The sequence below is a fragment of the Ovis aries genome, chromosome 3 (genome assembly GCF_016772045.2).
Source record: "Ovis aries strain OAR_USU_Benz2616 breed Rambouillet chromosome 3, ARS-UI_Ramb_v3.0, whole genome shotgun sequence".
Lineage (NCBI taxonomy): Eukaryota > Metazoa > Chordata > Mammalia > Artiodactyla > Bovidae > Ovis > Ovis aries.
This window is the reverse complement of record NC_056056.1, coordinates 205,099,624-205,239,882: the sequence shown is the minus strand read 5'-3', so window position 1 is coordinate 205,239,882 and position 140,259 is coordinate 205,099,624. Positions and strand designations below refer to the sequence as shown.

Sequence of the window (140,259 nt, the reverse complement as noted above, 5' to 3'; positions counted from 1 at the left end):
TTTCACTCATGCACCCCTATGTTCACTGAGGCACTATTTCAATAGCCAAGACATAGAAGCAACGTAAATGCCCATCTACAGAGGGATGAATAAAGAAGATGTCACACATATATGCAATGGAATAATACTCTGCCATAAAAAGGAACAAAATAGTTCCATTTGCAGAAACATAGATGGACTATCATACTGAGTGAAATCAGTTGGAAAGAAAAAACAAATACTGTATATTAATGAATACATGTAATATCTGGAAAAATGGTACCGATGAACTTTTGGCAAAGCAGAAACAGAGGCACAGATGCAGACAGCAAGCTTATGGTTACCAAGGGGGAAGGGGCTCGGGGAGTAGAATGAAGCTGGGAATTAGGACTGACATATATACACTACTATGTATAAAATAGATAACTAATGAGAACCTACTATGTAGCACGATGTTCTGTGGTGACCTAAATGGGAAGGAAATCTAAACGTGAGTGGATACATGTGTACATATAACTGATTTACTTTACTGTAGAGCAGAAACTGACATCACAATGTAAAGCAATTATGCTCTAATAAAAATTTTTAAAAATGTATTTGGAGAAAATATGGCTGAACATTTCCTAAACTTAAAGAAGGAAACAGATATCCAGGTGCACAAAGCACAGAAGGTTTCAAATAAGATGAAACCAAGCAGATCTACACTAAGACATATCACAATTAAAATGGTGAAATTTAAAGATGGAGGATTCTAAAGGCAGGAAGAAACAAAGAGTCAGTCACAAGGGGACAGCCATGAGGTTATGAGCTGATTTCTCTGCATAGTTAGAGGCTGGAAGGGAATGGGGTGATATAGTCAGAGTTCTGAATGGGAAAACCCTGCAACCTAGGATACCATATTCAGCAAGATTACCGTTGAGTGAAGCAGGAGAAATAGAGACATCTTAGACAAACAAAAACTAAAAGAATTCAGGAGCACTAAACTTACCCTAAAAGAATGTTAAAGGGTTTTCTCCAAATGGAAAAGAAAAAAAAAAAAAGAGTCTACAGAGAAGAGAAAATCCCAACAGAAAAGGCAAATGTATAGTAAGGATTGAATATCACGTAAGCCAGGATGTAGATTAAAAAACAAGCAAACTAAAATGCTAAATATATCTATATAATGGGTACACATATTCATACGATTTTATGACTAAGCTGTTTCTTTTTCTCTTATTTTGAATATATTTATTTTATACCAATACTATAATGTTAAATTATCTTTAGCTTTATAGACTGTTTTGGTACTTGGAAATACTAGATTGCTATCGTTCTTGTTAATATATTTCAATAGGTATTTTGCTAATCATTTTTTTACTTCTATGGGACTTAAACCAGTCAATCCTAAAGGAAATCAACCCTGAATATTCATTGGAAGGACTGGATACTAAAGCTGACGCTCCAATACTTTGGCCATCTGATGTGAAGAGCTGACTCATTGGAAAAATACCTTGATGCTGGGAAAGACTGAAGGCAAAAGGAGAAGAGGGCTGCAGGGGATGAGATGGATAGATAGCATCACCAACTCAATGGACATGAATTTGAGCAAATTCCGGGAGACAGTGAAGGACAGGGAAGCCTTGTGTGCTGCAGGTCACAAAGAGTTGGACATTGACTTAGTGACTGAACAACAACAACATAGTTTATAATTAACATACTTGTCGTGAAGATACACATGAATTAGGATCATGTAAATCTTCAATAAATCTAGAATTGTATAATTATCTACACAGTATTAGTCTTCCCACCAAGGTACACTTAATATAGACACTAATACATCATTAGATGTATTTCTTTATGTCTTTTAATATTAAAAGTATTACAATCTCTTTTACATAAGCCATATGCATTTATTAGGTGTATTAATTTATTTAATAAAAAATTCACCAAGTACCTCTAATGTGATAACATAGTTTTCAAAAGCAAAGGTTAAAATGTAGAGCAAATATATACATGGGTTCTTTCTAAAGAAGCTAACAAGCTAGTGGGAGAGACAGATCTTAAGTAAATAATCACACAAATAATTACACAGGTGAGACTGTGAAAGGTACTACAAATGAATCACTATTAAGATATTGTAACAGAGAAATCTGGCTTAATTATAAATGGATAGTGTTAATTGATTACTCTACTAAAGGATTAGCTACTTAGAAGAAATAGCTACATAGAAGAAAGGCTGTTTCAGGTAAAAAACAAAGCAGTCTATGCATATGCTTTGTAGCAAGAAGGATTACAGATAAAGTTATAGTTAACATCAGTCTACACAGAGAAGTCCTGATGTATGTTGTTGTCCTAGAGTAATTATTAGCATCATCTACTTTCATTATTAAAATGATCCCTGTTTATATAATGCTACATGGTAATACTAACTCTGAGTCATTCAGGGAACTAAAAGATACCTGTGACTGGAACCCATAGAGTGAGAAAGTATGTGATACCAGCTGGGATAGAAATCATGGACCAAGTATGGAAGGACTTCATACACCATGTTAAAGATTTTAAAATTTATATTGAATTTAGAGTATTAATAGGCTAAGTCTGGTGAGTTTATAAAATTTATATTTTGAAGAAGTTACTCTGGAAATTTAATGGAGGAGGTCAAGGGTGAATGTAGGTAGACCTTTAGGAGGTTTATAGCCTAGACTAAGGGAGAGAGAGAAAGAGAGAGAAAGAATTGGTTAGATTGGATGGGTAATAATGCAACTGTAGAGAAATGTACTTATTCACTAAGTTGGAATAATCAGTAGCAGTTAAACAACGCAGATGATTCCTAGTCTTGTCTCACTAGACAGGTGCCAAGAGAGACAGCAATATTAAAGTATTTGGTTATTTCCCCCTGATGCCAGTAAGGATCATGGCTGGGAAGAAAGTCTATTTAAAAATGTTGTAGGTTAAGTGTTTTTCAAGATATCAAAGAAGAAATGCCAAGTGAGAGGCTTAATATGTGGACCTGAATATTGGATGTTAGCTCTAGATGGTGTACAATGAAACTCTGTTAACTTTGTTTCAAGCATTGTTATCAAAGTGTCTTTATTATGATTTTTTTTCAGTAGATTTTCTTGGTATATCTATGTAAGAAAGCACATCATCTACATATACTTTTAGTGTGAGTGTTTTTATCTGTTTAGACATGTCCAACTCTGCAACCCCTTGGACTGTAGCCTACCAGTCTCCTCTGTCCATGGAATTTTCCAGGCAAGTATACTGGAGTGGGTTGTCATTTCCTTCTCTGATAATTTCAGTATTTAGTTTCAAATATTTGTATCTAAAAAGGTTTTCCCACATCATTGATTTCTTTGCCCCTCACATCCAAAAGAATAACAGCAATTATAAACCTGTGTGCATGTCAAGAAGCAAGAGATAGAACTGAACATGGAACAATAGACGGGTTCAAAATTGGGAAAGGAGCATGTCAAGGCTGTATATTGTCATCCTGCTTATTTAACTTCTATGCAGAGTACATCTTGTGAAATGCAGGGCTGCAAGAATTACAGGCTGGAATCAAGATTGCTGACAGAAATACCAGCAGCCTCAGATATGCAGATAATACCATCCTTATGGCAGAAAGCAAAGGGAGACTTGATGAAGGTGAAAGAGGAAAGTGAAAAATCTCACTTAAAACAACATTAAAAAAACTAAGATCATGGCATCTGGTCTCATCACTTCATGGCATATAGACGGGTAAAAAATGGAAACAGTGACAAACTTTACTTTCTTGAGCTCCAAGATCACTGTGGAAGATGACTACAGCCATAAAATTAAGAGACGCTTGCTCCTTGAAAGCATATTAAAAAGCAGAGGCATTGATTTGCCTACAAAGGTCCGTCTAGTCAAAGCCATGGTTTTTCCAATAGTCATGTATGGATGTGAGAGTGGGGCCATAAAAAAGGCCAAGTGCCAAAGAATTGATGCTTTCAAACTGTGGTGCTGGAGAAGACTCTTGAGAGTCCCTTGGACTGCAAGGAGATCCAACCAGTCCATCCTAAAGGAGATCAACCCTGAATATTCAATGCAAGGACAGATGCTGAAGCTGAAACTCCAATACTTTGGCTGCCTGATGCAAAGAGCTGACTCACTGGAAAAGACATTGATGCTGCGAAAGATTGAAGGCAGGAGAAGGGGATGACAGAGGACGAAATGGTTTGATGGCATCACCAACTCAATGGACATGAATTTGAGCAGACTCTGGAAGATAGTGAAGGACAGGAAAGCCTGGTGTGCTTGCAGTCCACGGGGTCGCAAAGAGCAAAGAGCATGACTGGGTGACTAAGCATAGCACAGTACATGCTTGCCTTATGAATTTGAATGGGACTCTTTGATCTTTTGCTAGCTACTAAACAGTTTATATAGGAGTCATGTTTTGTTATTAACATCTTTTCAAGTTCATTCTTAAAAATTACCATCTTTGTGCATCCAAATAGATATTTATTTATCTATAGAATAGAGCTATATTTATTTAATTTCTCTACATTGTCATTTATTATCATATATATATCTTTGTTTAAAATTATACACAAAGTTTTTATGTTTATTTCTGATAATTATATATTATACTATATTCTACTGATTTAGATCTACTTATAACTTTTGAATAAATTTATCATTCATATGTTTTGTGCTGTTATATTCTCTGCTTTGTAAGCATAAATTACCTTTCTATATTTGAAGGAATTTTCTTATTTCTGGTTTGCAGATAGTACCATTTATGAGTCTATTTTTTTAAAGCTAATATATTTTCTAATATTAAGACACTGAGTTCAAGCAATATATAGACTTGATCCAATATCCTGATAATATTTTTTTCATTTTTTGATGAATCTCTGCCCATTATCATTTTATTTCTTCTATTAGATTCTTTCTTTCAAATTCCTGACTTGATGTTCTTACAATCAGTTTTTAACTGCCCAAATAAATTCTATAAATATTTCCAAGTTTTCTTTCCTCTCACAGTTGCTAAGTCTAATGTCAGTAAAAATACAATAACATAGAGAACATTGCTATTATTTTTCATATTTTTCAAAATGCACAGCTATCCACTAACATCTTTTATAGGCTCACCTGGGACAAAGTTATTGTTGATAATTCAAAAACTGAATTGGTGAAATTACTTTTATGCAACTAAAATAACGAATGAGAAAAATAACTTTAGTAAATCCTTAGAATTAATTTCAAATGCTTCAGAACTCTATTCTAGTAACTTTTAACAAGTTAATGAAAAAACTGAAAAATACTCACCTTTAGCTATCATAAATGCAGCTAGTGCAAGAACAATTAAATAAAGCAAGGCAAATATCACTGTAGCAATGCACCATGGAGACTCTGCCCAAAGAGAAAAAAGTAGTTCACCATGATGATCTCCTCTGTCTTCACCAGGATTGAGGAGTTGGGATTAGAAGGAATTTTGGCTAGGAATGTTCATCCTATTAGAATTTGATTGAAATCTAAACCCAGAGGAGTGCTGCATTATTGGTATTCCCACTCTGCAAGGAAAACTTTAAAAATTATTTTGAAGATTTGGATATAGTAGGGAAATATAAATATTTTTATGCAGAAATGTTGAACTAACAAGTTGCTCTAGTAAAGACATTTTACGATCAAAAAGAGAACTTCAGAAATCCTATAAGGGATTTAATTCATTACTTTCTTTTAATTAAAACAATTTTTCCCCCATCTTTGTAGCAGAACTAAGAATAAAACTTTTGCAATAGCTGTTGACCTTGACAGATACTCTGTGATAGTTTTGATAAAATCTGTTTACTATGATATACCTCCCACACTCCATTTCGTTTTTAGAAATGTTGTAGCATAAAAGGAGCACTTACCTTTTGCAAAGCTAAAATATCAACCCACAAAATATCTAAAAACAGTCTTTATTCTATGGCTTTGGTACATCATTTTAAGCCATGGTTGATTATTCAGAGCAAAATGATCAGTAGTTCATTGTTCATTTCCATTTGCTCTAAACACTTGACTTTGGGTCCTTATGACCTGCTTAAAAGTGTATGAGGGACGATTTCCATTTGAAAGATTAGTCCATATTGATTTTCATGACTTCTCATATGAAGGCAAAAAAAGGGAGTCTAGAGTTTTACATTTTTTTACCTTTTGTTTTCCAAATCCTAGTTAGTTTTCTCTTCTGAATATTTGAAGAATCACGAACTTTGAGTTCTGAGTATGTTACACTTTCATCACAAAACTCTAGAAAGTATGTTAGAAAAATGCATGCAATAAATTATTGTAATTTTGTATATACACATATATTTATAATGACAAACAATTAAATGCATGTTAGAAACATAAATTGTCCCTATTTTTAGACTTATAACAAAGTTTTAAAAATTTTCTCAGTTAGGCAGTTGCTTTGTGAATTGTGGCAAGGTTTTTTTTTATCCTTAGTTTCTTATATAAAATAAGAATAACAGCAGTATTTATCCATATATATATTGTGGAGATTAAGCTAATGTATACAAAGTCAATAGCATGGTGCTTGAAGCAATTAACATGCAATAAATTTTATTATTATAAAAATACTCATAGTAGTATTTAGAATAGTAAGTATAAGAATATAATGGACAATAGCATCTGAAGTAATATCAGTTGCAGAAAGAATAGAAATTTAAGAATTAGTTTAAGTGCCTATAATTTAAATGTCTACATATACTCCTTCTTACAGTTGAATTTAATGTAAATGAAAGGAGTGTGAGAAACAAAATCATCTAATTCTTGCTAGGTAGATAAATTTTCTTAGCAATATGTACTCTTTCAGTACAAGAAAAGCAGAATTCACAGCCACCAAGTCAATCATATTTTTCCAAATAATATTAAATCTAACTCCATTACAAATATTTACTCATCAAACAGTGATTGTATTTTAAATTCCCTTCCATTAGAAAATCTAAAATTCATTTGCAAGAACAAAAAGTTTTTAACTCTTCTTCTAAAAGTAGCTAGCTATGGACTTAGTTATTTATAATATTATTTTCTCAGTAAATAAAGGAATTAATTAGCAATAGCAGCATTACCTGTATTTAGTTCATGCAATTCCTCTGGCAAACGTTGATGACCAGGACGGGGGCTGGACAGTGCTGGTGTCTTTGGTTCCATAGTTGAATTCAGATTGCATGGATCAGGTGACTAGCAGAGGGTCAGAATGAAACAGGATCAAGGAAACAGATCTCTTCATATGCAACATCAGACAGGATGTTTACTCTAAATTTAATATGTAAAGTACTTTTTACACTTAAGAAAATAAAAGGCAATGTAATTCAGTCCCAATAGATTAACTTTGTTATTTTTCCATGTATAATGAAGCTCTTTATTTCCAAAGACAAACTTTAAAATTATATTAACTATAATGATCTTTTTTCTGTCTTGTTATTTTTCAAAAATAAATGAACAAAGAATATGAAAGCATTGTTATGTAAATAAGTGATATATTGTATTCAAATAAAATGTAACAAATACTCATTTTTTTAAAATATCTTTTTTTTGTGGTTATAAATATTCATAATCATTGTTGCAATGTACCTTAGAGGGAATGAAAATGACATAAAACTCTGTTCCCGCAACACAACTTCTGTTGAAATAATTATTCATAGCTTTTCTTTGTTTTTCAAGTGACCAATGGATGTTTTGTTTAAAGAAGTAAAAAGAACAATGTAACTATCAATAAGTTAAATAATGAGATAAATTATAATGTATTCCTACCATAAAACTTTCACAGTCTTTAAGTATAAATGAGACAGTTCTACAAATATTGATATGAATGTTCTGTGATAAATAGAAAAAAGGTTCAAATTGCTGCAAACTATATTATATTTGGTAGAAAAAATATCTGTTGTTATCCATGTGCTCACAGTTTAATAATATGTGTCTAACCTGGTAATTTAAGATTGAAAAATAATAATATTTAAGTGACTAACTTGGTAAGTCTTAGTTTTACATATGTAGTTTTTCATTTTTGTATTGCTACTTTTAATGAACATATTTTTTATTATTGAAAAAATTAAAGTATGTACATGTGAAATTTCATTCTCAGCCCAATGTGTGCTCTGAGATATACACACCACAGTGACCACAAAGGCCCCTGTCCTCACCTTTGATCAATAGAAATGAACTTCATAGCACAAGAATGTAATTTGACAGGGAGACTATGAATGTTCTTGGGTCTTGTATTGTTTTGGAGGTGAGTAAAGATAATGATCATTTATAGACATTAATGATTTAAGTCCACGTACTTTAAATTTGAGTAAAAGTTAAAAAGAAAAAATAAATAATAATTTCAAAAATTATAGAGGGGAACATAAACTGAGAAAAATAAATGCACAAGAAAAGATAGGGGGGAAATAAAACAATAGATAGGACAAATAGAAAGTGCAAAATTATGATATTGATTAAAAAGATAAAATGCCTCAAAAGTAAATGTGGATGCTCTAAATGTCCTGATTAAAAGATAAAAATTATTGTGTAAATTAAAAAAATTTAAGTGTTGTGTGTTATTTAAAGAAGTCATACCTAGTAGATAAGGATGCACGATGGTTGAAAATAAAAATAAATAATGCAAACACCAATCAAGTAAAAGCTCTTGATACCTGACCAAATACACTCTAATGCAAAATATAGTATTTAAGGTGGGTTTTTAATAACAATTAAAAGTTTCAATTCAACAGTAATCATAATTTTAATATAATTTTTAATATAACCTCAAAATGCAGCAAGGATAAATGACATGCATATTCAGAAGGGGAATAAACAACACATTCAAAGACTTTTTCCTAGTGCTGCTTTTGGAAATATATCATTGTTCTTTATTTTCTTCAGTTTTTATTATAACGTGATTTTTGTGAACTATTTTTCTCTCTTTTGTTTGATTAAAGTTAATTAGACTTCATAAATCTATGGGTTGGTCTCATTATTACTGGGTTGAAAAAGTCTTTGCTATTAATTTTACAGAAGGCACATCTGCCTCTTTCTTCACTCTTGCTTTGCTACATGTTTAATTTATTTTTCATAATTTCTTTTTGTCATATGTGCTGTATTTTAAACAGTGGCTTCAGAAACATTTTCCAGTTCACTAATTTTCTCCTCATCTGTGTCAAATTAGAGGTAAACTTATCCAATATTCTGTTTTATTAGTAATTCTATTTAGTTTTTTTTTCAAATCTCCTTGATCATTTTAAGTTTCTTGTTCTCTAAACACATTGTCCACTTTGTCTTATATTTCTTTGAACACAGTAAATACAATTAATTTACATGTCCCTGATTATTATAGTAATAATTCTGTAAATATTATCTACTGTCATTTTTATTCCTGCTGCTTCCTTCTAAGGTCCCTTGTGTGCATAGTTTTTAGTTTCTTTGCTTATGACTCTGAGAGTTTCATTTTTTTTCACTAATTTATTTATGAGAGCTTATTAAACTTGATATGAAAGAGTTATGCTAGAGAATCTTTGCATTTTCTTTTGCTAGGTGACATATTAATAGAAACATCATTAATTTTGAACACCTTTAAAAGAAAAATCTTGGAGGAGTGATACCACCAAAATGGAAACATAGATCTTTTCTGATTCCAGTCACCCTCAAAGAAGACAACTAGCAACTATCCGCAGATAAGACCTGTTGTGAAAATCCCAGAATATGAGGGTGAGGGTGAAATTCTCCCTTGGACTACAGAGACCAAGAAGGACTATATTTGAAGGGTAAAAGGAATGGCTACATTCTGACCACAGTATGATAATATAAAAAACACAAGAAAAGATTTGACAAAATTTTTTATCAATTTGTGATGAAACTCTAAACAATTAATGTATAGAAAGAACATGTGTATGTGTGCTTAGTCATAGTTGTGTCTGACTTTTGGGGACCCCATGGACTGTAGCCCATCAGGCTCCTCTGTTCATGGGATTTTGCAGGCTAGAATACTGCAGCAGGTAGGTAGCCATTCCCTTCTGCAGTATATCTTCCAGACCCAGGGGTCAAACACAGGTCTCCTGCATGGCAGGTGAATTATTTACCATCTGAGTCACCAGGGAAGCTCTACCTCAGTATAATAAAGGCTTTATATGACAAGCTCACATCATACTCAGTGGTGAAAGGCTGAAAATTTTTCTTCTAACCCGAGTAACAAAACAACGATGCTCACTCTTACTACTTCTATTCAACATGGTACTGAAAGTCCTAGATAGGGTGATAAGGCCAGAAAAGTATATAAAAGGCATTGAGCAGATCATGCAGCTCAATACTAGAAAAATAAGTGACACAATAAAAAAATGGGCCAAAGAACTAAACAGACATTTCTCCAAGGAAGACATACTGATGGCTAACAAACACATGAAAAGATGCTCAACATCTCTCATTATCAGCGAAATGCAAATCAAATCCACAATGAAGTACCATCTCACACCAGTCAGAATGGCTGCCATCAAAAAGTCTACAAACAGTAAATGTTGGAGAGGGTGTGGAGAAAAGGGAACCCTCTTAACGCTGTTAGTGGGAATGCAAACTAGTACAGCTATTATGGAGAACAATGTGGGGATTCCTTTAAAAACTGGAAATAGAACTGTCATATGACCCAGCAATCCCACTGTTGGGCATACACAGTGAGGAAACCAGAATTGAAAGAGACACATGTATCCCAATCTTAATTGCAGCACTATTTACAATAGCTAGGACATAGAAGCAATGAAGATGTCCATCGGCAGATGAATGGATAAAGAAATAGTGGTACATATACACAATGGAATGGTACATATATACTCAGCTACAAAAAAGAACATATTTGAGTCAGTTCTAGTGAGATGGATGAAACTGGAGCCTATTAATCAGAGTGAAGTAAGCCAGAAAGAGAAACACCAACACAGTATATGAATACATATCTATAGAATTTAGAAAGATGGTAACAACGGCCCTATATGCAAGACAGCAAAAGAGACACAAATTTAAAGAACAGACTTTTGGACTATAGGGGAGAAGGCGAGGGTGGGACGATATGAGAGAATAGCATTGAAACATGTATATTACCATATGTAAAATAGATGACTAGTGCAAGTTCAATGCATGAAGCAGGCCACTCAAAGCTGCTGCTCTGGGACAACCCAGAGGGATGGGGTGGGGAGGGAGGTGGGAGGAGGTTCAGGATGGTGGGACACATGTACACCCATGGCTGCTTCATGTTGATGTATGGCAAAACCCACCACAATATTGTAAAGTAATTAGCCTCCAATTAAAATAAATTAATTAATTTTTAAAAAGACATTAGAATTGGAAAGCAGAAGTAAAATGACATAATTTTGCAAAAAGAAAATCCTTAAGACTCAACCAAACACCTATTAGGCCTAATTAATGAATTTAGTAAAGCTGCAGAGTACAAAATTAGCATATAAAAATCAGTAGCATATAATAGTCCTATTTTTATTTTGAGGAATCTCCATACTGTTTTCCACAGTGGTTGCATCAATTTATTTTCCCAGCACCAATGTACAAGTGTTCCCTTTTCTCCACATCCTCTCTAACATTTACTTGTAGACTTGCTCTTGATGGCCATTCTGACAGATGTGAGGTGATATCTTTGGTGTTTTAATTTGCATTTCTCTAATAATTACTGATATTAAGCATCTTTTCATGTACCTGCTAGACATCTGTATGTCTTCTTTGGAAAAGTGTCCATTCGGGTCTTCTGCTTATTTATTGATTGGATTTTTGAGGATATTGAGTTGTATAAAATAATGAAATTCTGCCATTTGCAGCAACATGGATGAATGTAGAGAATATTATGCACTAAAGTAAATCAGAGCACTGTACTGTATTATATTAATTATATGTAGAATCTAAAAAACAATACAACTGAAAGTATATGCAATACAGAAACACTCACAGATATAAAAAACAAACTGTGGTTACCAAAGGGGAGGGGGAAAGGGGAGGGTCAAATTCAGTGTATGGGATTAAGAGACACAAGCTACTCTGTATAAAATAGATAAGCAGTAAGGATATATTGTATAAAATAGTGAATTGTAGCCATTATCTTGGAATATAATCTGCAAAAACACTGAATCACTATATTGTACACCTGAAATTAATATTACATTGTAAATCAAGTATAATTTAAAAATACAAAGAAGCTGTGATTCATGGGGTCACAAAGAATCAGACACGACTGAGCAACTGAACTGAACTGAAGAACTGAAGTGAGATTAGAGATCCTGATGCAAATTAGCACCAGAGAGTTGACTCCCTACATGAGATATATGCAACTCAGTGCAGAAAGAAAGAAGATGAAATTTAATCAGTTGAATGGAACAGTTAATTAGGTATATGCTCTGGAAAAATAAGCAGTTAGTGGCAATGAAATCATTTACCATAAGGTGTGATTAAGTCATGGCAGAAGTGATGACTGAAGAAAAAAGAAGTCCAGAGATAAGTGCCTTAATGATACTCAAGAAGAAATTCAGTGGGATGAATAAAGTTAATAGAACAGATAATGTTATCCTCATAGATTTTTTTTTATATTTAATGTTCCAAAAATGGAGTTGCTTCTGATTTTGTCTCAAGATTCTTTTAAAATATAAATTTATTTATTTTAATTGGAGTTTAATTACTTTACAATATTGTATTGGTTTTGCCATACATCAACATGAATTCGACACAGGTATACACGTGTTCCCCATCCTGAAACCCCACCCTCCTCCCTCCCCGTCTCAAATTTATAGGCCCCCTGAGATTGAGATCATGAAATTGCTGGACTGGATGAAGCACAAGCTGGAATCAAGATTGCTGGGAGAAATATCAATAATCTCATATATGCAGATGACACCCCCCTTATGGCAGAAAGTGAAGAACTAAACAGCCTCTTGATGAAAGTGAAAGAGGAGAGTGAAAAAGTTGGCTTAAAGCTCAACATTCAGAAAACTAAGATCATGGTATCTGGTCCCGTCACTTCATGGCAAATAGATGGGGAAATGGTGGAAACAGTGGCAGACTTTGTTTTCTTGGACTCCAAAATCACTGCAGATGGTGACTGCAACCATGAAATTAAAAAACGCTTGCTCCCTGGAAAAAAAGTTATGACCAACTTAGCATGTTAAAAAAGCAGAAACATTACTTTGCCAAAAAAGGTCCATCTAGTCAAAGCTATGGTTTTTCCAGTAGTCATCTATGGATGTGAGAGTTGGACTGTGAAGAAAGCTGAGCGCTGAAGAATTGATGCTTTTGAACTGTGGTGTTGGAGAAGGCTCTTGAGAGTCCCTTGGACTTCAAGGAGATCCAGCCAGTTCATCCTAAAGGAAATCAGTCCTGAATATTCATTGGAAGGATTGATGCTGAAGCTGAAACTCCAATACTTTGGCTACCTCATGCGAGAACTGATTCATTTGAAAAGACCCTGATGTTGAGAAAGATTGAAGGCGGGAGGAGAAGGGGACGACAGAGGATGAGAAGGTTGGATGGTATCACCAACTCAATGGACATGAGTTTGAGTAAGCTCCAGGAGTTGGTGAGGGACAGGGAGGCCTGGCATGCTGCAGTACATGGGGATGCAAAGAGTCAGACACGACTGAGTGACTGAAATGAACTGAACTGAACTGAACTGAGACTGAGATACATTTTTCTGTATTTTCAGTATTGATTCCCATCCTTATATGGCACATTGAGAACTCTAAAATATGTTCATTGAGTTAGGTTAGGGAAGGGAGGGAAGAAGGAAAGGAAAATAAGCAGAAGTCATTATATATCCTAATTAATATAATCACTGATATTTTTATTGCAGGGAAGAGTTCAGTGCCTAAATGAATCAACTGCTATTTTGACTTAGTGCAGTTTAAAAATTAATTTTTAACTCATCTCATTATTATCTTTCAACTTTATGAAATGAAAAGACAGTAAGAAAAGACTGAAAGACAGGAAGATTTGGAAGCTGAATTTTATTTCGTAAATTAGGAGTGCACTTATGCCATTAATTTATTATGTTGATATTTACCAACAATCTATATAGAAATATTTTCTTCACATTTAATTATTGTCTAAAATTAGATTAAAATATTTTATGGGCTGACTGTGAGAATTAAAAAGTATTTGAGGGACTTCCCTGGTAGTTCAGTGATTAAGAATCCACCTTGATTCCTGGTTAGGGAACTAAGATCCCACATGCCACAGGGTGACTAAGCCTCTGTGCCACAACTACTGAGCCTGTGGGCTGCAGCAGAAGATCTCTTGTGCCAAAACTAAGACCCAATACAGCCAAATAAATATTTTAAAATTACTTGAATATAATTTAACTGTAGAATGTTCTATAAACATTGTATTAATTACTTGTCCTATGATCTTGCTCTATTTCTTCTGCTTTTTTAAAAAAATTCATACACTTTATTTTTTTTAGAGTAGCTTTAAGTGATAGAAAAATTGAACACAAAGTGCAGACAGTGCCTATATATCTCATCTAGACTTCTGAGTTTCGGAAATAATGAATAAAGCTGCTATAAATGTTTATTAGTGGGTTTTTTATGGACATGAGTTATCAAGTCACTTAGATGAGTGAATCAACAGGTGTAATCATTGTATTATATGCTAAGAGGTTGCTTCAATTGTAAAAAGCTGTTTAACTGTCCTCTAAAGTACCATTTTGCATTCCTACCATCTATGAACCAGAGTGCCTGTATTTCCACACCCTCATCAGCACTGGATGCTGTCAGTAATTTGGATTTTAGTCATTCTAATAAGCATGTAATGATTGCTCATTATTGCTGTCATTTGGAATTTCCAACCCTGAATATTCACTGGAAGGATTGAGGCTAAAGCTGAATCTGCAGTACTTTGGCCACCTGATTTGAAGAGCTGACCCATTGGAAAAGACCTTGATGCTGGAAAAGATTGAGGACAGGAGGATAAGGGGATGACAGAGGATGAGATGGTTGGATGGCATCACCGACTCAATGGACATGAATTTGAGCAAGCTCCAGGAGATAGTGCAGGACAGGGAAGTCTGGCGTGCTGTAGTCCATGGAGTCAAAAGTGTTGGATGTGACTGAGGGACTAAACAGCAACAAAGACATCTGATATTGAACACTTTTTATATGTATATTTGCCATCTGTATCGGAGAAGGCAATGGCAGCCCACTCCAGTACTCTTGCCTGGAAAATCCCATGGACGGAGGAGCCTGGGAGGCTGCAGTCCATGGGGTCGCTAAGAGTCAGACACAACTGAGTGACTTCACTTTCACTTTTCATTTTTATGCACTGGAGAAGGAAATGGCAACCCGCTCCAGTGTTCTTGCCTGGAGAATCCCAGAGACGGGGGAGCCTGGTGGGCTGCTGTCTATGGGGTCGCACAGAGTCGGACACGACTGAAGCGACTTAGCAGCAGCAGCAGCCATCTGTATATATTTACTAGAGAGGTCAGTTCAGATATTTTGTTCATTTAAAAACTGGATTATGTATTTTCTTATCTTGGGTTTTAAGAGTTCTTTGTATATTTTCATGGGAAATAGATGGGGAAACAGTGGAAACAGTGTCAGACTTTATTTTTTGGGGCTCCAAAATCACTGCAGATGGTGACTGCAGCCATGAAATTAAAAGACGCTTACTCCTTGGAAAAAAATTATGACCAACCTAGATAGCATATTGAAAGGCAGAGACATTACTTTGCCAACAAAGGTCTGTCTAGTCAAGGCTATGGTTTTTCCTGTGGTCATGTATGGATGTGAGAGTTGAACTGTGAAGAAAGCTGAGTGCCGAAGAATGGATGCTTTTGAACTTGGTGTTGGAGAAGACTCTTGAGAGTCCCTTGGACTGCAAGGAGATCCAACCAGTCCATTCTGAAGGAGATCAGCCCTGGGTGTTCTTTGGAAGGAATGAAGCTAAAACTGAAACTCCAGCACTTTGGCCACCTCATGAGAAGAGTTGACTCATTGCAAAAGACTCTAAATCTGGGAGAGACTGGGGGCAGGAGGACACGGGGATGACAGAGGATAAGATGGCTGGATGGCATCACCGACTTGATAGACGTGAGTCTGAGTGAACTCTGGGATTTGGTGATGGACAGGGAGGCCTGGCATGCTGTGATTCATGGGGTCGCAAAGAGCCAGACACAACTGAGTGGCTGAACTGAACTGAACTGTATATTTTGAACACAGCTCCTTTACTAAATATGTGCTTTGAAAAAGTTTTCTTCCAGTCTGTACTTTATCTTTTTCATTCTCTCATGTCTTTCACAGTCTAGTTTTTTAATAAAGTACAGCTTATTGCTCTGTGTGTGTGTGTGTGTGTGTGTGTGTGTGTGTGTGTGTGTGTATTGTGCTGCTTTTGGTGTTGTACCTAAAAATTATTGCCAAATCTGTTATACGTTTAGGTCTAGGATTCATTTTGAGGCAATTTTTTGAAAAGGTTTAAAGTCTGTGTTTAGATGCATGTGTTTTTTTTTTTGGATGTCCAGTTGTTTCAGCTCCATTTGTTGAAAAGCCTCTTTCCCCTTTGAATGACCTTTCTTGTTTGGTCAAAGGACAGCTGTCTCTGTTTGTAGGGGTGCCTCTCTTACGATTCTACCTGTGCTTTTAGTTCCCTCTCAGGAGAGTTCTCACCTCTTCTGTGGAGGCTTATTTCTGGGGAGCTGAGCATCCTGTGCCTTTTCCTGATGTCCATAGCCATTTGGAGTGACACAAACAGTCTTCCCCTTCAGACTATTATTTAATTCGCAGAATGTGGTAACTAGATATCTTATCAAAAATGCTGTCTTTTGGATAAAGAAGATGTAGTACATATATACAATGGAATATTACTCAATCAAAAAAGGAAAGAAATTGGGTCATTTATAGTGATGTGGATGAACCTAGAATCTGTTATACAGAGTGAAGTAAGTCAAAAAGAGAAAAACAAACATTGCATTTTAATGCAAAAATATGGAAAGAATTTGCCTGCAATGCAGGAGACACAGTCAATGCAAGATCAATCCCTGGGTGGGGAAGATTCCTTGGAAAAGGAAATGGAAACCCTCTCCAGTAATCTTCACTGAGAAACTCATGGACAGAGGAGTCTAGTGGGTTAAAGTCCATGGGGTCTCAAAGAGTTGGACAGGAGTGAGTGACTAAGTGTGTGTGCATGGAGTCTAGAAAAATGGTGCTGATGAATCTATTGACAAGGCAGGAATAGAGGCAAAAAGTAGAGAATAACCTTGTGGACATGGAGGTGGGGGGAGGAGGGAGCTCTATGTCAGTGCTGAGATGACCGAGAGGAGTGGTGTGGGGAGGGCTGGGACAGGGGCTCAAGAGGGAGGGGATGTGCTTATACATATAGCCGATTCATGTTGTACAGCAGAAACTAACAACATTATAAATAAATTATACTCCAATTTTAAAAATTTCCCTTCTTTACTTTTTTGATTATTCACTCCCATACAACATAGTATTTTATTCTGCTACTTAGCTTAAAGTACCCTGAGTCAGGTCAATAGACTTCCCTGGTGGCTCAGATGGTAAAGTGTCTACCTACAATGTGGGAGACCTGGGTTCAATCCCTGGGTTGGGAAGATCTCCTGGAGAAGGAAATGGCAACCCACTCCAGTATTCTTGCCTGGAAAATCCCATGGATGGAGGGACCTGGTAGGCTATAGTCCATGGGGTTGCAGAGAGTTGGACACAACTGAGCGACTTCACTTTCACTCTGAGTCAGGGCTTCCCAGGTGACACTAGTAGTAAAGAACCCACCTGCCAACGCAGGAGACATAACAGATATGGGCTTAATCCACGGATCAGGAAGATCCCCTGGAGGAGGGCATGGGAACCCACTCCAGTATTCTTGCCTGGAGAATCCTATGGACAGAGGAGCCTGGGGAGCTACAGTCCACAGGGCCACACAGAGTTGGAGGAGACTGAAGCTACTTAGCAGGCAAGCATGCACCCTTGGTCAGGAAGAACCCCTGGAGAAGGGAATGGCAAACCATTCCAGAGTTCTTGCCTGGAGAATTCCATGGACAGAGGAGCCTGGTGGATCCATGGGGTCACATAGAGTCAGATAGGATTGAGCAACTAACACTTTCACACTTTCACATGATATCTATACGATATCTGTTTTTGTAGCATAGTCTAAATAAACTTCTCTCACAATTCTGCAAAAAGCAAGCAATGGTTTTATACCTTGATACCTAAAATACAAAGACCTTCAATATTTATATCAACTCTACACATATAAAGTCTTCCATGGGAAAGGTACTCCAATATATGCTGTTGTTTAGTTGCTAAGTTGAGTCCAACTCTGTGACTCTATGGACTGTAGATATCAGACTTCTCTGTCTTCCACTATCTTTTGAGTTTTCTCAACTTCATGTCAATTGAATCAGTGATGCCATCCAACCATCTCATCCTCTGTTGTCCCCTTCTCTTCCTTCCTTCAATCTTTCCCAGCATCATGGTCTTTTCTAATGAGTCAGTTCTTTGCATTAGGTGGCCAAAGTATTAGAGCTTCAGCTTCTTCAATAGAGCTTCCAATGAATATTAAGGAATGACTTCCTTTAGGATCGATTGGTTTGATCTTCATGCAGTCCGAGGAACTCTCAAGAGTCTTCTCCAGCACCACAATTCAAAAGCGTCTATTCTTCAGCACTTGGCCTTCTTTGTGGTCCAACTCTCACACCTGTACATGATTACTTAGAAAAGCCATAGCTTTGACTATATAGACCTTGTCAGCAAAGTGATGTCTCTGCTTTTTAATATGCTGTCTAGGTTTGTCATAGCTTTCTCTCTAAGGAGCAAGTTTGGAGCCCAAGAATATAAAATCTGTTACTGCTTTCACTTTTTGCCCTCTATTTGCCATGAAATGATGGGACTGGATTCCATGATCTTAGTTTTTTTAAGTTCATCTAAGTTTTTTCTTAGTTGACTTTTAAGCTAGCTTTTTCACTCTCATCAGGTGGCTCTTTCAGTTCAGTTCAGTTCAGTCGCTCAGTCATGTCCGACTCTTTGCGACCCCATGAATCGCAGCACGCCAGGCCTCCCTGTCCATCACCAACTCCCGGAGTTCACTCAGACTTGCGTCCATCGAGCCCGTGATGCCATCCAGCCATCTCATCCTCTGCTGTCCCCTTCTCCTCCTGCCCCCAATCCCTTCCAGCATCAGAGTCTTTTCCAATGAGTCAACTCTTCGCATGAGGTGGCCTCATGCCTTCGCATGAGTGGCTCTTTAGGTCCTCTTTACTTTCTGCCATTAGGTTGCTCAGTGGTAAAGAATCTGCCTGCCAATGCAGGAGATGCAGGAGACATGGGTTTGATCCCTGGGTCAGGAAGATCCCCTGGAGAAGGAAATGGCAACCTATTCCAGTATTCTTGCCTAGGAAATTATATGGACAGAGGAGCCAGAAGGCTACAGTCTATGGGGTCTCAAAAGAGGTGGACAAGACTTAGTGACTAAACAACAACAAAAACAGCAACTACCCTATAAAATCTTCATTTCCCCTTCATGGATCACAGACTTATTGTTGTTAAGGGGCTTGCATCACTCAATGAAGCTCTGATTCATACCATTCAGGGCCATCCAAGATGGATGGGTTATAGTGAAGAATTTTGGCAAAACGTGGTTCATGGGAGAAGTAAATGGCAACCCACTCCAGTATTCTTGCCTGAAAGCCCCATGAACAGTATGAAAAGGCAAAAGAATTTATGTTTTAGAAGATATAAATATGAATAAGACATGGTTTTTCCATGAAGTATCTTATGTTCTAATTTAATAGATATTTTAGTATAACTAACTATAAATTAATGACATAGAAGTAGATTCCTATTAAAGATGTATGTATAATTCCACAGTTTTTAAGAGACTGCAATGAATTATCCCTGCAGAAATCTGTGATTTAAGGGGAAAATATAAAGAAATGTTTTAATTTTTAATTCATAATGTAATCATAACTTGCCTTTTTAAATGCAATGTTACCAAAATGATTCTAAAAATGTATTTCTCTTTCTAGAATTGGGCTTCCCTGCTGGCTCTGTTGCTTGGAATCTATTTAAGGCAGTAATGGAAAATTTTGTCCAGAACCTCACTGTCATTCTTATAAAAGGTATTGATTTTGGTCAGTGTTTTGCCTCTGGTTGCTTAGGACCTCCTCTGGCAGCTCTGTTTCCAGGGCCATATTTCTACGTGCGATGACTTCATCTCTGCCATCTTTATGGATTTCAATTGATTTTTTCACTGCAGTGGCCTTTGCCCTGGTTTGGTACAGGATGAAATCTTAACATTCTGGATATCTTTACAAGTTAAACAGTCATAGAAAACCAGATCTTATGAGCAGAATTTGACAGTGAGACTCTGGAAATAGAGCAGAAAGGTGGAGGAAGGTAAGAGAATTAAAGCAATGAACTGAATATGTGAAGGAGTATGTGAATGGTCCTCAGTCAATAAGGGATTCCACAGAAACAGAACTAGAGAATAAAAACACAGTGGCAAAGGCAAGGTGTTCTCATAGCTATTTTGTTGATTCTTTTGCAACTGACTTTGTACTTCTCTGGTAAACCTGAATGGGCTTATGTTAGAAAATTTAAATTTAAAGTAAATGAGCTCAGGTAGAAGTTTATGGAGGCAGAGAGTGCTTTTCAGTATTAATTATTCTTAAGAATTTCCATAATTCAGATTTCCATGTTCTACTAGAGAAACTGTGAATCACTGTGTGGGCTGAAACTAAGGAATCTGGAGTAGAAGCAAGTATAGTAGGTGATATTGAGGTGGACGTTTTACTGATTACTCTTTAAGAAAGACTGGAATGAAGATAAAGCGGTTGTCCAAAGTTTAATACAAAATTGTTAACTTGCTCTTTTGGTGACTCTGTGATAAACAGTTCTTTGGTTTACATATATTGAGAAAATGTTGTATAATCTTAGTCTGATTACATGGTTCACACTAATTGGATATTTTTGTACTCAAGACCGTATTTCTCTAACCACCTCCTTTGCTCTGTCAATGGTAATTTGAATCCAGATCACAAGAAATCTTGCCAAGCACTTCTTAGCCACCACACAGGTCTTTTAGTTTTAATAGAAATGTAATTTGACTATCAAAATATGCTTTACAAAACTATTCAATTCTATGCCTTTAGGCTCCCATTTCTATGCCTATTGTTGCTTGTTGTTGTTTAGCCTCAAAGTTGTGCTTGCTCTTTTGCAACACCATGTACCATAGCCTGCCCGGCTCCTTGGGATTCTCCAAGCAAGCATAGTGGAGTGGGTTGCCATACTTTTTCAGGAGATCTTCCTGACCCAGGAATCAAACCGTTATCTCCTACACTGGCAGGAAGATTCTTTATTACTGAGTCACCTGGGAAGGGCAGGCCTACTCTTACATAACTTTTTTTTTATATAATTAATGCAAATCTAAATATTTTCTGCCCAATTTGTAATGCTAATTAAGTAACTTTGTATTCATGCTAAAACCAAAATCAAACAAAAATAAAAGTTAGAAAAAAATAGGTAGATGAAATATTATAAAACTCACATGTCTATGTATAGCAAATACTGTAGCAAAATACCTACTCACTGTGGATTCCTGCATGTATTAAAAATCTTAATATTCAAATATTTGTAGTCCCTTTAAAATCATTTGCTTTAGTTTGGTAGATACAATAGCAAGTATCTCTAAGTATACCAATTTGTCTCCACAAGAATAACCTGTCAAATTTTCAGCTTTCCAGACCATTTGCAATCTGATGCTGGTGCACATTATATTGAATGAAAAACCATTCAAAATGGTTAATATTTAAAGTATATAATGGATCTCCAGGAGTCCAACCACACCTAGGTGCCTGGTATTCCTGGGCTTTGGTATCACCTCCTCAAAAATACACAAAAGAAATGTTTGACCCTACCTTTCTCACTTTCTCTTGTTCCATTCAACATGTATTTAAGAATAATTCCTGAACTGGTGCTGTCTTGATTCCTTTTTATTTTCTTGTAGTTACTCTCTTGTGTATCCCATATAGGCTACTCCATGAATTTAAAACCCACCTAGTAATATTTGCAAATAATTCCTTAGCTTTAAACTATATTCTTCCTGAAACTGCCACTTAAGTATACAGTTTCTGCCACTGATTGCCAAAAGTAAATTACTTTTTTCAATACATTCTGCACGCCATGGCTGTTTAATTTACTTATAATTTCAAGAATTATTTTAACATGGTTTAGCTTTCTGTTTCTATAATATGAATGCCTGAATATGTTTTCTGAAAATGTTCTTTCACCTCACCCCATTTTATTTTTTTCAGAAGTTCAAAATTGTAAAATATTTTGTTTTGCATAGACAGTATGAAAGGTTTTTATATATGCATTTAGTTGCCCATTGTTTCTCTTTACAAAATATGCTACCTTAATATACCCGATTGAGAAGAAATCTCCAGGAAGTACACATTTAGAGCATGACTGTAACATTTACATAGTCATACTAGCATTTGTGTTACTTCATTTCTCTCTGCTTCCTCTTCCAAAAGAAAATTTAGTCTTAATTCTAAAGCTAATGTTGCTAACTGTGATGATTCATGTCCAATGAATAACAGTACTAATGAGACAAAGCGACAGTTATCCCCATGTCCAAGTTTGTAAATTTCCATTCTGATTTGCTTCTCTACCTTTAAGCTAAATCCACTGCTTCTTGGCCAATTTCATAGGTCCTTACAGCTTTTCATTTCAATATCTTCTGCAGCAGAATCTTACTTTTTCCCAGAAATTTCATTCTCCTTTCCCTAAAGCCCTTTTAGACTACTCAAGAAGCAATACAATAACATCGAGCGGTCGAGGTGTTAAATGCCCTGGCAAGTGCTGGTCACGCTGTGGTTGGAAAATTCTGTTCAGAGGAGTGTATAGTGAGTGAATATGTTAGCAACACCTTTACATATTTAGAGTGTGTTGACCAGACGTGTGACACTTAAACTAAAAATAACCACAGAAGAAAATCCAGTAATCTTTCAGAAAAAAAAAATAGTACATGTGTCATAGCAGAATGCAGATGGTTTTTTATTTAATAATTACATAGCAGTTTTTTAAGCAGTCAATAGGAAAAAAAAAAAAAAAAACACCAGAGAGCACTTTATCAGAACTGTTTTTATGTCTTAAAATAGATGTTTAAAATGTTTATTTATTTCTTTCTGGCTGTGCTGGGTGTTTGTTGCTCTGCGGGCTTTTCTCTAACGGCGGCGAGCAGGGACTACTCTTTGTTGCAGCGAGCAGGCTTCTCATCGTTGCGGCTTCTCTTGTTGCGGAGCACAGGCTCTAGGGCGCGCAGGCTTCAGAAGTTGTGGCTCTGGGTTCTAGAACACAGCCTCAGCAGTTGTGGCACATGGGCTTGTTGTTTCTAGGCATGTAGGATCTTCCTGGATTAGGGATTTACCTGTTGTCTCCTGCATTGGCGGGCAGATTCTTTCCTACTGAGCCACCAGGGAAGTCCCTTTATGTCTTAATAAATAAAGTAAATAAATTTTTTAAGCTATCTATATCCTAGATAACACTGTGTAGGGCAGCAGGATATGATCCACATTGTGTTCCATTTTGAATGGTCAGAAAACACCAAGCGTTTACAGGGACAGATTCTAGGCATTGCTGGGACTTGATCCATCAAGAAGGAAAATATTAAGTAATTTGTCTATTTTTTCCCTCTCACTTTCTGATCTCCTGGCAATATGTTTCAAGGGCTTAAACCAGCCAGAAACCAGAAGGCAAGCAAGCCTGAATGATGTAATATTTAGACTTTAGCTTCCAAGGGCACAAAGTACAGCAAAGATGCTTGGAAACGGATGTGGAAGGAGTGTTCTGAAAAAAGATGTTAGAACCATAGCTTCTGGTGGCAGAGTACTAGAAGTTTCATGGGGAAGACTTTGTGTGCCTTGCAATACTGGTGAGGGTCTAGGCAGATAAACAAAGCCCAGGCCAGATCATTCAAAGGAGTGAACTTAATACAGAGAAATAGTTACAAAGCAGTTGCAGGGTTGAAAGACAAACAGGAGAAAGACAGTCCAGAGATAAGTAAAACAGAAAGATGGGACCATTCCCAGGGCTGAAGGTGCCAAGGGAGCAGGTGGGCCCCCAGAGCCACTTGATGAAACCTAGGACCACAGCAGACACTATCTGGTGGGAAGCCATTGCTGTTTGCAGGAGTTAAAGCCACATGACAGGTGTAGCCACTGCAGGAGATGTAGCCTGAAACAAAGAGAGAAAAGCAAAAACACCAGGCTTCTCCCCCACTTCTCACCTTTCAAATATCAAACCAATTCCTCCCATTGACTGAACTGGAAGCTGGTTCACATGGAAACCGTGAAATGTAGATTGCAAGAATCGGCATCTGAGTTAGGAGCAAAGCATGGGGAAGGCTAAGGAGGATGAAAGGGATAGTGACTGACGCAGGATAAAAGAAACCAGGTCTCCCAAGGACATAGGACCAGAGTGTTTTGCAAGAGATGCTTCTCATACCCAAATGGAAGTATGACTTAACACAGAGATTTATTGAACCTGTCTTGTCTAATCTATATGTCAGCTTCTTTACTGTAAATGTGGGTAAGATCACTTGGATAAATTATCAGTACGGAACCACGTGTAGAAGGGTTCAGTAATTGGGAGGTGGGTTTGCAAACATGCCTTATAAAGAAATAATTGGGAATAATTTATTCAGTATACTGACATGAGAGATACAAGTCTCTAATCACTTATCTACAATATGTGCAGGATAAGTTGCTTCAGTCATGTCTGACTCTGTGTGACCCTATGGACTGTAGCCCTCTAGGCTCCTCTGTCCATGGGATTCTCCAGGCAAGAATAATGGAGTGGGCTGCCATGCCCTCCTCCAGAGGATCTTCCTGACTCAGGGATCAAACCTGCGTCTCCTGCTTTGCAGGCAGATTGTTTACCACTGAGCCACCAGGGAAGCCCTCTGCAATGCTAAAAACCAAAATATTTATAAAGCAAAATATTTTTATAAGTTTGGTGCCAAAATATGAACTAAGTATGTTTTTTGTTTGATGCATTTTTCTGAGGAAATATTGATGTGCTTGGTTAGAAAGTGAACCACCAAATTCTATTGCTTGTTAATTTATATATGCATATGTATGTACTATATTTTAAAGTGCAAAACTGTGAATCTTAAATTACACTTCTCCCCAAGGATTTTGGATACAAAATTAGAGACTATATTTATATCTTAAACAGCATTTAATTTTCCATTCTAACTCTTTAAAGAAATGGCAAGAAAACACCATATAAAAGAACAATCTCTGATGTATTCTGCTTGATTTTCCTGTCTCTGTCTATCTCTTTCTCTCTTTGGTTTCTATTGATGTCACCTGCTTAACCATACTGGTGATATTTAATGTTCACCTGGATTAGAATAACATTTCTTTATTTTTAAAAGCACCTTACTATTATTTGTAAAATAAGTTTTCACTTCAGATTGTGTTTCTGCTAAAACTGACATTTAAGTACATTATAGTCTTGCTAAGAATAGGTGGCTTTTAAATCATGACTGTTTGATTCACATTTTCTTCTGGAATTATTTTTGCCACATTCCTGCTTTCTTTTCCTCTCATGTGAATTGGCTGTCTTGAAGACTTTCTGTTCTCCTCACTGTTCTGTCTTAATACTAGTTCAGGAGGAAGTTCAGTTCAGTTCAGTCACTTAGTCAGGTCTGACTCTTTGCAACCCCATGGAGTGCAGCACACCAGGCCTCTTTGTCCATCGTCAAGTCCTGGAGCTTACTCAAACTCATGACCATCGAGTTGGTGATGGCATCCAACCATCTCATCCTCTGTCACCCCTTTTCCTCCTGCCTTCAATCTTTCCCAGAATCAGGGTCTTTTCCAATGAGTCAGTTCTTCGCATCAGGAGGCCAAAGTATTGGAGTTTCAGCTTCAACACCAGTCCTTCCAATGAACACCCAGGACTGATTTCCTTTAGGATGGACTGGTTGGATCTCCTTGCAGTCCAAGGGACTCTCAGGAGTCTTTGCCAACACTACAGTTCAAAAGCATCCATTCTTTGGTGCTCAGCTTTCTTTATAGTTCAACTCTCACATCCATACATAACTACTGGAGAAACTATAGCCTTGACTAGATGGACCTTTGTTGACAAAGTAATGTCTCTGCTTTTTAATATGCTGTCTAGGTTGGTCATAACTTTCCTTCCAAGGAGTGTCTTTCAATTTCATGGCTGCAATCACCATCTGCAGTGATTTTGAAGCCCCCCAAAATAAAGTCAGCCACTGTTTCCACTGTTTCCCCACCTATTTGCCATGAAGTGACGGGACTGGATGCCATGATCTTCGTTTTCTGAATGTTGAGCTTTAAGCCAACTTTTTCACTCTACTCTTTCACATTCATCAGGAGGCTCTTTAGTTCTTCATCACTTGGAGGAAGTTAGGGAGAAAAAATTCCGTTTACAAAGTTGTGTATAAACAGGACCCCCAAGTATGTCTGTATGGTATTGACACCTTTGCCCATAAGCAGCTTCAGAGTTATTCTTTTGTGTTTTCACTTGTTCATTATTTCCATCTACAAACTACTTACTTTTATACACTCTATCAGAAGAAAATTCAGGTTAAAAATTTTTATGTAAAACACAAGTCTAGTATTTACACTCGAATCAATTGATGCTTTATGATTCTCATGTTTGTGTGTGTGTGTGTGTGTGTGTTTGGCTCTTACCTCCTCCTCTCTTAGTGGGTAAATGCTGTTATGATTCTGAACTCAGTGCTATTTCCTGTGGTCATGTTTGTCCGAATGATAATGACGCAGTTCAAGTGATAATGATCACCACATTCAGGCTTGTAAACCTCACTTTTGTTCTCTTCTCCTCCTTATGCTTTATAGTCTGTTCCTTGACCAGATGAACTGTTTCAATTCTCACTGTTTTTTATAGTAGCTTCTTATTTTTTTCTTAACAGACAAGCTCCACATCCACTCATCTCAGCCCTAGGACTGTATGATCATATCGTGCCTACTGTAGGTGTTAAGTGTTATGTCGAGCATCAGCAAGCCTGAGCTTGGAAATATTCTGTACTGTCCAGGACACCTCTATACACATGAAGCACACTGAGCTGATGACTGAGGTCTGACCAGGAGGGCAGGGTCATGTCAGAATCCAGACAGCATTTCTAAAAAACTACTTATAATTATGTTTCACCTTTTCAGATGAAAATGAATATTAAAGGAGTTTTGTAACCTACTCAAGTTTACAAATCTAACAAGAAACAGAATCAGACAGTTGAGGCTACTGACTTAAAAAAAAAAAAAACGCACTTCAATTCTTCTAAAAAAATCACATTTTCATGAGACTACTTGGGTTCGTTGGTTTCTTTATGGCCATCTTGGGCTTCCATTGCTGTGTGCAGGCTTTCTCTAGTTGCAGCGAGTATGGGCTTCTCTCCAGTTGCAGTTCAGTTCACAGGCTTCTCACTGTGGTGGCTTCTGATGTCTCAGGGTATGGGCTCTGGGATGGGCAGGCTTAGTAGTCGTGGCTCACAGGCTTAGTTGTCAACCCAGGGATCAAACCCTAGTCCCCTGCATTAGCAGGTGGAATCTTCACCATTGGACCACCAGAGAAGTCCAAAGCTACTGACTTTTGACACCTCATATTTAGTACGTTGAAGAAGGGCAGAGAAAAATCATCTGATGAGTATCAGTTAGAAATTAGTTTTGAAGGCAAAACATTTGTATTATCCTCTCATTTAACTCTGTGCTGCTATTTTTCTATATTCTTTGTGTGTCTTGTTCTCATTAGATATTCTCACTGATCCAGTTTCCACGCTACTAAGACAGGTGTGTCGATTCTGACTTGTTAGTTAAGAGGCATTCAATTTTTTAGAAATCTAATTATTGCCTGATTCTATGTATATATTCAGACAACATATAAATGTAAAAGCTGAAGATGAACATCTGCTGTTTCTATTCAATGAGGGAGGTGCAGAGCTAATAAAACATAGCCCAACCCTGATGTCCATAATGTTGTGAATTCTGATTCTCTGTAAGATTTAATTCAACTGAAAATGATTTTTTTCACTAGATTTGTTTGATTTAGGAAAAAAAAAGCAAAATCTTGGAATGAGAAGATAGTTCAAATATATCTACTAAATTGTAAATATTGAAAGTCATAAATTTTGACTTGAACAGTCTTGGTTGCTGAAGGTTGGAGTGACTGCGGCTATTCCTTAAAATAAGACAGCAGTGAAATCTGCCACATCAATTGACTCTTCCTTTCACAAACAATTTCTCTGTAGCACGCAATGCTATTTGATAGCATCTTACCCATAGTGGAACTCCTTTCAAAATTGGAGTCAACCTCCCCTAAACCTTTAGCTGCTTTATAAACGAAGCTTATATAGTGTTCTAAATCCTTTGTTGTCAACAATCTTCACTGCACCTTAACCAGGAGTAGCTGTCATATCAAGAAGACACTTTCTTTGCTCATCCATAAGAAGCAAGTCATCACCCACTCAAGTTTTATTCTGAGATTGCAGCCATTCATTACATCCCCATGTTCTACTTCTAATTCTAGGTCTCTTGATATTTTCACCACATCGGCCATACTTCCTCCACTGAAGTCTTGGACCAAAGTCATCCATGAATATTGGAACCAGTTTATTTTAAGTTCCTATTAATGCTGATATTTTTATCTCTTTTGGCTAATCATGAATGTTCTTAATGGCATCTAAAATAGTGAATCCTTTCCAGACGGTTTTTAATTTACCTTGCTCAGCTCTATCAAGAGGAGTCACTATTTATGGCAGCCATAGCCTCATGAAATATATTTCTTAAATACTGACTTGAAAGTCAAAATTATTTCTTGAACTCTGGGCTGCAGAATGGATGTTGTGTATGTTTTCAGGCATAAAAACATTAATCTCATTGTATATCTTCATCAGACTCTTGCATGACTCAGGTGACTTGACAATGAGCAGTAATATTTTGAGAAGATTCTTGTTTTTTGAGCAGCAGTCTCAAAAGTGGGCTTAAAATAAACCATGTTGTGAATAGATATGCTCTCATCCAGACTTTGTTGTCCCACTTATAGAGCACAGGCAGAGTAGAATCAGCATAATTCTAAAGGGCCCTAGAATTTTTAGAATGATAGATTAGCACTGGCTTCAACTTCAAGTCATCAGCTGCATTAACCCCTAACAAGAGAGTTAGCCTATCCTTTGAAACTTTGAAGCCAGGCATTGACTTCTCTCCAGCTATAAATGGCACCTTTTCCAATATAAGTTTGCTTCATCTACTTTGAAAATCCATTTTTTAAAGTAGTCACCTTATTAATCATCTTAGCTAGATCTTCTGAAAAACTTGCCTCGCTTCTACATCAGTACTTGTTGCTTCACTTGGCTGTGAAGAAAGGGAAAGTGAAAGTTGCTCAGTCAGTGTCTGATTCTTTGCAACCCCATGGTCTGTAGCCTGCCAGACTCTTCTGTCCATGGAGATCTCCAGGCAAGAGTCCTGGAGTGGGTTGCCATTCTCTTCTCCAGGGGATCTTCCCAACCTAGGGACCGAACCAGGTCTCCCTCCTTGCAGGTGGATTCTTTACTGTCTGAGCCACTAGAGAAGCCCTGCTTCACTTGGCACTCACGCATATAGAGAGCTTCTTTCCTTAAACCTCAATTAATCCTCTCGAAGTGGAACAACAAGGCCTGGATGACAGCATATCTGTTTACAACAGGGTTTATTTTAAGCCCACTTTTGAGGCTACTGCTCAAATCTCAACCTAAATTAATCTCTACTAGTCTAAAATTTTTTCTGCAACTTCCTCATCCCTCTCAGCTTTCTTGGAATTGAAAAGATTTAGAGCCTTGCTCTGGACTAGGCTTTGACTTAAGGGAATATTGTGGTTGGTCTATAACAAAACAAAACAAAGCAAAAAACTAAAAATCCCACAATATCTGTGAAGTGCAATGAAGCAAAATGAAACTATAGGAGGTATTTGTGTAAATAGAACACAGGCCATTTCTGTTCCTTTTTTTTTTTTTTTCAGTTTTCAACTCTCTGAAGGAGTCTATAACCAAGAAAAAGTCATATCAACTAAGTACATTATAGAATTTTATATATTTGATATAAATTTTTTGACTATACTAAGGGAACAGGATAAAAATTCCTTAATATAACAAACAAAGTTTTTCTCAACAAAGTCATAAGTCCTATTTTCTACTTTATGTCATGAAGCAGACTTATAGTACCTAATTCTTATTTTTACCTCTCTGATGTTGTTGATAAAATGTGCTATAATTCTCTAACCTTTCTAGTAAACAAAGATCTTGAAATATATATTCACATCATTCTACCCCTAGTGCCTGTTGAAATGCTGTAAACATGATATCCACATGTAGTGAACAGGAAATATTCTGTAACTGCTACAGTCAAATTATAAAGTTTACTTCTATCTTTGCATTTACACCATTTTGGTCAAAGATTTTTTACCTCTTTTACCGCATATACACCCACACCCATGCTCACATATAAACACACATACAAACAAATAGTAGATGGAGGGAACAAGGTAAAATCTCTTTTCCCCCCATGAAATCTAACTTCAAAGAAATACAAATAAATTCTAAAAAGGACCATTCATCTTGGTGCCAATATCCTCTTCAAGTGAATTTATTTTATGTATGTAATTATCATGAAATTCACATATATGGACAGATATTTCTAAAAATTGAATTGTGTTTCCTAGAAGGCAGAAGGCATGAAAATAGAGAAAACAGGAGACAAAGCATATAACTAAAAGGTTCCTGAGACTTTAAAAACTGCTCTTAGGTTGTACAAAAATTATGGTAATAGCTTGGTTTAATTATTTGTCCAAATCTGGGTTTTACCTCCATGAGAACAATCAGATATTTCATAGTCAAGGATGCAGGTAGTGTGTATACTGTATAAGTATGCAAATATAGAATTACAATGTAGTTACTATGTAGTATTAATTACTATGTAAGTATTTACATACTTGCATATGTCGCTCAGTCGTGTCCGACTCTTTGCGACCCCATGGACTGTAGCCAATCAGGCTCCTCTGTCTATGGGATTTTCCAGGCAAGAGTGCTTGAGTGGATTGCCATTTCCTTCTCCAGGGGATCTGTCTGATCCGGAAATTGAACCCGAGTCTCCTGCATTGCAGGCAGATGCTTTACCGTCTGAGCCACCAGGGAAGCCCATACTTGCATATGTAGTAGTATCCAAAATATCTGTAGTTATTTATGTATCTAAAATCAAATAAAGACTCAAAATTACCAGGGTAACTGAAGCAAAATAGCATATATTCTCCTACTAGTATGCAAAGTGACTCTCCATGTTTTTATCTATTACAGATCGACAGAACATAATGAGACTCAGCTCAGCCATTGCTAGTTAGTTGACTTGGAGCTTATTTCTTTGATAATACTATGTCTTCAGCTATGAAATTTAAGAAATAATGCTAATAATAACAGGGTAAATGAAGATTACAAAGGTAAATTATGCAAAATATCTCACATAAAGCTGGCATAAACACCAAAATAGCTTACTATTTTACAGATAATTATTAAGTATGTTAACTATAATAAATTATAGACCACCTGTCAACTAAAGAATTAAAGAATAAATTATAAAATTTTAGCAATAATCCTTTATGTGAATCTTTTTTTTTCCAAGATTCATTTCAGGCTAGTGGAGCTTGGTAATGTATAAATTGATAATCACTGCTAGCTGAGTGCTTTGCATAAAAGTTAAAAGTTGAGTTCTTGAAACTGACAGATTCTTATTGATGAATCATCTCATGTTTGGGTACTGATACATCTTATTATTCTTAGAGAATCCTTTTATTTCCCCTTTCTTTTTTATGCCCATTTCATCAACAGATTCTGACTGTAGAGCTTTTCAGTGTAGAAAAGCTTGGCCTAAAGGCCAAGAAAGAGGCTCAGTGTCATTTTAATGACACTTAGTAAAAAATACTCGAGCTTTCCATCTCAAAAAGTGACCAGTTTGTTTAGTGAGAACCCAAAGGCTCTCCAACAGCTCACCACAGAGGCACTGTTTCCAGATGCGTGGGGGGCAACAAGCCACAGATGCAGCCAAAAAGCGAGCTCTCTGAAGCTCTTTTGTGAAGCTTTTACACTTTGCTTAAGTCTCAGGTGATGGAATTTATCAATTAGAAGAGATGAACATCAAGACAGAGGTCCCCAATCTTTTTGGCGCCAGTTACTGGTTTCATGGAAGACAATTTTTCCATGGACTGAGTTGGGGGAGATGGTTTGGGGATGATTCAAGCACATTACATTTGTTGTGCACTCTATCTCTATTATTATGAAATCAGCTCTACCAGGCATTAGATCCCAGAGGCTGGGGATCCCTGCTTTAAGGGCTGATGCTAAGAAATTTTGAAACAAATTGTATGTTCTCATCACTCTGGTTTTATAAACCTCTCCTAACTCCACACAATCAGAGAGTGCCAATGTTTTATCCAAAATACATGTTAGCTGTTAGATCATTATTATTTGAATGCTTTTTTTCTGTGTCGACATCTCACTTTATAAAATAGCTATCAGGCAGAGTCAAGTGCTGAGAAAGATCTAGATATGTCCAAAATTTTCACATTGTTTTATTTCTCTTTTGAGTCTAAGTTATACCTGAACCAGATGGAGAATTGGTTGCTGCTGTGGTTTTCTTGCTCATTTGTCCTTTTATTTCTTTTGATGGGAAGCAGTACTCTTGGTAGGGCTTCCCTGGTGGTGCAGTGGTAAAGAAGCCACCTGTCAGTGCAGAAGATGAAAGGAACGTGAGTTCAATCCCTGGGTTGAAAAGATCACCTGGAGGAGGAAACAGCAACTCACTCCAGTATTCTTCACGGAAAATTCCATGGACAGAGGAGTGTGGTGGGATACAGTCTGTGAAGTCTCAAAGAACTGAACATGGCTGAGCACCACCAGCACCCCTGGTACTTTTAACTTCATGCAAAAAGGGACATTTGCTTGTGTAATGTGTCTGATCAATATCTATGATTGTATTTGTAGCTGTCAGGTAAAATTACAAATGTAAAATGATACTAGACTTGTAAAAACAACTATGCAGTATCCAAAACCAATACTATAAAGATAGTGGGTAACATGTCAGAGATCAAATTAAAATAATATGTTGAATAAAATCTGAAAATCATGTTCTTACCAATAGCAAATATTTCTCACTTGGTTGAAGCCCCGAGGTGATCATCTCTACTTAGAGAAAGCCAGAGTAAGACCTGTTAACGAATAACCCCAATTAATTCTTACAAAACTTTTTTCAGTAGAACTGAATGACCAATAAGAGGCTAGCTACTCAACTTTAAATGATGTCAGGATGAAAAACAGATTATATGATGGTGCTTACATGAATTTACATATGTGATAAAATCATATAAAACTATATACACATATGGGGCTTCCCAGATGGCTCGGTGGTAAAGAATCTGCCTACTGGAGATGCAGGAGATGTATGTTTGATCCCTGCATGGGAAGATCCCCTGGAGAAGGAAATGGCAACCCACTCCAGTATTCTTGCCAGAAAAATCCCGTGTACAGAGGAGCCTGGTGGGCTACAATCCATAGGGTTACAAAGAGTTGGACATGACTTAGTGACTGAGCACACACATATATTTGTGTATATATATATGGATATATATACATATTCACACACATATGCATGTGAAACCTGAATAAGAGCTATCAATTGAACTAATGTTAGTATCTTGGTTCTGATGTTGTGCTCTACTTATGTAAGTTATTACAAGGGAGATCCCGGTACTGTGTATTTTTCCTGTCAATTTATGTTAATTTCAAAATAAAAAGTGAAAAAAAAAGAGAGTTAACAGAAGTCAGTATGCGTATTCTCTTTGTGTTAGCACTAAGTATCCTCACTTTCCTGTCCTCCTTATGTCTCAGCTACACTACTATTAATAACTCTTTCACTAAAGCAAATTCTGCTATATTCTTAACAAGAGGGTCATTCCACATCAGAAACAGTAAATTCAGAGACAGTGGATGTGCTCAGTGTTTACAGATCAAAGTTCAGGGAACTCATTGTGCTTCTATTATAAACATTCTTTCTTGCTGAATTTAGACTTGAAGGTTTCTAAACACAATCCCCCTGAATATGTCCTTTAGTTGATTACAATAGGTACACAATAGGTACACAAAAAGATCATTCTCACCTTTTCATTGTGCTTCAAAGTAAGCTTGTATATGTAGATCAGTGGAAGATACATTCAGAAAGAGTAAACTTGAGAAAATAGCAAAACAAAGCAAAGACAACCATGAAACATTATTGATAGGCATCACTACTTTCCTAAAGTTCATTCTAGAAGTTCAGCATTTTAAAATTTCCTATAGATCATAATTGCTGGCCATTTTGTTTTGGGTAGAGTTGACTCCACTTCAGCATCCAAGTGGATACAGTATCACAAGTGGGCCCCCATGGATTTCAGTCTATCCATGTGTCTTATCTGTGGGCCACAGTAGTAATTTGCATCTAGCTTGCGAGCATGAATGCTTAGTAATTTCAGTTGTGTCTGACTCTTTGCAACCCTGTGGACTGTAGCCGGCCAGGCTCCTCTGTCCATGGGATTATCCAGGCAAGAATACTGGAGTGGGTTACCATTCCCTTCTCCAGGGGATCTTCCCTACCTAGGGAGCAAATCTGTGTCTCTTAAGTCTCCTGCAATGGCACACAGGTTCTTTACCACAAACACTACTTGGAAAGCCCTCATTGACAGTTGAAGGTGGGATGAGAAGGGGATTACAGAGGATGAGATAGTCGGATGGTATGACTGACTCAATGGACATGAGTTTGAGTAAACTTCAGGAGTTGGTGATGAACAGGAAGGCCTGGCATGCTATAGTCCATGGGATTGCAAAGAGTCAGACATGACTGAGTGACTGAACTGAACTGAACTGAACTGAAACATCTAGCTTGTGCTGTGCTATGTTTAATCACTCAGTCATATCTAACTCTTTGTGACCCTATGGGCTGTAGCCCGCCAGGATCCTCTGTCCATGGGGATTCCCTAGGCAAGCATACTGGAGTGGGTTGCCATGCCCTCCTCCAGAGGATCTTCCCCACTCAGGAATCAAACAAGGGTCTCCCATATTGCAGGCAGATTCTTTACCAGCATAGCTACCGGAGAAGCCCAAGCATCTAGTTTAGTCAGTGTCAATAAGATGGAGAGGAATTCTTGGATCACTCTCACAAGGATGTGACCAAAATAAACTAGACACCAAAAATTTTATATTATTTTGGTTATACACATTTTAAAAACTAAACTAAACTACAGTGTTAGAGGTCAAGGTGGTGGAGATATTTGGAAGGAGAAAGGGGGTAGGAATTAGAAAGCTAAATGAGCAAAAACCTTGAACATCCTGGAAATGTTCTATTTCTTGATTGATGTGGTAGTTACAAGGGTGTTACCTCTAATAGGTAATAAATGTTATGATTTTATTACTTTTCAGTATGAATATCTTTTATTTTAAAAAGGTAAGAAGAAAAAATATGTTGAAATATTTTCTGTCATATTTAGGTTTTGATATGAGGCAGTTCTGTTAACTATTTCTCACTTTATAGTAACCACACTTCCACATTTCCAAGTCTATTTGTCCTACAAGACTACACTCAAATTTTAATCTTATTATGATTTCTTTCTTCATTTCCTTCTGACATTGTCTATTCCTCCTCTGTGAAATAGTTCTGTTCCAGAGGGGATTGGGAAGATTCAGGCGTTATCTCATCCGCACATCATCAGAATTCCCATGTATTTCAGTTAGAAAGTAGATATGAATTAATATTTTCTCAAGACACTTTGATAGACACTGAGATATTCTACACAATTAAGTTGAACACTTAATCTGATTGTTAGACATTGAATGGAATTTTAAGCAAATTATCTGGTTATTGCTTATACTCTAAAATATTCATTGTAGGAACTTCCCTGGTGGTCCAGTGAGTAAAACTCCAAGTTCCAATGCAGAGTGCCTGGGTTCGATACTTGACAAGGGAACTAGATCACATATGCATCAATGAAGATGGAAGACTCCACATACTACGATCCCACAAACTATAACTAAGATCAGTTGCAGCCAAATTAATAGGTAAATATTTAAATAAATACAATGCTCATCATAAAACTGAAATAAGGTGACTTAAAAAACTATACAAATAACATAAAAGCTAAGTTTTCAGAAAAAGTGTATAAAACTCTTAGGACAACATTGTAAAGCAATTGTTCTGCAAATAAAAATTAAAGAAAAAAGCTCTTAGTAAAATTAACAATGAATAAAACTAGATCACTATGAAACATTAAAATAAAGACATCTGTGAAAATGAAATGATCATAATCATGACTAAAATGTATGCATTTAATATTTTTACCTGGTGATACATCAAAAATAGATTAGGTTCATGTTTTGTACTTTAGGTGATTAAAGACAAAAGAGGCAATCATACAGATTAAAAAGGCAATCATAATTCTAATGTCTATACAGTCCATGGAATTCTCTAGACCAGAATACTGGAGTGGGTAGCCTTTCCCTTCCCCAGGGGATCTTCCCAACCCAGGGATAGAACCCAGGTCTCCCACATTGCAGGCAGATTCTTTACCAGTTGAGCCACAAGGGAAGCCCATATCTAGCTTTAATATGGGGTAAAATTTCAATCTTGTCCATTGCTGATTCAACAACTTAAGCTGAATTGTAATAATTTTAACTCTTTTCTATTGTCCATTTAAAAATGATATAGTTATTTTCACATCTCTGAAATAACATATAGAATTATCTTAGAGTCAATAATTCTAAGAGAAAAGATCATCCTATGGGTACATTCAAAACCTGTACTGACTCTACACTGTTGGACTTAGTGCTTTATCCACAAAGTTTCATTGAATTCAGACATCTTGAGATGAAACTGCTAGTAATTTGAGAAGAAAGCGTTGCCTTAAGCACTTGTGTTCTGACAGCTCGAGCTCTATGATGAATGCAGTTTGATGGTAATTCATACTCTATAAATGAATAGGCAAAAAAACAGAAAGAGGAGTCATGTGATTATTCTCTTACCATAAAAGAAAATTGTTTTGGAGCATGAGGTTGAATGCTGACTCTGACATCACATATTCAAAATGCAAGGTGCCCAAAGTTGTGTAAACAAAAGTAAATATATGAATTTTTGTGTCATGGGGCTGCAGGGACTGGGATCATTTTATGTACTATAGTGATAGTATAATGCTTAAAAATAAACAACATAAATAACAAAAATATTTGAAGATTTATTTTGTGTGTGGATGAATGGTTGATAATATTTCCAGACACTTAACCGTAGGTCAAGGTCTCTGTTATTGGCTCTTAATCTGCCTATCTGCCCCCATCTGAAATTCCTACTATTAAGGTTATGCTTCTGAGGGCAAAAATATGCAACTTGAATTATCACTCTTTTATCTGAATTAGATACACAATAAATGATTATAATAATTAACATATTAGTAAAAATAAAGAGTCCAGTATTAAAAGAAACTTTCAGTGCTAGTATTAATGAAGCACTAAGTGTGTAGGCTTAGACCAGTTGAAGCAGTTGTAGGGTATAGATGTGTGTGTGTGTTTTATAGGACAATCATGGGAAGCCTACTGATTCTACCTTTTAGATCTTTGCCTTCCATACCTGGGTTAAAGTGGCAGAGACCAAAAGCACAGAATGAGAGATGAAAAGTTCCTATCATTCTGTACTAAAAATAATAAATGAAAATCGACACAACTTATAGACCCAGAGAGATAGGCTTGATTTAAAATACAGGTCGTGCATGCTCTAGAGAAAGACTACCAGGGTTTCAAACATAAGTAAACTTGGTTTAGTACTTTAGCTTTACTGTACCTTACCTTTCTCATTGGTAAAACAAGCATATTTATCTTTATTATTGTCATATCCAGGGATAAAAATAAGCTAATATATCCTCGTGATTTAATCTATATTTGACACAAAGCAAATAATAAATATTTCTCCTATTCAAAAAGGAAAATTCAGTGTCAATTTTTTTACACTAAGTAAATTTACCTTTGGTTTGCCCACATATTCCATTTTCCAAGTAATTTTTAAGATGACTTTGATGTTCAAACATTAGAAACATTTTTTGCCTCTCACTTTATTTTGTGATAGTCAAAGGGTCTGCATTAGGCAAGTTCAGTGAGAATTTCCTGTATTGTGGTTCCTGAAGCATTTTAGAAGACAATGATTTTGCTGCCTCTTTTCATACTACACATCCATGTCTCATCGGCAGAAGATTTGAACACACTTTGGTACACAGGTTTTTATTTTATTTTAAAGGATTTCTTCATAACTTTCGGGTTCCTTAGCCTCCAGCTTAGCTTCTGGATCTAATCTCATTTCTCTGAATCAGCATCCATCGTGTCTTACCTTCATTGACACTGGACATCTCACATGGCAGGTATGTGCATCCCAAGTCATAACATGAAAAAAAGAAAGATATCTCATGAGCATGGCTGATTTCAGGGAATGCTTTAATAACAAGGATGCAGTTTTAGGCTTCCCACATTTCAGCACTTTTTACTTCAATTTCACTAATCTGACTCTTCATTCTGTAACTTAGCAATGACTTTGTGAAGTTCTGTCAACAGATTTAAAGTCGATTCTGATAAGGATAGCTCTAAATTCTGATTGCGATCTGATTTTACAAGGAAAAAATGTAAACAATATAATCATAGCTTAGACTTAAATAGAAAATGCTAAATGTTAACAACTCAATGCTTGAAAGTGCTTTTTTAAATTTACCATTTGTGTTATGACACCCCAGAATCATCCAGATTAACATTTTGACACATTGCACTGTTATTCAAGACACTGCACTTTGGGTCCACTCATGTTAGTGCAGAATCTCCTGATGCTAGATTATTTTAGGGGAAAGGTCTTGTAAGCAAGCAATTTTTGGCATGAGAAAATGTAGTATATGTGAAAAATGGTTCCCGTAAAAATGAATGCAATGTGTCATAAGTTAACGTATTGTGGAAATAAAGTCAAGCTCTCAAGGTATTATCCGTACGTTGATTGAGGAGCCTCCCAACACACCAGGTCCAGAGTATTCCCATGTCTTCTCTTCCTGGTACAGCCTCTACAAAGCTATCATGTTGAGATTAGCAGAAGGGCATGCTCCCAAGGGAAGCCTGGCATGCTGCAATCCATGGGGTCTCAAAGACTCAGACACAACCGACCGACTGAACTGAACTGAACTGAATACTCCCAAGTATTGTAATAGTTTCGTGACAATGATAGAATATATTAAATGAAAGACTCTGGGTCTAGAAAAGCTTTCATTTGAATTCTGACTTGGGTACTTAATAGCTTTGAACCTTGAGAAAAATAACCTTGTTAATGGACAGTACGTTTTCTGATCTACTTAATTAGAGTCATATATTCTATCTTGTGATTTTGTTGCTCTCGTTTCTGTGAAAATAAATTCATTATATCAGCCCATTAACCAGAACTTGGTGCCTGTTGATCTCTTGTTACTACAGATCTCTAAGCTTCTTTGCCAAATTTAAAAATTAAAGGTAAATACTGAGATAGAGAGGATAAAGAGGAAAATGTATGGATAATCTCACTGAAGAATAAAGTACATTATATAAAAATGTTGGTAACAAGTGGAGTTCCAAACGGAATATCTTCATTTTCCAGCATTTTTTCTTTTCTGGCAAAATGATTGGGATATCAAGCCAAAGAACTTTTTGGATCCTCTCACTGGTTTCTGCTTTTAAGAATTCTCATGTTTGTTCTTTAAATCATTACCCAATCTTTCTTTCTTTATAGGTTTTCAGACCACTCCATGGAGGTTGATTTCTGGGATTTTAGGAGTAATATGCCTTTTGATGATGATAACTTTGGGAGTTTTGTTGAAAAATTGTAAGTTTTTATAGTCAAGGCTATATAAAAAAATCAAAATTGTGATGAAGCTATCTTAAAAAGTTTCATTTTGCTAACATGTAAAAGATTCTGATGCTGGAAAAGACTGAAGGCAAGAGGAGAAGCGGGTGGCAGAGGATGAGATGGTTAGATAGCATCACTGACTCAATGGACATGAATTTGAGCAGACTCCCAGAGACAGTGGCGGACAGCAGAGCCCGGCGTGCTGTAGTCCATGGGGTTGCAAATAGTCAGACACGGACTTAGTGACTGAACAACAATATTTTGTTATTTCATAAATGTTTATCTGACAAAGTAAATTTCTTATCATTTCTTACAGCACTTATTAAACAAAGTGTTCAGCTTGGACCCTCCACAGATCTCAGTGAAGGTTGGTTTCACACTTTGGAAAATTTTTGTGTTGGTAGAGAAGGAAATAAACAGTTTCTTGGTTTTCTCACACAGAAGCTTGATGGAATATTACGCAGTCATACCGATTGATGTGGTAATTGTAGGATAGTCCCATTTCATTGTTCATCTAAGAATGTATTAAATAAATACATGATATACTATTTATGTAATTAAATAATAATAAAATTATATTGAAATGACATATTTTCCAATGTGAGTGATCATGTAAATATAAACACAAAAATTACAGTAAATACTATAATTAACAAAAATAAATTGCAAATAAAAAATTGCAAAAAATAAGTTGCAGTAAATATACTAGCTAATTCTAATCACCTGCTTGTGTTTGTTGATAACCTACACTTCTATATCTCTTTTACCTTCACCTCTGCTTCTTCCATAATTTAGAAAGTAACATGGAGATTAATGTAATTCTAAACCCTACTTAACCAGTGAAAGTCAGCTCAAAGTCCTAGTTTTGTTTTGGAACTAGAAGATCTTTTAGTTATTCTTCAACCCATTGTACTCTGGTTTCTCACCCTATCACCCAACAAAAGTCCTAGTTTCTAAATGTAATTTTATACTCAAATGCTCTTCAAGTTGTCTTCTGTGTTCATATTATCTCTTCACTTGTATCATTTTTTCCCCTGAGCATTTTCCCAACTTTATTGAGATACAATTGATAAGGACATTGCATAAATTTAATGTGGGGGGCTTCCCCAATGGCTCAGCAGTAAAGAATTCCCGCTACAACCTGAGTGACAGGGGCTTCCCTGGTGGCTCAGACGGTAAAGCGTTTGCCTACAAGGCGGGAGACCCGGGTTTGATCTCTAGGTTGGGAAGATCCCCTGGAGAAGGAAATGGCAACCCACTCCAGTGTTCTTGCCTGGAGAACCCCATGGATGGAGGAGTCTGGTGGGCTACAGTCCATGTGGTCGCCAAGAGTCGGACACGACTGACCGACTTCACTTTCATATTCAGTCCCTGGGTGGGGAAGATGTCCTGGAGAAGGAAATGGCAACCCACTCCAGTATTCTTGCCTGGGAAATGCAGTGGTCAGAGGAGCCTGGCCAGCTATACTCCATGGGGTTACTAAAGAGTCAGACACAACTTAGCAACAAGTTTTGTGTACAATGTGCTGATTTGGTACACTTATTATTACAATATTATTATCCCAAAGCATTCACTAACAGAACCATTATGTCATGCAACTATTATTGCTATTCGTGGTGAGAACATTCAAGAATTACTCCTGTGGCAACTCGCAAGTAAGTAATACGATATTGTTCACCTTAGTTACAATGGTGTACAGTAGATTCCCAGAACTTATTCATTCTGGATTCATTCTGGAGAAGTGTATACCTTTTTTTTTTTTTTTTTTTGGTATTGGCTACAAAAGGTGGCTTGTGGGATCATAGTTTCTTGATCAGGAATTGAACCAGAGTCCAGGCAGTGAAAGGTTAGAATCTTAACCACTAGATCACCAAGGAATTCCCATGAACCTTTCAACAAACCCATTTATCCCACATCCCATCCCCTGGTAATCACCATTCTACTCTAAAATTTCAGCACCATTCATTTGACAAAGGTTTGAGTGTTGTTGAAGACATTATCCCTAGTAAACTTAATGGTCCAATTTCAAGCTAATTATTCTTTTATTTTCATTTTGAAAATAAAGTATCCAGAATTATTTTTTTTAAAAATCTTCTGACTGCATCATGTGGCATATGGCATCATAGTTTCCCAACCAGCGATCAGAAACTTTGCATTGAAAGCACAAAGTCTTAAACACTATACCACCAAGGAAGTCCTCAGAATTCTTTTGTGACTCAGGAAATGTGCTAAAATGATTTCCTTCTTTACATATCTTTTCCATCTAATTTAATTTCTCTCTCTCTCTCTTTTTTATTTTTACCAAAAATTTGCTTTCATTTTGCTGTGATTTATGTAAATGTTGTCTTTGATCAAAAACAATTCTCACCCCGAGGCATAAGAGCAGTCACAATTTTAGCATAGATGCAAAAGACAAATGGACAAAGAAAATGACAGAGCAGAATGCCAGCATATACTATTTTTAATTACACAGCAGAGATCAACTTTGGGTCGCTTTCTCAAAAAAGGTTCTTACCACTGCCCCCCATCCTACCATCTGCTACACTGTATTTGAACATACTGAATTTACTTGTATACTTACCCAAATTATCACTAAATATAGTTCATAAATGAAGGAAACATATAATTCTATCCCTAGCTCTAGAATATAATTTCCATGAGGAAAAAAGATTATGTCTGAGTTGTTCAAATTAATATTCCCTGAACTGTGGTATATGCAGTAAATTCTCAAAGAATATTTATAGAAAAGATTAATAAATAACAAATGATTTTTTTTGGTTGCTGATTTATTTTAAAATTTTTATTTATTTATATTTTTTGGCCACACCATGAGCGGCATGTAGGAACCATTTTTAAAAATTTTTTTATTTCTTTTAATTGGAGGCTAATTACTTTACAATATTGTAGTGTTTTTTTTGCCATACATTCACTTGAATCAGTCATGGGTGTACATGTGTTCCCCACCCTGAAGCCCCCTCCCAAGTCCCTCCCCATCCCATCCTTCAGGGTCATCCCAGTGCACTGGCCCTGAGGGCCCTGTCTCATGCATTGAACCTGGACTGGCAATCTATTTTACATAGGGTAATATACATGAATAACAAATGATTTTTGAAAAAGGAAATAACACTGAAAAAAAAATTGAACCTCTAATGTCATCCAGTCATGTTTTATTATTTCTTTTAGAATCTGGCTGCTGTTCTTGCCAAGAAAAATGGATTGGCTACCAGTGCAACTGTTATTTCATTTCTAATGAATTAAAAACATGGAAAGACAGTAGGGATTTTTGTATTTTTCATAATTCCAGTCTACTTCAGGTACAAAACAGAAATGAACTGGCAAGTATTTAATTTTGATTTTCTACATTTTCTTTGACTTAGGAAATATATTATCTAAGTAGGCTGAATACTTTGATTCAAGTCTTTAATCAGATAACAAGTGGATGATTATATTTGAACTAATATCCTATACTTTGAAATCGTCACAAAATCAACTCAAAATTTCTCAAAGGTTTACATTATAGGAGTGTTGACAGATAAAGTACAAACAAAGTTTTAAAGATAATTCAAAGTAGAAATAAAAATAACCTAATTTAGCTTAAAATAACCTAATTTAGCTTAAAATAACCTAATTTAGCTTAAAATAACCTATTTTTAGCTCTTTAATTGAATTTCTAATTTATTTTATAATTACATAGCTTTTGTTATCACTCTTGGGTGTAATGTGAAATGTATATGTAAAATATTATAAAACAATTAGTTCTTTAGTAAAAGTTCTCTAGCTCCCTGTAGAACCTGTGCTAAGATCTATCCCTCAGTGTGCTATTGGGATCAGATTTGACTGATGGTCTGCTATGAAGGAAATGTTTCATAAAAACTCTAACACCCATTATGACATTTTTCATTCCTTTAAGAAGTGAGGCTTTGTGGTATTTTTTCCTCCAGAAATGGACTTGATGAATGAGAAACAAGAGGCAAGTGACTGACTACACCTACTAAATTAGAAGTTAAAAATGATTTTAGTTTGTATTAGTTTGGTGCAAAAGTAATTGTGGTTTTGCCTTGTTGAAAATTGCTGTTGGATATTGGAAAACATTCTTAAATAAATGTGATTATGTTACATACTGTTTAATATGCATTTCTCATTTTATGTTTTTTTGCTAATGACATCGCTTGCTGTTAATTTTATATTTATTTTAGGCTATAGAAACTATGTTAGACAAAAAGCAAATTTAAGCAATTTTTAAATTCAAGTTCAAAATGGGTTATAAAGCAGTGGAGGAATTGCTAACAAAAGTACAGTGCGGTGGTGGTTCAAGAAGTTTTGCAAAGGAGACAAGCACCTTGAAGATGAGGAGTGCAGTGGCTGACTATCAGAAGTTGATCCGACCAACTGAGCGGATCATCAAAGCTGATCCTCTTACAACTACACAAGAAGTTTCCCAAGAACTCAGCATTAACCATTCTGTGATCATTCGGCATTTGAATCAAATTAGAAATGTGCAAAAGCTCTGAAAGTGGGTGCCTCATGAACTGACAGCAAATTAAAAAAAATCATTATTTTGAAGAGTCTTCTTCTCTTATTTTAGCAGCAAACCATTTCTCAAGTGGATTGTGATGTGGATGAAAAGTGGATTTTATACAACTGGCAATGACCAGCTCAGTGGCTGGACCAAGAAGAAGCTCCAAAGCATTTCCAAAAGCCAAACTTGGACCAAAAGAATGTCATGATAACTGTTAGGTGGTTTGCTGCCAGTCTGATCCACTACAGCTTTCTGAATCCCGGTGAAACCATTACATCTGAGAAGTCTGCTCAGCAAATCAGTAAGATGCACCAAAACCTGCAATGCCTGCAGCTGGCATAGGTCAACAGATAGGACCTAATTCTTCTCCATGAAAATGCCTGGCTGCAGGTTGCAAAACAAACACTTCAAAAGTTAAACAAATTGGGCTAGAAAGTTTTGCCTCATCTGCCATATTCACCTGATTTCTTGCCAATCAACTACCACTTCTTCAAGCATCTCCATGAGTTTTTGCAGTGAAAATGCTTCCACAATCAACAGGAGGCAGAAAATGCTTTCCAAGAGTTTGTCAAATCCCAAAGTATGGATTTTTTACACTACAGGAATAAAAGAACTTATTTATTGATGGCAAAAATGTGTTGATTGTCATGGTTCCTATTTTGATTAAGAAAGATGTGTTTCAGCTTAGTTATAATGATTTAACATTTATGGTCTGAAACCACAATTACTTTTTTGTACCAACCTGATAGAATTGAAAAACTGATACTAATACTGGAAACGGACCTTCTTAAAAGTACATGTTTCCTGGAGTAGATTTGAAATAGGTTAATATGTTGGTCTCTGTTTCTAAGCAGGGTTTTATGAAGTTCAGTTCCAAGTTTTACTGGATTGGACTTTCTTACAGTGAAGAACATCATGCCTGGTTGTGGGAGGACAATTCTACTCTCTCCCAAGATGTGTAAGTTTCTGGCATCAAAACTTTTTCTGTTCTTTTTGAGTTTATCCTTGGATTTGATCATTCCTTTCCCCATATACTAATAATTTCATCTTCATTACAGAGTTCCTTTATCTCACACCGTAAATCCAAAGAACTGCATAATATATAACCCAAGCAGAGGTACATTGGATGAAGACTGTGAAAATACAAATAATTACATCTGTAAGCAACAGTTTGTTTAGATGTTTCTTGGGGAAGAAGTATTCTGCAATGAAGATTTAGACTTACTTAGAATGACAACATATTATTATATCTATTTCTGGGATCTGTAAAATGTTTCAAATTGTGCCTTGTCAATCATATAATTTTCATATATTTGAAAACATATGCTTAAATTTTTTTATCAATACATAATTGATATATAAATTATATTGGTTTTAGATATACAACAAAGCAATAACTAGACAGTAAGTTTAATTAACATTCATCATTATTATAGTTACAATTTTTGTAGTTACAATTTTTAAATTTTGCAATGTGTTTTAAAATTGATGAAACTTGTGTACCTACACTGAAATTATAGAGTCAATAGAAATAATTTCATGAATATTTAATGTATACAGTCAATAGTGAATTTCATAATTTATACATCTATTCTTAGAAATTCCCTCTGCTGAAATTTAAATAAAACCTAATTCCTACCGAATAAAATATATCAAAATCATAACAGTCCTTTGTATGGAATCAGTTAGGTTCAGTTCTGTCACTCAGTCATGTTCAACTCTTTGTGACCCCATGAATTGTAGCATACCAGGCCTCCCTGTCCATCACCAACTCCCGGAGTTCACTCAAACTCATGTCCATCAAGTCAGTGATACCATCCAGCCATCTCATCCTCTGTCGTCCCCTTCTCCTCCTGCCCCCAATCCCTCCCAGCATCAGAGTCTTTTCCAATGAGTCAACTCTTCCCATGAGGTGGCCAAAGTACTGGAGTTTCAGCTTAAGCATTAGTCCTTCCAATGAACACCCAGGACTGATCTACTTTAGGATGGACTAGTTGGATCTCCTTGCAGTCCAAGGGACTCTCAAGAGTCTTCTCCAAAACCACAGTTCAAAAGCATCAATTCTTCAGTGCCCAGCTTTCTTCACAGTCCAACTCTCACATCCATACATGACCACAGGAAAAACCGTAGCCTTGACTAGATGGACCTTTGTTGGCAAAGTAATATCTCTGCTTTTCAGTATACTATCTAGGTTGGTCATAACTTTCCTTCCAAAGAGTAAGCGTCCTTTAATTTCATGGCTGCAGTCACCATCTGCAGTGATTTTGGAGCCCCCCAAAATAAAATCTGACACTGTTTCCACTGCTTCCCCATCTATTTCCCATGAAGTGATGGGACCGGATGCCATGATCTTAGTTTTCTGAATGTTGAGCTTTAAGCCAACTTTTTCACTCTCCTCTTTCACTTTCATCAAGAGGCTTTTTAGGCCTCTTCACTTTCTGCCATAAGGGTGGTGTCATCTGCATATCTGAGGTTATTGATATTTCTCCCGGCAATCCTGATTCTGGCTTGTGCTTCTTCCAGCCCAGGGTTTCTCACGATGTACTCTGCATATAAGTTAAATAAGCAAGGTGACAATATATAGCCTTGACGTACTCCTTTTCCTATTTGGAACCAGTCTGTTGTTCCAAGTCCAGTTCTAACTGTTGCTTCCTGACCTACATATAGGTTTCCCAAGACGCAAGTCAGCTGGTCTGGTATTCCCATCTCTTTCAGAATTTTCCACAGTTTATTGTGATCCACACAGTCAAAGGCTTTGGCATAGTCAATAAAGCAGAAATAGATGTTTTTCTGGAACTCTCTGTTTTTCGGTGATCCAACGGATGTTGGCAATTTGATCTCTGTTTCCTCTGGCTTTTCTAAAACCAACTTGAACATCTGGAAGTTCATGGTTCACATATTGCTGAAGCCTGATTTGGAGAATTTTGAGCATTACTTTACTAGCGTGTGAGATGAGTGCAATTGTGCCGTAGTTTGAGCATTCTCTGGCATTGCCTTTCTTTGGGATTGGAATGAAAACTGACCTTTTCCAGTCCTGAGGCCACTGCTGTTTTCCAAATTTGCTGGCATATTGAGTGTAGCACTTCCACAGCATCATCTTTTAGGATTTGAAATAGCTCAACTGGACTACGTTGAAAATTCCCATCCTGATCTCTTTTTTTGTGGAAGCAAAAATAGCCTTAATGCTTTTTTAAAATTCTTTCTTGATATCTATGCATCTATATCTTCTAATTTAGACCTGCAGGTGCCATATAATACTTTCTTCATGTGCATCACAGAGTTCACAGGGTTTCACATTTGTGTGTCTTCTCTTGATGCTACAAAATTCCACATAAGAATTGCAAGTCTTTGCCCAAGTATGTAGTCTCACAGATTACTTTCATATTTTGGAAAAGGAAAGGTAATCTAAGCCCTGATCGCATAAATATACAGTCTTATTTTATTTTACTCCATAGATCTTTCTCACTTCATGCTTGTCTATCAGTTAAAAAAAACCCAAAAAGCCATTCTTACATGTGCTTTGAAGATTTTAATCTCTCATCAATCCCAAAAATCTTTTCCTAAAAGTTATGTAATAAATACTGGACAATTACACTTTTGAGGGGTACAGGGAGCAGTTCATTTTATTGAGGGGTTTTCGAATAGGTCAAAGAAGGATTGAAAACGTAATGAGTTCTGATGCCTGTGACCTGAATGGAATTTTCCTAACCGCAGAGATATCAAAACCCAAGTCTCCTCCTTTTTTATAACTGTTGCATATAATTGACCCAGTTTCAAACCCTGGGTTGGGAAGACCCCTTGGAAAAGGGAATGGCTACCTGTTCCAGTACTCTTGCCTGGGGAATTCCATGGACATCAGGCTTTTGCCTGATGGACTACAGTCCATGGTGGGGGGGGGGGCGGTCACAAAGAGTCAGACAGGACTGAGCAACTAACACTTTTCACTTTTATACATCTTAAGAAATTTGTTTGACATCTCTATTTGCTTTGTGATTTTATACTTTAATGAAGTGATAATAATTGAGAACCCAAAGTTGATTTTAAAAATACTGAGTCAAGATGAGGAAAGAACCTCTTATGTTTTACTTCTCAAAATATGATAGTACTACAAGTTGAACTCTTCACATTTTTGTATGAAGGTTGACTTAGGAAAACTGTACTTGTTATATTATGAAAAATACAACATAGACTATAACATGTTTCAAATTCTTAACAAGGACTAAGCAAACATGCATGATACTTTATAGATACTTGAAATGTTTTGCCTTTGCTGCCCATGTGATTTTCATAACAATAATATAGTTTTAATTGAATATAAAATGAAAATTATAAAGTTATACACACACACACACACATACATACCATCTCTTTTATCACTTCCAGAATGCAGGGAAAAGGAAATTTTAAAAACTCAAAACTATTGTATTTGTAACAAACAGCTTATTTAGCTGTTTTCTTAGCAAAAATTCAAATATCATCTGACTAAATATGGAACCTCTTTTATTTTAATAAATCATGTTCATTTCTCTATCTCTAGACTACTAAATGTATCCATGTCTATTTTATCTCTTTTAATAAATATTCATTAATTGTGTCAAACTCTTTGTGATCCCATGACTGTAGCCCACCAGACCAAGCTAATCTGTTTATGGGATTTCCTATGCAAGAATACTGGAGTGGTAGCCATTTCTTTCTGCAGGGGATCTTCCTGGCCCAGGGGTCAAACCTGGGTCTCTTGCATTGCAGGCAGTTCTGAGTGTGCATCTGAGCCATCAGGGAAGGTTAATATATACGACACAAAAACATTTGAAACCACTTATATTCTTGTTGATAAAATGTATGTGTTTCTATTCAAAATATAAAGATTAAGAAAATTATTTTTAAATTACTTAATTTTATTGTGTTTTGTTAAACTTAATTTGAGTCTTTTGCTTTGAAGCCCTGGTTCATGCGATTGCCTCCAATTTTTCTCAAAATAAAAATAATTTAAGTTCTGGTCTCTTAAAATTCAGCACTTTTTGTTTTTCTTGGGTGTTTTTGTTCATCCTTCTCAATAGAGGAGTCATTCACATCTCTTTCTTCCCGTGATCATTCCACTAAACTATTTCCCTAAGTATCAAATATCATATACTGTAAAACTCACTTTTGTGATAATGTTACACATATATCTTTCGAAACCTGCATTGATATTCTTCAGTTCAGTTCAGTCACTCAGTTGTGTCTGACTCTTTGCTTTCTCCCTGTCCGTCACCAACTCCCGGAGTTCACTCAAACTCACGTCCATCGAGTTGGTGAGGCCATCCAGCTGCCTCATCCTCAGTCATCCCCTTCTCCTCTTGCCCTCAATCTTTCCCAGCATCAGGGTCTTCTCAAATGAGTCAGCTCTTTGCATCAGGTGGCCAAAGTATTGGAGTTTCATTTGCAACATTAGTCCTTCCAATGAACACCCAGGACTGATTTCCTTTAGGATGGACTGCTTGGATCTCCTTGCAGTCCAAGGGACTCTCAAGAGTCTTCTCCAACACCACAGTTCAAAAGCATCAATTCTCTGGCCCTCAGCTTTCTTTGTAGTCCAACTCTCACATCCATACATGACTACTGGAAAAACCAAAGCCTTGACTAGATGGACTGTTGTTGACAAAGTAATGTTTCTGTTTTCTAATATGCTGTTTGGAGTAAGTGTCTTTTTTTTTATTACAAAACTTTTTATTTTAAAAGAATTTTAGATGCACAAGCATCACAAAGAAAGCACAGAGCTTTGATCTGTTCTCCCTGATTTTCCTGCATGTTAATATTTTATGCAATCATGCTACATTGATCAAAATAAGAAATTAACGTTAGTAGTATTCAATTAAGGAAAACACAGATTTAATTTCACCAGTTTACCCAATGTGTCCTTTTTTTCAGATTAAATACATAGCATTTAGATATTATGCTTGATTAGTTTCCTCAGTCTGTAATAACTTTTTTTTAATTTAAATTTTATTTTTTTACTTTACAATACTGTATTGGTTTTGCCATACATTGACATGAATCCACCACAGGTGTACATGAATTCCCAACTCTGAACCCCCTCCCAACGAGGTGGATGAAACTGGAGCCGATTATACAGAGTGAAGTAAGCCAGAAAGAAAAACACCAATACAGTATACTAACACATATATATGGAATTTAGAAAGATGGTAACGATGACCCTATATGCGAGACAGCAAAGAGATACAGATGTAAAGAACAGACATTTGGACTCTGTGGGAGAGGGAGAGGGAGAGGGAAGGATGATTTGGGAGAATGGCACTGAAACATGTATACTAGCATGTAAGAAATGAATTGCTAGGCTAGGTTCGATACAGGATACAGGATGCTTGGGGCTGGTGCACTGGGATGACCCAGAGAGATGATATGGGGAGGGTGGTGGGAGGGGGGTTCAGGGTTGGGAACTCAGAGTGTCTTTTAATTTCATGGCTGCAATCACCATCTGCAGTGATTTTGGAGCCCAGAAAATAAAGTCAGCCATTTTCCATTGTTTCCCCATCTATTTGCCAGGATGTGATGGGACTGGATGCCATGATCTTAGTTTTCTGAATGTTGACCTTGAAGCCAACTTTTTCACTCTCCTCTTTCACATTCATCAAGAGGCTTTTTAGTTATTCTTTACTTTCTGCCATAAGGGTGGTGTCACCTGCATATCTGAGGTTATTGATATTTCTCCCGGCAATCTTGATTCCAGCTTGTGCTTCTTCCAGCCCAGCATTTCTCATGATGTACTCTGCATATATGTTAAATAAGCAGGGTGACAATATACAGCCCTGATGTACTCCTTTTCCTATCTGGAACCAGTGTGTTGTTCCATGTCCCATTCTAACTGTTGCTTCCTGGCCTGCATACAGATTTCTCAAGAGGCAGGTCAGGTAATCTGGTATTCCCATCTCTTTCAGAATTTTCCACAGTTTATTGTGATCCACACAGTCAAAGGCTTTGGCATAGTCAATAAAGCAGAAATAGATGTTTTGCTGACACTCTCTTGCTCTTTCAATGATCCAGCAGATGTTGGCAATTTGATCTCTGGTTCCTCTTCCTTTTCTAAAACCAGCTTGGACATCTGGAAGTTCACAGTTCATGTACTGCTGAAGCCTGGCTTGGAGAATTTTGAGCATTATTTTACTAGTGTGTGAGATAAGTGCAGTTGTGCAGTAGTTTGAGCATTCTTTGGCATTGCCTTTCTTTGGGATTGGAATGAAAACTGACGTTTTCCAATCCTGAGGCCACTGCTGAATTTTCCAAATTTGCTGGCATATTGAGTGCATCACTTTCAGAGCATCATCTTTTAGGATTTGAAACAGCTCCACTGGAATTTCATCACCTCCATTAGCTTTGTTCATAGTGATGCTTCCCAAGGGCCACTTGTCTTCACATTCCAGGATATCTGGCTCTAGGTGAGTGATCACACCACCATTATTATCTGGGTCATCAAGATCTTTTTTGCACAGTTCTTCCACCTATTCCTGCCACCTCTTTTAAATATCTTCTACTTCTGTTAGGTCCATACCATTTCTGTCCTTTACTGAGCCCATCTTTGCAATAAATGTTCCATTGGTATCTCTCATTTTCTTGAAGAGATCTCTAGTCTTTCCCTTTCTATTGATATTTTTAGGTTGTATCTAATTGTATATTTCAAGCACTAATAACACAGTTGAGAGTATATGATTTCATTTCACCATTTCATCATACAGTATGCTAATGTAAAGAAACCTTTTCATTTATTTCTTGTTAAACAATGTGACTATCACACCAAAGCCATTTTTACTCTTGAATAAAGTGAGAATTAGACGAAATAAACTTAAATCATACTATAATAGATGTAGGCTTCCCAGGTGGCTCATAAAGTAAAGAATCTGCCTACAATGAGGGAGACCTTAGTTCGATCCCTGGGTTGGGAAGATCCGCTAGAGGAGAGCATGACATCGCACCCAGAATTCTTGCCTGGAGAATCCCCGTGGAAGGAGGAGACTGGCTGGCTTCAGTCCATGGGGTCGCAAAGAGTCAGACATGACTGAGTAACTAAGCATACATGATAGATATATATTAATAAGTGCCGTCTTTCAAAACATTTGAAACCTAAAGTTAGGAATCGTTTCTTGGAGACTTAAATTTTTTGCTTTTATGTATTATTTTGCAGAAACAAAGCATGGACATGCTTTAAAATTGCATAGTACAGAAGAACTTATTAAGAAAGTCAGTACTTCTTTTCCCTCTTTGTCATTACGCGGGTCCTGCCCCAGGGGCAAGCTAATTATTATTCTGTTTTTTCCACTTTTATTATCTTTCTGTATAAAAGTAGGGAGACATATTTTTTTACATTTCTAGCCCAGGATGAACCTTGGAATCTAGCAAAATCAAGGTTTGAAATATTTTTTAATTGACCATTAGGAGAGTCCATTCTGTTTTATTATTGTTGTTGTTTTGTTGAGGGCTTATGAGGCTTATTGGATGTTACAAGAAATAAGGGTGTTAAATAAGATGGATCCTATCTGTTTCAAAGGCAAATTATCTCCAGATAATAATAAGATGAATAGTTAGAATATGGCGTAGGAGGAGGAAATGCACAATACCCTCCCATACAGAGAGTGAGTCATCGTCAGGAGTTTCCCCATTTTCTATAATGATTCAAGAAATCGATGAAAAGTGCTAACTCAGGTGGCAAATGAGTATCACAACCAGTGCATCCTCTCTACTCCCAGCACACTCTTTCCCACAAGTGGTACTCAGTCTTGCCCCTCCAATCTCTTTTTATCTTCCTCCAATCCCCACTTCATCATTAGCTTATTCTCCTTTTCCTCTGGTCAGGAGAAAGTGGAGTCATGGGATTATTTTCTTATTATAAGAAAAAGTAAATTTGGACCATGAGATTGAATGACTGATTGTGACATCACTTTATTGAAATGTAAGGTGCCCAGAATTGCAAAAGTAAATATACAATTTTTTTTGGTAATTGGAGGCACAGGGACTGTTTGGCTGTTTCCAACTGCAGTTTTTCTGAACTCCATACCTTTTTCCTGGCTCAGATGCTCAACTAGCTCCTTCTTGTGGGAAGGTGGCTCTTCTCTTCCCTACAGTTTGTTAAGTGTCCGGTAGTTCTGGTGCTATTCTGCTTCTTTTGTTAAGTCTGCCTTAAGATCTGACCAAGATAATTCATATTTCATAGAACTGCACTGAAGGCAACGTCTCAAGGTGTGAAATTTGAGATAAGAAAAGAATTTCTACCTAGTTTACCCAGAAAGTTCAAGCAGTGTTTCTGTGCCCATACATATTTTAGATTCATATTCATTGTTTATATGCTAGTATGTGCATGCATACAAACACACACATACCATCTCTTTTTAATCATCCTCTAGAGTGTAAGGAAAAGGAAAAATTTTAAAAATGAAACTATTGTATTGTAAGAAACAGCTTATTTAACTGTTTTAATAGCAAGAGTTCATATCTCATGTGATTACAGGTGGAACCTCATATTTTAATAAATCATGGACATTTCTCTGCCTCTAGAAGACAGTGAAATGTATTCATCTCTATTTTATCTTCTTGTAATAAAGACTATATAAACAACTTATACTGTTGTTGATAAAAATTTGTGTCTCTACTTAATAAAGATTAAGAAAAATTATTTTTTAAATGTCCCAATCTTATTGTGTTTTGTTAATATGAGCCTCCTGTTTTGAAGACATGGTTCACACAGCGATTGCCTCTCAATTTTTCTCAAAATAAAATTAATTTATCTTCTGGTCACTTTAATTCAGCACCTTTGAAATTTCTTTGCTGTTTTAATGTTTATCCTTCTTCAGTAAAGATCTTCACTGCTCCTTTTCTTCCCTGATCAAGCCAGTAAAAACTTTCCCAAAGTATCATGTCATACACTGTAAAACTCACTTTTATAATAATGTTACATATATATCTTTAGAAACCTGGATCAATATTCTTATTTTGCTCTAAGTGTATATTTCAAGCTGATAACACAATTGGGGAGTATATGATTTGATTTCACCATTTCACCATACAATGTGCCAATGCAAAGATTTCATTAGCTCAGAATCTTTCTTTTTTTCTTTTTCCAGGGAATTCTTCCTCTCTCTTGAAAAGAAAATAATTTGCAACTTGATGCTAGCAAATTTCTTTCCACTCAGAGAATGCACCCATTTTCCAAGAGGTGAGGTCAAAACAAATTTCTCATTTGGGACCTTTGAAATATATAACATTACTATATTCTGGAACATTGATAGGCAGGGAAGAGACTTCATAATTAAGTGGACATTCATTAATTTTCTCCAACTCTTGGTTCAGGTTTGAATGGTCTTTTAGTTACTGAAGTCAACATGGGCACTGATCAAGGGCATGAGTAAACTACAGGGAAGACAAGTTGTAGCTCCTACAGTGAAGAATCTCCTCTCCTACTTGGGGAGAGGAGATTTTGCTGAGAGACCTGCGTTTTCTGGAAGGAGAAACAAACACATAAGTGAAGCTAACATTTCAGAGGAGCTTCAGTTTGGGTTCTTTCTGCATCAGACCCCTCCCGATTGGGGTTTGAGTGAAAAGCATATTTGGAATGTGTGTGGAGAAAGGAGGGAGTGTTAATACAGGAAAAAGAATGTAGAACACAATAAAGCTCACCCTCTTAATCCAGATACTAGAGGAGGAGACTGGAGGCTAACACTGTTGAGTGAATCTGGTGAACGGGGAAAAATATAGTGTTCAAAACTGCCTCACATTCAGGTCACAGGTGCTGGATTAGAGCAAATACTGAACCTCGTTGGTTAGGGCCATCCCGGTGAGAATTCCTCAGCACTTCTGGACTATCAAGTGAGAGAAACAAAACTTTCAGCAGTTCTAGGAGGGAAAATTTGCACTCGCTGATTTACCATAATTTACAAATATTCCGAGGGATGTGGGAGGGGGGAAATGATAACATTTGCTTCAGGTGGAGATGAACGGTAGGGAAACTGGTACAAAAACAATTCAACTGCCCTTGTGCAAAAAGGGATCAATCAACCAGTGCTGACAGCACAGAGAAAATTAGAGGATTTTCTATGTATATAAAATCTACACATATATGCATATAAAGTCCTCTTTAATCACCTGACTTCCCTGGTGGCTCAGCAGTAAAGAATCCATCTACAGTGTAGCAGATGCTTGAGACATGAGTTCAATCCCTGGGTCAGGAAGATCCCCCAGAGGAGGAAGTGGCAATCCACTCTAGTATTCTTGTCTAGAGAATTTCAGGGCAGAGGAGTCTGGCGGGCTACAGTCCATGGAGTCACACAGGGTTAGATATGAATGAGCACCTGAGCACACATATGTATATAAAGTATACACATATATGTGTACACATGTACATGTGTCTACCTATCTGTATCTATCTTCTACTCTATCCATCTATCTGTCTATCTATCTGTATCTTTTGTGTGTACATGCATGAGTGCATTCAGTTATTTGTGACTTAACATTTACATTGTTGGCCTGAACCACTCTTTGATGGATTTTTACCACCGAGTTAGAGAATTAAATGCAGGTGAGAGAATAAGAAGGAGACAAGGGGAGAAGTCCCTCTGATTCTACCATTTTTATTTTGCCTTCCATATTTGGGTTAATAAGGTAAGAATGAGAAGTACAGCATGAGAGCTGGAAAGTTCCAACCACTCTGCACTAAAGAAAAGAAATAAAATTAACAAAACATATAGACAGAGAAAAAGAGAGGCTTAATTTGAAATGTATCTCATGTGTGCTTTAGAGAAAGACTACCAGGGTTTCACACATGTGACCTAGCTTTACTCTACCTTACTTTTCTCATTGGTAAAATAAGCATATTTATCTATCTTTGTTGTTAAGTCACATTCACGGAAAAAATAAACTAATATATGCCATGTACTTCATGTTTGACACAAGGTAAATGATAAACATTTTTCATTATTAACAATGGAAAATTGTGTGCAAAATTTTTTTTGTACTAAGTAAATTTTCCTTTGGTTTGCCCATATATTCCATTTTCCAAGTAACTTTTTAGATGACTTTGATGTTTGAACGTTAAAAAAAAACAACAATAAAACTTTCCTCTCACCTTATTTTGTGAGAGTCAAATGGTCTGCATTATGAGGTTCAGTGAGAATTTCCTGTATTGCGGTTCTAGAAGCGTTTTAGAAGATAGCGATTTTACTGCTTCTTGTTCATACTACACATCCTCGTCTCATCAGCAGAAGATACAAGCACATTTTGATTCACAGCTTTTCTTTTTTAAAATTTCTTCACAACTTTTGGGTTTTTGGTAGCCTCCAGCTTAGCTCCATGGACTAACCTCACTATCCTGGAACAAGCATCCACCGTGCCTTATCTGCGTCGACATTAGACAACATCTCACATGGCAGGTATGTGCAGCCCAAGTCATAACGTGAAAAAATAAAAATAACCAAAAATATATCTCATGAGTATGGCTAATTTTGGGCAAGAAAAAATTTAAGAAAAAATGTGTACAGTTTCAGGTTTCTCATATAATAGCACTTTTTAAATTTCATTTTTCTGATTCTTCACTCTGTCACTTAGAGATGATTTTGTGAAGTATTCTCAACAGATTTAAAGAGTGGATTAAAGGATAGCTCTAAATTCTGATTGAGGTATAAATTTACCAGGAAAATTATCCTAGGTTTTCTTACCTACCTAATGGGAGTCATGTGCTCCACCTTGTGATGCTTATGTTGTTATTACCAAAATAAGTTTGTTATCAATATATCAGGGTTTTCCTGGTGGCTCAGACAGTAAAGAGTCTGCCTACAATGAGGGAGACCCATGTTCAATCCCTGGGTTGGGAAGATCTCCTGGAGAAGGGAATGGCACCCACTCCAGTATTCTTACCTGGATAATTCCATGGACTGAGGAAACTAGTGAGCCAAAGTCCATGGGGTTGCAAAGAGTTGAGTCCATAAAATGGAACTTGCTGCCTGTTTGTCTCTTTTTACTACAGATCTCTAAGCTTCTTTTCAAGTTAAAAAGTAAATGGTAAATACATTGTACTGAGACAGAACTGATAAAGAAGAAAAAGTACTGATAATCTCAGTGAAGAACAAAGTACATCATATTGAAATGTTGGTATTGGGTAGAGTTTTCAATGGACTGTCTCCATTTTCAAACAGTTTACTGGCAAAATGATTGGGTTATTAAACCAAAGAACTTTTTGGATTCTCTCACTGGTTTCTGCCTTTAAGAACTCCTGTATTTGATCTTTAAATCATTATCCCATCTTTCTTTATAGCTTTTCACACCACTGCATGGAGATTGATCTCTGGGGTCTTAGGAGTAATATGCCTTTCATTGATGGCTGCTTTGGGAGTTCTGTTAAAAAATTGTAAGTTTTTCTAGTCAAGCCTATATAAAAAGATCAAAATTGTGATGAAACTATCTTACAATAAAAGTGTGATTTTTCTAATGTGGAGTATTTTTTTATTTCATAAAACTGTCTGATAAAGTAAATTTCTAATCATTTCTTACAGCACTTACTAAACAAAGTGTTCAGCCTGAACCCTCCACAGATCTTCAGGAAGGTAGGGTTCCTACTTTGGAAATCTTTCTTGTTGATAAAGAGTAAAATAAGCAGTTTCCTGTTTTTCTCACAGAGAAGCTTGATGGAATATTATAGTAAAAAAACCGTGCCTGCTAGCTGTAGGATAGTCTTCTTTCATTGTTCATATAAGAATTTATTAGATTTCATCAAATAAACATTATTTGTATATTTAAATAATAAGGACAATATTACCCTGAAAAAATTTTTCCAATGTAAGTGTTCATGTTTAAGTAGCAAATAAAAAATACATTATATTAACATTAAATATTATAGCCAATCCTAATTACCTCATTGTGTTTTTTAATAACCCATACATTTATGTCTCTTTACCTTTACCTCTGCTTCTTCTATAGCTCAGAAAGCAGCATGGAGGTTTTTGCAGTTCTAAACCCTACTTAACACTTAACCTATGAAAGTCAGCTCAAAGACCTAGCTGTTGTTGTTGTTTTTTCCTTCAAACACTCTCCAAGTTGTTTTACTATCTTTTTTGTTCATATAGCACTTCATTCATATCTTTCTTTTTCCTGAGCATTTTCCTGGCTTTATTGAGATACAATTGACAAATGATACCGTGTAAGCTTAATGTCTGCAATGTGTTGATTTGATATACTTATTATTATAATATTATTACCACTGTAGCACTAACTAGTACCTCCATCATGTCACAAAACTATCATTCCTGTTTGTGGTAAAAACATTTAAGAATTACTCCTGTAACAATTCACGAGTATTTATACCAAAATACTGTTAGCTCTAGTTATAATGGTGAACAGTAGATTCCCAGAATGAATTCATCTTCTAACTGAAAACTTCTATATTTTTTAAAAAATTGTTTTTGGCCTTGCCTCACAGCTTTTGGGATTTTAGTTCCACTATCATGAACCGTGAACTTCCTGATGTTCAAGCTGGTGTTAGAAAAAGCAGAGGAACCAGAGATCAAATTGCCAACATCTGCTGGATCATGGAAAAAGCAAGAGAGTCCCAGGAAAACATCTATTTCTGGTTTATTAACTATGCCAAAGCCTTTGACTGTGTGGATCATAATAAACTGTGGAAAATTCTGAACGAGATGGGAATACCAGACCACCTGACCTGCCTCCTGAGAAATCTGTATGTAGGTCAGGAAGCAACAGTTAGAATGGGACATGGAACAATAGACGGGTTCCAAATAGGAAAAGCAGTACGTCAAGGCTGTATATTGTCACCCTGCTTATTTAACTTATATGGAGAGTACATCATGAGAAACATTGGGCTGGAAGAAGCACAAGCTGGAATCAAGATTGCTTGGAAAAATATCAATAACCTCAGATATGCAAATGACACTACCCTTATGGCAGAAGTGAAGAAGAACTAAAGAGCCTCTTGATGAAAGTGAAAGAGGAGAGTGAAAAGTTGGCTTAAAGCTCAACATTCAGAAAACGAAGATCATGGCATTTGGTCCCATCACTTCCTGGTAAATAGATGGGGAAACAGTGGAAAGAGTGCCAGACTTTATTTTTTTGGGCTCCAAAATCACTGCAGATGGTGATTGCAGCCATGAAATTAAAAGACACTTACTTCTTGGAAGGAAAGTTATGACCAACCTAGATAGCATATTCAAAAGCAGAGACATTACTTTGCCAACAAAGGTCCGTCTAGTCAAGGCTATGGTTTTTCCAGTGGTCATGTATGCATGTGAGAGTTGGATTGTGAAGAAAGCTGAGCACTGAAGAATTGATGTTTTTGAACTGTGGTGTTGGAGAAGACTCTTGAGAGTCCCTTGGGCTGCAAGGAGATCCAACCAGTCCATTCTGAAGGAGATCAGCCCTGGGATTTCTTTGGAAGGAAAGATGCTAAAGTTGAAACTCCAGTACTTTGGCCACCTCATGCGAAGAGTTGACTCATTGGAAAAGACTTTGATGCTGGGAGGGATTGGGGGCAGGAGGAAAAGGGGACGACAGAGGATGAGATGGCTGGATGGCATCACTGACTCGATGGACGTGAGTTTGAGTGAACTCCCAGAGCTGGTGATGAACAGGGAGGCCTGGAGTGCTGCAGTTCATGGGGTCGCAAAGAGTCAGACATGACTGAGAGACTGAACTGAACTGAACTGATCACAGATTGGACCCAGGTACTCAGCAGTGAAAGCATTGAGTTTTAACCACTGGACAAGGAAATTCCCGTGTACATTTTGACCAACATCTCCCTATTTTCCCCATATCTCAGTCCTTGTTAACCACCACTCTACTCTACACCCTCAAAATTATTCATTTGACAAAGATTTGAGTGCTTGCTATGTCATAGAACTTTTATTACTGAGGATACTGAAGACACAATCACTAATATATTGGGTGGTCAGACTTCTACCTAATCATTTTATTTATCATCATTTTGAAAATAAAATATGCAGAATTTTTCTCTCAGAAAATATGCTATAATTCTTTCTTCCTTTTAATACTTCTTTCATCTAGTTTAATTTTTTTAATTTTTATTTTTACTTTATTTTACTTTACAATATTGTATGGGTTTTGGCATACATTGACATTAATTACATAGAAGAAATCAACTTTGGATCACTGCCTTGAAAAGGGTTCTTCTAATCACCTCACATCTACTATACTGTATTTGAACACAGTGAATTTCTTGTGTATACTTACCCAGATGAGCATGAAAAATAGTTCATAAAGACTAAAAAGTAAGCAATTCTCTATCTCTAGAATATAATCTCCATGAAGAAGAAGAGTCATGTCTGGGTTGTTCAGATAAATATCTGCTGATGTGTGGTGTATGCAGTAAATTCTCAAAGAATATTTGTAGACACAATTAATAAATAACAAATGCTTTTTGAATGAGAAAGTAGCACTGAAAAGAAACTGGATCTCCAATGTCATCAAGTCATATTTTATTTTTTCTCTTAGAATCTGGGTGCTTTTCTTGCCAAGAAAAGTGGATTGGCTACCAACACAACTGTTATTTTGTTTCTAATGAATTAAAAACATGGAAAGACAGTAGGGATTTTTGTGTTTCTCATAATTCCAGTCTACTTCAGATACAAACCAGAAATGAACTGGTAAGTATTTAATTCATATTTTCTACATTTTATTTGACCCAGAAAAATAAATTATCTATACTTTGATTCAAGTCTTTAATCAGATAGTAAATGGATGATTATATTTGAACTAATTTCCTATGCTTTGAAACCATTCAAAAATAGAGCCAAACTTTCTCTAAGGTTTGCATTATAGGAGTGCTGACAGATAAAGTATAAGAAACTGTTTGGAGAGTAGTCAAAGAAGAAATAGTAAGTCATTATTTTTATTCCAACAACTTTAAACTTTTAGTTCTTTAAGTGAATTTATAACTGATTTTGTAATTATACAACATTTGCTATCACTCGGGTATAATGTGAAATGAATATGTAGAATATTATAAAATAATAATCCAACTCTTAATAAAAAGTTCTGTAGCTTCCTGGAGAAACTGTGGTAAAGATTTATCCTTCCAGATGCAGTTGATTTGGGATCAGATTTGATTATTGATCCCATCTGAAGGAAGTGTTCCATGAAAACTCTCACACCCTTTATGACATCTTTCATTCCTTCAAGAAGTGAGATTTTTGTCGTTTTTATTTTTCCTCCATAAATGAATGGGCTTAATGAATGAGAAATAATAAGCATGTGACTGACTCTTTTTCCCAAATTAGAAGTTAAAAATGATTTTAGTGTGTATAATTGAAAAACTGACGCTTGGACACTGGCCCCCTTAAACATATATGATTCCTAGAGTGGATTCAAATAGATTAATATGTTGGTCTCTGTTTCCATGCAGGATTTTATGAAGTTCAATACCAATTCTTACTGGATTGGGCTTTCTTACGATGAAGAACATCATGCCTGGTTGTGGGAGGACAATTCTACTCTCTCCCAAGATCTGTAAGTTTCTGGTACCAAAACCTTTTTTCCTGTTCTTTTTGAGTTTATCCTTGGATCTGATCAGAGACTTGAATATCCAGGACCATTATAACTAAGATATCCTATTTTGGGCATGAAACTATAAAAAAGAGAATAGATATAACATAATAAAATTTTTAACTGCATGTACAACATCCAAATGTTTGCTCAAGAGCTTTTGACATATGGTTTTGTTTCCTGCCTTGGTACAAGCACTTAGATATGTATGCATATGTATAGATTGTCACATGTATGAAAGCAGTCCAGAGAAAACAGTATGTCCATTATTTTTCTTATTCTGGTAGAGACTAATATTCTCAGCATTGGCCCATGTTTCAAATAGTCTGGGTTTATTTCCTGTATATTTATAAGCTTCAAATCTCATTTTAATTCTTAAATATGAGATTTAACAGCATCATGCATTGAGAAATTTTATAATCTGATTTTTTCCTGGACTAGACTTAGTTAATACATCTTTAAATAACGCAGAAACAAAGAATAACACATATCAAAATCATTAAAAACAACAACAAAACAAAAAAATCCCAAACCTCAATGCTATTGATTATTGAGCATACTGTGTTTTGGTAACATTGTACTCTGAAATTGTGAAAAATGACTTGAATGGAGAAGATAATGACTCAAGATGTAACATCTCATGCAAATGCTTTTAAACGTTCCCTAATTCTGTCATTTAGCAAGAACAGCATCCTTGAACGTTTTCATTTCTTGTTCTTGTCTATTAAAATTTTCTTCTTCATTGCAGATTTCCTTTCCCTAAATCTGTAAATCCAAAGACCTGCATGATGTATATCCCAATAGGAAGCATTTTGGATGAACACTGTGAAAAGAAGTATCGTTATATCTGTAAACAACAGCTTATTTAGATGTTTCTTGGGGCAGAAGTGTTGTGCAATGGAGATTCAATATTACTTAGAATGGTTACAAATTGTATTACCTACCTCTGGGATCTTTAAAATGTTCCAAATTATGTTTTATCAATCATATAATTTTCATGTATTTGAGAATATATATGTAAATTTTGTATCATTGGTGGCTCAGAGGTTAAAGCGTCTGCCTCCAATGCGGGAGACCCCGGATTCCATCCCTGGGTCAGGAAGATCCCCTGGAGAAGGAAACGGCAACCCACTCTAGTATTCTTGCCTGGAGAATCCCATGGACTGAGGAGCCTGGTGAGCTGCAGTCCATGGGTTCACAAAGAGTCGGACATGACTGAGTGACTTTACTTACTTATGCAATTGGTATATAACATTATGTTAGTTTTAGGTATACAACATAAGAATAACTGAGACAGTATGTCTAATTCATCAACATATATAGTTACAATTTAAAATTTTGCCAAGTGTTTTAAATTTGATGAAATTTGCGTACCTACACCTGAAGTTATAGAGTCAAGATAAATAATTTGATGAATGTTCAATGTATATGGTATGGATTTAACAATTTATGTATCTATTTTTGGAAATTCTATCTGATGAAATTTAAATAAAACTTAATTCAGGCCAAACAATATATATTAACATCATATTAGTTCTTTGTATGGTGTGCTAAGTTGAAAAGTCCCACCCTCATCTTTTTTCCTCTGAAAGTAAAAAATAATTTTAGTGCTTGTTTTAAGTTTTTGGTGGATATCTATTCATCTATATGTTTTAATTTAGACCTGAAAGTGCCTTATAATAATTTCTTCATATGTATCACAAGGGTTAAGTAATACATTTGTGTGTCTTATCTTGATGCTACCAAGTTCTGCAGAACAATTGGAAAGTTATATCCAAGTATGTGATCTTACAAGATTGTCTTCACATTTTCCAAGGGGAAGGGGAACCCAAGCTCTGATCACATGAATATACAGTCTTATTTTTTAGTTTTTTCAAGTATCTTTCTTGCCTTATGCTTCTCTGACAGTAAAAAAAAAAAAAAGCCACTCTTACATGTGCATTTAGGATTTCAATTTTTAATCAATCCCCAAAATCTTTTCCTAAATGGCATGTGATAAAATACTGGACATTTAGTATTTAGGAGGATAGGGAGCAGGCTTTTTTTATTGAGGGGTTTCTGAGTGGGTCAGTGAAAGGAAGGGCCCATGATGAATTGTGATGCTTGTGACCTGAATAGATTTTTTCCAACCTCAGAAATATCAAAACCCATTCCCTCTTTTAAAAAATAACTGTTGAATATATATCTAAAGAAATTTGTACTGACGTCTCTATTCGTTCTCTTCTTTTGTATTTCAATTAATTAATTATAATTAAGAGCTCAAGGTTGATTTTCAAAATATAAAGAGTCAAGAAGAGATAAGAACCTCTCATGTTTTATTTCTCAAAAATACAGATATAATAGTAATATAACTTGAAATCTTTGTTCTTGTATGAAGATTGACAGGAAAAATGCACTTAGGTTATACTATGAAAAACACAGGATAGCTGTAACATCTTTCACATATTTAACTTGGACATGCATTGCACCTTCTACATATTTAAAATGTTTTGCCTTTGTTGTCTGTGTCATCTTTGTAACAATATAATTTTAAAATTGCATTTATAAAGAGCAGTATAGACAAGCTTATTAAGAAAACAGTTTTCTGTTCTAACTGTCCAATCAATCTGTCCTCTTCCCACACAAAAAAATTTACTCTGAGTATTTTGTTTGTTTGTTTTTCCTAAGGAGAAAAAAATGTAGGAAATATATTTCTACACAGGCTATGCATAGATCTATGTTTATTTTCTATGCAGGAAATAAGTAAAATTATGAAAATTCTATTTTCATAATTTTTGTCAAGGATGAATATCAACTGTGTTCTTGTAGCCACATTCAAGCATAGGTTGAATTTGCTATTCTAACATTATCACTCTATGAATTTTACATAGTTCAATCTTTTTTTTTTTTTACTGAGAACTCATGAATATTTATTACAATATCACAAGAGCAATGAGGAAACAGAAGGTGTTAATTGTTACAGATTATATCTAATTTCAGAGAATAATCTATTTCAAAGTTGTCTTCACTGAGGAAGGAAAATTCCTGTTGCCTTCTAAAGATAGCTCAGAAGTTTTCTTCAGCTTCCATATCATATCCATATCATCAGCTCCTATATCCCATATCCTTTCAGCTCCCATATCATTTCAGACTGGGAGCTAACTGAGATTCAGATAATGAACTCCTTATTGCAAAATTCAGACTTAAATTGAAAAAAGTAGGGAAAACCACTAGACCATTCAGGCAGGACCTAAATCAAATCCCTTACAATTATACAGTAGAAATTAGAAATAGATTTAAGGGATTAGATCTGATAGACAGAGTACCTGAAGAACTATGGATGGAAGTTTGTGATATTGTACAGGAGGCAGTGATCAAGACCATCCACAAGAAAAAGAAATGCAAAAAAGCAAAATGGCTGTCTGAGGAGGCCTTACAAAGAGCTGTGGAAAAAAGAAAAGCTAAAGGCAAAGGAGAAAATGAAAGATATACCCATTTGAATGTAGAGTTTTCAAAGAATGCAGAGTTTCAAAGAATGGAGAGATAAGAAAACCTTCTTCAGTGATCAGTGCAAAGAAATAGAGCAAAACAATAGAATGGGAAAGATTAGAGATTGCTTCAAGAAAATTAGAGATACTAAGGGAACATTTTGTGTTTAGATGGGCTCAATAAAGGACAGAAATAGAATGGACCTAACAGAAGCAGAAGATATCGGCAGATCAATTCTTTACCACTGAGCTGCCGTGGAAGTGACATCTAAATCTGCTTAATGAAAATAGAGTTATTTTACAGCTGGACTCTTTGTTTACCTCCAGAGAGACTTGAGAATTGTTTTTTGGCTGTTGGCCATGATAAGAGCAGTTAGTTATCCAACCAAGTAACTAATTAACTCATGACTAATGATGAAATTTTAAAGCTCAGAATTCCTGAGTGGAATGTATGACCAATTTGTTAATTGATAACGTAAGCTTGAATTAATGAGTTAGATATTTAATCTTCACCATGTGGACAGTCTCAGCAGAAAACTGCCTGTGCTGTCCTGTAACCAAGTTTCCACACACATCCATCAGCACAAATAGTAGCAGTTTCATCCAGAGAGATGATGAATCATACCTTCAGACAAATAAGAACATTGGGTAGCTTGTTTCTGGATGTTTCTTTGAATTATCTTTCTCCTGTTGTTTTATATTCACTGCCTTTATTAAAAGCTTTACATGAGTATTCTCATTGGAGCCTTCAATTTACTTCAATTAACTAAACCTGGAAATCTTTGGAACATTTAAACCAACTTTTTCATTTCCATAATTTTGGAACTTTTGAAACATCTTTTATCCTAGTGTAGGGGTTGGAAAACTTTCCCTAAAGAAATGGATGTAAATATTTTCAACTTTGTAAGTTAGTCTCTGTTGAAACTTCTCAACTCTGTGATTTGTAGTGCAAAAGAAGACATTTATAATACATAAATTAATAGTTTGTCTGCATTACAAATGCACTTTATTTTCAAAGACAAATGGTCAGACAAATGTTCACCAACCCCTGTCAAAACGTTTAAAAGGGTTATCGTTACTGTCTTTCTAAATTCCATATATATGCGTTAGTATACTGTATTGGTGTTTTTCTTTTTGGCTCTGATGTTTGGCAAAACCAACACAATATTGTAAAGTAATTAGCCTCCAATTAAAGTAAATAAATTTAAATTAAAAAAAAGTGTAAAAGGAGACTATGTGGACATCAGTGCTACTCTGCACTTCACTTTATACTTTTCCTGGTTGCATCTTACCAGTTGTAAATGTACTTACAAATTTTGCTGTATAAAATCAGTTGTATGGCAAAACCAATACAGTATTGTAAAGTAAAATAAAGTAAAATTTAAAAAAAGTCAGTTGTATCTTATTAATATCAGTTTGTACTACCTATTTTAAAACCTGCATTGTAAAACCCAATGTGACAATCTTCCTCTGTATGTTTTTACTTTATTGAGCACAATAAATGGTTAGACTTGCATTTTTCCAGCCATTATAAGCTCCTTTTGTTTGTTAAAACACTAAAAAATAACACAGTGAGTCTATAAGAAAGCAAATGCATACATGGAGAACATAGCTGCCTCAGGTTATCATGTTAGAATGCTCATTCACTGAGAAGTTATGAGTCTTCCATACAGGCTTTTAGAGGTTACGAGTGTGGAATAGATTTGAAGTAAAGATCTGAAAGAAAGGGTACTTTAATAAATACTACCAAATCCTCAGTTTTATATAGCAAAGATGGTTGTTTGATTCCAAATATCCCTCAAACTTCCCCGTAATTTGTAAAAGCAATAAAGGAAACAAAGAAAATGATAAAAGATCCATGTTCTTTCATCATCTTCAGAGACAGAGCACCACAACCAACAAATTATCTGTAAGTAGAAATACAACAATATTGACAGAGTTCTTGCTCCAGTCTACCACCAAATGCTTATGGTGCTGGTTAGGAAAATTAGTCCTTAAAATTGTCTATGAAAAAGTGAAAATAGAGAACATAGCTGAAGTATAAACACAATGAACCTATAAAGATAAACCTGCAACAATAAGTTCCAAAATACTTAACAAAGGTTGAGATTTGGTAGTTTATAAAACTGGAAAAAGGTTTGAAATGGAAGACAAGAAGTGAGAAATTTAGGAAAGCATTTTTTTTCCTTAGTATTTTTTTCCTATTATCTGAGAAACAGGTAATACACATAGGGTAATACCTCTTAGAGCTGTGAGTACAAAAGCAAAGATTTAATTTGGAGAATTTAAGAATACTGAGGAAATGAAAGACAAAAAAAGACATCCCTTTGCCCTCCCTACTTCTGTTGCAATATACCATCCATGAAGGAAACTGTCAAGAGTAGGGCAGAACCGACAGAAGAGGGAGCTCTCGAACTAGGAACCTTAACCATTAAATAAATGCACTTGTGCTCAGGCTCTCAGCATTGCCCTACTCTTTGCAAGCCCAAGAACAGTAGCCCGCCAGACTCCTCAGTCCATGAAATTTTCTAGGCAAGAATACTGAGGCAGGTAGCCGATTCCCTATTCCAAGGGATCTTCCCCATTCAGGGATCCAGCCTGCATCTCTTGAGTCTCCTGCATTGGCAGGCAGGTTCTTTACAACTATTGCCACTTGGGAAGTTCTATTAGATAAATAGGAGTAGAAAAAACAGATTTCATCTATATAAACCACTTTAAAAATTCAAGAATGTGAATATAATATTTTTACCTACAAAAAGTCATCCACCTAAAAAAGGAAACAACCATAAGGCTAAAGAGGACTATATATATCCCGCAAATTAAATTAGATATTTTCATATAGTCATGAAAAGAAATGCACACCAAAAAAGATTCAAATAAAGCAGAAGTTGATGATGCTCAGGAAAGCAACAGAAAGCTAAAAACAAAGAGATGAATTAAGATTTATAAGGTAAAAGGAAGCAAAAAGAAAGCAATGGTTGAAATCCTGATACTATGTACCTATGAGAATTAAATGACAAAGAAAGACATTTTATAATGATAAAAGCCAAATGCTACCATGAAGATTAAATAATTCTGAATTCATCTAGGAAACAACAATGACTATATAATATAAAAATTCTAGGAAATGAAAGAAGAACTACAAAGTAATGTGTTCACAAAAAGTGACTTAACAGGTCACTCTGAATATAAAACAGGAAGTTTGGACAAAAAAAAAAAACTATATTACAGAGTATCTAAACGATATAGTCAATGTGGTAGATATTCTGGACACATATTGACCACTATACACTGATAATATAAAATATACCTTCCTCCCAAAGGTACCTGAAACATTTACAAAAATTGAATATATAGAACTCTTGAAAAAAGTAAAAAGGCATAGATATTTCCTTAACTCCATAAGGTACATATAAACACTTATGTGCGTGTAGGTAAATGTGTGTATGTGTGTCTGTGTATTCTAAAGCTAGAATTTTACTTGTGGAAATCTAATTTTAAAAAAGTGTAAAAACTTCCTGAAACACAAAAAAAATAGGCTTCAAAAATATAAAGCTATCTTCTGGTTTCGGTTAGGACCTTTTATTAAGTTAATTTATAAATTTGAAGTGATACCAATAAAAATCCAATGACAGATGGGTCAAGATAAGTTGACACTGAAGTTCATACGGGAAACTTAGCACATAAAATGTATATACAGTCAATATGACTGTAAAAGTATAGTTATGAGGAAGTACCTACTAATTATTAAAACATACGTCAAAATCCTCCAGGTAAAACAGTGTACTTGGTAATGGCACACAAATAGGCAGACCAAAGGAATAGAACAGAACAGCCAGAAATAGTCTCAATTTATCAATACGTATAGAAATTTAGATTACAATAAAGGTGGTATTGTCAAATCATAGACTTTTAAATAGATACTATTGTTTGAAAAACTAGGTAGGCATTTGTAAAAGGTTAAAGTTAGATATATGTGCAGCTAGAAATTACTCAGAGTACAACCTTCAGTTACATTAAGAGAAAGATAACTTTGCAAAAAGGATTTTGTTAGTAACAGTGGTAAAGTAATGGAGGTTTAAAGTCTCTAGAGGCTTAGACAAAGTTTAATTTGAATTCTTAGTCAAATTCTGACTATATTTGAAGTTTCAAGCAGATAATTTTATTATCAGAGCCTCAATTTTTAATGTACACAGTGGGACTATCTACCTGTAGATTTGCTGAGAAATTAAAAAAAAAAAAAAAAAACACCTGGAAAGTAAGCATACAAAACAGAAGTGAGAACAAAGCTGATGTTCAGTTAAGATCCGCTGGTGGAGGAAATGGCAACCCCCTCCAGTATTCTTGCCTGAAACATTCCATGGACAGAGGCGCCTGGTGGGCTACAGTCCGTGGGGTCGCAAAGAGTTGAACACGACTGAGCGATGAGCAACTATGCACACAGCTGTTTTCTTGCTCTGGATTTTCTAGGCTCCTTTGTCATGTTGCTGTCTTCCAGAAGTGGGAGAGAGGTGCTAACAGAGATAGAGAAGAAAATGTAAGAATAATCTCACTGAAGAATAAAGTACTCCACTTAAAAATCATGGAGTTAGGGGCTTGAAAAGAACATCTTACTTTTCCAATGTTTTGTTGCACAAATGACTACATATCAAATAAATGGCCTAAAGGCTAAGAAGATACATTCAGATATTTACTACAAGGATCCTTTCGAATCCTCCCTCACTAGTTCCCACTTTTAAGATCTCCCTCCCTTGACTTTGTGGATCACAATAAACAATGGAAAACTGTTAAACAGATGGGAATACCAGACCACTGACTTGCCTCCTGAGAAATCTGTATGTGAGTCAAGAAGCAACAGTTAGAACCAGACATGGAACAACAGACTGGTTCAAAATTGGGCAAGAAGTATGTCATGGCTGTATATTGTCACCCTGATTACTTAACTTATATGCAGAGTACATCATGAGAAATGCTGGAATGGATGAAGCACAAGCTACAATCAAGGTTGCCAGGAGAAATATCAATAACCTCAGATATGCAGAAGACACCACACTTATGGCAGAAAGTGAAGAACTAAAGAGCCTCTTGATGAAAGTCAAAGAGGAGAGTGAAAAAGCTGGCTTAAAATTCAGCATTCAGAAAACTAAGATCATGGCATCTGGTTGACCTATCACTTCATGGCAAATAGATGGGGAAACAATGGAAACAGTGGGAGACATTTTTTTGGGCTCCAAAATCACTGCAGATGGTGACTGCAGCCATGAAATTAAAAGATGCTTACTCCTTGGAAGAAAAGCTATGACCATCCTAGATAGCATATTAAAAAACAGAGACATTACTTTGCCAATAAAAGTCTGTCTAGTCAAGGCTATGGTTTTTCCAGTAGTCATGTAGGAATGTGAGAGTTGGACTATAAAGAAAGCTGATGGCCAAATAATTGATGCTTTTGAATTGTGGTGGTGGAGAAGACTCTTGAGAACCCCTTGGATCACAAGGAGACCAAACCAGCCCATCCTAAAGAAAATCAGTCCTGAATATTCATTGGAAGGACTGATGCTGAAGCTGAAACTCCAATACTTTGGCCACTTGTTGCAAAGAACTTACACATTGGAAAAGACCCTGATGCTGGGAAAGGTTGAAGGCAGGAGAAGAAGGGGACAACAGAGGATGAGATGGTTGGATGGCATCACCGACGTGATGGACGTGAGTTTGAGTGAACTCCAGGAGTTGGTGATGGACAGGGAGGCCTAGTGTGCTTGTGTCCATCCATGGGTTCACAAAGGGTCAGACATGACTGAGCAACTGAACTGAACTGAAATGAGCTTTCTTGACTCTTCTCTCCATTGCTTCCTCTGCATCTTTTCAACCTTCTCCATTAAGGCTTATTCCTAAGACTTTAGAAGTGTTGCACCTTGTATTGAATTATGGTGTGAACATTGTTTTAAAATGATTAAGTATTTCTAATGAAGTTTTTATGAGACTCTAAGCTTTTCAGAAGTATTTTCACTATAAATGTTTTATTTCACCCATACATAACATTTTAAACATTTCAAGAAAGCTGTGGTACATATACACAATGGAGTATTACTCAGCCATTAAAAAGAATACATTTGAATCAGTTCTAATGAGATGGATGAAACTGGAGCCGATTATACAGAGTGAAGTAAGCCAGAAAGAAAAACATCAATACAATATACTAACACATATTTATGGAATTTAGAAAGATGGAAATGATGACCCTGTATGTAAGACAGCAAAAGAGACACAGATGTGTAGAGCAGAGTTTTGGACTCAGAGGGAGAGGGTGAGGGTGGGATGATTTGGGAGAATGTATTTCTATCATGTAAGATGGATTTCTATCATGTAAGAAATGAATCACCAGTCTATGTCCGATGCAGGATAGAGCATGGTGCATGGGGGCTGGTGCACGGGGATGACCCAGAGAGATGTTATGGGGAGGGAGGTGGGAGGGGGTTCATGTTTGGGAACGCATGTACACCTGTGGTGGATTCATGTCAATGTATGGCAAAACCAATACAGTATTGTAAAGTAAAATAAAGTAAAAATAAGAATAAAACAACAACAACAACAAAAAAAACCCAACAACAACAAAAAACACTTCATGTACTTCCTGAAACCTGAACCTAATCTCATAAATATCTAATGCCTTCTTACAACATTTTTCTAAACACAGTTTTCAGGTAAATTCTCTCCAGAAACCACCATAATCTTGCAGGTTCTAATATTTGTAAATATTTGTGAACCAACCCCAGTGGCTGGTTTAATCTGAAAATAGAGGATTTCAGTATTTCCCCATTCAGGAGTATGAGAGAATGCAACAGTAAGAGTCTTTTCTTTTCTCCATTGTAGGAGGGTCCAATTCCAATGTTCACTGATGTAAGGATGATAGTAAATGTTTAACATCTCTGTGTTAATGAATAAAGGAAATATGAGCTTGATACACAAGCTTGTTTCCTCTCTGAGTACATATGACTACATAACAGATTAAAAACAAATCACAGTGAACTCTGATTACCTGCCTGGGATTGCGCAGAGCCCTTGCTGGTTTCCTCTTTTCCTTTGCTCCTTTGCTCCTTTGTTCCTGCTGTTAACTACATGACTCAGGAAATAATTCAAAATGGAAGTATTTCTAACTCCTTCTTATCCTGTGAGATCCATCTCAAAATCCAATTGCCAATGTGAATTCCTTCTTTTTTGAGTGCTTCCTGAAACTTTTCCTCACTTTTCTGTGGTCATGTAGCCTTTCTTTCATGACTCACTTCCACAATTTCAGTGCTGTGCTTGCGGCAAAATTTTTTTTATGAATTATTATCATAAACTGTGATTTGTGAGTATTAAGGAGAGAAAAGTAAATAAGACATTATCGCTAGGATAGCATGTAACCAGATTTTCAGCTAAAATTTTTTAAGTTTAGCAACCTTTGGAGGAAAATAAAAACACTTCCCGAACATCTATTGAAATTCCAAAACTAAACTACCTAATTAAGGTGCAAATACATTTTTTTCCCAATTTACTTTTGGCCAAAAAATTTAGTCAATATACAAGGTCCTTTTCTGGCCTAGTAAAGGTGAAAATGCTATTAATAAGGTATTGGTAATATTAATTATAATATAATTAATAACATTGTTCAACTTATTGAAAAACTTGTAATTAATAAATTATTGGTAATTAATCGTAATTAATAAATAACCCTTTATAATATGGTGTAAAGGATTATTTCTGACTTTTTAGTCATATCCTTGTGCACTTCACACTTCAGTGAATACAGTAGTTTCTTAATTAATTCTGACTCATCAGTTCAGTTCAGTTCAGTAGCTCAGTCGTGTCCGACTCTTTGCGACCCCATGAATCACAGAACACCAGGCCTCCCTGTCCATCACCAACTCCCAGAGTCCACCCATACCCATGTCCATCAAGTCGGTGTCGCCATCCAGCCATCTCATCCTCTGTCATCCCCTTCTTCTCCTGCCCCCAATACTTCCCATCATCAGGGTCTTTTCCAGTGAGTCAGTTCTTCACAACAGGTCACCAAAGTATTGGAGTTTCAGCTTCAGCATCAGTCCTTCCAATGGATATTCAGGACTGATTGCTTTTTGGATGAACTGGTTAGATCTCGTTGCAGTCCAAGGGACTTTCAAGAGTCTTCTCCAACACCACAGTTCAAAAACATCAATTCTTTGGCTCTCAGCTCGATCCTTGGGTTGGGAAGATCCCTTGGAGAAGGAAATGGCAATCCACTCCAGTACTATTGCCTGGAAAATCCCATGAACAGAGGAGCCTGGTAGGCTACAGTCCATGGGGTCGCAAAGAGTTGGACACGACTGAGCGACTTCACGTTCACATTCAGCTTTCTTCATAGTCCAATTGTCACATCCACACATGACTACTAGAAAAACCATAGCCTTGACTAGATGGACCTTTGTTGGTAAAGTAATGTTTCTGCTTTTGAATATGCTATCTAGGTTGGTCATAACATTTCTTCCAAGGAGTAAGCGTCTTTTAATTTCATGGCTGCAATCACCATCTGCAGTGATTTTGGAGCACCAAAAAATAAAGTATGACACTGTTTCCACTGTTTCCCCATCTATTTGCCATGAAGTGATGGGACCAGATGCCATGATCTTAGTTTTCTGAATGTTGAGCTTTACACCAACTTTTCACTCTCCTCTTTCACTTTCATCAAGAGGCTCTTTAGTTCCTCTTCACTTTCTGCCATAAGGGTGGTGTCGTCTGCATATCTGAGGTTATTGATATTTCTCCCAGCAATCTTGATTCCAGCTTGTGGTTCTTCCAGCCCAGTGTTTCTCATGATGTACTCTGCATATAAGTTGAATAAGCAGGGTGACAATATATAGCCTTGACATACTCCTTTTCCTATTTGGAACCAGTCTATTGTTCCATGTCCAGTTCTAACTGTTGCTTCCTGACCTGCATATAGGTTTCTCAAGAGGCAAGTCAGGTGGTCTGGTATTCCCATCTCTTTCAGAATTTTCCACAGTTTATTGTGATCCACACAGTCAAAGGCTTTGGCATAGTCAATAAAGCAGAAATAGTTGTTTTTCTGGAACTCTCTTGCTTTTTCCATGATCCAGCAGATGTTGGCAATTTGATCTCTGGTTCCTCTGCCTTTTCTAAAACCAGCTTGAACATCTGGAATTTCACGATTCATGTACTGCTGAAACCTGGTTTGGATAATTTTGAACATTACTTTACTAGCATGTGAGATGAGTGCAATTGTGCGGTAGTTTGAGCATTCTCTGGCATTCCCTTTCTTTGGTATTGGAATGAAAACTGACCTTTTCCAGTCCTGTGGCCACTGCTGAGTTGTCCAAGTTTGCTGGTATATTGGTGCAGCACTTTCACAGCATCGTCTTTCAGGATTTGAAATAGCTCAACTGGAATTCCATCACCTCCACTAGCTTTGTTCATAGTGATGTTTTCTAAGGTCCACTTGACTTCACATTCCAAGATGTCTGGCTCTAGGTGAGTAATCACACCATCGTGATTATCTTGGTCATGAAGATCTTTTTGTATAGTTCTTCTGTGTATTCTTGCCACCTCTTCTTAATATCTTCTGCCTCTGTTAGGCCCATTCCATTTCTGTCCTTTATCGAGTCCATCTTTGCATGAAATGTTCCCTTGGTATCTCTAATTTTCTTGAAGAGATCTCTAGTCTCTCCCATTCTGTTGTTTTCCTCTATTTCTTTGCATTGATTGCTACGGAAGGCTTTCTTATCTCTCTTTGCTATTCTTTGGAACTCTGCATTCAAATGCTTGCATCTTTCCTTTTCTCCTTTGCTTTTGGCTTCTCTTCTTTTCACAGCTATTTGTAAGGCCTCCCCAGACAGTCGTTTTGCTTTTTTGCATTTCTTTTCCATGGGGATGGTCTTGATCCTTGTCTCCTGTACAATGTTGTGAATCTCCGTCCATAGTTCATCAGGCACTCTATCAGATCTAGTCCTTTAAATCTATTTCTCACTTCCACTGTATAATGGTAAAGGATTTGATTTAGGTCATACCTGAATGCTCTAGTGGTTTTCCCCACTTTCTTCAATTTAAGTATGAATTTGGCAATAAGGAGTTCATGATCTGAGCCACAGTCAGCTCCCGGTCTTGTTTTTGTTGACTGTATGCAGCTTCTCCATCTTTGGCTGCAAAGAATATAATCTGATTTCGGTGTTGACCATCTGGTGATGTCCATGTGTAGAGTCTTTTCTTATGTTGTTGGAAGAAGGTGTTTGCTATGACCAGTGCATTTTCTTGGCAAACTCTATTAGCCTTTGCCCTGCTTTATTCCGTATTCCAAGGCCAAATTTGCTGGTTACTCCAGGTGTTTCTTGACTTCCTACTTTTTCATTCCAGTCCCCTTTAATGAAAAGGACAACTTTTTGGGGTTTTACTTCTAAAGGTGTTGTAGGTCTTCATAGAACCATTCAACTTCAGCTTCTTCAGCATTACTGGTTGGGGCATAGACTTGGATAACTGTGATATTGAGTGGTTTGCCTCAGAAACGAACAGAAATCATTCTGTCATTTTTGAGATTGCATCCAAGTACTGCAGTTTGGACTCTTTTGTTGACCATGATGGCTACTCCATTTCTTCTAAGGAATTCTTGCCCACAGTAGTAGATATAATGGTCATCTGAGTTAAATTCACCTATTCCAGTCCATTTTAAGTTCACTGATTCCTAGAATGTCGACGTTCACTCTTGTCATCTCCTGTTTGACCACTTCCAGTTTGCCTTGATTCATGGACCTAACATTCCAGGTTCCTATGCAATAGTGCTTTTACAGCATCAGATCTTGCTTCTATCACCAGTCACATCCACAACTGGGTATTGTTTTTGCTTTGGCTCCATCCCTTCATTCTTTCTGGAGTTATTTCTCCACTGATCTTCAGTAGCATATTGGGCACCTACCGACCTGGGGAGTTCCTCTTTCAGTATCCTATCATTTTGCCTTTTCATACTGTTCATGGGGTTCTCAAGGCAAGAATATTGAAGTGGCTTGCCATTCCATTCTTTAGTGGACCACATTCTGTCAGACCTCTTCACCATGACCCGCCCATCTTGGGTGGCCCCACACGGCATGGCTTAATTTTATTGATTTAGACAACACTGTGGTCCATGTGATTACATTTACTAGTTTTCTGTGATTATGGTTTCAATGTGTCTGCCCTCTGATGCCTTCTCGCAACACCTACCATCTTACATGGGTTTCTCTTACCGTGGATGTGGGGTATCTCTTCACGGCCCTTCCAGCAAAGTGCAGCCACGGCTCCTTACTTTAGATGAGGGGTATCTCCTCACTGCCACCCCTCCTGACCTTGCATGTGTAGCAGCTCCTCTCGGCCCTCCTGCGCCCACACAGCCACTGCTCCTTGGACGTGCGGTTGCTCCTCTCAGCAAGTTAAGTTAGTTCTTTACTAATGAAGAATAACATTTAACAGAAAGCTGTGTTCTCTGTGCTACTCAGAATTTCATTAGACTTAAACTGGAAAGCAAGGATGAATTAGGTGTACTTAATTCTGATTTTACACATTTTCCTTTGGCAGGCAGCTTATCTAGGGAAGGAAACTAACCAAATAAGTTGAATGCTTTGACCTGGCTTCCTAATCTTATTATCATTAAAACATGAGTATTTTATGTCCCAAACACTATTTTTTTTTTCAGATAAAAATATGAAAACTTGGGGTCTTAGTTCCCTGACTGGTTTGATCAAGATCCCATGTGTCATGTGTCATGGACAAAAAAAAGAAAAACAAAAAAACCCTAACACTAAATTACACACATTGACTTTATTTCAGTGCTCCATGGGGCTTCTCAGTTGGCTCAGTGGGTAAAGAATTTGCCTGCCATGCAGGAGACTCAGGAGATGGGTTCAGTTCCTGAGTGGGGAAGATTCCCCTGAAGAAGAGAATGGCTACCCACTCCAGTATTCTTGCCTGGAGAATCCCACAGACAGAGGAGCCTGCGGGCAGTAGTCCACAGGGTCACAAAGAGTTGGATACATCTGAAGAGACTGAGCATGCCCAAGCAAGAGTTAGAACTCACACGTTCTGTTCAGTTCCAGCAGTTATGGGTTTCCCTAGTGGCTCAGATGGCAAAGAATCTGCTTGCAATGCAGGAGACCTGGGTTCAGTCCCTGGGTTGGGAAAAACCCCTGGAGGAGGGCATGGCAATCCACTCTAGTGTTCTTGCCTGGAGAATCCTATGGACAGAGGAGCCAGGTGGGCTACAGTCCATGGGGGTAACGAAGAGTCAGACACAACTGAGTGACTAAGCACAGCACAACATGTGGTCTGCTAACTTGGGAAGTTCCATCCTCATTTTTCTGAAAAGAATACTTTCAATAATTTTTCTGTCTCACTCTTTTGGAATGAAGATAAGGACTTTTAAAAAAGTGTAGAGCTGAAAAAGCATACAACAATTTGCTCATATATATTATATGTAATATTGTGACATTATGGGAAATGCATGTTTGGTCTCTCTCCCTGGTACCTGAGACTTTTTAAAACCTTCATAATTTCCTGTGTGAAGAGTGAAAGGAGCATCTTTTGTGGTTTATAATAAGCCCGTTGCAACCATTTTTAAAGTTATACCCTTCTTTAACTCTTGAAGAACCAGGATTGGTTGCCTAAGGAGCCAACCATAGGATTAGAGAGTTGGAACTTTCAGTCCCAACTCAGAAGGACAGGGAAGGGAGAAGGGCTGATAATGAACTAAGTTGCCAATAGCCAGTGATTTAATCAACCATGCCTACATGATGATGCCTCCACAAAAACCCGAAGCAAAAGGATTTAGAGAAGTTCTGGATTGGTAAACACATCCATATGCTGGGAGGGTGGTGCAAGTGCCCAGAGAGGGCATAGAAACTCTCAGGCCTTCACACATACCCTGTCCTGTATATTTCCTCCACTCAGCTGTCACTGAGTGAAACTGAGTCGTCCTAAAACCAACTTCCCTTCCTGAATTAATGATTAATCTTCCTGTCCAAAATTTTATTCTCTTTCTTGTCTTCCCTGACCTCAGTTCTATGCTGCTGCTGCTGCTAAGTCGCTTCAGTCGTGTCTGACTCTGCAACCCCATGGACTGCAGCCTACTGAGCTCCCCCGTCCCTGGGATTCTCCAGGCAAGAACACTGGAGTGGGTCAATTCTATGCTAACTGAACGCTAATCAACCAAAGTCAAGTGATTAAAATTGCTGTTGTCGATAATATCATTCCTGTACTATAGTTGCTTCTTTTAAAATATTTATTTCTTCATTTTTGTGCACTGGATCTTTGCTGCTTTGTGTGGGCTTTCTCTAGTTGCTGCAGGCAGGAAATTATGAAGGTTTTCTCTTTGTTGCAATACATGGGCTTCTCATTGCAGTGGCTTTCTTGTTGTGGAGCACAGACTCTAGGGCATGCGGGCTTCAGTAGCTGCATAATGTGGGCTCAGAAGTTGCAGCTTGCTGGCTCTAGTGCATAGGCTCTGTAGTTGTGTTGCGTGAGCTTAGTAATTCTGCAGTATGTGGAATCTTCCTGGACCAGGGATTGAACACGTGTCCCCTGTTTTGGCAGGTAGACTCTTATCATCAACATATGAACTTGTTGCTTTCTAACTGTGGTGTTGGAGAAGACTCTTGAGAGAGTCCCTTGGACAGCAAGGAGATCAAAACAGTCAATTCTCATAGAAATCAACCCTGAATATTCATTGGAAGGACTGATGCTCAAGCTGAAGCTCCAATACTTTGGCCACCTGATGCGAAGAGCTGACTCACTGGAAAAGACCCTGATGCTGGGAAAGATTTAGGCCAAGAGGAGAAGAGGATGATAGAGGATGAATTGGTTGGATGGCATCATCAACTAAATGAACATGAGTTTGAGCAAACTCAGGGAGATAGTGAAGGACAGGGAAGCCTGGTGTGCTGCAGTTCATGGGGTCACAGAGTTGGACATGACTTAGCTACTGAACAACAACAATGTACAAGCTCTGGTTGTTTCTCCAGGTTACCATATAATCTAGTAAATCCACTACTGGGTATATATATATGAAAACTGTAACTTAAAATAATACATGCATCGCAATGTTCATAGCACCATTATTTATAGTAGCCAAGACATAGAACCAACCTGAGTGTCTGTCAGTAGACAACTGGATTAGGAAGATGTGGCATATATATGAATATTACTCAGCCATAAAAAGAAGGAAATACCATTTGTTTCAATGTGGATGGATCTAGATAATATTATGTTTAGTGAAATAAGTTAGAGAAAGACAAATGCTGTATGATATTACTTACATGTGTATTCTAAAAAAATAATACAAATGAATCTATATACAAAACAGATTCATAGATGTAGAAAACAAATTTTGTTATCAAAGGGGAATGGGAAGTGAGGAAGGACAATTTAGGAGTATGAAGTTAACAGATGCTAACTATATAAAATTGGTAAACAACAAGAATTCACTGTATAGCATAGGGAATTATATCCAATATCTTGTAATAATCTATAATGGAATATAAGCTGCAAAAAAATCCCCAAAACAAATCAATATGCTGTATGTCTGAAACTAACACATTGTAAATCAACTGTGCTTCAATTAAAAAAAAAAAACAACCCACCCTGTTTCTACTCACTTTGAATGAAACACATGCTTCTTACCAAAATTTAGCAACTTACTTCTTCATGAAATGGTTCCCTACTTCTTGTATTTTATTAGAGTCCAGAATTCTGAAAGAAATTGAGTTGGAAAAATTTTGCCAGCTTTGTCATTGATTTTGAGGTGTCAGTGTTTTAAAGTTTCTCTTCCTGCCATTTTCCTCCCTTAACACATGAATGGAACAAATATTATTTATTACCTATATACTAATAAATATGCCACAGAAGTATGTTTTTGTATTCTTAATAAATGCATGGTAACTTTCTTATAATATAATTTATCCCATTATACTACTTAAAGACATTTTAAATTTCCCCATTGAATTATAAATTCCCATTCTCTGAGCAATAGAAAATGTTTCCCTTTTTTGGCTTATTTTCACTGAATTCATTTCCAATGGAGGAATTCTGACTAAGAGAGAGTAAATTTTAAATACAATTTTCAAATACTGGTCTGATAGCATTTAATACCTGAATAGCAGAAGTTATTTCTAGTTAAACCATGTTTGCAAGGGAGATTAATTGAAGGTTTGTATCTTATTATAGTAGAGTTTTCTTTCTTTCTTTTATCTTAATTGATTGGTAATTCTGATTGACACTAAAAGTCTATGAATGTTCTATGTTCTCTGTCTTTTCACATATTACAAAACTGGATTCTCAAGACATAATTATTTATGCTTATTATTTGTAGGTTTTAATATATGCATATATTTCACTCCCTATTTATTTTCAATAATAAATTTAAAAATTAAATAAACATTTAAATAGTTGAGGTGGTCAAATATGCTTTTTCCTTTGAAATTTATTTTATCATTTTTTAGTGATAAAGTTCTCCTGCTTTCTTGGATTTATTTGATACTTTATTTTTCTTTTTTTCTATATTAATTATTCAGTTATAAAGAGGCTATTGCCCCTGTTTCCACATATTATTTATTTATCCAAATATATATATATATGTGTATATATATATATATATATATATATATATTCTTTCTACTTAGTATCTTGAAATATGTTCATTTTTCTGAGGGTGATGAAGAATGACCCAAGATTAACTACATAAAAATCTCTGAAAATATTAACAATGAAAAATGAGTATAAAACCTGGTGGCTCAGAGGTTAAAGTGTCTGCCTGCAAAGCGGGAGACCTGGGTTTGATCCCTAGGTTGGGAAGATCCCCTGGAGAAGGAAATGGCAACCCAGTCCAGTTTCTTGCCTGGAGAATCCCACTGAGGGAGGAGCCTGGTAGGCTATGGTCCACGAGGTTGCAAAGAGTCAGACAAGACTGAGCTACTTTACTTTAAGCTAAAATAATGCGACTGAACTGAACTGAATGTTAGAATTGTCAAAATGTTTTAAGTGTTTTCTATTCCACCAAGAGTAAAATTATTTTGAGAATATGAATTTTATATAAACGAGAATAATTCATTGATTAGTATTTGTCAGTTCAGTTCAGTCGTTCAGTCGTGTCCGACTCTTTGTGACCCCATGAATCACAGCACGTCAGGCCTCCCTGTCCATCACCAACTCCCAGAGTTCACTCAGACTCACGTTCATCGAGTCAGTGATGCCATCCAGCCATCTCATCCTCTGTCGTCCCCTTCTCCTCCTGCCCCCAATCCCTCCCAGAATCAGAGTCTTTTCCAATGAGTCAACTCTTCGCACGAGGTGGCCAAAGTACTGGAGTTTCAGCTTTAGCACCATTCCTTCCAAAGAAATCCCAGGGTTGATCTCCTTCAGAATGGACTGGTTGGATCTCCTTGCAGTCCAAGGGACTCTCAAGAGTCTTCTCCAACACCACAGTTCAAAAGCATCAATTCTTCAGCGCTCAGCCTTCTTCACAGTCCAACTCTCACATCCATACATGACTACTGGAAAAACCATAGCCTTGACTAGACAGACCTTAGTCGGCAAAGTAATGTCTCTGCTTTTGAATATGCTATCTAGGTTGGTCATAACTTTTCTTCCAAGGAGTAAGCGTCTTTTAATTTCATGGCTGCAGTCACCATCTGCAGTGATTTTGGAGCCCCCCAAAATAAAGTCTGACACTGTTTCCACTGTTTCTCCATCTATTTCTCATGGAGTATTTGCAGGTTTTTGTTTTTTTTTTTTTTTTAGTGACTATAGCTGATTAAAATTATTTGGGAATTAACCCCATGGACTGGAGCCTACCAGGTTCTTCCTTCCATGGGATTTTCCAGGCAAGAGTACTGGAGTGGGTTGCCATTGCCTTCTTCCATAAATAAATGAAGAGAATTGTGAAAATTGTGCATGCACCATCTAGTGATGAAAAATATTACTTACTCTCCGTCTAGTCAAGGCTATGATTTTTTCCTGTGGTCATGTATGGATATGAGAGTTGGACTGTGAAGAAGGCTGAGCGCCAAAGAATTGATGCTTTTGAATTGTGGTGTTGGGAGAAGACTCTTGAGAGTCCCTTGGACTGCAAGGAGATCCAACCAGTCCATTCTGAAGGAGATCAACCCTGGGATTTCTTTGGAAGGAATGATGCTAAAGCTGAAACTCCAGTACTTTGGCCACCTCATGAAAAGAGTTCACTCATTGGAAAAGACTCTGATGCTGGGACGGATTGGGGGCAGGAGAAGAAGGGGATGGCAAAGGATGAGATGGCTGGATGGCGTCACGGACTCGATGAACGTGAGTCTAAGTGAACTCTGGGAGATGGTGATGGACAGGGAGGCTTGGCATGCTGTGATTCATGGGGTCGCAAAGAGTCAGACACGACTGAGCGACTGAACTGAACTAAACTAGAATGGAAAGAGTTCATAAAGAGACATCACAAGTGTCTATAAATAATAGTTCCAAAATGGCATGTAAAATGTAAATATAAAATGAATGTAAAATGTAATAAAGCCCACTGGAAATAATCAAAAGCACTTGAAGCTACTTTTTTTTAAATGAAACAATAAATGATGCATTCATGTCTGTGACAAAGCAAGGGTTGAGTAAAACTGGTCTTTAGTGAAAATATGTTAGGTATCTTGTGTAATTCAAGGTAAGATCTGTGACATGCCCAATCTAGAGATGATACAGAGCTAAATTGAGCAGCAGTAAAACAGTTTCCTGTGTGGCTACATCCAGAGCACTCTTACTCTTGAATTCTGCTCTCACCTGTCAGAGTCTCTCATACAACAGGCAAAGGCATTATTAGCCTGTGTATTTCTTTTCTTGGCTTATTTTCTGGGCTCTTGATGATCAAAATTCTTAAATTCAAACTGCTGTGATAAAAGATAAGATTTCTTCTTCCGAGGATATATACACAGACGCTGCAAAAGTTCAGACGCTGTCTTCTAAAAATCAGGTATTTGTTAATTTCCCAGATTTCTATTGTTTCTCAACATGTATTTTTGGAATTTTGAGGGAATTTGGATCAAAGAAACTAAAGTTATAGATGCAAAAACAAAGTTGTATATCAATATATAGATACGTTTTAAAAATAATAATTTAATTTTATATGATTATATATAATTTTCAATCATATATATGCACATTTATATATCTCTATAAATATCATTTGGAAGAAAAGGAAATAAAAGTGTGAGTGACGGAGTGGGGAAAGAGAACAGAGAAGAAAGGAAGGGAGAAAGAATTGAAGAAAAGAGTGATGCTATAAGAGAAATCAGATGAGTTGGAATAAGGAAGTGATTTTAATTATTATCTAATTTTAGTAATTTCACTAATACTATTTAATATGACATTATTATTATTACTGATACTATTTAATTTCACATTTTATGATACCTTGACATTATTAATTGGTATAAAGTTGAGGTTTAGGGAAAATAAATGAGGAAATATAAAATTCTACCAGGGTAAAGCATAATTAGACATAATTAAACTATGCATAAATTGGATATATTATCCTTTAGTAAGGGCATAAAAATTTTTCACAAAGATTCCTATGAAATTTTCTAAAATGTTTAATCATGAAAAATATTTTTCAAATTTTTTCAAATTAAAGTTTAATACACACTTACTTTTTATACTTCATATATAAATCTAATAAACAATTACAGCAGTAGCAAAGGTAAATAAGATGTGTCAAGAAATTTGATGTATGGCAAAACAAACACAATATTGTAGAGTAATAAACCTCCAATTAAAATAAATAAATTTATATTAAAAATATGTTGGGGAGACATTAATGAAAGATAAGGTAAAAGGAGATAACTAATTGGATGGTGACAAGTGAAAAATAATGAGAAAAAATGGAAAAAGATGAATTGTTATTGGAGGATCTGGAAATTTTATTAAAGGTGGTAGAATTTGGTCTACAGATTCATTATGAGCAAATAGAGGAGGAAAATGTACTTGAGAAGGAAGAATTTGAGCAAAACATTGAAACTGGAGAAGTGCTTGTGGTATGTTGAGAAAGAACAAACGTGTCAGTGGAATTATGGGGAAAATGAAAATAGATTGAGTTGAAAGATGAGACTAGAAAGAAAGCAGGGACAGGTGAAACTGTGAAAGAATGGAAGTGCCAAGCTATAAGGATAAATTTTAGTCGAAAGAATTCAGTAAAGGCATCAGATCATCTTTTGCATTTTTACTTATAAATAAATGATAGTAACAGATTTGCAATTGTGAATAGGCAATATTTAAAAGGCCAAAAATAATATACCATAGCAACTACTTTGCATATGTGCTAAGTCGCTCAGCTGTGTCCAACTCTTTGTGACCCCATGGACTACAGCTCCCCAGGATCCTCTGTCCAGGGGATTTTCCCAGCAAGAATACTGTAGTGGGTTGCCATTTCAGCCTCCAAAGGATCTTCCTGACCCAGGGATTAGACCTGCTTCTCCTGCATTGGCAGGTGGATTCTTTACCACTGAGCCACTTGAGAAGTCCTACCAACTCATTAAGTAACAGTTAAAAATTAATATTTCTTCATTCTTAAAATATTTTCATATTTGTAATTGTATTCTAGTCAATCCATAGCTATTCAAATTCATTCCCAATATCATTTTATTCAATACCAATTTTACTTATGGATTTCACAATTTACATGAATTTAAAATGTAATTTTTGGTTCATTTTCTTGTATCTCTGCCTTTCAGTAATGAGTGAAGAAGCTGTAACTTACTCCGATTTGCTATTTCAACCATCGTCTCAGCCACAGAAGAGGCAAAGACTTGAAACTACCAAGAGAAAAGGTCTTTCATGTTTTCTACTTAAAAATATACGGAATTATTCATTATCAGGCCCATATGCACACACACATGAGCTAAATTTTTTTCTCTTACTAAACAAGGAAAATAAGTGCTTTTGAGGGAAGACTATATTTTTCCCCATGAGAGTCATCACTGTAACTATGTTGTAAACATAATATCAGCATTTTTAGAATGAGTGAAATGTTTGAGGATCGAAACATGTTGTTTATCACTTTCTATCATTTAAGATATCAACACTATATAGTAGGATATTTGAGAAATAGAGAAGTGAGCAAATGAAGAGATAATTTCTTTATTCAAACACAGTTGCTGTGATTCAGGGACTATTTTTCTTGTTTTCCTGGTTTGTGTATTTGCTGGCATAGTGTGTTCAAAGTATACTTTCTCAAGTGCCATGCTTCTTGATACACAAACGCCAATGTTATTACTTTACTGGTGCATATGATTATATGGAGTTCAATGATATATCTTCTTAGCATTTAAAATTTGCTTTCATTTGTACTTCTCCTGTTGCTAATTTGCAGTCTTCATATGTTTTAAATCAATATGTGGAATGATTAGAAGTGAGCTGTATATCAGTGTGCTAGTTCTATTTTATCTTACATAAAACGGATATTCAATACTTTGGCTAAGATGTATTATTTTAACAAGGACTTCAATTGATTATTTCCAGTTTTTTTAGATTGTTAATTACTACAGTATGGTTTATGATATACAGATTCACCATGAGGTTAATGAAGAACTATTTTTAAATTTTGCTTAATATATTCTTAACAAATTTTTAAAGACCCCTTAATATCTAATACACTCTGCTTTTATAGATTCAGAAATTGTCTTCTTTTTAAAATTCTGATGAACAATTCATCTTACCAGTGTCTATACTTCTTATCAATGCAGTTACTAATAGATTTGTATGGGGAAATCTACTGGTTTGGGAAAACTTTATTAATGATATTATTAATTGTATGTATGTGCATAAGTATGTATAAAATGACATACTTCACCACAGTTCATATTTTGCCATGGATCAAATAGAATGACTTAGAGTCATTATCATGTCTTTTTAAGTTTATTTTTACCTAACAAAGCTTCTTAGATTTTCACTGTGAAAGAACTTTATAGTTCTTTCATAGATGGAAATCAATTACCAAAAAACTCCACAAGGTAAGTTTCATGCTTATACCCAATATAAAAATATAAACAGAGACATGATGGTTAAATGTTCTGGAGATTAGAGTATGTAATTGATGGAAATCAATTTTTAGCTGAAAAGACCCAGACTTTTTCTTTTTCTGATGACAACAGGTGGATTTTCTGTCCCTTCCTCTGTGGCATGTATCCTGTATTGGTGGATTTTATGTGTGAGGAAGTTTCTTCTCTCTGCCCCAGCTAAGGTCTTCTGCTTTGTACAATTTCAGGATTTTGGGAAGAAGCTGGTTTTCTGTCTCTTCTCTAGAAGCAGATGGCTTTTGCCTACTGCCAATGCAGGGTATAGGGTGGGCTTGTTTTTTAGTAGCTAAGTTGTGTCTGATTCTTCACGACCTCATGGGCTGCAGCTCGCCAGGCTTCCCTGTGCTTCACTACCTTCTGGAGCTTGCTCAAACTCATGTCTATTGAGTTAGTGATGCCATCCAACCATCTCATCCTCTGTTGTACCCCTCTCCTCCTGCCTTTAGTCTTTCCCAGCATCAGGGTCTTTTCCAATGTGTCTACTCTTTGCATCAAGTGGCCAAAGTATTGAAACTTCAGCTTCATCATCAGTCCTTCCAATGCATATTGATTTCCTTTAGAACTGATTGGTTTGATCGCCTTGCTGTCTGAGGGACTCTCAAAAGTTTTCTCCATCACCACAATTTGAAAGCATCAGTTCATAGTCCTTCAGCCTTCTTTGTGGTCCAACTCACATATCCATACGACTACTGGAAAAACCATAGCTTTGACTAGATGGACCTTTGTCGGCAAAGTAATGCCTCTGCTTTTTAATACACTATCTAGGTTTGTCATAGCTTTATAGGTTTCTCAGGAGGCTGGTAAGGTGATCTGGTATTCCTATCTCTTTAAGAATTTTCTACAGTTTGTTGTGATTCATACAGTCAAAGGCTTTAGTTTAGTCAATGAAGCAGAAGTAGATGTTTTTCTGGAACACCTTTGCTTTTTCTATGATACAACAGATATTGGCAGTTTGATCTCTGATTCCTCTGCCTTAAAGTCTGCTTTTAGCCTTGAAGATTTGTTGAAATTCTTCACTCTCATATGGCTGCCACTTTTCCTCCTATGCTTTGCCAAAGGTGAAGTAGAGTTTGCGTGCTGTCTTTCCGTAAAATCGGGGCTTTATCTCTTTAGAATTCAGATCACCTGATCACTTTATCAGTTCAGCTGCCTCATTCCCTCAATATGAGTTATGATTTTGTAGATTGCCTTCCTTTTCTCTATTTTTAGGATGTGAGCTACATTGCTGTAGAGTTTACTGCACCTAAAACAGAAGCAGAACTCTGAATAAACATTTAACGTTGATGTTACAAGATGTATTCATCTCTCTCTATATAGGTCACCCTATTCCACATTCTTTATGGAAATATGTTGCTGTGTCTCTGTGGATCATTTGCCTGGGGCTTCTTCTGTCTGTTGGATACTTGGTCACTGAGTGTGAGTCAAAATATGAAATATTTCATTATTCACATAGTGAAATATGTTGAAGATAATACATCATTTTGATCAGCTCTATTTCTTAACAAAGTAAATATTCTCTGCACAAAAGTTAATTTCTTAGAGACATATAAAAATGTCCATTTTTAAGCGTATCGAGAACATTACATACTGCCTTACTATTTGTTCTCATGTTTCCTTTACCAGAAATACCTTTAAATTTTTTTTTTCTCTGTGAAAAAGCTTTCTTACACTGTTATCAGAACAATATTTCTTTCTTCTTTGATTTATGGCTGTGTAAACTTGTTGTATGTGTACTATAATTCGATTTTATGATTATGACTTTATTACATTTAAGTTCTTTGAAGTAAATAATGCTTCATTCATCATTTTTTGTAGCTCTGAATTTAGCACAATGTTTTACCTATAAAAATGTGTCACATTTTTCTTTTTGAGTTTAAAACTGACCTTTCTGAGTTCTCTTCAGTGAATAAAAAGCCATTTCAACCAGAAGGATGTCCAGGAAATAGCTCCTCCAACAAGGAAACAAATAAAACAGGTAATTTTGGTATAATTTTATTTGCAAGTGATAAGAGACAATTAACTTTTGTTTAATGTATGTAACTGGATATGTGTAAATAGATATATGTCAAATCTATTAAGACTCAAATGATGATGGCACTATTAAATGACAACCTGAAGTTAAATAAAATATTTCCATAAGGTATCATCATTTTGGGGCTCATCTATATGATTTCATTTATGTATTTCTTATTGTCTTATTTTCGAAACTTACAGCTTTTTAAAGATAATTATATACATATTTTATTTTCATGTGAAAACAAAGAAAGAATATTATGTTGATAATTTTAATAGTCATATACACTGGATAGGTTTCCTGACACATTTCTAATTTTGTCATTAAAAATTATTTCCTAATATACAGCTTATGACTCTAAATGTTTTCAATGAACTGAGTTATTAAGATAAATTTAACACTAAATTTAAGTGCACACAACATATAATGTAAAAATAAAAAAGTGTTTTTGCTTGTAGATGGTAGATTTGCTATGTCAACCTACAGACGTGATTTGCACTGATGGAAATAATTCAGTTATATTTTAAATTTTTAATAGTTTGGAAATACCATACTTGTTCAAGCAACTGGCATCAGTATGGAGAAAACTGCTACTATTTTTCAAGAAACATTTTTCCTTGGAAAGAATGTCACCATTATTGCACTAATTTACATTCTGAATTTCTTAAGTTGAATTCTGAAGAAGAGATGGTAAGGACAAGATTTTGTTTTATAAATTTTGGTATCAGAAAATTTTAGGATGACAACAATCACTAAGGTTTTGTATTCTTCTGAATTACTTTCCATACTGTAGTCACCAGACTCTCTGCAATTTGTAATTTTGAATGTGTACTTCAGTAAAACCTGAGTGGTTTTCCTCTAGCACTTGGGGTAAAGTCTAAGTAAAATGTAGACAAGATCACTTGTACTCTGATTTCTGCCTGTTTCTCTATCTTCTTCTGTTGTTAGGGACACTCCATCACACTGTTCTAAGGAAAGTGTGCCATGGTCTCCAACTGTATTGAAGTTATTGAGATTGATCATGGTCCCCTTATGCTCTTTTATGTCCTTGTTCTGTTTACCTGTGACAAATTTTATTTCCTCTACCTCCTATCCCAAACTATCATCTCTCAGTTAATACATCTTGTTTTAAGATTTTAGCTTACTAAACGATCCACTTGGAAAACATCCTTAGTTCACTAAAATCTGTTTAAATTTCCTGTTAATTATTTCTCTCCTTCAATCCTGTATTTCTGTTCTTCTACCATGTGTCACTACTGCTTATTACATAAGTCAATGAATATTATTCATTTTTTCAGTGCCTAATTTGAGCAACTACAGTTTTAAGATTTTATGCTTACTTTTACAACTCATGACTTAAGAAAATGACTAGAGTAAAATATGTACCAAAAAAATACTCAGTGACTAAGTTATTAGCTCTGAGCATCCAGGTTATGGCTGAAGAGTTTAGGGTTAATCCCTCCAGATTCTTTCAATATAAAGAAGAGAGAATCCAAAGAGAAGTAAAATATGCATATTTAAACTATTATATTCCTCTTTTGCAAGAAAAGTTCCACTTTTTTATTTACTTTCCTCTTTCTCTCTGCAGAATTTTATAAGAAAATTGTCAAAAATGCAATGTGGTTTGCAAAAAGAAAAGTTTTCAATTAGTTTATACTACAACAATGAACGACTGAACTGGGTTTGGCTAGATGATACAAAACTTACCCTGAACAAGTAAGTCTCTTGCTGTTTTAAAATTTCAGTACCAAACAATATTATTTTCTTCCATATAGAAATATTTAATGTGGATCTGGGTAGCATTTATAACAGACGCACCTGTAAGAAATCAATAAGTAAAAGATAGGAAAGATGGAAAGCAAGGCGTAAAATACTTAGTAACATACTAAATACTATACTAAGTTAAATATGTTCCTTTCAAAGCTCATTGAAATTGCTTATTGAAATATAATTATTTTGCAGTTTAATAAAAGGCAATTGAATAAATAAATTTGCATAAGATTACAAAGTGAGTATGCTTCAGATTTGTCATTTTAATTTCAGTGTAGTTTGCCTGACTGAAAGATGTGCATGTATTGAAATTTTCTTAAAATGTGCTCTCTAATTCTCTAGGACTCACCTAGTGTACTTTGTATAGTTTGCTGTCATAAAAAAATCACTACAAACTGGGTAGCTTAACACAACAGAAATTTATTCTCTCAAGCAGAGGGAACAGAGGTTTGAAATCAAGATCTTGGTAGAATTGGTTCTTTACTGGAAAGATCCTTTGTCTGAAGGAGCTTGCTAAACTTTTCCAGAGAGAAAGATAACTGTTGTTGATGATTAAAACAATTTTTTGTTCTGTAAATACTGTGGAACTTGTTTATAAAAATGTTACTGTATAAAAGAAATACAGTAAATTTTCATGAAAATACAAGATATTCTGCCAATCCTTGGCATCATTTAAAGACAAGTCAGCCCTCTGTATCTGTGGGTTCTGAATTCTCAAGTTCAATCAACCATGTAGACACAGAGGACTGCCTGGGATTTGAGCATCTGTGGACTATGATATGTTGGGGATTCTAGAAGAATCTCCCCACTCTCCACATCCTGGGTACAAAGAGAAAACTGTCTATACCTCCAACTTCCTTTGCTCCTTCTCTGCATCTCTCTGTGTATGTTGCTCTCCCATAAGGATATTCTTATTGGATTTAGGGTAAAATCCAATATGGTTTCATCATGATAGAAGTCATTTTTTTCTATTTTTAATTTATTTATTTATTAAAATTTAAAAACAAATCTATTTATTTTTAATTAAGGATAATTGCTTTACAGAATTTTCTGTCAAACCTCTGCATGAATCAGCCATAGGTATACATATATCCCCTCCCTCTTGAAGCTCCCTCCCATCACCCTGCCCATCGCACCCCTGTAGGTTGATACAGACACCCTGTTTGAGTTCCCTAAGACATACAGCAAATTCCCATGGGCTATCTATTTTCCATATGGTAATGTAAGTTTCCATGTTACTCTTTCCATACATCTCACCCTCTCCTCCACTCTCCCCATGTCTGTAAGTCTGTTCTTTATGTCTGTTTCTCCATTGCTGCCCTGCAAATAAATTCTTCAGTACTATCTTTCTAGATTCTGTATATATGTGTTAGTATGAAATATTTATCTTTCTGTTTCTGGCTTACTACACTCTGTATAATAGGCTCTAGGTTTGTCCACCTCATTAGAATGGACTCAAATGCATTTCTTTATGGCTGAGTAATATTCCATTGTGTATATGTACCACTACTTTATCCATTTATCTGTTGATGGACATCTAGGTTGCTTCCATGTTCTAGCCATTGTAAATAGTGCTGTAGTGAATATTGGGGTACATGTGTCATTTTCAATTTTGGTTTCCTCAGGGTATATGCCTAGGAGTGGGAAGGCAGGGTCATATGGTGGTTTTATATCTAGTTTTTAAAGGAAACTCCATACCGCCTTTCATAATGGCTGTATCAATTTACACTCCCACCAACAGGGCAAGAACTTTCCTTTTCTTCACATCCTCTCCAGCAGTTATTATTTGTAGACTTTTTGATGATGGCCATTCTGACCAGTGTAAGGTGATATCTCATTGTAGTTTGTGGGTTTTTTTTTTTAGTTTTTTATTTTTTAAATTTTAAAATCTTTAATTCTTACATGCGTTCCCAAACATGAACCCCCCTCCCACCTCCCTCCCCATAACATCTCTCTGGGTCATCCCCATGCACCAGCCCCAAGCATGCTGTATCCTGCGTCAGACATAGACTGGCGATTCAATTCTTACATGATAGTATACATGTTAGAATGCCATTCTCCCAACTCATCCCACCCTCTCCCTCTCCCTCTGAGTCCAAAAGTCCGTTATACACATCTGTGTCTTTTTTCCTGTCTTGCATACAGGGTCGTCATTGCCATCTTCCGAAATTCCATATATATGTGTTAGTATACTGTATTGGTGTTTTTCTTTCTGGCTTACTTCACTCTGTATAATCGGCTCCAGTTTCATCCATCTCATCAGAACTGATTCAAATGAATTCTTTTTAATGGCTGAGTAATACTCCATTGTGTATATGTACCACAGCTTTCTTATCCATTCATCTGCTGATGGACATCTAGGTTGTTTCCATGTCCTGGCTATTATAAACAGTGCTGCGATGAACATTGGGGTACATGTGTCTCTTTCAATTCTGGTTTCCTCGGTGTGTATGCCCAGCAGTGGGATTGCTGGGTCATAAGGTAGTTCTATTTGCAATTTTTAAGGAATCTCCACACTGTTCTCCATAGTGGCTGTACTAGTTTGCATTCCCACCAACAGTGTAGGAGGGTTCCTTTTCTCCACACCCTCTCCAGCATTTATTGCTTGCAGATTTTTGGATTGGTACTGGCACAAAGACAGACATATAGATCAATGGAACAAAATAGAAAGCCCAGAGATAAATCCACACACATATGGACACCTTATCTCATTGTAGTTTTGATTTGCATTTCTCTAATAATAAGTGATGTTGAGCATCTTTTCATGTGTTTGTTAGCCATCTCTATGTCTTCTTTGGAGAAATGTCTATTTAGGTCTTTTTCCCACTTTTTGATTGGGTTGTTTGTTTTTCTGGTATTGAGTTGTATGTGTTGCCTGTATACTTTGGAAATTAATCATTTGTCAGTTGTTCCATTTGCTATTATTTTCTCCCATTTTGAGGGTTTTCTTTTCACCTTGCTTATAATTTCATTTTGCTGTGCAAATCTTTTAAGTTTAATCAGGTTCCACTTGCTTACTTTTGTTTTAGTTTCCATTATTCTAGAAGGTGAGTCATAGAGGATTTTACTTTGATTTATGTCATCGAGTATTCTGCCTATGTTTTCCTCTAACACTTTTATAGTTTCTGGTCTTACATTTAGTCCTTTAACCCATTTTTAAGATGCAAAAACCATCAACAAAATTCTAGCAAACAGAATCCAACAACACATTAAAAAGATCATACACCTTGAGCAAGTTTGGTTTATTTCAGGGATGCAAGGATTCTTCAATATACACAAATCAATCAATATGATACACCATGTTGACAAATTGAAAAATAAAAACCATATAATAATCTCAATAGATGTAGAAAAAGCCTTTGACAAAATTTAACACCCATTTATGATTAAAACTCTTCAAAAGATGGGTGTAGAAGGAACCTACCTCAATGTAGTAAAGACCATATATGATAAGCTCATAGAAAACATAACTCTCAATGGTGAATAACTGTAAGCATTCCTCCTAAGATCAGGAATAAGACAAGGGTGTCCACTCTCACCACTATTATTCAACTTAGTTTTGGAAGTCCTAACTATAGCAATCAGAGAAGAAAAAGAAATAAAAGAATCCAGATCAGAAAAGAAGCAAAGCTCTCACTGTTTGCAGATGACATGATATTATACATAGAAAGTCCTAAAGATACTATCAGTAAATTACTAGAGCTAATCAGTGAATTTAGAAAAGTCACAGGATACAAAATCAATACACAGAAATCACTTACATTCCTATATACTAACAATAAAAGTCGGAAACAGAAATTAAGGAATCAATCCCATTCACAATTGCAACAAAAAGAATTAAATATCTAGAAATAAACCTACCCAAGGATGGACAGGGAGGCCTGGCATGCTGTGGTTCATGGGGTCACAAAGAGTCAGACACGACTGAGCAACTGAACTGAACTGAACTGAAGGAGACAAAAGAACTGTATACAGAAAATTATAAGGCACTGATGAAATAAATCAAAGATGACATAAATAGATGGAGGGATATTCCATGTTCCTGGGTAGAAAGAATCAATATTGTGAAAATGACTATATTGCCAAATGCAATATACAGATTCAGTGTGATCCCTATAAAATTACCAATGGTATTTTTCAGAGAACTAGAACAAAAAATTTCACAATTCATACGGAAACACAAAAAAACCCAAATAGCCAAAGTAGTCTTGAGAAAGAAGAATGAAGCTGGAGGAATCAACCTTCCAGGTTGAGATTATACTACAAAGTGACAGTCATCAAGACAGTATAATACTGGCACAAAAACAGAAACATAGGCCAACAGAACAAGACAGAAAGCCCAGAAATAAATCCATGCACCTATGGGTATCTTATTTTTGACAACGGAGGCAAGAATATACAATAGGGTAAAGATGACCTTTTCAATAAGTGATGCTGGGAAAACTGGATAGCTACATGTAAAAGAATGAAATTATAACACTTCCTAACACCATACACAGTAACCTCAGATATGCAGATGACACCACCCTTATGGCAGAAAGTGAAGAGGAACTAAACAGTCTCTTGATGAAAGTGAAAGAGGAGAGGGAAAAAGTTGGCTTAAAGCTCAACGTTCAGAAAACGAAGATCATGGCATCTGGTCCCATCACTTCATGGGAAATAGATGGAGAAGCAGTGGAAACAGTGTCAGACTTTTTATTTCTGGGCTCCAAAATCACTACAGATGGTGACTTTAGCCCATGAAATTAAAAGACACTTACTCCTTGGAAGGAAAGCTATGACCAACCTAGATAGCATATTGAAAAGCAGAGACATTACTTTGCCAACAAGGGTCCGTCTAGTCAAGGCTATGGTTTTTCCAGTAGTCATGGATGCGATGTGAGAATTGGATTGTGAAGAAAGCTGAGCGCTGAAGAATTGATGCTTTTGAACTGCGGTGTTGGAGAAGACTCTTGAGAGTCCCTTGGACTGCAAGGAGATCCAACCAGTCCATTCTGAAGGAGATTAGCCCTGGGTGTTCTTTGGAAGAAATGATGCTAAAGCTGAAACTCCGACACTTTGGCCACCTCATGTGAAGAGTTGACTCATTGGAAAAGACTCCGATGCTGGGAGGGATTGAGGGCAGGAGGAGAAGGGGACGACAGAGGATGAGATGGCTGGATGGAATCACTGCCTCGATGGACGTGAGTTTGAGTGAACTCCAGGAGTTGGTGATGGACAGTGAGGCCTGGCATGCTGCAATTCATGGGGTCGCAAAGAGTCGGACACGACTGAGCAACTGAACTGAACTGAACACCATACATAAAGATAAACTCAAAATGGATTAAAGACCTAAATGTTCAGTTCAGTTCAGTCACTCAGTTGTGTCCGACTTTTTGCATCCCCATGAACTGCAGCACGCCAATGTTCCTGTCCATCATCAACTCCCGGAGTCCACCCAAACCCATGTCCATTGAGTCAGTGATGCCATCCAACAATCTTATCCTCTGTCATCCCCTTCTCCTCTTGCCCTCATTCTTTCCCAGCATCAGGGTCTTTTCAAATGAATCAGCTCTTCGCATCAGGTGGCCAAAGTATCGGAGTTTCAGCTACAACATCAGTCCTTCCAATGATCACCCAGGACTGATCTCCTTTAGGATGGACTGGTTGGATCTCCTTGCAGTTCAAGGGACTCTCAAGAGTCTTCTTTAACACCACAGTTCAAAAGCATCAATTCTTCTGCACTCAGCTTTCTTTATAGTCCAACTCTCACATGCAAACATGACCACTGGAAAAACCATAGCCTTGACTAGACAGACCTTGGTTGGCAAAGTAATGTCTCTACTTTTTAATATGCTGTCTAGGATGGTCATAGCTTTCCTTCCAAGGAGTAGTGTCTTTTAATTTCATGGCTGCAATCACTATCTGCAGTGATTTTGGAGCCCAGAAATGCAAAGTCAGCCACTGTTTCCACTGTTTCCCCATCTATTTGCCACAAAGCAATGGGACCGGATGCCATTATGTTAGTTTTCTGACTGTTGAGCTTTAAGCCAACTTTTTCCCTCTCCTCTTTCACTTTCATCAGGAGGCTCTTTAGTTCATCACTTTCTCCCATAAGGGTGGTGTCATCTGCATATCTGATATTATTGATATTTCTCCTGGCAATCTTGATCCCAGCTTGTGCTTTCTCCAACTCAGCGTTTCTCATGATGTACTCTGCATATAAGTTAAATAAGTAGGGTGACAATATACAGCCTTAACATACTCCTTTTCTTATTTGAAACCAGTCTGTTATTCCATGTCCAGTCCTAATTGTTGTTTCTTGACCTGCATACAAATTTCTCAGGAGGCAGGTCAGGTGGTCTGGCATTCCCATCTCGTTCAGAATTTTCCACAGTTTATTGTGATCCACAGAGTCAAAGGCTTTGGCATAGTCAATAAAGCAGAAATAGTTGTTTTTCTGGAACTCCCTTGCTTTTTCCATGATCCAGTGGATGTTGGCAATTTGATCTCTGGTTCTTCTGTCTTTTCTAAAACCAGCTTGAACATCTGGAAGTTCATGGCTAACGTATTGCTGAAGCCTGGCTTGGAAAATTTTGAGTATTACTTTAGTAGCACGTGAAATGAGTGCAATTGTGCAGTAGTTTGAGCATTGTTTGGCATTGCCTTTCTTTGGGATTGGAATGAAAGCTGACCTTTTCCAGTCCTGTGGCTACTGCTGAGTTTTCCATATTTGCTGGCATAGTGAGTGCAGCACTTTCACAGCATCATCTTTCAAGATTTGAAATAGCTCAACTAGAATTCCATCACCTCCACTAGCTTTGTCCATAGTGATGCTTCCTAAGGCCCACTTGTCTTCACATTCCAGAATGTTGGGCTCTAGGTGAGTGATCTCAGCATCATGATTAACTGGGTCATGAAGGTCTTTTTTTTTTTTATAGTTCTTCTGTTTATTCTTGCCACATCTTCTTAATATCTTCTGCTTCTGTTAGGTCCCTACCATTTCTATCCTTTATTGAGCCCATCTTTGCATGAAATGTTCCCTTGGTATCTCTCATTTTCTTGAAGAGATATCTAGTCTTTTCCATTCTGTTGTTTTCTTCTATTTCTTTGCATTGATCGCTGAGGAAGGATTTCTTATCTCTCCTTCCCATTCTTTGGAACTCGGCATTCAAATGGGTATATCTTCCTTTTCCCCTTTGCTTTTCACTTACCTTCTTTTCACAGCTATTTTTAAGGTCTCCTCAGACAGCCTTTTTGCTTTTTTGCATTTCTTTTTCTTTGGGATATTCTTGATTCGTGTTTCCTGTACAATGTCATGAATAGCTACATGTAAAAGAATGAAATTAGAACACTTCCTAACATCATACACAAAGATGAACTCAAAATGGATTAAAGACATAAATGTAAATGCATGTATTTTTTAATTGAAGGGGATTTGCTTTACAGAATTGTCTTGGTTTCTGCCAAACATCAACATGAATCAGTCATAGCTATACAAATGTCCCTTCCCTCTTGAACCTCCTTTCCATCTACCTCCCCATCCATACCTCTATATATTTGCAGAACCCCAGTTTAAATTCCCTGAGTCATACAGCAAATTCCCATTGGCTATCTATTTTAAATATGGTAATGTAAGTTTCCATGTTACTCTCTTCATACATCCTACTCTCTCCTTTCTCCCTGTCTCCCCATGTCCATAAGTCTGTTCTCTATGTTTGTGACCTCATGGCACTAATCTTAATTGCATCTACAAAAAAGCTATTTCCAATTAAGAACACATTTTGAGTTCTGGATGGGCTTAAATTTTATTGATGAATTCTATTCAACCTTTGGCTTGGATCATGGCTCAGATGGTAAAGAATCTTCCTGCAATGCAGGAGACCTGGATTCAATTCCTGGGTCTGGAAGATCCCCTGGAGAAGGAAATGGCAAATCACTCCAGTATTCTTGCCTGGAGAATCCCATGGCCAGAGTAGCCTGGAAGGCTACAGTCCATGGGGTCACAAAGAGTCAGACATGACTGAATGACTAATATTTATTCAAGCTACTTCCTACACTCAAAAAAAGGATTTATGGGCCTCAATTCCCATGATTCATTAGGGTATCTGGAAGTGGAGATATAAAATATATACTAGTGCACATACACAATTGTGTAAAAACCAGTTTAGCAAGACCATGGGAAATACTGAACTGCCAATACTCTTGTTCCCCAGTTTTAAGCTCCACAGTTTAAAATATAGTAAGTAATTGATAGTGCAAGCTCTTAAGTGTCTTGGATTGATGTCTTGGCTCTGCCATTAGGATCATAGTCTTTTATCTAAACTTTCTGCTTTGGTTTCTATTCCATTTTCTATAAGATGTGATGAATAATAGAACCCACATTATAGCGTAGTTGTGAAAATACAGTAATTGATAAATTAAGCATGTGAAAAATGTATGGTTCTTTAAGAAAATAAAGTTATCTCTCCTTCCTCCTCCTCTTTCCTCTCCTACCCCAGATCTTAACAGTAAATTAATGTCAAATAAAATTTTAAATAGGTGAATCTAATTTAAAAATGTGATTTCAGGACTTCCCTGGTAGTTCAGTGGTTAAGACTCTGTGCTTCCACTGCAAGGCATATGGGTTTGATCCCTGGTTGGGGAACTAAGCTGTGTGCCATGTAGCTTGCCTAAAATTAATAATATAAAAGTAAATAAAATAAAATCTAAATTAAAATATTATTTCTACCATAAAATATTATGACTAAAATATGCAAGATTTCTTCTAATATATCCATTTTTAACAGACATGATTTTCTAACATAATTTGTGTTAAATTAAAATTTTGGATTTACTTAAAATTCTGAGTGATTATATATTCATTTCTAATTGCTGTAAATGCATGCCCCTTTTCAGGAATTATGTGATCTATTTCTTTAAATGTTTATAAATTTCTCTGATTCTCACTGACATATCCACATATTTAATCTTTTAAAACTATTTTCTAGACTTATTAGTAAAGAGGAATCTGATGTTTGCTCTGGGGTAGATTTTCCCAGGAGAGAATGAATTGTCATTAATGATTCATGACAATTTTTTTTACTCTATATATAATAAAATGTTTACCAAAACACTAATGTATAAACAAAATATAGTAGACCCCTGTGAAGATGGAAGATACTTTGAAATTATCTGAGGTCAAGAGATGAAAGTCAGAATTGAAGGCATTATTAACATCCCAATTCTAGATTTAATATTAAATTTCAGATGACAAAATATTCATTATTTTATTATTAGAGAACTGGGAAAATGATATTTCTACTTTTTTATAAGTATGTCAAAGTATTATGAATTTAAAAAGTACAATTGATACATAAAGCAATTTCAGAACTTAATGGAAAGTATTTTGTTTTCTAGGCTTCAACTTCCAGGACATGAGAATGCTAATAATAAATGTGCACACATAAAATACGGCCAGATAATTGCTGAAGATTGCCGTAGTAGTGGTTATTGTATCTGTAAGAAGACAATATATTCAGATTAGATAAAGTGCCTGAGATTTTCCAGTGAGATGACCTCAACTATGTAAAAACGTGTTTATCTAAAAATAGATGTCATTAACCATTGACGTCTATATGTTATTCTTTAACTTTAATCCATAATTTGCAACAGGATTGATACAATAAACAGTATTTTAGTAACATTGGATAATTGCTTTTTAATTTCTAAGTTGTGTTTGACTCTTTTGTGACCCCATGGACTGTGGTCTGCCAGGCTCCTTTGTCCATGGGATTTCCCAGGCAAGAATACTGGAGTGGGCTGCCATTTCCTTCTCCAGAGATCTTCCTGACCCACAAATCAGACTCACGTCTCCTGCATTCCAAGCACATTCTTTACCACTGACCCACAGGGAAAGCTCAACATTGGATAGTATAGAGAAAATAAAAAATATGAGGGAACATTATTGAGATAGAAGTATGAAGGAAATTCCTCTATTACTGGGAAAGAGATACTAAATAAATCAAGTTTTATTCAGGTCTTCCAGTACTTTCAAAATAAATTTTATCACTTTAGCCTTATGCTTTTAATTTTATATAAAACACAATTCTTTCTTTGCCTTATTATGGTCATCTATCAGAGAAATAGTTAAGTAAGAAGACCCCGATGCTGGGAAAAATTGAAGGTAGGAAGAGAAAGAGACAACAGAGGATGAGATGGTTGGATGGCATCACCAACTCAATGGACATGGATTTGGGTGGACTCCGGGAGTTGGTGATGGACAGGGAGGCCTGGCATGCTGCGGTTCATGGGTTCTCAAAGAGTCGGACATGACTGAGTGACTGAACTGAACTGAAGAAGATAAAATTGTCTCATAAAATGAATCTCAAAGAAAAATTGCATTTTTGATAAGCTAGAAAATAATGGTTTAAAAGTGGTTATAGAGAGCCAGGAGATGTTAAAAGTTTGTTAGCCACAAAAATTATCAATACAATGAATGAAAATGGATAGTCTCAGCTAGAGTGGAATAAATAGTATTTATTTCATTCAAAAACAAGAATTTTTTTCCTGTCACTGGTCAGGACTGAGTTTTAAGGACTGGAGATCCATATTTGTACAAATCAAAGAACTATGTCTACTTTCATAGAGCTTTCAAACTAAATGAGAGGACAGATACATTGGTAGATGCATAATGTAAATAAAATAAGTTCTTAGAAAGGGGGAAAAATAGTGAAAAAGTGAAAAAGTAGTTATCAGATTATAACAAAGAATTTGATCTAGACTGAGAATTTAGTGAAGAACTTCCTGATATGGAGAGTTGAGAAATAAATAATTTTATTTAAAAAAAAAGGAAAAGGATCTGGGAGTTAAGAGTATTTCAGAGACAAAAAAGAAACAACCAAACTGCAGGTGGAATGAAGATCAGTGTGACTGAATCCCAGAGATGGAAGGGGAAAACAGTTTGATATAATCCTAGAGGAAGAAAAAAAAAAAAAAAACAGAAAACACAAATCTTTGAAAACTGTGAGAAATTCTTGACTTCTTTAGGGTATTTTCAATCTTGAAATTCACCCAAGATTTGAGAGCCTACCTAAATGGGAAGGAAGTCCAAAAAAGAGGGGATATATATTTATGTTTAGCTGAATTACTTTGCTGTACAGAGGAAACCAACACAACATTGTAAAGCAACTATACTCCAATAAAAATTGATTTTTTAAAAAAGATAGAGCAGAGAATCCAAATCCATACACAATCACAAACAAGGTTGCTAAAACTGCCAGATGACATGGGCCACAGACAAAAATTATTAGATACCTAAGGAGCACAATTTCTCTAAAAAATATACCAAAATAAAATTTCTAGTTCATACAAATATAGTGGCACAATTTTAATAATAATTTTAAAATGGCTATTCTAGGAAAGCCTCAGTGAAATGAAGGAGGATATGGTAATATAACAGAGACTCAAAATGTACATTTCTGCTTCCAGATATAATGTAGACAAAAAACGTCAAAACAGAAAAAGAAAGACTTTAAAAAAATTTTTTAAATACATTTTTAAGGCATTAAAGGTCTACAGAAGGATTACTGTGCTTAGTTGTTCAGTTTGTCGCACTCTTTGTAACACCATGAACTGTAGCCCACGTTCTTCTGTCCATGGGGATTCTCCAGGCAAGAATACTAGAGTGGGTTGCCATGCCCTCCTCCAGGGCATCTTCTCAACAGAGGAATGGAACTCAGATCTCCCACATTAAATTAGTTTAAATTCCAGAATAGGGAGGATTAGTTATCAATTTGTCACTGTTGCTACTGTTTTTGTGTGTGTGGATCAGATCTTGGCCAAAGCAGACAGCCTATGACCAAAGAAAGAGAACCTGAAAAGCTTTCAGTGGTTACATAGACTAAAATGACAATATTAGAGATTTGAAGATCCTCAAATTGTCATCTTTCCCACAAGCCATTTGTTAAAGTCTGAGATAAAACTGAGACAAGACTTTGAAACAAAGTCAAAAGATTCTGAGGGGAAAAAAAAAGAGAAACCCCCCAAAGTTTTCCTACTGTTTAGGAAGCAAAGACTAACCAGTAGAAAGAGTTATAAACTGCCGGGAGTCAGCGTGAGGAATCCCACCCGTGGCAAAGGTCATGAGGAAGGAAGCCTGACAAAACACAAAGGTGGGGATCAGGCTTCAGGGGCCCCCCCTGGAATTTCCTGAGCATCTAACCCCAAAATCAGAGTCTGCCTGCTTTACTATATTATGCTTTTCACCTACTCTTCTGACATTAACAGGGCGCTGTCCCCCCACCACCTTTTTTTAGGAAAAAGTTAATTTAGAGCTTTTAGATAATAAGTCTCCTGGGCATAATAAGAGTGTTTCAATCCAAAAACCCCTCTGATGGCTCTCTAACTTGCCTTACCCGGACTTTTACAACTACGCATGTGATTGTTTACAGCCCCTCAACTGTGAGAGGCACGGGAAGCCTAAAACATAAAGCCTTTAAAAGTTATTACTCTAAAAGTTATTAGAGTAGTGCTGGTGTAAGATTTCACTGTTGAGCCAATGCTTGTTGCTAAGTTCCCATATCTCTTATCCACTGTGCACCTGAGAGCACATTTGTTAACATAGTTAGAATGTAAGAAAAAACAAGTGTAGCCTTGAAACTAACCACATCAGACTTTTGAGCTAATTGGTTCTTTCTTGTTGTAACTTACTGCACCTTTGCTTCCTGAAAATGTAACTTTGTTTGATACTTTCTGAGGCTGACATAGATTAGAAATATAAAGAAAAAACACTTCAAGGGAAAATAAGTTTTCTGGTTGAACAGCCTTTATCAAAAGAGGGTCTTAAAATGTTTCACAGGCCTCCAAGGCCAGAAGATAGTGTACACAACATCGTTTGTGGGAAAGGTATAAAAGTCCTTTTAAAAAATAAAGTTATTGGGCCTCTCTCACCAAAGCAGCTTGGTTACCCCGTGTCTTCTTTACTCTATTTTCTGGCTGAATTCCCATCTGGGGCGTGGAGGCTTGCTGTGTTTACTTACTTGCCCTGGCTTCTAAGACCCACGTGAGAGGGAGCCCAAGGCAGGGCACCCTCCACTATTCAAATGGGTGCCAGTGGCCTAACGTAGATGGTGCAAACCTCTTGTCTTGAGGTTTTATTAGTTCTCCACGTAACCCAAGTTATTCAGCCTCTTTTCTCCACTAATTTTCCTACTACACTATTCTTTCCTAATCTAATCTTAGATTTCTAATTAAATAAATCTCTCCTCCCCGACTCCGTCCACCCTTCGAATTCCCTGGATCCACTGGGGCTGAATCCCGGCAATAAACAAACAAAAAACAGTATATAGAAACCATGGATGGAGTAGTGAACCAAGATTGGAGACCTGCACCAAGGTCACACGTGTGACAATGGGTCTGGGAATAGCTAAAAAACAAGTTAAAAAGCAAGTTTGTCCTTTAGTAGAAGGAAGGCATAGCTTCAGAACACACACACATAAAAAGAATTGGAGATTTTACTGTTTAAAAGTGGAGGTGGGATGACAAAGCTGAAGAATAGCAGAGTCTTAAACATTTATTTTATTTATTTTTGGTTGTACTGAGTCTTCACTGATGCACATGGGCTTTCCCTAGTTGCAGAGAGTGGGGGCTATTGCGTAGTTGCAGTGCACCAACTTCTCACTGTGGTGGCTTCTCTTGAGGTGGAGCACAGACTTCAGGCACATAAGCTTCAGTAGTTGTAGCTTGCAGGCTCTAGACTGTGGGCTCAATAGTTGTGGTGCACAGGCTCAGCTGCTCCAGGGCATGTGGAATCTTCCTGGATCAGGGATCAAACCCGTGTCCCCTGAATTGGCAGGTGGATTCCTATCCACTGCACCACCAGGGAAGTCCAAGAATAGTAGGATCTCACATACATGACTGGTAAGACCCTCAAGATATCTACCAAAATTTGATGCTGTGTGTAGTAAGATGGTAAGTAATTGAAATGAAAATAAGAGAACTGACTTTCTCATAGATTACAGAGATAAAATAACTGTGAAAATGAAAGTGTTAGTCACTTAGTTATATCTGACTCTTTGGGACCCAATGGACTGTAGCCCACCAGGTTCCCCTGTCCATGGGATTCTCCAGGCAAGAATTCTGGAGTGGGTTGCCATTCTCTTCATTAGGGCATCTTCCCAACACAGGGATTGAACCAGGTTTTGCTGGCAGATTCTTTACCACCTGAGCCACCAGGGAAGCCCACAACTAAAGTGTTACTCAAACTTAATCCCTCTAATTCCCTAATTAAAGTGACACATTCCCAGCCTATCCACTTTAAAGAAAATTAAAAGATGAATCACTTTATGGTGAAAGTTAACATCATCTGGACCAATGTGGTTGTTTTATACATGGTATTTGACATACAATCAAAAAATCACAAGACTTCCAAAAAGGCAGGAAAATATTAGCAATAATCAAGAACAGTCTATACACACACACACACACACACACACACACACACACACACACACAAGTCAGATACACAAACAGTTCATAAGTGGTGTTACCAGACTAGAACTTTAAATAATTCTATACTGTGATAGTAGCCAGTAGCCATATCACTTAGTCATGTACAGTCCATGGAATTCTCCAGGCCAGAATACTGGAGTGGGTAGCCATTCCCTTCTCCAGGGGATCTTCCCAACCCAGGGATTGAACCCAGGTCCCACATTGCAAGTGGATTCTTTACCAGCTGAGCCACAAGGGAAGCCCATACTATGATAAATGTGTTTAAAAATTATTTTAAAAAATAGACAGGAATAGATGTAATTAAGATGTGTTAAGAACATCACCAGAATTTTTTTTTTGTCTCCAAAAACAACCTAATGGAGATTCTAAAGCTGTAATATCTGAAATTAAAAACTCAGGGGATATACACAATGGAGTATTACTCAGCCATTAAAAAGAATACATTTAAATCAGTTCTAATGAGGTGGATGAAACTGGAGCCTATTATACAGAGTGAAGTAAGCGAGAAAGAAAAACACCAATACAGTATACTAACACATATATATGGAATTTAGAAAGCCATTAACGATAACCCTGTATGCGAGAGAACAAAAGAGACACAGATGACTAGAACAGTCTTTTGCACTCTGTGGGAGAGGGAGAGGGTGGGATGATTTTGGAGAATGGCATTGAAACATTTATAATATCATATAAGAAATGAATCACCAGTCCAGGTTCGATGCAGGATACAGGATGCTTGGGGCTGGTGCACTGGGATGAACCAGAGGGATGGTATGGGGAGAGGTGGGAAGGGGTTTCAGGATTGGGAACACGTGTACAGCACTAGCAGATTCATGTTGATGTATGGCAAAACCAACACAATATTGTAAAGTAATTAGCCTCCAATCAAAATAAATAAATTAAATTAAAAAAAACAAACTCAGGGGATAAATTAAATATCAATTTGAAGTGGAAAATAAAGTACTGGTGAACTCAAAGACTGGTCAATATAAAAATACACAAACTCAAGCACAGAGACAACATGAAGTAGAAAAAGAAAAACAGGTCTATAGAAGAACAAAATAGGTCACACACTCAACAAGACAAATTTATATAGAACCAGAGTCTTGAGGAGTAGAAAAAGAACGGAACCAGTAACACCCCCCTCGCCCCTCATCGTCCCAACAAAACAAAACGTCAGTATAAACAAAAGCAAAACCGTACCAAGGCACATGTGCCAAGTTCTTCAGCCATGTCTGACTCTTTGTGACCATGGACTGCTGCCCACCAACCTGTCCATGGGATTCTCCAGGCAAGAATACGGGAGTGGTTGCAACGCCCTCCACCAGGGGATTTTTCTGGGCCCAGGGATGGAACCTGTGTTTCTTGGGACTCCTGCATTGCAGGCTGATTGTTTACCCCTGAGCCACCAGGGAAGCCCATAACAAGGCATATTATAGTCAAAATGCTGACAACAAAGTTGAAGAGAAAAATTCCAATAATAGCCAAAGAAAGAGAACATCAGTAATCCAAGCAGTTAACAGAAATAAGGGAAGGCAGAATTTAATGCTATTTCACTTTGAAAATGACAAAAAAAAAAACCCTACCAAAATAATATTTCATATCCAGTAAAAATATCTTTCAAAGATTAAGGTAAAATAAAAATCTTTAAGGAAAATCAATTTTTGGCAATTCATCAATAGCAGCAGGTCTGATAGTAATAAAGGTGATAAGAAATGAAGGCTGATGTATATATGAGCAGTGTTCAGATTTACTGATATATTAGATGTGGTATGAAAGAGAAAGAGGGACTTCAAGGATGACTGCAGGGTTTTTTTGTTTGTTTCTTTTAGCTTTGCATTTTGACACACACAAAAAAACCTGAAAAAGTATATGCACACACTTACATATATATCCTTTATCCAGACTACTTCTATGTTAAAATATTATCATATTTGTTCTCTCTCTTCCCCTCTTAGATCATTCCCCACTTCCCCTCTTAAATATTTGTCTTTGTCCAAGAAATCTGGAGGATAATTTTTCAAAATTTTTTGATAAGTGGATTGAAGCTGCTTTCTTTTGGAAGATATTAGTATTGTTAGTAGGCAGACCATTATTCTCCGTGAACACTTTAAATAAATTTTTGAATACAATACCCTTGGGCTTCGCTGTCAGGCAGGCTTTGGGATATAAACTAAAAAAGAGGGCTGATTTGTGATTACAAATGCTTAATGGAGATTTTTACTTTCTCTTTTCATCAGAGGTCAAGACTAGTGCAGGGAAGACAAAACTTGACCACTGTCCACCTTAGGTTTTCACGTGGGTCTCTTGAATCAAACACTGACTAACAAGAGAAAAAGTTTGCTAACACATGCAATGCACATCATTTGCAAAGTTTGCTAACACGTGCAATGCACATCACTTGGGGGAAACCTAAATGGAAGAGTTGTTCAAAGTGAGGATTCAGAAGTGCAGGTTATGTAGCATCACAAAGGACAATAAATCTGTAGAGAGATATTAGATAAACAATTTTAAGCTCCCCAGGGCAGCAAACTGTTGGAAGGTAAATATCTGGGAGGAAAGTAATAAAATAAGATTTAAGATTTGTCTGGTGCTGTCAGTGGGCAAAAAGGGTCTGTTTCCAGTCAAATGAGAGTTTATAGCCTGACTTTACATGGAAAAAAGAAGAGTAAAGAGACTTTGTTTTCTGTATTTGCTGTTTCCGTTTGTTTTTTTGTTTTGTTTAGATGATAAAAGGAAACCACCAACAGTTTTTTTTTTTCTCTCACAGGTTTTATTGAGATATAATTGACACATAATGTTGTATACATTAAAGGTGTAAAATGTGATGCTTTACACACATATATTATGAAATGGTACTACAATAAGCTTAGTTAACACATGTATCACTCCATATAATCACCAATTTTTTTTTGTTATGGTGTGAAAATATTTCAGATTTACTCTTTTAGCAACCAACTTATATAGCAAATCCCCAGAACTTATTCATCTTATATATTTTCTATTTTACTTTTTAAAATTAATTTTATTAGAGTATAGTTGCTTTACAATGTTGTTAGTCTCTACTGGAGAGTAAAATGAATCAGCCACACATATACATAAATCCCCTTCCTTTTAGACTTCCTTCCCTTCAGGTCACCACAGTGTATTAAGTAGAATTCCCTGTGCTATACAATATCTTCTCATTAGTTATCTGTTTTATTCATATTCACCTTATAATTGGAAATTTGTACCTGTGACCAACATCTTCCCATTTTGCCTCCCCCTAAGCCTTGGCAACCATGATTCAACTCTTTGTTTCTGTGAATTTGGCTTTTTTAGATTCCACGTAGAACTGAGATCATATAGTGTTTGTCTGTGTCTGGCTTATTCCAGGTCCACTGATGTTGTTGCAAATGATAAGATTTCCTTCCACTCTATACCTGAATAGTATTCCCTTGTTTATGTATCACACTTTCTTTATGCCCTCATTTGTTTGATGGTTGACAGACACTTGGGTCGTATCCATGTCTTGGTTTTTTGAATCACCATGCTAGGAAAATAGGGTGCAGATATATTTGAGGTAGTGATTTCAAGTTACTTCTTAATTATTTTTAGCTCAAAATGGTTTTCATATCAAAGAGGCATATTTGGGGTGACATATTCTGATTTGCTTCACTAGCAAGGGTCATTGTTACTATTTCCTGAAATACAAGTTTTATTTCTTATTCAGTATATGTGATTGGGCTTCCCTGGTGGCTCGTGGTGAAGAACCTGTCTGCCAGTGCAGGAGATGTAAGAAACGCGGGTTTGATCCTGGGTCTGAAAGACTCCCTGAGAAGAAAATGGCAATCCATTCCAGTGTTCTTACTTGGGAAATCCCATGGACAGAGGAGCATGGCAGGCTATAGTCCATGGGTTGCAAAAGAGTTGGAAATGATTTATTGACTAAACAACAGCAACAATATGAGATTGCAGCCTTTGGAGGTCCCAGGTTTAGAAAGAAAACTTGTATTTAATCCTTTAGTTAGGTGGCCCCTGAACTTTATGGCTTGTTTCACAACCATTAAAACAGAAACTAAGGTTCCCCAAGATTATTAAAAACCCTCAGAATGAAAGCTAGTTTCTGTGGTTGCTTTACTCTTAGGGTTTTCATTTTCACTAAATTCTAAGTTTCCACAGTGTTTTTACCATTGTTCATTTAGCAGTGCTTTCTCTAAACTGTATACACTATATCATAAAACTTCTTTGTTGTTAGTTTCAGTAGCCCAATTTAAATTTCTTAATTTCTCCAAAGCTAACATATGTGCTTTTTTGTATGCTTTTTATGACTTAAAATTTTAATAAAATCTTAATGCAAACATGCCTGAATGTTGGTGGTGGCTTAGTCACTAAGTCGTGTCTGACTCTTGCGACCCCATGGACTGTAGCTAGCCAGGCTCCTTTGCCCACGGGATTCTCCAGGCAAGAATACTGGAGTGGGTTGCCATTTCCTTAATTCTGGGTGGTGCCTATTATACAAATTCAGGCAATGATTTAAAAACTTAAGTTGATCTAAGACATTCCTCAGCCCTTGATTGGCTATGTAGAAAATAAATAGTTTTCCCCATGGTATTTTATATTAATTTCCACCTAAAATGCTGTTCAGCCCACTTCTTAATGCCCTTCATAAAACACACAAAGAGTAATTGCCCTGAGAATAGAGAATAAAATTAAAAGTTATTACTAGTTATTACTCTGCTTCTCTCTCCACCACATCTTATGTTCCTCGTGTTCTCTATCATTCTGCTTCCACCAAACCAGCTTTCCCTAGTCACAGACTCTTCTAACAGCTACATGTTTGCATGTAGCATTTCATTTGCCAAGAATTCTGGTACCCTAAATGATTTTCCCAGACAGCTTATAGCCATTCTACAGGTTTCAACTCAGGCATAGAGTTCTTTTTCCCTAGAAGCCTTGTAAGTCTCCTTCAAATTCAACTGTTTATATTCTAAGTTTTGTAGCAATTAGTGCCATATTCTTATTGCAAGGAATAATTCAACTTCTGCCAAACATGTCATATGCTTTATTAAATTCATAGAGGAATTTTGAAGATTTGAGGGTGTATTTATTGATTTTTCAACTTTCACTTTGAAAATTTCAAATATAGAAAATTAAATGAAATCTCATATACCCTCCATCAAGCTTTAATTTTAAAAACAAATTTAAAAACCCTTTTTATTATGGAAAATTTCAAACATACACAAAACTGGAATAAATAGTGTAATAAATCCCCATGGAGTCACCAATTAGCTTGAAAAATTATCAACACATGGCCAATCACATCTCATCTATATCATTCTCTTGTCCCCTTTCCATTTTTTCAACCAGTAGATTCTTGTTGGTTATTTATTCTAAATATAGCAGTGTGTACATGTTAATCCCAAGCTCCGTTAAGTATCCTTCCACTCCCAGGTAACCATAAATTCATTTTCTAGGTCTGTAATTCTGTTTCTAGTTTGTAGATAAGTTCATTTATGTCATTTATTATTTACATTCCAAAATAAGCTATTTCATACAATAATTTTCTTTCTCTGTCTTCATTCAGTATAACAATCTCTAGGCCCATCTAGGCCCAACAAATGGTATTGTTTTGTTCTTTTTTATAGCTGAGTATTACTCCATTGTATATGTGTACCTTTTTGTTTTTATCTATTAGTTTTTATTCCCTGCAAAAATTTTTTATGTGCTATACATGGAAAAATTCAGTAACTATATAGAAGTTTCTTCTGAAGTTTTCTTCAAGAAGTGTATGGCGAATGGCTTTTGAGTCTTTGAATACTTCATATTTTATTAACTATAAGCTTTTACACAGTTCTCTGCATGCAGATGTATGTGTTTGGAGTTAAGCAATTTTCTGTATAAGCTTTAAAACTTGAGCCATAGACTGCACAGGTTCCATTCTGCATTTCAACCACTGTTAGTCTAGATTAGAGACAAGGACAAATTATATTCACAGCTTTATTAATGTAGAAATACAAACATGAAATAATATTTAAATATAGACACTGAAATAATATCATTTTAGAAGATTTTAGGACCATGTGTGTTCTTTCTTAATTCATAGATATGCAAAATATGGCCAACTAAGATAATAACAGTAAAAATTGCATTCTATTATAAATTTTGTCACTATTTTTTGTACATTAAAAATTTGTCAATTTGAAAAGTCTGAAATCTTTTCATCTACATATGTGAGTCAAAATGAAAGAAAAAAAATTAAAACAAATACTTAGAAATGAATTCAGAATTCAATTTAGAAGTTGGCAGATGTCTCGTTTTGTGTAAAAATAAACAATCATCTTCAGATATATGCAATTTTTCTCAGTAAAAATATAAAAATAAACTGTGAAATCCTCTAATATACATATCCAAGTGTGTGTGCATGCATGCTAAGTCATATCATTCCTCTCTGACTCTTTACAAACCCATGAACTATAGCCCACCAGGCTCCTCTGTCTATGAGATTCTCTAGGCAAGAATACTGGAGTGGGTTGCCGTGTTCTCCTCCTGGGGATCGTCCCAACTCAGGGACTGAACCCAAGTCTCTTAAGTCTCCTGTATTGGCAGGCAGATTTTTTACCAGTAGTGCTACCTAGGAAGCCTGGTAGTCCGTGTAGAGATTGCTATATGTATATATCTATTTTGTCCTAGGATCTTGAATATTTTGTAGTTATATAATTAATGTAACAAATGGTGGTTTGTTTTCTACTAGGAACCAGCAGGAAATTGAAAGTTGAAGAAAGAGTAATGATTCTACATCAGTGTGAAATTGAGAAAATGTAAAATACAAGGTTTGATAGTATATGTATTTAAAAAGACAAAAGAACAAACTTTGTTAATATAGCAAAAACTAGCCATTGTAGGGGAAAAAATCAAGATTTTTTTTAGTAACTGATCTTAGTTGGTCTCAATCTATGTACATTAAAGCCTCAATTTTTCTCCCTTCTTTTCATATGCTTCTTCAGTTTCTGTGTTTGCTTTCCCAACCTACTCTCATCACATTTCACGAGGGTACTGATTACACTGGATTACACTTATTCATTTATATCTATATCTCTGAAGTGTGAAGCTTTTGAAGACTCTAAGCCTTATTAATCTCTATAGTTATTTCTGCATAGTTCCTGGAAACCGAGTCACACTCAACAAATAATAATATTCAGAAACAGAACTTGGGTGTGCTAGTTGTTTTGCTTTTAGCAAAAATGAAATTTTGCACTTGCAGCCTGAAAAAAATTGAAATGAGATGATTTCCAGAGAGTAAAATCTTTTTTTGTTAAAAGTAAAACCTTGGGCAACACAGAAATGAGGCCATCCCAGATCAATTCTAAGATGTACAGGGGGCTTCAAATTCCAAGTATATAATGAAGTCAGAAGATAGGTAGTCCTTGTTGCAATATTACATGAAATACAATATTACATTTCCTTCCAATTGGTAAGGAAACTTACAGGTTGGGCAAGAGAATGGAGCCATCTTCCCACTGCCAGGAACCATTTGTGGAAACTTGTACTAGTCCCATCCAATGATACGACTTCACCAATTTAAAGAAATCCTGTTTGAAACCCCAAATAAAATCAGAGTTCAGAATTTCATAAACGCAAGGTCATAGTCATTTAACCATTTCCCCCAACACTTGGGGGAATGCATTCTCTCCACTAGCATAATTCTGACTTAAACATCACATACAAAATACCTGAAATTTCTGTGCTTTCTTATTTCTAATGCAGAAAGATTTGGGTTTGTTATTTCTGAGTCTTAGTGCCTCTCTTGTGTTTCAGGTTCATATTCCAGTGAGTCAGTTCATATGTTAAGACTAAATATAGAAAGGGAAATTAAAACAAATACTCAACCTGGTCATCTTTGTTGTATATCTTCAGGAGACTGGAATTTTGAGACATACAAGAAGCTTGGCTCTGGTACCAGTTTTTGCTCTCGTTAAAAAATTGGTAGCAGTTATTTCTATAACATATCCAGTTTTTAGGACATGGACCACAGTAATTTTCTAGAAAGGTAGAATACATTGTTAATTCTGCATGTCTGAACATTATGTGTGTGCGCATGCTGTTTCTTTAGTTGTGTCTGACTCTTTGTGACTCCATGGACTGTAGCCCGCCAGGCTCCTCTTTCCATGGGATTCTCTAGGCAAGAATACTGGAGTGAGTTGCCATGCCCTCCTCCAGGGATCTTCCCACCCCAGGGATCTAACCTGCATCTCTCTTATGTCTCCTGCATTGGCAGTTGGGTTCTTTACCACTAGTGCCACCTGGGTAAAGAAGCCGGTCTGAACATAAGAGCAGATTTTATCTGGACAGGTTAAATACCTTTTTTATTTCAACTCTAAAATTCAAGTTAATTAACTCATTATGATCCTGCCCAAGGACATATCTCTACAGATTTATACAGGGAGGGATGCTGAAAAGATGTCTTTTACTTTTCACAAGTACCTCCTCATTTTAAATAAATATATCTACAGTGAATTATGGAGAAGAATTAATCATTTTCGTATTCACTTTCTTGTTCATGCCATTAGATGTGTCCCTATACCCATGTATAGATGCATGCAGTTTGTGCACCAAAATATCAGAAAATTTTCACTTACCTTTCAAAGAAATTGGAGCTTCTTGGTTGAATAATGCTATTAAAATAATCATAGTTATTGAAAGAGTTTATATTGTTAGTAATGATAGTCTAAGCAAAAGTATAAGCTCAATAAAAAATATACTCAATATTACTAGTTTATATTTCTGTGCCTCTGAATACTAGTCAAATTAATGCATTACAATGGTTAGATAAATATTGCTGCTAATTATTTTTTCTATTATCACTTACAAGTTATGATCATGGCACTGCATATTATTACCATTCCAATGAAACGAATCCCCATGGCTATAGCAATGGATCTGGCAAGGACAAATGGAGATGCTGTCAAAGACAAAAACAAGAGTGAGAAATATGAGAAAAGGTTCTGTTATCTTTCCGTTTAACTTAAATATTAGAAGTGTTTTTAATTGAGGGGGGAGGGTTGATATCAGTTCTCTGTGATTATTTTTCTCAGGAAAGGTAAAACAAGTATTTTGTAAATTATTTAAAAATAAGGGTATAAAAATGTAATATCCATTCTTACTCCTTTCTTCAAGTTCCCTAATCCCCTTCTTCCATTAGAATAAATCTCAGTTATCATTTTAAAAATTTAAAAATTTTCACACAGATGTAATAAGAAATGCAGACAGTTTCCTTCAACTTTCTTTTAAAAACACATGTTCAAGGAAGTACACAAAATATGCTGGGAACATTAAAAAAATATCCTGGTGATTACTCCATATTATGTCTTAAAAATTTGTCGTTTTTTTAAAAATTAGCTTCTTGCATTGTGTTTCATCAGTATACAGGCAAAATCTAATTATTGGCAGATGTTTATTTTTTCCAGTACACACCTAAATGATTTATTAGTTTTTGCTTTTAGATATAACGATATGAGTAATATTTCACACATATCTGTGCATGTTTTTTGAGTACTTGCCTAGGAGAAATTAATCAAAGGGCACATGCTTTTTCAATTTTTGTAATGATTGAAAGTTTCAGTCCAAAGAAGTCACACCAATTTATGTAGCACCAAAAATAAATTCAAAAGCCTGTTTCCTCACACTTTTCTTCACACCAAATATTTCTATTTCTCTACATTTTAAGTATATATATATCTGATACAAAATATTATTTTTAAAATCTAACTTTCCTTTTCCTGTTATGAATAAGATTAAACATTTTTTCATGAGGTTAAACAATGCTTTTTTTTAAAAAATTTCTCTGAGATGTCTATGTCTGGTCTCTTTCTTTTCAGGTTAAAATTATTAGTTCACTTCATGCCACATGCTTTGCAAATACATGTCCCAGATACCATTTGTTTTAACTTTATGTATGATACTTTTGGGATGTCAAAATGGATAATGGTTGACTTAATCAAACATTTCTTTATGGCTTATGCTTTTTCTGATATGAATAAAAGTGCCTTCATTATTCATAAAATATGTTATGCCCATGTTCCTTTGTGATATCTTGTGGTTTCCTTTTGTATTTGGTTTATCTGGTAGGGGTGTGTGTGTGTGTGTGTGTGTGTGTGTGTGTGTGTGTGTGTGTCTGCACGTGCCTGTTTACTAAGTTATGTAGGAGTTGAACTTATAAAAAATTTATTTTCCAAGTGGACACTGACTATTTCTAACTTATTTGCTCAATAAATCAATGTGTTCTCATTGATATGAAACACTACCTTTAGCATATAATATATTCTAATTTGTACCTGCATTTATTCCTATACTTTTTTTTTTATTTTTTAAATTTTAAAATCTTTAATTCTTACATGCGTTCCCAAACATATTCCTATACTTTTAAGTCTATGTTTCCATTTAAACATATGTAAACTTTTCTAATATGTAAAATACTTGAGTATTTGTTAGTGCACACAATATAATATTATATTTCATTTTCCGGATGATTTTCCCTATCATTACATTTCACATGTGCCTTGTGCTTAGTCGCTCAGTCCTGTCAGACTCTGCGACCCCATGGACTGTAGCCCAGCAGGCTCCTCTGACCATGGGGACTCTCCAGGCAAGAATACTAGATCGAGTAGACATGCTCTCCTCCAGGAAATCTTCCCAACCCAGGGAGTGAACCCAGGTCTTCCGCACTAGCAGGCTGATTCTTTACCGTCTGAGCCACTAGGGAAGCCCCGAATGTGCCTTAAGAATTTTAATAGCAGCTTTCCAAGAACCTGTCAGTTTAAAAATATGATACAATGGTTTTTCCATAGCATTACACTAAATGTATAAATTCCGTTCAGTTCATTCACTCAGTTGTGCCTGTGATCCCATGGACTACATGCGGCTTGCCAGGCTTCCCTGTCCATCACCAACACCCGGAGCTTGCTCAAACTCAAGTGCATCCAGTTGGTGATGCCATCCAACCATCTCATCCTCTGTCATCCCTTTCTCCTTTAATATGGAGAGATAATTTACATTTTTTAACTATATTTTATCCTTGAATAGTTCCTAGTTCTATTACACGTCTTATTTTATGTTCATCAGTACAATTTTAAAGGAGTAAGTTTATTTCTAGGGTTTTCAATTTAAAAGTGTGCTGCTATTCTTTTCTGATATTTTGCTTTATGTATATGGCATTTGCTTTTCACCACATTTCCCTTGTTTTTGTAGTTAGTAAGGCAATTGATTTTTGTCTTATTTTCAATCAAGTCCACTTACTAGATACCCTTATTGTTTGTAATATTTTAGGTGAAGCCTTAAAAAATATTTTAAATCACATATTTTTTTCAAATAATATTAATTTTGCCTTTTAACTCCAATTTTATATCATTTACCTCTTCCTTTTCCTGTTAATTCATGTTAGCACTGGCAAAACAATCAATATTACTCAACAGTAATCATAATGAAAATTCTTCTCTTTTTCTAACTACAATGAAAATGCTGCTGCCATTTAGCCATAAGCATAATCGTAGCTTTCGAAAAAAATATATTAAAGACAGTACTTATATTTTAGAGGTTTCTAAAATTAAGTTTTTTTAATTAAGAATTCATATCTATTTTTATCTGAAACCTTTTCAGCATTATGTATACTATCATACAATCTTTCCACTTTGATTATTACATAGTGCACAGTTTCATTCCTATAATTAATCATTGTAAAATGATGTTATTTGATAACCTATTTTTAACATTTAATCAAAATTTATAGGTGAGAGTAACCTGCTGTTTTTCCTTTTGTGTAAGCTATCTCAGGCTTTATTTTTCACCATATTCTGGATTGGTTAAGAGAGCATACCTTCTTCACCACCCAGAAACATTTCTGTGAATAGCAGTCAAGTCATCTCCTCCATAGTGTTTAAGGACTGAACTGAAGGAAATTTGATATTTCCCTTCTGTTTTCCATTTCTATTTACTTCTCCTTAAGGCTAGTTTTTCATGGCTTCCTAGGTGACTCAGTGATAAAGAATCTGTCTGCCAATGCAGGAGACTCAGGTTTGATCCCTGGCTGAGGAAGATCCTCTGGATCCCTGGAGCAACCCACTCCAGTATTCTTCCCTAGAAAATTCCATGGACAGAGGTTCCTGGCAGACTACAGTCCATGGGGTTGCAAAGAGTACCTGAACACACACACACACAAGTCTAGTTGTTCAGCAATCCCTTATAAATTACTGTCTTCATTATCATGATGATTTCATCATTTTTAGGGCATGAAATGATTCTAAACACAACAGTTTCTGCTAAATTTTATTATATATTCCAATAGGATATGAGCTACCAGGGAAGATCATATAGCATATGAAAGAGAATCTCATTTCTGCTTTCTTCATGAAGGTAAAGTAAACTGAATGCTTATCATCAATTTAGTCACAATTTCTAAGGTTCACCTCAGTACACTGAGAGACAAATGGAACATAGGACTTACGGTTTTCTCCACGTTGGCTTGTGGTTAATTCACATTTTCTCTTTTGCCATTGTCTAGAAGCACGAGACTTTACTTGTTCACTGGCATAAGTATGAGATTCACTCATCTCTGGAGAAAAACAGTCCAAGCCAGTATGTCATGGCCTTTCTGCCACTCAGCTCATAAATGTTTAAAATTTAAGTTGTCAGTTCCATTCATATCCTTTTTAAAACATAACATCAAATTACTTTTATTTTGTATTACCTTATGGCTTTTATACTTTGTGATATAAACAAATGCTGGGCTGAATGAAGCACAAGCTGGCATCAAGATTGCTTGGAGAAATATCAATAACTTCAGATATGCAGATAACACCACTCTTATAGCAGAAAGTGAAGAAGATCTAAAGAGCTTCCTGATGAAAGTGAAAGAGGAGAGTGAAAAAGTTGACTTAAAGCTCAACATTCAGAAAACAAAAGACATGGCATCTGGTCCCATCACTTTATGGCAAATAGATGGAGAAGCAGTGAAAACAGTGGCAGACTTTAATTTTAGGGGCTTCAAAATCACTGCAGATGGTGACTGCAGCCATGAAATTAAAAGATGTTTACTCTTTGGAGGAAAAGTTATGACCAACCTACAAAGGTCTGTCTAGTCAAAGCTATGGTTTTTCCAGTAGTCATGTATGGATGTGAGAGTTGGACTATAAGGAAAGCTGAGGGCCAAAGAATTGATGCTTTTGAACTATGGTGTTGGAGAGGAGTTTGAACTATGGTGTTGGAGAGGACTCTTGAGAGTCCCTTGGACTGCAAGGAGATCCAACCAGTCCATCCTAGAGGAAATCAGTCCTGCATATTCACTGGAAGGACTGATGCTGAAACTGAAATTCCAATACTTTGGCCACCTGATGCGAATAGCTGACTCATTTGCAAAGACCCTGATGCTGGGAAAGATTGAAGTTGGGAGGAGAAGGGGACAACAGAGGATGAGATGGTTGGATGGCATCACCAACTCAATGGGCATGAGTTTGAGTAAACTCTGGGAGTTGGTGATAGACAGGGAGGCCTGGCGTGCTGCAGTCCATGGGGTTGCAAAGAGTTGGACCCAACTGAGCAGCTGAACTGAACTGAACTGATATAAACAAAAATATATTTATACTATGGCAAAATATCTCTAATAAGATCCTATATACTATTAAAGTACTAATGTGTTGTAATGAAATATAACATTAAAATAAAGACAGTGTATCATGAAAAAGACTGGAGTCAGACATTTGTTTGATTCACAGAGCCACATTTACTAAGTTAATAACTTCACAAATTGCAAGAAGAAAGAAAGAGAAAGAAAAGGGGAGGGGTTTGGATGAAGGGAGACAAAAAATATTAACACAGTCTGGTGTGGGATCATTTAAAAGGTGAAAGTAAATAATATACATCTAGTGTCAATAATGTAAATCAGGTAGTAAAGAGTATATACTAGTGTATCTAATATTCTTTATAGTGAAGGACTTACAAAGAATAAAATAGGCTCTAAAATTTGGGGATAAAGATAAGCAAAGACTCTTGCCTCTGAACAAAGCAAGTGAAAAATCATTTTTTCTTTCTTTTTGAATCGTAATCATTACTGAATATATAAAAGCCTCTTTATAAATTAGATGTTAATATGAGTTACCTTTTATACCTAAAATTAAACTAAAACGTTATTTTCTCAAATGGTAAAGAATCTGCCTGCAATGAGGGAGACCTGGGTTTGATCCCTGGGTCAGAAAGACCCCCTGGAGAAGAAAATGGCAACCTGCCTGGAGAACTCCATGGACAGAGGATTCTGGTGGGCTACAGTCCATAGGATCACAAAGAGTCAGACACGAATGAATGACAAAGACTTTCACATAATATGCAACGTAGCAAACTTTGTTATTAAATGTGTGAATGAAGTAAGAGTATTTTATGGTTGAAGAAATTAAATCTTAGAGGTGGCCAAAGTCATACTGCTTACTTAATATTATACTACCACTTATAAGTAATTTATAATACTTTTAGTTTAAGAAGCATTTTCAAATTTATGTCACTTGAGTTGACTATCATAGAGATCCACTAAGGTAAATATGACATTTAAAAAAAAAAAATCTCTATTTACTAGAAAAGGAAACTTAAGTCCATAGAGGCTGTGGAGTGTCCCAGATCTCAAAACTAGAGACTGGTAAAAGCTTGATTAAAATTCTATTCTAACTCCAAATCCTAAAGCTGTTATTATTTTAGGCTGCCTCAGATTCTGAGATACATTACTTTGTTACTTAATGAAGCGGGAAAAAATCTTTCAAGTTTTTGAAGCCTTGATTTAAAATATAATATGAACATAAGTGATTCAAAGTAAATTGCTTTTCTGTGACTTGTATGTTTGTATCAAATTCTGGTTATTTTAAAATTATACAGAAAGAGTAAACTCCATTTATACAGAAGGTACGTACCTATACCATGATGAGCCCACCTATCTCAGACCAATCTCACTGTATAATTATGACTGCTTATCTACATCAAAGATGAATTCAGAGTCTTCATTATTTAGAAAAGGTTCCTGAATAAAATAAAAATGGGATTTTTTTTCTAGTTTTCTCTCCTTGTGGTAAGTTGATATATTTACATTAGAAAAGTGAGAATATAGAAAAGGTTCATGCATGCAGATATTAAAAAAAAAGGGAAGAATGGAAGTGAGAATTCATATAAAATCAAGTAACATTAGCCTTTAAATTTTCCCTTAATAGAAAATAAAAAAAAAATCATTTCAAACTGTTAAAAACTGTAATAGTTGCTTTTAATTCACCTACACTAGGCTACAGCAATAACTGCATTCTTTGCAAGGTAAATCTGGGTAGGATATATAAACTTTTATTGAATGATTTTTCCTAGTATGCTTTTTTTGAGCTTCTGTCCATATCATTGCCATCACTTACAAGTTATCACCATCATCATTATTAACAAAACGAATCTCACATTTGTTTATATATTAATATCTTAACATTGTCTAGCATAGCTCTCAAACAAAATGTGTTGAATAAATATGCATAATGCTTAGATTTTTTTAAAGTTGTTTTATATTTTATCATGATTGTTGGAAACAATGAAAATAATTTGTTTCCTTTTTGCAAGTAATGTTATAAGTCACATAGAGTAAGTGACTTGCACAAGAGTAGAAAACTCGTGTGTGAAATTTTAAATTGAAATTCAGTTCTCTAGTCCCAAAAGTAAAGATTTATTTTTTTAGCTTTATTTGAAGACTTAATCTTATAACAACATCATAACTTCTGATTCTTCAATAAGTATATCCTACTTGTCCACCGTTAAATAAAGTGAAAAAGAATATACCCCAGAAGTAATAAGTATCCTTGCCTTCAGTAAGTCAATTCAAACACTTAAGGAACAACTAGAATTACCTTACAGCATAAATATTTTTAGAAACTTTCTTGAGGTTAAAACCTCAAGAGTTCTTATATCTTGAGCACTAGCTGTTGGAAACACACAGAGACACACACACAGATACACACCTGATCAGAGAAAGAAGATCCTAATTCTTGTGGATAAGAGCCTCCTGAAAAAAAAAAAGGACATATCCTGAGTTCCCCATTTAGAAATGACACTAGTGATTTCCAGTCAATTTTGATCCCTGAAGAAGGATATGATAGGTGTTTTTCTAATCTCATCTTTCTGTTGAAAAAGCACCGCACAAACCACAGTACTTCCGCCTCTCATTGCACAGAACATTTCCCTTTTTGATGGAATAAATGTTAGGTTCTAACATTATTTTATGACTTAAAAATTGTAAATTCAGTGATAACAAATAGCCAGAGTTTTAAGAAACAAATGATGGGATAACAGAATCACTTCCTGAATTTTTTCCAAAAGTAAATAATTTGTTATAAAATATGGTTGCAAATAGTGGGTGGAAGAAAAAAGGAGAAAAAATAAAACTTCTTAATCATTTCATTTGAGTGGACTTAATTGTGCTGTATCGTATAAACTGAAACCACAGAGAGATAACTTTCATATATAACTATTAATGCATACATACATATATAAGTATATATACCTAAACACGTATGTGTATATATACATATGTGTGTACATGTTGTTAGTGGTGTTCAGTCCCTAACTTGTGTCTGACTCTTTGCAACCCCATGAACTGCAGCACACCACTCTCTTCTGTCCTCCACTATCCCCCAAGTTTGCTTAAATTCATGTCAATTGAGTTGATGATGCTATTGACCATCTCATTGTCTGCCACCCAATTCTTTGGCCTTCCATCTTTCACAGCATCAGATTCTTTTCCAATGAGTCAGTTCTTCACATCAGGTGGCCAAAGTGTTGGAGTTTTAGCTTCAGTATCAGTCCTTTCAATGGATATTCAGGACTTATTTCCTTTTGAATGGACTGATTGGATCTCCTTGCAGTCCAAGGGACTTATTCGAAAGCATTAATTCTTCAGTGCTCAGCTTTCTTCATAGTCCAACTCTCACATCCATACATGACTATTGAAAAAACCATAGCCTCGACTATACAGGCCTTTGTTGGTGAAGTAATGTCTCTGCTTTTTAATATGCTGTCTAGCTTGGTCATAGCTTTTCTTCTGGAGCAACCCGTCTTTTAATTTCATTGCTGCAGTCACCATCTGCAGTGATTTTGGAGCCCAAACATGTAAAGTCTGTCACTGTTTTCATTGTTTCCCCATCTATCTGCCATGAAGTGATAGGACTGGATGCCATGATCTTACTTTTCTAAATGTTGAGTTTTAAGCCAACTTTTTCGGTTCTTCTTCACTTTCTGCCATAAATATGGTGTCTTCTGCATATCTGAGGTTATTGATATTTCTCCTGGCAATCTTGATTCCAGCTTGTGCTTCATCCAGTCTAGTATTTCTCATGATGTATTCTGCATATAAATTAAATAAGCACGGTGACAATGTACAGTATTGACATACTTATTTCCCAATTTGGAACCAGTCTGTTGTCTCACTGAACATGTGCTTGTAAAAACAGAACTTCAACCAATAAATCCACAGTCTATTCAATAAATAAGAAATAATTATCAGGAGATAATTTTTAGTTAATAGAGCAGTTACATAGACAGTGTAACTATTTGCTATGTACAAAATGTGTGAGATAAAATTAACATAGGAAAAAGTAAGCTCTGCAAAATTTGATAAAGCTATAGCTATTTTTATGAAATCAATATGTGATTTTAAATTTTCTGTATGGATAGCACAAATGTTAAATAGTTTTATAGGAGAGAGAAATTAACTTTCAAGGACTTTCATTATAAATTATACAAAGTTTTCTAAACTATAGGGGGGAAAGAAGTTGTTGCTATTTTTTTCACTACAACTAGAATTACCTTGATTTCCAAATCAGATGAAAATGTGTTACTAGAAAAAGGAAAAGTTAATCTTATTTATGAACATTGTTACAAGATTGTAAAACAGTCCCAAGTCATATCAAACACTGTATAAAACTGCTTAGCATATAGATGATCATATTCAATTCATTTCGGGATTGTAATAATTCTCTTTCAGAAGAATGTTAAATAAAATGCTACAAACAATAAATTGCAGAAATAAAAGAACATGATTGCATCAAGATAGAATGCATGCTTATTACAATTCAACAACTTTTCATGATAAACAATCTTTACCAGAATCTATATAAACATTCTTTTTTTTTCTCAAAGTTTAAGCTTTTATTTTGTTTTGGAGTACGACCAATTAACAATGGTGTGGTAAGTGAACAGCAGAGACTCAATCATACATATACATGCACCCATTTTCTCCCACACCACCCCTCCTATTCAGGCTGGCACAAAACATTGAGTAGAGTTTCATGTAATATACAATAGGTCATTATTGGTTATCCATTTTGAATATAGTAGTGTGAATAATGATCTTCCCAAACTCCCTAACTGTCCCTTCCCCCGGCAGCCCTGAATTTGATAAACATCATTCTTAACCTCAATGTATTAGTAGATTTTTAGAAAATCATTACGACAAAATGATGATAATACCACTTCTTTTCAATATCATTGAAGAGATTCTCCAGCACACTTAAGACCACCACAGAAAATTAAAAAGATAAGGACTTAAAAATTTTTTTGCCAATGATATAATTATCAACACAGAATACAAAAATAATTTAATAACTAGTTAATAAAAATAATATTAGTATAACTGAATGTAACATTAATTTGTAAATTCTCTCATACTAAAGGTCAATAATAGACAGAAACAATTAATTAACAGCCACAATAGAAACATTGTTAGATACTTCTGAGCAAATCTAACAGAAATGGACGAGCTCTATATAGAACTTATTCTATAATTGTATATAAATATTTTCAAACACAGTTAAATTTTAATAGGACCAGTGGATCTAATAAATATGCCAATTAATCCTAGAATATTTTAGGGGTTAAATTCACTTCCAATTAATATCCCCTGTTATCCTATGTTCATTAAAGAAAAATCCAAGAGTAAATCTGTCACTATTGAAGAAGAAAAAAAATAGTGGCCTTTTTCTACTAGATATCATGACTTTTGCTAAAGCTATGTTCAACAAAGTTTTTTTACAACAAAATGACATGAGAACATAAATCAGGCCAACTGAAAGGGAAAAGATACAAACAAGAAGTCATGTGTATCAGTGAAAAAATAGATTAGGTAGCATTGTAGATAAAGTAGAAAATGAGGTACTATTAAATAATTACTGCTGTGAATTTTTAAACCAGTATAAAAACCCAAATACGGGTATATACACTCTACTGTATATACATCATATGCAGAATTAGAAACTTAAATCATAACCTAAAAATAAGTAAATACATGAATATTGATATCAATTCATAAGATTGATTCATTATACATTTTATTTATTTTCATTTCATTTATTTCATTTATTTGAAGCACTGAGATAAAATATAAAATAAGATAATAAAACACTGTAAAATTATAAGGAAATGAAAGGTTATCAAACTCAAAATTTTTAATAATATACTGAGAAAAGAAGGAAAGCAAAGTTGGTAGTATGTTTCGACTTGAACAACAAACAATTTTATTCTATATATATATATATATTTAGTGACAACTATTTGCTAGATGCTTTTCTAAACCTTGAGAATGTTAAATAATCAGGGCAAAATTTCCTGCCTTGTCATAGATATTACATTTTAGTGTAGTTGATAGAAAAATGGAAAATAAAGTGTGAAATAATTTTAAGAATAAACAAAACAAGTGACTGTAAAACAAGTTGAGGGAAACAAATAGTTATCTTGTGATAGTTTTTGCCCAATATGCTTTTCAGCTAATCCACATTTTCCATTGCCAATGCTACAGAATAAAGCTAGACTTCGACATAAGAAATACAGGCAGACATTTTCTTAAAACTGCATTAAAAAAAATTTGGTTTATAAAAGGAAATGAATGTGGGTTTTTTTATGGGGAAATCTAAATCACACTTACTTGAAGGGTTATTTTTCATGTTAGCAGCTTTAGGTTTAACCGATGTGTCTTTTAAATAAAAGGCCAAGAAAAAGATAAAAATAAAGTAGAAACAGAACATCTGAGTAGTCTACTCATTTCATTTATTTTAAATAAGAACTTAGAGTCCTGCAGAAAACTCACAAAAACATACTTACAAGAACAGTTTCTGGAAGGAGACAATGTAAGCATGAGGAGTGTCATATGTAAAGCTCCCTCTGTAAACTGAGAGTGAGAAAGGGAGTCTTTTTTTTTTTTTTTAAGGTAGAGGGCAAACAATTTTTCATTAATTTATTAATTAAGGTTTGATTAGCATATAACATTATATTAGTTTCAAATGCATGATTCAATATTCATATATATTGCAAAATGATCACCTCAAAAGTCCAATCAACAACTGTCTTTAAGGATTCTTAAAGAGATATGTTCTGAGTCAGGAATGTGAGCTAAAAAAATGAAAAGGCAGGGGAGACATTTAAAAACTTACTTGTGTAACATGAGATAGTATGTATAATGAAATTCCAACATCTTTCTCAATGCTCAGCATATATTAACCCTGCACCAGCCACCATGGATCATTTATTGAGGATGTGCTGAACAGTAGTGATATTTCAGTGACATGCGAAATTGCAGAAGTACATGACATTGCTTTCAGAAGACATACTTTCTAATAAATGGTATTTTATAGGACTAACAAAATGAACTTATGCAGATGGAGTAATTTGACTACAAAAATACATGTATAGGTTTCATAGGGACATATCTATCTGACCTTTTAAAACTACTGGAGATAGAAATTTACAATGCTTTGCAAAAAACCTGGGTTCAAGTCATCTGAGAATAACCACTGCCACCTCAAGAAGCTCTTCAAAATTAAATTTGTTAAGTGAGAATAATCACTGCAGTTAATCAACAGGCCTTCTTGGCCAGTAAGGTGCAGTCTGGCTTACATGACTGAGCCTGTGTTAAGCTCTTCCTGTGTACAATAAGGGGCGGAGGTGGTGAGGCCACAGTGCAACTTTGTGGTGGGAAGCTGTCCTCGGGGCAGGATACTCATCTCAAGCTGTGATACTAAAAGTGGATGTGGTCAGGGGTGTTTGCTGGACAGTTGCCTGGAAATACAAGCATAAGCTGTATGACCATGACCAACAGCAATTTTTGTAGTCTTGACTTTTCCATAAATGTGTTTGAATCGATGAGACAGGACAAGAAGATTCTAAAATTCATAACAAGAGCAATGAAGTAAATAAATCTGACTGGAAGAAACAGAGTTGAGTCTGGATACTCACGGGCATGTTGGAGCAGAAGTGAAATGCCCAGTGACAAAGTGAAAGATAGGCAAACATACTTGAAGAAATAATTATTCAGAACTTAATACAAGTTCAGAACACAGCTAGGTGTTACATACTTGGCGAGGCACATATAAAGTCAACCAGTATATTATAGTAGAATCAACACAAGGCAGGGATTTCATAAATCTTGAATGTATACTTCAGCAGGAAGAGGAGGAGACTAGATCACCATCTTGGCAAATAATATTGGTTGGCACGGTTTCCAGAGTTAGTAACAGATGAATAATTCCTTAGCCCCGTCTTAGCTGAAGCCTTCTGTAATTACAAAAATAAACAATTCTACTGAAGGATCATTTCTTCAACAAAGAAATGTTTTCATTGAGTTAACTTAGCCCATGCTGGAAGACTTCATATTTGTTTTGTTTAATATCAATCTATTTGATGTAGTGAAACATAGAGCTTTTCCCTGCTGTGGTATTAACTTATAATCTGTGAATAAATGGCCATGTAAATAGTAACTCTTTTCAAAATCACTCTCAGGGGAAAAATATGCATGACTTACAAGTTAGATGTCTTCAAATTACTATTAGCATTCTAGTTATTTTCCTTGTTTGTTTGCTTGTTTGTTTGGCATTTAATCTTAAGTTTTCTGCCACAGTGGTAATCTACACAGTCATGGAAAAAAAAGAAATAAGCCATTTACAACTTCTGCATTTTGAATCCAAATGCACTTTCAACATCAAAGAATACTATGATTTTGTCAATATCATGAAATGTAGATATTACTTACCCCAGGTACACAAACAAATAGATCTAGGAATAAGGCAGCACTTTTTCCAAGGAAAATGGGTCATTAGTTACAGATGTAGGTAGACTCAAAGTCTCTCAAATCACTTTTTAAATGCAAATAATAGCAGTCGGTAAGTTCTAATTTATTTATTGCCTCTTCATTTATTGTTAGTAGAATAAAAATGTATTGTTTAAACTCTACAATTCTTACATTATCCTCTTGGAGAGTTTGAAAATATCTACTGAAACCTTGCAATGTTCCTTCTATGGTAGTAACCAACCTCCTGGAGCCTCTTTATACTGGCTTATTTTTTCTCCATTATTATATACAGAATTGATAACATCAAAGCACAATAGAATATATATAGGCACACACACAAATAGGAAACTACTTGTACTTTAATGAAGACTCTATCCTATTTTTTGTCTGAGCTAGTCTTTGTTAAGGATTTCTGTGTGCCAAGTATATTGTTTGGCAACATATACATATATATATATATATATATATGTTTATAAACTATATATATAGTTTAAAAATATATAAAGCACAGTCCCTATTATCTAACTGTTCACAGTCTGTTTATAGACATTAGCATATGTTTTAAATTAACATGTAATTTACAATGGTAAACACAATTACTAGGTATTATAGAAGAGAGAATTATATCTGACAATTTCATAATGGATTACCAGTATCAATTGTGAGGAAATGGTGTTAGGGAGATGTCCTGGATTAGGTGATTTGGAAGGAGTGTATTTAAAACAATATGTCTCATATTGGCTTCCCTTTTGGCTCAGCTGGTAAAGAATCTGCCTGCAATGCAGGAGACCTGAGTTCAATCCCTGGGTTGGGAAGATATCCTGGAGAAGGGAAAGGCTACCCCATCCAGGATTCTGGTCTGGAGAATTCCATGGACTACATAGTCCATGGGGTCTCAAAGAGTTAGACACGGCTGAGCAATTTTCATACACACATGTTAGATATCAAGTTGAATGGGGCTAAGATGCACCAAGAATTGATGATAGAAATGATGAAGACTTAGAAGAAAGAGGCATTAAAATGAATAAAGAGAGCTATGTGTAGTCCAGTATTGTTGGTTTAAGTGAGGTTATGAATATCTGGAGATGGATGGAACATGGGACAGTCTAGAATGACAAGAATTGAGTGTGAGTCTTTCTCTCACTTACTTTACTGAGTGTGACAATCTCCAGGTCCATCCATGTTGCAACAAATGGTATTATTTCATTCTTTTTCTGGCAGAGTAATACTCCATTGCATAAATGTACCACATCTTCCCTGTCCACTCATCTGTTAATTGACATTTAGGTTGTTTCCATGTCCTAGTTGTTGTTGTATTATAAATAGTGTTGCAATGAGCATTGGGGTGTATGTATCGCTTTGAATTAAATTGGGAGATTGAGATAGACATATAACACTACAACATAAAAAATAAATAATAAAACTACTATTTAGTACAGGTGGCTCTACTTAATACTCAGGAATGACCTATAAGAGAAACTTATCTTGCCCTCAGTCTTTCCCAGCATCAGGGTCTTTTCCAGTGAGTTGGCTTTTCACATCAGGTGGCTTCCAAAGGGTATTCAGCATCAATCCTGATTCAGCTTCAGCATCAATCATTCCAATAAATATTCAGGGTGGTTTCCTTAATGATTGACAGGTTTGATTTCCTTGCTGTCCAAGGGACTCTCAAAAGCCTTCTCCAACTCCACAATTCAAAAGCATCAATCCTCAGTGCTCAGCCTACTTTATGGTCCAGCTCTCACATCCGTACACTACTATTGGAAAAACTGTAGTCTGACTATACAGATGTTTGTTGGCAAAGTGATGTCTTTGCTTTTTAATATGCTATCTAGGTTCATCATAGCTTTTCTTCCAAGGGCTAAGAGTCTTAATTTCAGGACTGCAGTTACCATCGCAGTGATTTTGGAGCCCAAGAAAATAAAATCTGTCATTGTTTCCATTTTTTCCCATCTATTTGCCATGAATTGATAGGAGTGTGTGCCACGATCTTAGTTTTTTGACTCTTGAATTTTAAGCCAGCATTTTCCACTCTCCTCTTTGACTTTCATTAAGAATCTCTTTAGTTCCTCCTCACTTTCTGCCATAAGGGTGGTGTATCTTCATATCTCAAGTTACTGAAATTTCTCCCAGCAATATTGATTCCAGCCTGAGTTTCATCCAGCCTGGCATTTCACATGATATACTCTGCATACAAGTTAAATAAGCAGGGTGACAATATACAGCTTTGACATACTCCTTTTCCAATTAGGAACCAGTTTGTCGTTCCATGTCCAGTTCTAACTGTTGCTTCTTGACCTGCATACAGGTTTCTCAGGAGGAAGGACAGGTGCTCTGGTATTTCCATCTCTTGAAGAATTTTCCAAGTTTGTTGTGATCAACACAGTCAAATGCTTTAGTGTAGGCAATGAAGCAGAATTAGATTTTTGGGGGGAATTCCTTTGCTTTTACTATGATCCAGCGGACTTTGGCAATTTGTTCTTTGGTTCCTCTGCCTTTTCTAAATCCAGTTTGAACATCTGGAAGTTTTCGGTTTACATACTGTTGAAGTCTAGCTTGAAGGATTTTAAGCATTACCTTGCTAGCATGTGAAAAGAGTGCAATTGTGCAGTAGTATGAACATTCTTTGGCATTGTTCCTTTTTGAGAATGGAATGGAAACTGACATTTTCCAGTTCTGTTGGTCACTGCTGAGTTTTCCAAATTTGCTGGCATACCAAGTGCAGCACTTTCACAGCATCATATTTTAGGATTTGAAATAGCTCAACTAGAATTCCATCACCTCCACTAGCTTTGTTTGTAGTGAAGCTTCCTAAGGCCCACTTGACTTCACATTCCAGGATGTCTGGCTCTAGGTAAGCGATCACATCATTGTGATTATCTGGGTCGAGAAGATCTTTTTTGTACAGTTCTTCTGTGTATTCTTATGACCTCTAAGGCATATTAAATGATTAAGTTCCTGTAGAGGAAAGTAAAAAATATCTCTTGTGGAAGATGAGAAAAAGATAAAGCATAATGCAAAGAAACAATATATTACACTTAAAAAATAATTATATATGCTTATGTGCTGCACTCTATATGCCAGAAAATTTGGAAAATTCAGCAGTGGCCACAGGACTGGAAAAGGTCAGTTTTCATTCCAATCCCAATGAAAGGGAATGCCAAAGAATGCTCAAACTACTGCACAATTGCACTCATCTCACATGCTAGTAAAGTTATGTTCAAAATTCTCCAAGCTAGGCTTCAGCAATACATGAACCGTGAACTTCCTGATGTTCAAGCTGGTTTTAGAAAAGGCAGAGGAACCAGAGATCAAATTGCCAACATGTGCTGGATCATTGAAAAAGCAAGAGAGTTCCAGAAGAACAACTATTTCTGCTTTATTGACTATGCCAAAGCCTTTGACTGTGTGGATCACAACAAACTGTGGAAAATTCTGAAAGAGATGGGAATACCAGACCACCTGACCTGCCTCTTGAGAAATCTGTGTGCAGGTCAGGAAGCAACAGTTAGGACTGGACATGGAACTACAGACAGGTTCCAAATAGGAAAAGGAGTATGTCAAGGCTGTATATTGTCACCCTGCTTATTTAACTTATATGCAGAATACATCATGAGAAACGCTGGGCTGGAAGAAACACAAGCTGGAATCAAGACTGCCGGGAGAAATATCAATCACCTCAGATATGCAGATGACATCACCCTTATGGCAGAAAGTGAAGAGGAACTAAAAAGCCTCTTGATGAAAGTGAAAGAGGAGAGTGAAAAAGTTGGCTTAAAGCTCAACATTCAGAAAATGAAGATCATGGCATCCGGTCCCATCACTTCATGGGAAATAGACGGGGAAACAGTGGAAACAATGTCAGACTTTATTTTTTTGGGCTCCAAAATCACTGCAGATGGTGATTGCAGACATGAAATTAAAAGACGCTTACTCCTTGGAAGAAAAGTTATGACCAACCTAGATAGCATATTCAAAAGCAGAGACATTACTTTGCCAACAAAGGTCCGTCTAGTCAAGGCTATGGTTTTTCCACTAGTCATGTATGGATGTGAGAGTTGGACTGTGAAGAAGGCTGAGCCCTGAAGAATTGATGCTTTTAAACTGTGGTGTTGTAGAAGACTCTTGAGAGTCCCTTGGACTGCAAGGAGATCCAACCAGTCCATTCTGAAGGAGATCAGCCCTGGGATTTCTTTGGAAGGAAAGATGCTAAAGCTGAAACTCCAGTACTTTGGCCACCTCATGCGAAGAGTTGACTCACTGAAAAAGACTCTGATGCTGGGAGGGATTGGGGGCAGGAGGAGAAGGGGACAACAGAGGATGAGATGGCTGGATGGCATCACTGACTCGATGGATGTGAGTTGGGTGAACTCCGGGGATTGGTGATGGACAGGGAGCCTGGCATGCTGTAGTTTATGGGGTTGCAAAGAGTCAGGCATCAATGAGTGACTGAACTGAACTGAATTACTTTCCAATATTGTAGTGGTTTTGTCATACATTGACATGAATCAGCTGTGGGTGTACATGTGTCCCTCATCCTGATCCCCCCTCCTCCTCCCTCCCGATCCCATCCCTCAGGGTTGTCCTAGTGCACTGGCTTTGTGTGTCCTGTTTCATGCATTGAACTTGAACTGGTGATCTATTTCACATATGGTAACATACATGTTTCAACGTTATTCTCTCAAATCATCCCAACCCTGTCCTCTCCCACAGAATCCAAAAGTCCGTTCTTTATATCTGTTTCTTTTGCTGTCTCGCATATAGTTTCATCATTACCATCTTTCTAAATTCCATCAGTTCAGTTCAGTTCAGTTCAGTTGCTCAGTCGTGTCTGACTCTTTGTGACCCCATGAATCACAGCATGCCAGGCCTCCCTGTCCATCACCAACTCCCGGAGTTCACTCAGACTCACGTTCATTGAGTCATGATGCCATCCAGCCATCTCATCCTCTGTCGTCCCCTTCTCCTCCTGCCCCTAATCCCTCCCAGCATCAGAGTCTTTTCCAGTGAATCAGCTCTTCGCATGAGGTGGCCAAAGTACTGGAGTTTCAGCTTTAGCATCATTCCTTCCAAAAGAAATCCCAGGGCTGATCTCCTTCAGAATGGACTGGTTGGATCTCCTTGCAGTCCAAAGGACTCTCAAGAGTCTTCTACAACACCACAGTTCAAAAGCATAAATTCTTTGGTGCTCAGCTTTCTTCACAGTCCAACTCTCACATCCATACATGACCACTGGAAAAACCATAGCCTTGACTAGACGGACCTTTGTTGGCATGGTCTCTTAATGTCTCTGCTTTTCAACATGTTATCTAAGTTGGTCATAACTTTTCTTCCAAGGAGTAAGCATCTTTTAATTTCATGGCTGCAGTCACTATCTGCAATGATTTTGGAGCCCCCAAAAAATAAAGTCTGACACTGTTTTCACTGTTTCCCCATCTGTTTCCCATGAAGTGATGGGACCGGATGCCATGATCTTCGTTTTCTGAATGTTGAGCTTTAAGCCAACTTTTTCACTCTCCTCTTTCACTTTCATCAAGAGGCTTTTTAGTTCCTCTCCACTTTCTGCCATAAGGGTGGTGTCATCTGCATATCTGAGGTGACTGATATTTCTCCCGGCAGTCTTGATTCCAGCTTGTGTTTCTTCCAGCCTAGTGTTTCTCATGATGTATTCTGCATATAAATTAAATAAGTAGGGTGACAATATACAGCCTTGACATACTCCATTTCCTATTTGGAACCAATCTGTTGTTCCATGTCTGGTTCTAACTGTTGCTTCCTGACCTGCATATAGGTTTCTCAACAGGCAGGTCAGGTAGTCCATATGTATGCTTTAATGGACTGTATTGGTGTTTTTCTTTCTGACTTACAATTTTTAGTGGTGCCAAACATCTACATGAATGAAAAATGGGTAACATGTGTTACTCATGCAGAACCCCTCTCCCACATCCCTCCCCATCCCATCCCCCAGGGTCATCCCAGTGCACCAGCTGTGAGCACCCTGTCTCATGCATCGAACCTGGACTGGCAATCCACTTCACATATGATAATATACAAGTTTTAGTGCTACCCTCTCAAACCATCCCACCCTCGCCTTCTCCCATGGAGTCCAAAAGACTGTTCTTTACATCTGTGTCTCTTTAGCTGTCTCACATATAGGGCCATTATCACTATCTTTATAAATTCCATATACATGCGTTAGTATACTGTATTGGTGTTTATATTTCTGACTTAGTTCATTCTGTATGATAGGCTCCAGTTTCATCCATCTCATTAGAATTGATTCAAGTGCATTCTTTTTAAAGTCTGAGTAATATTCATTTGTGGATATGTACCACAGCTTTCTTATCCATTTGTCTACCGATGGACATCTAGGTTGTTTCCACGTCCTGGCTATTGTAAACAGTGTTGCAGTGAAATTGGGTTACACATGTCTCTTTCAGTTCTGGTTTCTTCAGTGTGTGTGCCCAGCAGTGAGATTGCTGGGTCATATGGTACTTCTATTTCCAGTTTTTAAGGAATCTCCACACTGTTCTCCATAGTGGCTGTACCAGTTTGCATTCCCACCAACAGTGTAAGAGGGTTCCTTTTTCTCCACAGCATCTCCAGCATTTATTGTTTGTAGACTTTTAGATAGCAGCCATTCTGACTGGCATGAGATAGTACCTCATTGTGGTTTTGATTTGTATTTCTCTGATAATGAGTGATGTGGAGCATCTTTTCATGTGTTTGTTAGCTATCTGTATGTCTTCTTTGGAGAAATGTCTGTTTAGTTCTTTGGCCCATTTTTTGATTGAGTCGTTTATTTTTTCTGGAATTGAGCTGCAGGAGTTGCTTGTTTATTTTTGAGATTAATTCTTTGTCAGTTGCTTCATTTGCTATTATTTTCTCCCATTCTGAAGGCTGTCTGTTCATCTTGCTTATAGTTTTCTTTGTTGTGCAAAGCTTTTAAGTTTAATTAGGTCCCATTTGTTTATTTTTGCTTTTATTGCATTACTCTGGGAGGTGGTTCATAGAGAATCCTGCTATAATTTATGTCAGAGAGTGTTTTGCCTATGTTTTCCTCTATGAGGTTTATAGTTGCTGGTCTTACGTTTAGATCTTTAATCCATTTTGTGTTTATTTTTGTGTACGGTGCTAGAAAGTGTTCTATTTTTATTCTTTTACAGGTAGCTGATCAGTATTCCCAGCACCACTTGTTAAAGAGATTGTCTTTTCTCCATTGTATATTCTTGCCTCCTTTGTCAAAGATAAGGTGTCCATATGTGTGTGGATTTATCTCTGGGCTTTCTATTTTGTTTCATTAATCTATATTTCTGTCTTTGTGTCAGTACCATACTGTCTTGATGACTGTAGCTTTGTAGTATAGTCTGAAGTCAGGTAGGTTGATTCCTCCAGTTCCACTTTTCTTTCTCAAGACTGCTTTGGCTATTCAAGGTTTTTTGTATTTCCATACAAATTGTGAAATTATTTGTTTTTGTTCTCTGAAAAATACCTTTGACAGCTTGATAGGGATTGCATTGAATCTATAGATTGCTTTTGGTAGTATACTTATTTTCACTATATTGATTCTTCCAATCCATGAACTTAGTATATTTTTTCCATCTATTTGTGTCATCTTTGACTTATTTCATCAGTGTTTCATAGTTTTCTATATATAGATCTTGTGTTTCTTTAGGTAGATTTATTCCTAAATATTTTATTATTTTCATTGCAATGATGAATGGAATTGTTTCCTTAATTTCTCTTTCTGTTTTTTCATTGTTGGTGTATAGGAATACAAGGGATTTCTGTGTTTTAACTTTATATCCTGCAACTTTACTATATTCATTGATTAGGTCTAATAACTTTCCTGTGGAATCTTTAGGATTTTCTATGTAGAGGATCATGTCATCTGCAAACAGTGAGAGTTTTACTTCTTTTTTTCCTATCTGGAATCCTTTTGTTTTATTTCTTCTCTGATTGCTGTGGCTAAAACTTCCAAGACTATATTGAATAGTAGTGGTGAGAATGAACACCCTTGTCTTGTTCCTGACTTTAGGGGAAATGTATTCTTTTTTTTTTTTTTTTTACCATTAAGGATAATGTTTGCTGTGGGTTTATCATATATGGCTTTTATTATGTTGAGGTATGTTCCTTCTATGCCTGCTTTCTGGAGGTTTTTTTTATTTTATCATAAATTGATGTTGAATTTCGTCAAAGGTTTTCTCTGCATCTATTGAGATAATCGTATGGTTTTTATCTTTCAATTTATTAATGTGGTGTATCACATTGATTGATTTGTGGATATTAAAGAATCCTTGCATTCCCTGGGATAAAGCCCACTTGGTCATGATGTATGATCTTTTTAATATATTGTTGGATTTTGTTTGCTCGAATTCTGTTCAGGATTTTTGCATCTATGTTCATCAGTGATATTGGCCTGTAGTTCTCTTTTTTTGTGGCATCTTTGTCTGGTTTGGTATTAGGGTGATGTTGGCCTCATAGAATGAGTTTGGAAGCTTACCTTCCTCTGCAGTTTTCTGGAAGAGTTTGAGTAGGATAGGTGTTAACTCTTCTTTAAATATTTGTAGAATTCAGCTGTGAAGCCATCTGGTCCTGGGCTTTTGTTTGCTGGAAGATTTCTGATTACAATTTTGATTTCTGTGCTTGTGATGGGTCTGTTAAGATTTTCTATTTGTTCCTGGTTCAGTTTTGGAAAGTTGTACTTTTCTAAGAATTTTCCCAGTTCTTCCAAGTTAGCCATTTTATTGGCATATAGTTGCTGATAGTCATCTCTTATGATCCTTTGTATTTCTGTGTTGTCTGTTGTGATTTCTCCATTTTCATTTCTAATTTTGTTGATTTGATTCTTCTCCCTTCGTTTCTTGATGAGTCTAGCTAATGGTTTGTCTATTTTATTTATCTTCTGAAGGAACCAGCTTTTAGCTTTGTTGATTTTTGGTATGATCTCTTTTGTCTTTTTCATTTATTTCTGCCCTAATTTTTATGACATCTTTCCTTCTATTAACCGTAGGGTTCTTCATTTCTTCCTTTTCTAATTTCTTTGGGTGTACAGTTAGGTTATTTATTTGACTTTTCCCTTGTTTCTTGAGGTAAGCTTGTATTGCTATGAACCTTCCCCTTAGCACTGCTTTTACTGAATCCCATAGGTTTTGGGTTGTTATGTTTTCATGTTCATTCATTAGTATGCATATTTTAATTTCATTTTTTATTTCTTCTGTGATTTGTTGGTTATTTAGAAGCATGTTGTTTAGCCTCCAGATGTTTGTATTTTTAATAGTTTTTTACCACATTGTGATCAGAAAAGATGCTTGGAATGATTTTAATTTTTTGAATTTACCAAGGCTAGACTTATGGCCCAGGATGTGATCTATCCTGGAGAATGTTCCATGTGCACTTGAGAAAGAGGTGAAATTCATTGTTTGGGGGTGAAATGTCCTATAGATATCAATTAGGTCTAACTGGTCCATTGTATCATTTAAAGTTTGTGTTTCCTTGCTAATTTTCTGTTTAGTTGAAATATCCATAAGTGTGAGTGAGGTAAAGTTTCCCACTATTATAGTACTACTGTTAATTTCCCCTTTCATACTTGTTAACATTTGCCTTACATATTGTGGTGCTCCCCTGTTGGGTGCATATATATTTACAATTGTTATATCTTCTTCTTGGATTTACCCTTTGATCATTATGTAGTGTCCTTCTTTGTCTCTTCACAACCTTTATTTTAAAGTCTATTTTATCTGATTTGAGTATTGCTACTCCTGCATTCCTTTGGTCTCTGTGTGAAATATCTTTTTCCAGCCCTTCACTCCCAGTCTGTATGTGTTCTTTGTTTTGAGGTGGGTCTCTTGTAGACAGCATATATAGAGGTCTTGTTTTTGTATCCATTCAGCCAGTCTTTGTCTTTTGGTTGGGGCATTCAGCTGATTTGAATTTAAGGTAATAATTGATAAGTATGATCCCATTGCCATTTACTTTGTTGTTTTGGATTTGAGTTTATAAACCTTTTCTGTGTTTCCTGTCTAGAGAAGATCCTATAGCATTTGTTGAAGAGTTGGTTTGGTAGTGCTGAAACCTCTCAGCTTTTGCTTGTCTGTAAAGCTTTTCATTTCTCCATATTTGAATGGGACTCTTGCCAGGTACAGTAATCTGGGCTATAGGTTTTTCTCTTTAATCACTTTAAGTATGTCCTGCCATTCCCTTCTGGCCTGAAGAGTTTCTATTGAAAGATCAGCTGTTATCTTTATGGGAATCCCCTTGTGTGTTATTTGTTGTTTTTCCCTTACTGCTTTTAATATTTGTTCTTTGTGCTTGATCTTTGTTAATTTAACTAATATGTATCTTGAGGTGTTTCACCTTGTGCTTATCCTGTTTGGGACTCTCTGGGTTTCTTGGACTTGGGTGGCTATTTCCTTCCTCATTTTAGGGAATTTTCAACTATTATCTCCTCAAGTATTTTCTCATGGTCTTTCTTTTTGTCTTCTTCTTCTTCTGGGACTCCTATGATTCAAATATCGGGGTGTTTGACATTGTCCCGGAGGTCTCTGAGGTTATCCTCATTTCTTTTAATTCTTTTTTCTTTTTTCCTCTCTGCTTCATTTATTTCCACCATTCTATCTTCCACCTCACTCATCTTATCTTTTGCCTCAGTTATTCTACTGTTGGTTGCCTCCAGAGTGTTTTTGATCTCAGTTATTGCATTATTCATTATTGATTGACTCTTTTTTATTTCTTCTAGGTCCTTGTTAAACCTTTCTTGCATCTTCTCAGTCTTTGTCTCCAGACTATTTATCTGTAACTCCACTTTGTTTTCAAGATTTTGGATAATTTTTACTATCATATCATTATTCTGAATTCTTTTTCAGGTAGACTCCCTCTATCATCCTCTTTGGTTTGGTGGGCATTTATCGTGTTCTTTTACCTGCTGAATATTTCTCTGCCTTCTCATCTTGTTTAGATTGCTGTGTTTGCAGTGGCCTTTCTGTATGCTGGGAGTTTGTGGCTCCTCTTTATTGTGGGGGTTCCTCCCTGTGGTTGGGGTTGGACAAGTGGCTTGTCAAGGTTTCATGATTAGGGAAGCTTGTGTTGGTGTTCTGGTGGGTGAAGCTGGATCTCTTCTATGTGGGGTGCAGTGAAGTGTCCAGTAGTGAGTTTTGAGGTGCCTATGGGTTTTGTGTGACTTTGGGAAGCCTGTATATTAATGCTCAGGGCTATGTTCCTGCATTGTTGGAGAATTAGCATGGTGTGCCTTGCTCTGGAACTTGTTGGCTCTTGGGTAGGGCTTGGTTTCAATGTAGGTAATGAGGCTTTTGGATGAGCTCTTGCTAATTAATGTTCCCTGGAGTTGGGACTTTTATGGTGTTCTCAAGTTTTGGCTTTAAGCCTCCTGCCTCTGGTTTACAGTAGCCTCAAGACTTCTCCATCCATACTGGACCAATGATAAAACATCTAGGTTAATGGAGAAAAGATTCTCCACAGAAAGGGACATCCAGAGAGGTTCTCAGAATTACATTAAGAAGAGAAGAGGGAGTAGGGAGATAGAAGTGACCAGGAGGAAAAAAGAGGGAATCAAAAGGGGAGAGAGCAATATAGCCAATAATCAGTTCTCTGTGTATTTTCCACAGCTTGGAACACTCATAGAGGTTCACAGAGTTATGTAGAGAAGAGAAGAGGGAGGAAGGAGATAGAGGAGACCAGGAAGAGAAGAGAGGCAGTCAAAAGGAGAGAGACAGGTCTAGCCAGTAATCAGTTCCCTAAGTGTTCTCCACAGCCTGGAGTACTCAAAGAGATTCACAGAGTTTGGTAGAGAAGAGAAGGGGGAGGGAGGAGATAGAGACAATCTGGGGAAGAAAAAGGAGAGTCAAAAGGGGGAGAGGGCAATCAAGCCAGTAATCACACTCCTAAGTAAACATGGGTACTGAAGATTGGATTCTTAAAGGTACAAAATTAATAACAAATACCAAAAAGCAAAGATTAAAAATCTATAGTAGAGGTTATACTCCCAAAATACAACATTAAAGAAAATCACAAAAATTATTAAAAAAATATATTTGAAATTTGCTTTAAAAATAGGTGTGTTTTTTTTAAAGGTAATAGTAGGTTATAACAATGAAAATTAAGGGTGTAATAAAGGACTTAAAACAAAAATAAATTAAATTTAAAAAATGTAATAATAGTAAAATATATCTAGAAATTTCTCTGGAGCTGTTGCAGACAGTGTGGGTGCATGGGGTCACTTCAGTTACAGATAGTTCCTGTTCCAGCTTATACTTCTCAAGGTCTACAGGCCCCTTCCAATGTAGCTGGTGCTAACAACAGTATTTTAATCTGTTGCACCTATCACTTCCAAAGAAGTTCCCTCTGTTTATTTTGGCTTCTTCTGTTTGCAAGTCTCTTCAGTGTCTAATTTCCACCCTGACACAAGGGGAAGGAGGTGGTCACTTATTTAGGCTCATTTGTTCAGTTGTGCTGTGGGGAGGGAGGAACACTGCAAACAAATATCACTGACATGTGTGGGGAGTGCTCGCAGTGTCTAGGCCACACTGGATTTGCCCCTACTCAGAGCATGTCCCAGTCTACACTGTCTCAGGCTCCAGGTTGCCCTTCAGGGGATCTGTCTAAAGCAGACCCTGGGTTGAGTGCACTTCCCAGGTCTAAGCCACTCAGGTTCAGGTTCTCAGGTACTCCACAAAGGCACAGACTCAGTTGGGCCTGCGTTTTTTGCCCTTCCCAGGTCTGAGCAGCTCAGGTAAACAGGTGCTTGGTGAGCACACTCTCCCCAGGTGGGGTGGTGCATCTTATCACCTCCCTGGTCCCAGCCGCTTGGTTTCCTGGGTGTGCAGCAGGAGCACCATCTCAGGTGTGCCATGTGTCTCTTCTGGGAGCTGATCTCTGGCAGCAACCCTCCTGGTGGATGTCAACCATCCAGGATCCCAGGTAGACTTGGTTAGCAACTGGGGGCCTGCTCACAGTTTGGTGGAGGATACCATCTCTGGGGCCAAGATTGCCCCTCTCCCTCCAGCTCTGGCTGTCGCCTGCCTGTCTCTCTGCCTCCAATGGGGGATGAGCTGGTCAGCAGCTGGCTAGCTCTACTCTGGTATTCACTCAGTCCTTTGCTGTGTGTGCATGCCTGGAAGTGCCTTAGGTTAGAGCTTTTTGCAGGAAAGTTTTTTCTCTCTGTGTCTTTCTTTTTCTTTTTTTGTCTCTGGCTATCCCACAGTTTGGGTTGCTATCTCATGTTAGCTCCCTCAGATTGTCCTCAGGGCATTCAGGCCCAGTCCTTATCCTAAGCAATGCAGCCCGCGCCTCCCTGTTCAGTCCCCATTTGCTGGTGGCAGATGTGAGTGTCTGGGCTAATTCTCTGCTGGGA

At 36.3% G+C, this 140,259-nt stretch overlaps 4 protein-coding genes across 10 annotated transcripts; 3 read left to right on the top strand and 1 right to left on the bottom strand.

Annotated features, from left to right (window-relative positions):
- The first annotated feature begins 38,233 nt into the window (after positions 1–38,233).
- On the top strand, positions 38,234–49,448 carry LOC101102227 (natural killer cells antigen CD94-like). Of its 2 annotated transcripts, none has more exons than XM_042247542.2 (6): positions 38,234–38,429; positions 39,806–39,898; positions 40,239–40,289; positions 43,106–43,236; positions 45,296–45,399; positions 45,500–49,448. In XM_042247542.2, exons 1-6 carry the CDS (start codon positions 38,423–38,425, stop codon positions 45,618–45,620), a joined length of 507 nt encoding a protein of 168 aa, XP_042103476.1. In that variant the 5' UTR covers positions 38,234–38,422; the 3' UTR covers positions 45,621–49,448. The 2 variants fall into 2 exon arrangements, with proteins under 2 accessions (XP_042103476.1, XP_060270208.1); XM_060414225.1 differs by having other exon boundaries at positions 43,106–43,257.
- Positions 49,449–56,651: 7,203 nt separating this feature from the next.
- On the top strand, positions 56,652–66,971 carry LOC101101976 (natural killer cells antigen CD94). Its single transcript, XM_004007562.5, has 6 exons — positions 56,652–56,851; positions 57,733–57,825; positions 57,971–58,021; positions 60,939–61,090; positions 61,849–61,952; positions 62,737–66,971. Exons 1-6 carry the CDS (start codon positions 56,845–56,847, stop codon positions 62,855–62,857), a joined length of 528 nt encoding a protein of 175 aa, XP_004007611.3. The 5' UTR covers positions 56,652–56,844; the 3' UTR covers positions 62,858–66,971.
- Positions 66,972–78,534: 11,563 nt separating this feature from the next.
- Positions 78,535–99,990, top strand: LOC101117151 (natural killer cells antigen CD94-like). Of its 2 annotated transcripts, none has more exons than XM_060414224.1 (7): positions 78,535–78,620; positions 85,201–85,296; positions 87,862–87,960; positions 88,448–88,519; positions 89,097–89,248; positions 90,147–90,274; positions 99,707–99,990. In XM_060414224.1, the coding sequence occupies exons 2-7, from the start codon at positions 85,203–85,205 to the stop codon at positions 99,831–99,833; spliced, it is 672 nt and encodes a 223-aa protein (XP_060270207.1). In that variant the 5' UTR covers positions 78,535–78,620; positions 85,201–85,202; the 3' UTR covers positions 99,834–99,990. The 2 variants fall into 2 exon arrangements, with proteins under 2 accessions (XP_060270207.1, XP_004006917.2); XM_004006868.6 differs by lacking the exon at positions 78,535–78,620 and adding an exon at positions 83,260–83,444.
- A 7,557-nt stretch (positions 99,991–107,547) lies between these two features.
- KLRK1 (killer cell lectin like receptor K1) lies at positions 107,548–120,917 on the bottom strand. Of its 5 annotated transcripts, XM_042247540.2 has the most exons (9): positions 120,796–120,917; positions 119,722–119,828; positions 117,519–117,669; positions 117,276–117,383; positions 113,646–113,738; positions 113,416–113,451; positions 112,667–112,818; positions 112,265–112,368; positions 107,548–110,740 (listed from the first exon to the last, which is right to left on the bottom strand). In XM_042247540.2, exons 4-9 carry the CDS (start codon positions 117,379–117,381, stop codon positions 110,623–110,625), a joined length of 609 nt encoding a protein of 202 aa, XP_042103474.1. In that variant the 5' UTR covers positions 117,382–117,383; positions 117,519–117,669; positions 119,722–119,828; positions 120,796–120,917; the 3' UTR covers positions 107,548–110,622. The 5 variants fall into 5 exon arrangements, with proteins under 5 accessions (XP_042103474.1, XP_012030779.3, XP_004006916.3 ...); XM_012175389.4 differs by lacking the exon at positions 117,519–117,669 and having other exon boundaries at positions 117,276–117,476; XM_004006867.5 differs by lacking the exon at positions 119,722–119,828.
- Positions 120,918–140,259: the final 19,342 nt, after the last annotated feature.

Bases quoted from the DNA above. Each gene is read 5' to 3' on its own strand.
- LOC101101976 (XM_004007562.5), top strand. The intron at 57,826-57,970 runs GTAAGTTTTTCT...CATTTCTTACAG, and splicing joins GGGAGTTCTGTTAAAAAATT to CACTTACTAAACAAAGTGTT. The intron at 61,091-61,848 runs GTAAGTATTTAA...GTTTCCATGCAG, and splicing joins TACAAACCAGAAATGAACTG to GATTTTATGAAGTTCAATAC.
- LOC101117151 (XM_060414224.1), top strand. From the start codon at position 85,203: ATGAGTGAAGAAGCTGTAACTTACTCCGATTTGCTATTTCAACCATCG. The intron at 88,520-89,096 runs GTAATTTTGGTA...AATTTTTAATAG, and splicing joins CAAGGAAACAAATAAAACAG to TTTGGAAATACCATACTTGT. The intron at 89,249-90,146 runs GTAAGGACAAGA...TTCTCTCTGCAG, and splicing joins TGAATTCTGAAGAAGAGATG to AATTTTATAAGAAAATTGTC.
- LOC101102227 (XM_060414225.1), top strand. The intron at 40,290-43,105 runs GTTGGTTTCACA...TATTTCTTTTAG, and splicing joins CTCCACAGATCTCAGTGAAG to AATCTGGCTGCTGTTCTTGC. The intron at 43,258-45,295 runs GCAAGTATTTAA...GTTTCTAAGCAG, and splicing joins TACAAAACAGAAATGAACTG to GGTTTTATGAAGTTCAGTTC.
- KLRK1 (XM_042247540.2), bottom strand. From the start codon at position 117,381: ATGAGTGAATCTCATACTTATGCCAGTGAACAAGTAAAGTCTCGTGCT. The intron at 113,739-117,275 runs GTAAGTCCTATG...TGTCTTTGACAG, and splicing joins AAGCCAACGTGGAGAAAACC to CATCTCCATTTGTCCTTGCC. The intron at 112,369-112,666 runs GTTGAGTATTTG...GGTTTCAAACAG, and splicing joins TATACAACAAAGATGACCAG to GATTTCTTTAAATTGGTGAA.